This window comes from Lathamus discolor, chromosome Z (assembly GCF_037157495.1).
Source record: "Lathamus discolor isolate bLatDis1 chromosome Z, bLatDis1.hap1, whole genome shotgun sequence".
Taxonomy (NCBI): domain Eukaryota; kingdom Metazoa; phylum Chordata; class Aves; order Psittaciformes; family Psittacidae; genus Lathamus; species Lathamus discolor.
In genome coordinates this window covers 63,215,994-63,360,172 of record NC_088909.1, presented here as the reverse complement: position 1 = coordinate 63,360,172, position 144,179 = coordinate 63,215,994, and the positions used below count along the sequence as shown (strand labels likewise).

Below are 144,179 nucleotides of genomic sequence, written 5' to 3'. Positions count from 1 at the left end.
TGACAGGTAGTAACATGCATGTTCATAAAGAGTTGACATCCCAGTCTTGCAGGCTTTCAAGCTTGCTGATTTGAACTTGATACAACCCTGCACAGTTCACACCAGCAGTAAATGTGGGTTTGTTTTTTTTTTTGTTAGATCAGCCTACCTCAAATATATTTTAAGTCTATGTTACAAAATATTGATCTGGTACTGCCAGAGAAATTATTGGTAGAATTATCACTAGAATTATAAGATCTAAACAGAGTTACATACTCATAGCTTCAGTCACTCAAATTTTTATTTAATTAATTAAGGGTGGGGTTTTTTTCTCATTCCCTACACTTGAAAAAGAACAATGAATTTAATGTAAATTTATTTAATTATTAAATTAAATTTATTTAATTTTATTAAATGTAAATTTATTTATAAATAAATAAATATTTATAAATAAATAAATTTATTAAATGTAAAATTATTTAATTATTAAATTTAATTTAAAAATGAATTTACTTCATAACATCAGAATTTTTCTGTAAAATTGTGGTAAGTTTTTGCCGCTAGGGAGCAGATTTGCACTATAAAGTGTAGGGTATCCTCACCAGAGATGTCAAAGTGCTGGAAATAGCATTCTGTAAATAAACCTTTCCAATACAATCACCTAGTAATATGTCTGTATGACTGTCTCATATGGACTTCAGACTCTTCCCTGATTATTATAAATTGTTTCTTTGAGAAACAGTAATGGTTAAAAATTACCTGTGTTTGAGGACCTCAGCAGAGCTCTGCAACTTTCTTCATGTTAACCTGAAATTCAGGAAAGAACAGAGCATTCATTCATACTGTTTTAAATATACTACCCTGGTAGATGTCATATGAACTGATGGAAAATTATCAGCTCAAATTACTTTATGCCTCATTTCTAAATAGTTCACTCCCTCAATTCAACCTTCCTTTACTTGGACATTCCATCAAGCAACCTGGAAACACCTCTTGGCTATCGAGGTATTGCAAAGTATATATGGGGGTAGGGAGAGGTTTCATATTACACTTTCAAGCTTTCTGACTATCTAAAAGGAACAAAGACTTTGCAAAGCCAGAAAAGGGAAGCTCAGAAACCCTATTTGTTGTCCAAATACACCACAAAATTGTGATATAAGCCAAAGTCCATTAAAATCAATAGTTGTGCAAATTAGACCAGTTGATTAGATTATACCAGATTTTATTGTGGGGCAAATATTTTTACACCTATTGTATCCCTTAATGAAGTAAGACAGTTAATGGATATCAAAAATAGCGTTAGAAACTTCAAGGTATTTTTCTCGCTTTGCTAGCACACCATGGGGGAAAAGTAAGAAGGTGTTGCTGAGCAAGGACACAAACAGACATGGTCAATGTAGCAACCAAGTTTCATAGGTCAATATTGATGTATCCCTTTATTATTCTATACAGGCAGTACATATTCTTCATGTGCAGTTTGTTAACTGGGTTAGGAGCAGTCCTTGAATATCCTATGATCACACACAGCAGACTGCTTGAGGTATTTCAGCAGTGTTCTTCTATTCAAGCTTCTTCTTTATGTTCTGTCAACACAAACACACATACTTGTGATAAAAGCAGTATTATAGCTCTGAAGATTTGAAAAATATCTGTATCGCGGGCAGAGAATGTTTTAAATCCCCCATGATCTCAGTTTGCATTGCCTTATAGATTCTAAGTACACAGAGGGCATAGCCCATATTTCAGGTGTGCAGCTGTTTGTGAGGTGTGGCTTGAATAGTAAGAGCCACAAACATTTCAAGTTAAATTTTAGTCATCCATGAGCTATGTGGCAGATAAATTCTATGAGGGGATTGGGAGAAATGTTTGTTTCACTTAATCTTACTAAACTAAAAAAAACGGATGAACATATTCTTCCACATTCTCACCTGTATGTTTTGGCTGAAGCTACTATAGGAAATTAAATTAAACTGAGACGTATGAAACATGACTAGGAAAAAGAATTCAAATATATGTCCTTGGAAAAATTCAACCATAAAAGGTTATGTAACTCATATGTTCTAACATATATTCTATATTTTCATCCATATACGGGTGTGCTGTACCACATCCATATTCTAAACCATACCCTCTCTATTCTTGCCTTTGGGATATCCACTTGCTACTGGAGAACAAGATGCCTGAGAACGAAAGGCATATCTCTCTACTGCCCAGTAAGATAGGGCTTGGTGGATGCTGTACAAGAAATAGCAACTATATCAACAGTATTTAAATATTATGGCTTACATGATACCCTAATAGCATTTTAAGTAGAGTTGGAGGTTACCATGTGTAACAGCGCAGACTGGTGAGATCCTGTTCACTTTATCAGTTCAGAAAAGAGGCAAGAAAGAATCATCGGATATGGTTCAGTCTTGTTATGTGAGGTGCAATGAGATAATGTTGCTTTTTTTTTTGCCTTTTTTTTTTTTTTCTTTTAAGGCTGCTAGAAGTCAAATCTTTTGCCGTTTGATAGAGCGATGTCAGCCTAGACTAATGGACTATTTAAATATTCATGTTTGCAACTTATTCCAAGGTAGGTTGTTATGTACTGGGATGCAGTGGTTCATGGCAAGTGAACCAGCATGTGCAGTAAATTTTGAAGTAAGCTGGAGTTCTTACTGTTCTTCCTTCTACTCCATTTGCCACTTCTGTCTGTCCTTCTTAGTTCATTTTTCATCCTGAGATGAACTTAGAATGGAAATCTAAGCTCAGAAAACCACAGATTTTGGAAAAATCAGTCTATAACTAGTCAGAAGCTTCTACTCATTAGAGGAAAGTCTGATTTCTTCCTGTAGTGCCACCACTTGATATTCCAGAATTATCTTTGAGATTTAGGGAAAAAATAGTAGAGGCTATTTTAAACTTTTACATGTTAATCAAGAGCTATCATCCAGTGACCCAGTTCCAGCTGAGGACAATCTTGAAGAATTTCTGAGTCTTTCTAATATCCCTGCTTTTTCTGTGTGCAGAACATTTCTAGGAATATGTCAGCATTGACTTTCTGCTTCTGTCTTAGGACATATGGTTAGGACACACACTTAGGACACAGTGTGAAACAGTATATTATGAGCCTTCTAATAACAGCAATTAAAAATGATAACCCTAGATTTCTTCATGGAACAGTAGTCATCAGGAGTATCTTCAAACAGTAACTAAGATAATCAAACCAAGACATCTTGAAACATTCCTACTATTAAAATGTCAAATTACAGAGGCACACTGGCAATGCAATATATTAACTAGGAAAAATGTATTGGAGATGATCAAATTTAATCAGAATTTATAGACTTTAGTTGATATGATTTATGCAGATTCTTTAGATTGGTCAAAGATTATCACCTGCTTTTATTTCTTAAACCAGGGAGGATTCCAGTAGGAATTTAAGTAAGGATGCTAGCCTTTTTTGCTGGCCCTTCTTTGAAGGCCTGAAGTCCACAAGCATAGAGAATGTTGGTATGCATGTAAATATAGTGCAATATTTTGATACAGTACTGACGATGGTGGGTTTTTTAACCTTATGTTGCTCTGAGATAGAAATTATGTTGTGTATGTTATAGCGCTTTTAATTGCTGTGCAGCAATTAACGCATTAGCCTTGAACTCAGGAGACTAAGGCTTGATTCTTAGCACAGCTACATACTTCTGAGTGTCTCAGTCTCGTTTCCCTCTCAGAGACATGCAGATAATTTTACTTCTCTGGGGAGATGCATCATATGACTTGGAGGAATTCACATGCTAAAGAAGCAGCACAGATATTTAACATTGACTACCCAATATTTAAATTGATGCTATTTAAAGAGCTAGCAAAGGAAAGATCATTATTCTCTCTTTACATCATAAATGTTTAAGTACGTTGAAATAAACCTCTTTTTTTTAAGGGTGAGAAGAAAAATCCCCACAGATGACAGATTTTCTGCAAACTTTCTCTTATTCATAGCATACAAAAAGAAAATTGCAGTTTTCTTTATCTGACATACCAGTATATTTTTACAGTGTTTTTTCCAAGATTAACAGCAGGCTTGCTAGGCAATATTTCTAAAATATTTCCATTCGGGATAGTTTCAAATAAACTTAAATAAGTAGTGTTATCTGTCATTACCAGCAGTCCTATTCTTAGCACACTTCACCATTTACTTCTTTATGTGAGCTTAAAATGATACACGTTTTTTTTTGCTGAAAATAGAATCTAGTCCCTTATTTTGTCCTGTATCTTAAACAATTGCATAGTGTAGAAGTTATTTGGTAGTCCTTGTAGAGCTAATGAATTTATCGGATGTCTTTTTCCTTTGAACCTAATATAAGATTTATTATTAAACCAGTGAGATATTTAAAAAGTGCTGTGAACTTCCCTTCAAGCAATTCCATCCTAATTTGTCTATAGAACATCTCTGTTCTTTTTATCACTTGTTAAACACACATGATTTACAGTATTTAGTATTGTGTAATGGTGCTTTTGAACAAATGCATGAAATTTTTAAAAGTAGTAAAAGACTGCATGAAATAAAAACCCTTCTGCCTACTGCCGTTCACTCATAACTTCAGAAGTTGAAAGGGTTTTTTTTCTTCTTCTAGACACCACCCTTACCTCTACATGTCTCAGACCCTTGCCTGGGTCTTCTGATCCAGAAGAGACCTCAGAGGAAGGACAATCCCCTACATAGTTCAGTGACAGAAAAGTCATGATAAACTTGTGCTTAGGCCGTAAAGGTTAAAAAAAAAAAAAAAGGAAAAATCAAAAAAGTGTTAATGTCCTTTACTAATGAAATGAGTTGTGCTTATGCAGTGTAAATAATTCATGATTATGTTTCATTTACACAAGCCTGGGAAAAGTAGAGAAATCCTTACTCTGTTAGAATTGAGCTCACCTGAACCAGAGAGCTGAAGTTTTAGGGTGTTTTTTGAGAATCCATGGCTATATTCTTTAGCTCTTTATTGCATTTAAAATAAGACTTAAGTACAGTTAACATTAAAATCCAGAGCCTGCTCCATCTGAATGCCATGTAAGTGAAAAGGTAAGCTCACTTGGGTGCTTTCACAGTCAAGTGGTTTAAAATTAGAACATACATTAAAGAAATGCACCAGTCCCAATGGCTCAGGTGGTGTGTTGAAGTGAACCTAGTGTGGTACACCTGCTCTGAGATTATTTAATGGTTTATAGCAAAACAGGGTCATCCCTGCTGAATGCAGGGATGTCTTCTACCGTGGTGATAGTGAGGTCCACACCCCTCAGAACTTCCTAACTGTAAAAACCCTACATCTTCCTAGCCTTATTTACCTCCTGTGGTAAGAACAGACAGCAAATGCATGAGGCCAAGCACAGAAACAAACCCTGAAGTATACATGAAACCAGGACATACATTGTGGCCGTCAGTGGGGAAGAGGATTGAAAGGCTGAGAGAGTTGGGGTTGTTCAGCCTGGAGAAGACTCTGGGAAGACTCTATTGTGGCCTTTCACTACTTAAAAGGGTCCTATAAGAAAGACAGAGAGAAACTTTTGAGCAGGGCCTGTTGTGATAGGCCAAGGGTGATAATTTTAAACTAAAAGAGAGGAGATTCAGGCTGGATGTGAGGAGAAGATTCTTTAAAATGAGGATGGTAAAATACTGGAACAGGTTGCCAGAGAGGTGGTGGATGCCCCACCCCTGAAGACATTCAAGGCCAGGCTGGATGTGGTTCTGGGCAACTTGATCTAGTCGAAGATGTCTCTGCTCATTGCAGGGGGGTTGAACTAGATGACTTTTGAAGGTCCCTTACAACACAAACTATTCTGTGATTCTATGATTATGTGAGTCTTCCAACTCAATAGCAGTGAAACTGCTATAGGTTGCTGGTCTGCTTGCCCTCACTAGATGGGGTGCTAGTGAAAGCTGTCATCAAGAAATAAGAGATTCAGGACCAGATCCATCTCTACAGTTCCTGGAAGGTCAAAATAACCAGGACAAGCTAATACAGAGGCTTCTTTCACCTTGTCTGGTACTGCCATTAACAAGAAGAATAATTGTTTTCTTACCAAAAGAAAACACAAGAAGGATTATGACTCTTATCTAATAATGATTGTGAGAAGCCCTGGATTATGGTTCCTGTTTCCAGGCTCTGGTTTTGGTTTGTTGGTGTGTTTTTTCTTTTTAGAAATATATGGTCCCAAATCAGGTTTTAATGTTAAATTGGGCTATGAAGGATAGAGTGAACTTGAAGACACACTAGAGCCTTCATGTGTACCAGAGGGACAAAGAACTGATTAGAGTGGGACTGGTTTTCTTGGTTTTTAGTAGCTTGTCAGCTATTAGAGAAAAAATGATACGATCATTCTTGCATCCTCTAGCCTATTCCTTTGAGAAAGTATGGTTTTACTGCATTGTTGACCTGGAGGACCTCCTCCTTTCTTGGGTGCCAAATACATGCATTTTGTTTGGCAGCCTTCCATCCTATGTTGGTTTTGAAAGGATACTTTGCTGAAATTGAATCTTGTCTCACAGCAGCATTTAATTAGCCTTTGTACCTCTGAGATTAAAATTAAAATTTGTTGGTGAGTCTGTTATCTCTGTTTTTGCAAGCAATTACTACATGGAACTCACAAAATATTCCATCAGAATACTGTGGATTTTGTTAAAAATCTGTGAGAAACTCATTATTTCTAGCAAGTCTACATAGGCAGTAACTACTAAAACAAACATAACCATCTCAGTCATGAACATCTTGTACTGATGAGTCAAGCTCTTTTCCTAAACAGAATGAAGTCAGGATGATTAGCTAAACCACACATGTCCTTTCCCACCAGCAATGTGTAGTATTGTAAGTACTGTTTTATGCACAATCCAGAGCCTAAAATACTGTAAGGGCTGTTTTCTATCTCTTATTTATCCTACCCAAACCACATGAAATGCTGGGTTAAATGCTACATCAAGTTATTCCCAAAGTGTATCACTGTTAAGTTATAGCCATTTCAGCAAAGGTGACTCAGCATTTTTAATGGTGAAATAGTTTCCCAAATTGTAACTTAGCAATAGAAAGTGACATGGATTGTCCAGAAATTGTAGTGGGAGGCAGGAGGAAAAAGGAGCGATGCAACTATTTGTCTCCCCCAGATTTTTCCTTTGTGTTTTTTTTTTTTGTTTGGTTTTGTCAATCTCCCAAGATGTTAAGCAAAACACTAGGTATTTTACTTGCCAGTTTCCAAACCCGACTCTTGTGACTTCAGGTTTCATCATCTCAAAAACTCTGAGGCTAACAGCCAGCTGCTGACCTCGGTAAGAAGTCTGCAAACCCAAAAGGTTTATGTCAGCCACTAGGGAGCCATTCCAGATAAACTATGTTTTAATAGATGGAAATCTGGCCTACTTACTTTTTTTTTTTTTTTTTTTTCACTGCAGTGTTTGTGGGAAGTGGAAACAGAAAGTGGGATAATTCTTGACAGAGTGGAATAGTTCCCTTAGTTGCCTGCTACAAATACATAAAGGAGGTAAGTTAGCAGGACCCCTTTTTTGCCTCAGTTACAGCACCTGAAGGATGCTGATTGATGAAAAAGGACAGAATTCATCACAGAGTATATTAATGACTTTCTCCTAAAAATAAGTTTTACTTAAGCACGTCGTTGGCTCAGGTGAAAATTTATCTATTACATCCCTTCCCTGTGAAAAAAATCTCAACACACACTGCTCACATGGACTTTCTAGCAATTGACTGTCTCAAGAAGTTGTAGCAATGTTAACAATAAGATTGTGTGTCTTTTGTTTTCTAGTAAATTCAGTGCAGAACCTAATGAATGGAAGTTCTATGGATTGTGTTTATGCAAGCTGTCAGATTACATATCTACAAAGGCCTTTTCTGAACCTGAACCAGTCTTAATTAGAAAGCTAGCTGATTCTCTGTTTATGGGAATGGAGAACTTCTCCTTAAATGTATGGAGCTAGCACCATGTTATCAGCATAATTTATGCAGTCAGTGGTTTAAGGAGGCTACTCCTCCAGGTCCCTTGACATAATTTGCATACAGCTGGAGGCATTGCTGCAGAACGGTATCAGAAACTGCAGGTGTTCAACTTCAGTCCTAGTTATTATGTACATTCTGTGCATACAGGAAGTTTATATGTAGGGTCACAGTATAATTTTGCATACAAATGACAAATATGATGTTTTCAATGTGACTACAGTATTGAGGTACAAAGTGTGCCATTAATTATACGTGAGTTTTGTAAACCAGACCAAACCAAACCAAACCAACCAAACAAACATAAAAACCCCTCACAAAACAAACAACCCCTCCCCCACGTAATTACTTTATATACTTTAAATACTACAGTGCAATTAAAAACCTATACTAGAAGTTGGAGGACATTATCCTATCTTTTCTTCTATCCATACATCTTGTTTTATTATTTTTTACTTCACCTCTCTGTTATACATGTAATTGTTGTATTTATAATGAATTTTGTTCTTTTCAGATTGGTTTGCTGCACTTTAAATCTTATTTACAGGTTTCATTTATTTGTTATGTAGTTATTAAAACAAAGCTAATTAAAAGCTCTGTTTAAATGAATTTTAGCACTTCCATTGACTGTCACATGAAAATATGTGCAGTCTTAAAAGCTGCAGTCTTGAACCTAAGCACAAGTAAATTTTTTCAATGTACAATTTAGTGTACCTGATTTGGAATCATACATTATGGCTGCTTACCCTTTCTATAAAGAGATTCTCTCTCCATAAACAATTAATTAATGCTAAATAAATAAATGAGCCTAATTATTTTTAAATGTAAGTACTAAAAAGACAAATTAATATTAAAGTGAGAAGAGAAAAAAAAAAAAACAACCCAAAGCTAATGTCCCAAAACATGCTGGTACAGGCAGAGATTATTACAGCAACTTATGGTAACTGTTTAGCTATTTAAATGCTTATCTTAATTCAGTTCTACTAGGCTTGTTCATCTTGCTTGTAAGAGCAAATAGTTACAGGACAAGAGGAATGGCTTTAAACTGAAAGAGGGTAGATTTAGATTAAATATTAGGGAGAAGTTGTTTACAGTGAGGTTGGTAAGGCACTGGCACAGGTTGCCCAGAGAAGCTGTGCCTGCCCTATCCCTGCAGTGTTCAAGGCCAGGTTGAAAGGGGGGGCTTGAAGCAACCTGGTCTGGTGGAAAGTATCCCTGCCAACGGCAGAGGGGTTGGAACTAGATGATTTTTAAGGTCCCTTTTACCCCAAACCATTCTATGATTCCATAACCTCCAACCGATACTAGATTCTATCTCTGCAATGCATTTCTTAGACGTTCAGATTGGACCTTAGGAAGAGGTTCTTCTCCAAGAGGGTGGTTGATCACTGGAACAGGCTCCACAGGGAAGTGGTCATGGCACCAAGCCTGGCAGTTTTCAAGGAGCATCTGGATAGTGCTTTTAGTCATGTCGTTTGGTTTTAGGCAGTTCTGTGAGGAGCAGGGCGTTTCTTGGGTTCCTACCAACCTGAAGTTATCTATGATTCTGTAATTCTCTAAGTAACATTGGTCCAAGGTAGAGATGTTGTGTTTATCAAGTAACTTGAATAAAAAATAGTCTTAAACCTACTTGTAAATGATGATATCCATTTGATGAGATATGAACTCACTGTTCATCTATAAACTGTTTTCTTCTTTCTGTAATTTAGTGTAGCAAATACGTGACTACACACCTAATTCTAAGCTCAAGTCCATTTCTGCATCTATCAATACCTTCCAAAATCAATGCCTGGTGAAAGGAATTTTCTGCCACTTCATGGCATTAAATTTGTCAGTCTCCTAAGAAATAGTTGCTTCTGACCTAATCTTGTCTAGAAATGAGCTTTATAGGGCAAAACAAAATCCTTTCTTCAACTGATTACTTCTAGATGAGAGGAGAACATACAAGCTCGTAACTAGCATATTTATTTTTTGCATATTAAATACTTTTCCTTACGTATGTAAATTGCAGTTGACAGTGGTCAAATTTCAAATGTTTTATAAAGGCGGCTTAACATCTTTTGTTTAAAATTACAAGGATTACCAGGGAGACTTTTAAACGCAAATATTACTTGAATTAGAAAAGCTTTCCAACTTGTATGATTACTAATCTGTGCTATGATTATGTACTTAGCTTTCTACTGAAAGAAAACACCAGTCTTTTAAACAGTATTTGGTTAAGGGAGTATTTTGTACCCTTAGTGTTCTGTAGAAACTTTAAATGTAGCTTGGATATAGATCTCCTGTTACTTTAGAGGACTTGAGAGTTTATTTTGCTTTGTATATATGCCAGTGAGATGGAAGTTTTACTGCAGTTTCATTGCTAACTGTTTAAGATATGTTCACCCTTTTTTTCAAGAGCTGCTACTGAGGTGCTCTGCTTCCTATTGGTGCTTATTCGGGTGTCTGTAATGATACGACTCAGGTCTCTGTTAAAATCTGCGAATACACTTCTCAGTAAAAACTAAGGGAATAGCAGCTATTGAGGTACAATTATGCATTTCTTACCTTCAGGTAGTTATTAATGCAAACTACATATTTTTATGCAGTCTTGTACATGTTTCCTTCACCTTTCCTTTACCTGACATTAAGTTTCTGTGAACTGGCATTGTCCAGTTTGAAAACTGCTTCAATACCTCAGATTCAAAAGATAGGTGATTTCTTTAGTGGTTTCACACTGAGCTTAGTACAGAAGTGAAATTAAGGACTAGAAAGGGAAAAGAGTAAATATGAAGCCTTTGAACCAAACCCACTTTAAAGTTAGTAAATAGTGAAACTAGTAGGTAAGAAATGCTTCTTTCATGAACCCATTTGTGACAAGAGAAACTCTGGCTGAATGTGGGTCTCCTGTCTCTGCAGCATGCCATTCTCATTGCTGCTCAGTAAACAACTTCACTGCTGTTTAGACACAGCAGCCTAAAAACTTCAGATCGTGTCTGTGAAACACATTTTCTCCATACTGCTGCATGTGACAGAGTACCAGCCTTACACTGAACCTGATGCATGCCCTATAGGCAGGAAAATCGTGTACTTCAGATGCACACAGCCTCCACCCACCACCCGCCAACCCAAACTCCAGGCCCCTCACGCCTCTCTCAAGAAATTCAGTTTCCATCAAATACGAGGCAATCCTGATGTGTTAGCATCTGTATTTACACACTGTTCTGTATGTGAAGTACTTTTACTGGCAAGTGTGATCTAGTGCTTCACACTGATGTGTCTCACTTTTTAATAAATATAAGGTTCTTGTCTGATGCCAGTGAATTGCACTGACTTCTATTTTTCAGATAATGGATCAGAAAAATGTTAAAACATAATGCTGATTTTTTATAGTCCTGGCCAAGTGTTCTTATTTTAGATATAGTTCTTAGGATCACACAGGGTGGTGTTCTACCACAGCAGAAAATCAGTTAGCATTGTGTGACAAAACAAATCTCTTTGCACCTTCCTCAATCTCATCAGGAGAAAAAAGATTCTTTACAAGGCATGATTTGTTACTGCAAACTCTTACGAGCAATAATCTAGAAACTAGGCAGGTTCACATGAATGATGAAACAGTAGAGATGGTTGCTTTGATGTACACTTAGAAAGGGAAAAAAAGTGTTTCCCTAAATAAGAAACTGTACACTTTGTGCTTATATTGATGTTTAAGCAGCATGGGTGGGAATCAGACTAGGGATTGTGTTCTCACACTATATATGGTATACAATGACAAAAATGTAGAACATTTCCATTCTTGGCAAAGCACATCCACTTAGTGTGATGGAGTACAGAGCTTCAGATTCCCCTTGAATGAGCTTAGGCCTTAGAACTAGAAATTAATTGCCTACTGCTGGAATATGGATTACTTTCAACAAGCACTTCAACACAATTTGAAAGAAATTGTTGAACTATAGTAAGCCTTTGTCTGCAGAGAGTAAGTTTTTGGGAAACAAGGAATATGTTTTTCAATCTGTCTGAGCACAGTATTGTGAATTGGGAAACAAATCCCCAGCCATCAAAAGTCTGGACTCTTTAATCTGATATATGAATACTCTGTTCAAGTGGCTGCTGTAATAGACAAATTGGTAGAAATCAGACTAAGCAAGTGGTCTGTGAACTGTCTGTCCCAAAATATGTGTTAAAGGGAAGAAACAATGGCAAACAAGTGCAAAAGAGAAGACCCATAGAATCCTGTCTGAACTGGTGAGAAGAATACTATTGACTTGAAAACATTCCTGAACAACTTGCTTTAAATTTGAGACTGCTGTCTAGGGAAAATCATAGCACCCAAGAAAATAGACTTCCAGCATTTATAAATGCATTTTCTTATGGTTTATCCACTCCTATTTAAGTGAAGCATATGTTAATTTAATTCAAGCTAATGTACACATCCTCAATTAGTCCACTTGAACATCAGCTGCAGCTATAGCGAGGCTAAACCTCCTACTTAAGTATCTTTAACATCTCTCCTTTATTCCAGAATGGGGTGTTAGTCCAACTTGAGAATCATTAAAGGTACAGATGACCAAATGGAATTTAATTTTAAAATAGGTGTTAGATATTTTTAAATACCAAAACCATTGCAAAACACCTACAGAGTGCTGGAGCTGCATTAAAGGAACCTGAAGTTACCTTCTTTGTAAAACAAAACACAAAGGATCGAAAAATTTAGTTTTTCTGAGGGGTAAGGGGAAAGTAAAGGAGGAGAATCTTTCGTGGGCATACATCCTTCACATAGGTCCAATACTATAAGCTTGCTGTTCCCACATAGTCTCCTTGTGGAGAGAAAAGCAGCATGTGACCCGCCTATGCCTGTCGATGGCAGACAGCCCAAGGCCTGAACACCAGGATCTCTCCTTGCATAGGGATATCTCTCAAGGTTAATCCTTGAGGCTGAGGTATTCCTTGCTGCAACAGACCCTCAGCAAGTGACTACGAGCCCGCTAAACTCTGAAATCTTAGCTAAGTAATGTGAAGGATCTATTGCACACATATGATCCTTTGAACATAAGTTTATGTTTAAACCAAGTCTGACACCTAAATCTGTATCCAGCCGCACCTGAACTCCCCTTTGAGAAGATGTTTAGACGGTAAGGGGACCCCCTCTGAACCTCATGACTCAATGGGACTGTTTCCCTTGTCTGAGCCTGTCCTCTATGAAGTAAATAAGCAAGTGTATTTTGCTATCAAAATCTTGCTAAACCACTGTCAAATTGCCACTGAGTTTTGTTAACTCACTGGTTTGTATTATATTACTTCTGTCTTACGAGTGAAGTGCATCATTCAGTCCATGACACCTCATAACGAAAGATTTTGGATGTGCTTTCCTTATCTAGTTGATTTGATCTTAAGGGTAAAGCATCTTTGCTTACTTCAGCTCCAAGTTATGTTACATAGTAAACTATGGACTGTGCTAAATTAATTGTATCATAAAGGAAAGTAAATATTTGCCATTAAGAAAAAAAGTAGCTTTTTAACATACACTTGTGTCCTCAGGATTCCAGTTATTTAGAAATATGTTATCTAACATGACTGCCAGAAAAGTTGGAAACCAGTTCTGGAGCTATGTTTTGTCTCAGTCATTAGCTAAGCAATAAAAAAACCAAATGTACATCGTCATAGTTATTTAAGTAAATTAGTTTCTGAAACAAGTGGCATAAGACTAATAACTTGACCCATCTGAGAAGTGTAACAAGCTGTGAGAAATTAGCTGCCTGGAGTGTTTTGCTGCTCCTTTCAGACAAAATGAGCTTTTTAACTTAGGCTCTTATTGACAGCAATAGATGTGAAGCTTGCTTGGACCTTGCTTTGCATTACTGATACTTTCATTTGAAGCCTCCTGTAAGACAGGAGAAGGCTTAATTAAGCTACTTCTGCTTCCTTTCCTCATACAGAACTTTTGGATCGAAGTCTCTGTTTTTTTTCATGTGTGTTAGTGATATAGTTGAGCTTGTTTTCAACTCTTTCCCATCTTGAACGGTCATACCAGTTTTCTTTTCCCAGGTGCGTCTTATCCTGTAGTAACATGCAACATTCTCAATTTTTCCGGCAGTTAACTGTTCTTCTTGTCTTTGCCCGTCTGCAATGACAATTTTACTGGTAATTATTATTTATTATCTGTTGCTGCCTGAATTCTTGTGGTACACTGCTCCTATGCATTTGTTACCTCCTAATGGAAATGCTGTAAAAGTCACCAGTAGCTAGACTAAAGCAGTAACAATAGGCAATCAGGATGGAAACTGGCAGGTGACTATACATATGGAAAGCAACTCAAGAATGCATAATGGGCATAAAGTTCCTGTTTGAAAGGGTTTGTTCATTTGGAGTATTTTTTCTTAAATTCTATCATGAATAGTTAATGTTGGGAAAAATCAGTTTGTTTCCTCAACATCATTCACTGTTAATGGTTACATTTTCTCCAGTCTGTTTGCTTTCAACTGAGCCCTGTCTTATCCTTTCTGCCTGATTTCCAGCAACAGAGGTCCTGCATGAGGTAGAATGTAAGTACAAGCAGCACAATGAGGCTGTACTTGAATATTTCCTGATATGTGTTTCCTGAATATTTGATTAAACTTTTATGGCACTTAAAGAGCAGTGGCTGTCTCCTAAGTCACCTCTCCAGACATCTTGTGAGAGAGTTAACTTCTTTCCCTGTAGGCTGCCTGTGCTAATCTTTACATATGAATAGCCCTAACTTAAAAACAAACAAAAAAAACCCCCCACAAATACAAACAAAACCCCACAACAAAATAAAAGCAAACACCTCCCCCCCAAGAAAACCCCACAAAACCCAAAAAACAGAAACAAAAAAAAACTCACCCCAAACCCCTCACAAACAGAAAAAAAAAATCAAAAAAAAAAAAAAAAGACCAAAAAAAAAGCCAAACCAAAACAAAAAGAACCCCAACCGTTTTCTATTTAGGAGCTACTTTCTCCAAGCACATGATTTGTGTTAGGTTAAGGAGTTCACCGTGGCTGCCAAGTTTAATAAAAGTCAGTGTAATATTTTTTTCAACCAATGCAGTTGAAAACCCCCAATTATAATGTCAAATGGAAATCCTTATTGGAAAAAGGCCTTACTTGCCACAGGGTTTAGCTAAGTATGAGAGAGCTGAAAATCAACAGTATCCATGAATTTATATTTGAGTTGTTGTAAAGTGGGTTTTGCTTGTTGCGGTTTTTGTTTTTGAATTTGGTTTGGGGTTTTTTTCCAAATTACTCCTGAAAATGCCTAAACTTCAAAAGCTTCCTTCAGCTGGCTCAGATATTGAGCCTCAGCCAATTGTACTTCTTAAGTCTTGGTTTACCACTAGTGAACTTGCATTGCAGCTAGTAGTTGGCTGTTTACCAGTGGGCTGTTTACCATTACTTAATAATGAAAGTTGGCTTTCATTTCTCTACAGAGCTCAGACTTCCTTTCTCAGCTGAGTCTTTTCTAAGCTCTGTATGGGGAAACTGTCACTCTCTTATTGATAATGTCCAGCATTTGCTTTTTTTTTCAATCCAAATCTCTGGTATTTTTAATAGAGCTTACTTTCTAAAAGAAAAGAAGTAGAAAGAAACTTTTCTGCATTACTTAATAGAGCTTTTTTAATTCAAAATTATTTTGACACTGAAAAGCACCTCTTCCTAACATCCTGTTCAATTCATTCAGTTTGAGAAATTCAACACTGACACAGAGAGACATATTTTTCTAAGTAAACTACCTAGAAATTTTTTATTATATAAACTACCATTATTAGAATGTTAGTCATTAATTTAACTCCATCATAATAGAAGAGATGATAAAGTTAGTATACATTTGCCTTGATTCCCCCCACCCCCTTGTTTTCAGCCTTCCCAACTTTTTGTGGTATCTTGTACTCTCAGAAAAAAAGGCTCATTTTTTATGCTCAATTACTGGCCTTATGCCTGCTTGTTCTTACAAATTGAAGACTTGAGTCTGAATGCTGAACCGTATTAGAGAAGCCAAAGAACTGGCACAGGTTTGGCAGCTTGGTTTGGTAAGAAAGCTAGAGTGCAGCCAATTCAAAATTACTCTATATTTTCATCCTTAGATGATGCTAAGCATCTCTCTAATGGAAAGCAAAGCTTCTCTTCTGCTGTCTAAGGAGAGAGTAGAGTGGGACCACTGCTTCTTTTACAGATTAAAAAAAATCTAGCTTTAGGTCTAAAAATCACATCATGTACTATTATTTTAAATGGAGATCTGCCAAAACCAGTAAAATGGGATTGTTAGAAAGTGTCATGCTAAACAGGAATTCTAATATGTAAATCCTAGTCTGTAACATTTCTTTATGTGTAATTGCTTTTCTTTACCTGTTTAATTAAAAGCACTTTGAAATAGATTCAGAAGGATAAATGCTACATAGAAAACATCTTTTTAAAAATAATATTGAAAAGTATGGAATTACATTAGTTTACCGGATTGCTTGGCTTGGTTGTGTTTTTTTTTTTTGGTTCTTTGCCTTTTTTTAGGAACTTATCCTGCATATTTCGAATTGTACATACAACTTATCTATTTATATGCTGCTTTTGTCGTTAATTGTTAGTCTTAGTAGCTATTGGATAAAATCTAAAAGAATATGTATAAAGTTGGGTGGATACAAAAGTCTAAGTTGTAGCTACTGCCATGGAGATAAGTTTGTCCTGAGATATTTTTGTTTGGAGGAAACTACTCTTTTTTCAGATGTACGAAAAGATTTGGTGTGCTAGTTCAAGCGCATGTATTTTTAGGAATGAAACAGTGCAATGTTTTAGCTAAGTGCACTAAAATGAGTCCTTTCTGAATAATTTATAAGACTAAGAAAATCCAAGCCATTTATCTTCCCACATAATTGTAGCTGAAGAGAATTTTGAGTGTGATCTGTTCTTTAAAGTGTATTTGGAAGAGGCCAGAGAGAGAAAGGAATGGCACTAAGGAATGTCTGTAGATACCCATAGTGAGATATCTCCCAGTAGCTTTGCAAACATAATGGAGGAATTTTTGTGGAAGCAAAACCAGAGGAGTAACCTTTGTAGAGGTTTTCTTCCACTCCTGACAGCACTGTACCATTCAACTCAGTATTTCTTGTGGCAGCCAGAAGGCCTCCCTTTCTCTCTCTCTCCCTGCCTCTAACACACAGTGTAGACATACATGCACAAAGGTGGACTATACAGCATGCCCAGAATGCTTTGGATTCAAACTGCTGGTGCTGGGGCTGTGCCTGCCAAACTAGGTAAAAGAGTGATGCAGGGGGAGGGATGCCCTTCAGGTATTCTCTTTCAATAACCAGCTGGGATACAGCTTGACCTTAGCACAGCTCTGTGGCAGCATAGTAAAAAGAGGTGGTCTGTAGGGACGGGTGATGGCTAGCAGTTTAGACTTGATTTTAATGACAGTTAAGGAGCTGTGAATTTTTTGAGGATACATCTTTTTTGAGTGTTGTGGAGCAAAATCCTAGCACTCCCTACAAGTGAGATGTTTGGTAAGCAGTGTTGCTTTGGAGATGTAAGTGCCACATGTTGCTTAAATGTTGCAAGAGTTCTATTACAATTCACCTATCGTGGGTGTAGACTTGCTGAGGAAAGAAAGGAGGATAGGGTCTGTCTGATTTGTCCATGACAGTGGGTGCTCTCTACATCACTGCAAATGGTTTATATGAGTGTTACAGGTGCGACATTGTTCAATGCTCTTCAGTTAACTAAGTCACATTGTTTAGTGTTCCTGGATAGATAAAACCCTTATAATAACACCATTTAATAGCATGAAATTGGTATTATAAAATCATATTATTTGTAGTTGTCTCCCAGATTTTATTCTCTAGACTTGATGATTTGTACCTTCCACCCAGCAATGTAGAAAATGTGAACATGTCTGAGACAAAACTTAATTAAGCATCTCAGATATGATCAGGTTTATTCTGTCTTACAGTTTCAAGTGTAGGAAGAATTATTTCCCCTTTCCAAATGTCAGAGTGCTTTCTAAAACATGAGGCAACAATAAGATAACGTCCTATTCAGTAATTTTAAATAGGAGTCCCCAAACACTGGGTGCAAGTGCAAAGCCCATGCATATAGATTGCCATAATTCAGGGTAAAAAAATCTATCTGGATTTTTATGCGTGGTTTCAAAATGTTAATGTTACTTAATGTTAGTTAATGTTAATGTTAATGGTAGTTAAATGTTGCTACAGAAAATTGAACTAAAGATATGTGAATATAATTCAGCTTTTAATTGTAGAATGAAAACAAATAATCTCTGACTGCATGCCATAGCATTTGGTCATGCATTTGATTCACTGTTTTCTTTAGTACATTCCTTTAGCAGTATGATTACCATGCTATCTTTTTTCATGCTGCCATTGTATATACTGTGATTTTTGACAATGGACTATAAAATCCACCTGTAAGACAGGTACAAGTAAATGTACCTGTAAATATTTAGCAATAAGATTTTAACTTAATGAGCAGTCCTAGATAAGATGACAAGGTTATAGCCAGAGCAAAATACATAGTGCCAGTTCTGAGGACTTTGTGGGTGTATCTGGCTCCTTTATCAGAAACTGCTGTGAACTGAGCTTAGGTGGGTAGGTGTTGACGTTGGATATCATGCTGCAACCAGTGTGAGTTGAGTAGTTTGAGCTCAGTTCTCATTTCTCCTGAACAAGGTGTCTGAGTGGTATAACCCACAATCAGGTGGCTTTACCTCTAGAATAATCTGACCAGAATGACGGAAAATTGAACAAGCCATGAAAGTTAATGTAACCTTAACACTAAGAATAAATGTGCTTTTGACCAGCTGTGGTGAGTTGACTTTGCCTGGACACAGATGCCCACCGAGCTGCTCTATCCTGAGTAGAATAGCAGAGGAGAAAATGAGATGAAAAAACCTTCTTGGGTTCAGTTTAATGAAGAAAAATCAAAGGCTGCTTGTGGAAGCAAAGGAAAACAGAGGATTTATTCTCTACTTTCCATTAGCAGGTGATGTCCAGTGAAGTAGGGCCTCATTCTGGAGAACACGTAATGGTCGCTCCAGCAAATAAATGCCTAAATCACAAATGCCCCCCTACCCTTTCTCTTGGCTTCTATTGCTGGTCAGACATCATATGGTATGGAATATCCCTTTAGTCAGTTTGGATCAGCTGCCCTGGTTACGTTTCCTCCTAAGGTCTTGCACACCTACCAGCCTACTGGCTTTTGTGGAGGGGGAGAATGGGCTAGAGGACAGCCTTGATGCTATAGAGCACTGTAGCCAAAAGACTGGTGTGTTATCAACACCATTCTGACTACCAGTACAAAACAGCACTATCAGAGCTGCTATGAGCAAAGTTAACTCCATCCCTGCCAGACCCAATTCACCAGCTGTGCATGATACAGTAAGGAGTCAGTGGTGGGAGTTTTGTTTGAGTTAGTTTTTGTTTTAGTAGTTTTCACCCTCCTAGCATTGTGAAAGATGAATTCTCCCAGGCAGCTGAGAGAAATTGAGATTCCTGGACAATAAAAAATTAATGTAAGCCTATAAGATTCATATACATTTAAAAGAGGAGTAGGGGAGATGGCAAGGTAGCTAATGGAAAGTATCAGCTAAAATCTTTTTCTGTGTGCATTACTTGGAGTGGTATAATTCTGCTAAAAGCTGCAGTATAGGGAAGAATGAGTAGATTCGTATCCTGAACTCAAACTCACTGCAAATATGCAAGCCCTGTTATTTGTCTGAGAGTAGCTGTAAGTGCATACAAAAATTATAGCAACAACTAACTAAAACAATGTTAGTTACATTTCATGATGCCTGAACCAAATTGGTATCTAGTTTTATGAACATATTACTGTCCATATGCATGAATACTGAAATAATCTCCAAAGATTGCAAATGCAGTCTGCATTTTAATGTAGCAGCTTCCCAACTTGTGTCCAGAACATAGCTATTTTGGGCTCTCATGGAGGTACAAAGTGTTTTTACAGTTTTTCTCAGTGGGAGCTGTCAAACTGGCTTTAACAAATTGTTAGCTACTCCTTCCCCCACATAGAGTTTTATCCTCTAACATGTAACCCATTATGATCATGTTGAGTCAAAAAAGTTTGTAAAACTCACTGGGCTGAATTCACTAACTACCCTGTTCCACAACAGAGCAAGCAAAAACATACTGGGAAGATGAACACAATGCTTTTTTTTACCCTGTTCTCTTCAACTCCAGTGAGCAGAACACAACCTAGCCTGTTGATACATTTTTTCAGATCAATCAGTTTTTTGGTGTGTGGTATTACCTGGTAGTACCAGTATTGAACTGCTATAATGGGAATGAAAGCCAGAGCTACTGATGCCAGTTCTGCTGACATTAATGTGAATGAAGAAAGAACATTCAGAGCAAGTGCTTACCCATGGAGATCAGGAAATAGGGAAGGCTGTATGGTCTTGACAGCAAGGGTTTTCAAGCTAATGCTACACCTGTATGAAAACATAAAGCTTAACTTCCCAAAGAGATAGCAGCATTGAGCTGTATCTCTCAGCACCTCCTCTACTATGCCTGCTCTCAATCTCTAAACAGCCAGGTACCTCCTAGGAGACTAAAGAGACCAATGCCATCTACGCTGTCATCAGAAACAAGACTGTAATACCCAATCAGTCTGATTATTACAGTTCTCTGCATAAGGAAATTTGTACATCTTCCTACATTATAAACTTTAAAAAACAGTGTTCCCTACAAAACTGTCACAGACAAGACTGAAGTGTTTTATTTCTGGTGAGCAATGCTGCCATTATCCCAGCAGAGGGAAATCTGGAGACATTGTCAAAGAAGATTTAGGTATACAGAGGTAAAACTAAAGCAACAGCTTGTTGTGCTGTATATACTGGAATTAGTGAAGACCTTTCCTTTTAATTTTACTACTGCACATCATGATTAACTGATGATATTGCTTAGCATGCATCAGGAGATGTTTGGTTTTAGCTGTACTCCGAAGAATAAGATTTGGGGCATTAAATACAGTGGTGGTGTTACCCACTTTTCTATAAAAACTGTTAGGTTTAAGTTATTTAAATTTTGAAGTTCAGAATAGAAACAAGATATTTTATTTGGGATTTTCTTTTTTCTTCTTATCTAGATATTTTATGCATGCCAAAAGTAGGTAACGTCTTCACAAAAAACCCTCTAAGACAGTGTGCTTTAATATATTAAAAGCATGAGGTTTACTGAAACAGGTACATGTTACTCAATTAACACTCTTCCGGTGCTTAACAAGAAAGTTCTGTCCTTTACAATAACAAGTGGAACAGTGCCAGGAAAATGATGGTAGCATAGACGTAGCTATACTGACAAAACTGCATATGGTAACATAACGCTTTTTATTTTTTCATTGCTCATCTCTTCAGAAACAAGCAAGCCCTGTGTAATGGTACCTCCACAAGGGGATTCTTCTGACTTACCTATGTTGGCCAGTGACAGCAACTTCAAATGACTGCTTAATGTTTAAGTGTCAGAAGACATATTGTAAAACTAAGTGCAGCAGGAGGGCCAGGAGACCTCCATGGATGGATAAGGAGTTGCTGATGAAACTTAGGGGGGAAAAAAGAGGCTTATAAAAGGTGTAAGCAAGGACAGGTGGCCTGGGAAGAATACAGGGGTGTTGTCTGGGAAGCTAGGGACCAGATTAGGAAAGCTAAGGCCCAGATAGAATTAAACTTGGCTAGGGATGTTAAAGATAACAGGAGCGGATTCTATAGGTATGTAGCAAATAAAAGACAGACTAGGGACAACGTGGGCCCTCTCCGGAAGCTATGAGGAGAACTGGCTACCCTGGATTGGAGAAGGCTGAGGTTCTCAATGACTTCTTTGCCTTGGTCTTCACTGGCAAAGGCTCTGACCACAACACCCAAGTCTTGGAAGGCAGACACAGGGACTGTGAGAATGAAGACCTTGGGCCCACTGTAGGAGAGGATCTGGTTCGAGACCATCTTAAGAACCTGAACGTGCACAAGTCCATGGGACCTGATGAAATCCATCCGCGGGTCCTGAAGGAGCTGGTGAATGAAGTTGCTAAGCCACTGGCCATCATATTTGAAAAATCATGGCAGTCAGGTGAAGTTCCCGATGACTGGAAAAAGGGAAATATAACCCCCATTTTCAAGAAGGGGAAAACGGAAGACCCGGGGAATTACAGACCAGTCAGTCTCACCTCTGTGCCTGGCAAAATCTTGGAGCACATTCTCCTGGAAGGCATGCTAAGGCACATGAAAAACAACAAGGTGCTTGGTGACAGCCAGCATGGCTTCACTAAGGGGGAATCCTGCCTGACCAATTTGGCAGCCTTCTATGATGGGGCTACAGAACAGGGGTAGAGCACCTGACATCATCTACCTGGACTTGTGCAAAGCGTTTGACACTGTCCCACACAACATCCTTGTCTCTAAATTGGAGAGACATCAATTTGATTGATGGACCACTCGGTGGATAAAGAACTGGCTGGATGGCCACACACAAAGAGTTGTTGTCAACGACTCAGTGTCCCCCTGGAGACCAGTAACGAGTGGACTGGAGCACCTCCCATACAAAGACAGGCTAAGAAAGTTGGGGCTGTTTAGCCTGGAGAAGAGAAGGCTGCGTGGGACCTCATAGCAGCCTTCCAGTATCTGAAGGGAGGCTATAAGGATGCTGGAGAGGGACTTTTCATGAGGAACTGTAGTGGTAGGACAAGGGGTAATGGGTTCAAACTTAAACAGGGGAAGTTTAGGTTGAATATAAGGAGGAAGTTCTTTACTGTGAGGGTGGTGAGGCACTGGAATAGGTTGCCCAGGGAAGTGGTAAATGCTTTATCCCTGGAGGTGTTCAAGGCCAGTTCGAACAGAGCCTTGGGTGACATGGTTTAGTGTGTGGTGTCCCTGCCTATGGCAGGGGGGTTGGAACTAGATGATTTTAAGGTTCTTTCCAACCCTAACTATTCTATGATTCTACTGTAAACCAGAGATTCCTGATAAATCACAGGTATGAGAAACAATTATTACTTTATTATGATTGTTGCTGTTGCTAAATATTTAGGAACTGGAGTAGAAACCATCAGAACTGAGTGACTTAAGATTAATTTGGTCTCATGTTCTAGAGGGATGAAAAAGTCTGGTAAAAACTACCCAGAACCAACCTGGAATTATTCTAAAGTGATAGGAAGTAAAGTATTTGGTAACCAAACAACCACAGATTCCTACCCAATTTACTGAGCAAGTCTCCTTGGCTTTCTGCACAAGCCCTTGCCACAGAATTGCACTCCAGAATTTGAAACTTCACTTGAGTACTGCTATTTCTGAAAAAGAAAAATAAATATGTGAGAAATTGAACCAGATGCACACTGCTGCTTGAAGCCCAAGAGTGCTGACTCACCAACACAAGGAATATCAGCTCCAGTGGTTGATTTCTCTTCTTTTCTCCATCCTTTGCCAGAGGCTATTGTCCCCAGCACTGCAGAAGCAGCCAACAAGAACATGTATGTGCTCCTTATTCTCTTCAGTTCATAATATAAGCTTGTGTCATCGACTATTTATTCATGTCAGGCTGGCAGCAGTGGTAGGACTGTAGAGAATGTGCCATTCTCACTAGAAGCCCTGGGTCCATGGATATCTGACCTCGGAGTAAAGCTGCTGATTTTTATTTGCTTATTTAATAGTTATTTTAACCTTGGTCAGTTCCTTGGTTTGGTTAACTTGTGGCTGTAGAAGCAGCCCTACAAACTTCACAACTACCAAAACTGGGGGAGAGCATGGCACAGGGAAGAGGCTAGAGGACAAGGAGGCAGGAACCGCTTGCATCAGTTTTACCAGGAAACGTCTGTATTGCCATAGCCAGCAGCAGGGCAGGGGACACTGTCGATTGTGGGCAGCAGGAGCTGCTTCTGTGACTGCAGCTGAGCCTGCTGCAAGTGTAGTTAGTGTCTGTCAAGTCAGTGTGGGAACTCCATCATTTGTCTCAAGGATGAATCAACTCAGCAGCTGATAGCATGTTGTGTCTGGAATCAGCTGTTCTGCGGAACAGCCTGTTAATGTTCCTTGGCCCACTCACAAGTGCCTTCTTAGGTGTCAAACTGCTTCCATTCATGTTGAACACAGAAGCCATGGGGTTTTGAGTACCATCTTTAGGATTTCCATGTTAAAGTCGCTGTCATTAGTACATAAATCTGCACTGACCTAAAATACAGATGAAAGAAGACCACTGAAACAAATCACATCATTGTATAATTAATTTCAAAAATACGCAGCTCCATTTTTGAAAGTGTCTGTATTTCTATCCTGTAATGCTGGGGTGACTGTCCTGGGTTCAGCAGTGGCAGTCATTTTTCTCCTTCTTAGTAGCCGGTGCAGTGCTGTGTTTTGACTTTTGGCCTGGGAACAGCGCTGATAACACCAATGTTTTTAGTTGTTGCTCAGTAATGTTTAGTCTGACCAAGGATTTTCTGAGTCTCATGCTCTGCCAGGGAGGAGGGGAAGCCGCGAGGAAGCAGAGACAGGACACCTGACCCAAACTAGCCAAAGGGGTATTCTATACCACAGCATGTCATGCCCAGTATATAAACTGGGGGCAGTTACCTGGAAGGGTTAGATCACTGCTCGGGTCGGGCTGGGTATTGGTTGACGGGTGGTGAGCGGTTGTATTCTCTTCCCTTGTTATTTCCCTTATCATTATTATCATTGGTGGTAGCAGCAGTGATTTGTGTTATACCTTAGTTACTGGGCTGTTCTTAGCTCAACCCGTGAGAGCTACATTCTCTCGATTCTCCTCCCCATCCCTCTGGGAGCAGTGGCAGGAAGGAGGGGGAGTGAGAGAGAGACTGTGTGGTTTCTGGGTTTAAACCACGATAGGTGACTTTTAATTTTCTTGAGCAATCTGACTTTACACCTGAGACACTGAGCCCTGGCGAATACAGTAAAACTTTGTTACAGAGTCCTCTGCCAACCCAGATTCCTGTAACCTGTGCATCTGGGAAGTTTGTCTGTCATGTAAGTGTTGATGTGCTCTTATATAGAGAGATCTTTTTTTCTGGAGCCTATTATCAGGCCTTCATTGCAGGCATGATACATTGTGCATATATATAATCAATGATAAACACAGACAACTCCTGGCTTTGCATATATCTGTCAGGTAGAAGTAGTCAAGTAGATTTGGTATTGAAAATGCCAAGTTGTATACAACTACTTTGGAGAAAATATCCTGTTTCTGCATAACCAGGAAAGGTCGATTGAATTGTCTAAAAAATGGGCTACAGTTTAGTCAGAAGATGAGGGGGATTTTATATCTGCCAAGAAAACCACTGCCAGGCTAAGTCAGAATGGTGTCAATCCCTTTTGCTGGTGTCTGCATCTTTGGGGTAGAATAGTGCTTACTCCACACTTGTTGGCAGGAAACAAGCTATATCTTGTTGTGGGGCAGTACCACAAAAATTATCTAGAATGTTCACTTTAAGATAGAGAAGATAGATAACAAGCCTTCCTAACTCACAGTGCTGCCCAGAGCTTTGGTTTAGCTATACAAGGAGCAAGTGCAGTGTTTGCACTAACACTTCTATGTGGTTCCACAAGTAACTCTTTGCTGTCCCGGACAAAGCCTTTATCTCATCAGCAATTCAATCCTATCTGTAAGTGCTAGGTCAGCAGGTTAATTGGAAATTTGTGCCTGGTTTCACGATCCTGGAAAACTAAAGTGATATCTCACAGGTTTGTATTTGTAAGACAGAAGTATGTTGAGGTCAGTATGTCAAAGAGCTCAGAGAAGCATCCCCAAATTGTTTCAATTCCTGTGTCAGCAGAGCACTGTTACTATTTAGTATTTTGAGATTTACTGCCAACAGGAAACTTCTAAAGCAAAGACCCCCAGGGCTTGTGATTGTATAATGCTAAACAGCATAACAATACTTTTTTGTAGCTTTTAGCACTCTTCTGCCTGGAGCCAGCAAGCTGCAGTTTTGGGAGGTTTGCTTCCTCAGAATGATTTAGGACAGGGCACTTGAGCTACAGAGATGCTCAGAAGCCAGTAAGAGAGTAATCTATACAAAAAGAGAGAACCAAAAGGAATGAGGCTTGCTTGGGCAGACAACTCATTCAGTTGCTTCCCTCCTGCTATTGTTATCATATGCAAACCAAAAGGTTCATTCTGCATGGTGATCTGCTGCTCCCATAGCTGTTGCAGCACTTAATTATTTCTGGCACATCTTCTCCAGTTGTTGCTTGGCAAAAGCCTTCCTCCAGTGCTGCTGGTGGTTCTGTCTTTGGTGGAATGATTGAAACTTGGAAAGGCATATGTAGTGATGGCCCAGGCAGTCCCTTGGTGGTAGCTTTAGGCAAAAATGGATAGTATGCAACTAATACCCAGTCCACATTTTGTGCTTTTGCTATAGCACAGAGCACAGTAATGCTTCCAAATTTTTGTCTCTCTGCCATTAAAGAAAAATATTTTAGTTGCTTTTACAAGCTTCTAGGATGTTCTTTTTCAAACCTTTAAAATATACTTTTAAGAATTTTTCTTTAAATTTGTCTGTGTGACTCTGTATGGGTTATTAACTTTGGTTGTCTAATACACTACGAGACAGATACCATAAATTGTTTTGGGACTGCACACTTTCATGTTGAGATGCAAAGTTTTCCTCTTTGCTACCAAGCTTCCTTCCTCATGCTAGGTCAAATTCTTCAATCAAGAAGCACGAAGAAGGAAAAAACTCCTGTGGTGCTTGCAAAGACAAACTGATACTTTGAAGTCAGATGCTTTTTAAATCTGCATTTTTACTTTTTTTCAAAGCCTCAGCCAGTTTTCTCTCTGTAGCACCTCTGTGCTTCAGAGCAGTAACCACAAGGGAGAATGTCTCCAGTGCATGTGCCATGCTATGACATACCTTATTTTTCAATAACTAAACATTGAAAAAGATTTAATTCTTACTACCCACTGATCTTGCTCTGTAGCTTTTGGTGGGTTTGGAGTAAACCTGTTTCCCACCCCTTCCTTAATGTTTCATTAATTCAGCAGTTTCTGCTAATTCTTTGGTGTTGTGTCATATTTGGTCAGCACAAGGGAAAACAGATATATTTCTGTTGAATTAGACTCTAAGTTACATGTATGGGAAAAAAGGGATCTGCTGCCTTCACTGTCAGAAACCTCTATTCAGGGCTATTAGAAAAATCTACTGTCAAAAATCGTCTCTCAGTCCTTGGAAGACAGTATATGCTGAGTGAAAAGAGTGAACTGCTGCTGGGGTAAAAAATCCCCATGTTTATCTTTCATGCTAAAAATAAATGAGCAAATTTTAACACTGCTGGTGGGAATTCATAATGAGAAAAGACATTTTGATGGGAAAACATCTCTGTTCCTTCTCCTGTAGTTCATGATTTTAACCCAGAATGTTGATATTTTCATCCACCAAGATAAATAACTCCGTTATTGCTTGGGTGCTCTGACCCGTATCCTTTTTATTATTCTGTTTCCACATAGGAACTGAAAACCCAGACAGCTGATTCCTCAGGAATTCTGTCTTCACCAAATGCCACAGGATCATTATGGGAGGCAGGAAATCTAGCAACTTAATGTGTCTCAAGACTTAGAGCAGCTTTCCCGGTGTTGGTAAAATGCAATTTTTTCAGTTGTTTCTGAATTATATCTAAGAACATTAGAGAAAAAGGATTTTTTAAAAGGTATTTATTTTTTTTTCCTCTATAGTGTTACAGATTTGAAAGAAAACTGTCAATGACCTAGTACAATGCTTTGGAATAAACTGTGATGGCCCTCACAAGCTTTTCTCCACCACTAGTTGCTAAAAGTTCCCAAGACAAACCAGAAATGTGTGCATTTCTACCTGCATTTGTGTGCAGTCAGACATACTTGAATGTATGGAGAAGCTTGTTTTTCAGCAACCTACTCCATGTACTTCCATCAAGCACTTTTTACGTGCATGGAAACTGTGTCTTCAGATGCATGGGAGTAATTCAATCTATTGTAGTGGAATGCAGTATCATTGTTTTGAGAAGTTCAGCATTAGAACGTGCCACTCAACAGGACAGCTGACATAACGTGCAAAATAGATAAAATCATTAGTAAGAGAATGTTTTGATGCCTTTCCTTACATAGTCTCCATTAGAGTAAAATCTACTTATGACTGTTCTTTGAACCTTTCTTCAGCCTTAGGACCTGATTCATGAAATGCCACAGTTATCCTCATTGAGTCTCCTGATAGCAAAAGCTGCTTATTGGTACTATTTCTGCATGGATGGCCCTATCTGAGGTAGGCAAAAATCAGTTTTACTTTTACAAAAGGGGTATGTCCTGGGTTCAGCAGTAGCAGTCGTTTTTCTCCTTCTTAGGAGCTAGTACAGTGCTGTGTTTTGATCTTTTGGCCTGGGAACAGTGCTGATAATGCCGATGTTTTCAGTTGCTGCTCGAATGTTTGGTCTGGCCAAGGACTTTCTGAGTCTCATGCTCTGCCAGGGAGGAGGGGAGGCCGGGAGGAAGCAGAGACAGGACACCTGACCCAAACTAGCCAAAGAGGTATTCCATACCACAGCACGTCATGCCCAGAAGGTAACAGAGAGTTACCCCGGAAGGGCTAGCTCTCTGCAGGGTTGGACAAGGTATCGGTCGGTGCTCGGCTGAGGGGAGTGGGGCGAGTTATTGAGTTATCGGTCAGCTGGTGTTGAGGTGTTGTATTCTTTCCTCTTATTTCCTTTATCATTATTATTATTGGTGGCAGCAGCAGTGATTTGTGTTATACCTTAGTTACTAAACTGTTCTTATCTCAACCCGTGGGAGCTGCATTCTTTTCGATTCTCCTCTCCGTCCCTCCAGGAGCAGGGGGAGGGCAAGAAGGGGGGGAGTGAGTGAATGAGGTTTGTGGTTGGGTTTAAACCACGACAGGGTATCAGAAGAACAGAATTACTTTTAGTGCCTCTGACCAAGAGGAAGGTTACACACTGGAAATCTTGAGGTAGTAAGGTCACAGGGAAGAGGAAAATAAAATTGATTTGGTTTGTTTGCTATGAAGATATCCTAACACCATTGTGTAGCAACATAAGGAAGGAAAACATAGGGAAATTCTGCATGGAATGAATGCACAAAGCATCTCCAGGTCTATCTAATAGAAGCAGGTACACTGCTGAAGAAGGCAGGCTATTTTAATATGAGAAACCTTGGAATGGTGATTCTCTTATCTAATTCCTACTTTTTTAGGAGCTTTCTTCTAACAAATGCTTTTCCTTGTTAAAGTTCCCCAAGAGCTATTTCTAGGTGGAATATCAGAGAAACCATTGCTGTTTTCATTTAACAAGTTTTTTTAACTACATCAGATGCCATCTACAATGTTTCAAGTCCTCTGGCTTATATTTGTTTCAGTGAGTTTATTTATGGGAAAAAAAAAAAAAAAGAACTAGATTAATGCCAATTTAACTGCTTGGACTGGCACACCTCTCACCTAGAGAAAAACCTATGGTGATGTAAAACCTACTTATCCAGCAGCTCTTGTTCATTGTGGGTGACAGTTACATTCTGTGGTAGAATAGAAAGGGAAGATGAAGCCTGTATCTGTGATATGTTTTAAGGACTGATGAAAGGAACTTACAAACCATTTCTGCAGAAATCTCAGTTCGGCCTGTTGACTCCTTCATAGGAGATTCTGCCACAGCCTGAAGGCACACAAGGTTTTTTGGGGGGGGAAAGGTTGGGGGTTTTTGTGTGTGCTTTTGGTCTGACACCTGAAAGTAGTATTTTATCTTTTGATTTGTTGGTTCAGATTTCCCTGAAGAACTTAAAGTGACTACTTTTGATTATGCAGAGCCTATTGTCTAAATGGGGTTCTCAGTCTCAGCTGGCACCTCTAGAGATAATTGTAATATAGAAACTAGTCCAGGGTACTACATGAATGATTTTGTAGATGTCCTGAAGCTGTTGTTCTCCCTTGAGAGTAATGTTAACGTATATCAATTATTTAACAAGCATGACATTGCAGATGTAGTCTGAAGATTGCAGCTAATACAATTCTCTGTCCTTGAGGGAATGCATGCACTCTGCACTCTTGTAAGTCAGGATTGCAGCCTACTCTTCTGGCAGTTTGCAAGTTCAGTTGACTTGGGCAATTAAGGAAGATTTATACATGAGCAGAGACTTCAGAGGCATACCAACCACATTATTAGCTTGTGACACTAAACTCTTGTATTTTGTCTCTCTTTTAAATGGAAAGGAAGAGCCGAAAAACACAGAAAAGGTTAGAATGACCTGACCTAGCTTGGAGTTGAGCTCAGATACACATACAGATACAATCTCTGTTCCTTTCTGTCTTTGGTCTTCTCTTCTTCCTCCACAGTCCCTGGAACTGTCAACAAGAAACAGCCTCCAAGTTTCACTTCAAAATAAGTGTCTCTTCTCTCAATCTGCTCTCATTTTAGAGCCAGCATTATAGTATTTATGCTTGCACTTGGCAGTGATTTTCTTAACTTGGCAAGATTGATAATGAGCTTTGTAGATATTTGTTCTTACCTTTTGTCTGAGTCCACTTATACGTTTGTACTGTGAACATTAGAAGTTTTTGGTGTTAGCAGCTGCAGGCTGCATTCAGTCCCTGCTTTTTCTTAGCTGTCATCAGGCTCCACACAACCCTCACACAGCAGCCCTGTGAGCTCACTTCATTGTGCCTTATTAATTTGTTCTTATGAGATCTCCTGCTAGAGTGCTGTTGTCTCACCCCCAGTAAAATTCTTATCTAAAGAGTCCAACCACAAAAAGAAAAGAAAGGAAAAGGATTGGCTGTGTGCTTAGCAGTTTGTTTTGCAGCAGGCACATTCCCATCAGTACCGCTTGTGAAACAGGTCTATAGTGTCTGAGGAGAACACTGTATTTTGCACAAGTGATTGAAATTCAAGTGCAAAAGTAGTGTCTACAATGCTGTTGTCTTGTCTGTCTCTGTGCTTTGTTGATGGCTCAGGAGCTGTTAACACTAAAACTTCATGCACTGTGTCTTATTTGTTCTTACGAGATCAGCTGTTAGGGTGCTGTTTCCTTATCCCTAGTAAAACTCTAATCAGGGGCAGTTTATACAGATGTGGTGCTGAGGGACATGGTTTAGTGGTGGATGAGTAACTGGGGTAATGGTTGGACTCGATGATCTTAAAGGTCTTTTCCAACCTAAACAATTCTATGATTCTGTGGTCTTCCTTGCACCTTCCCTCAACTGTCTGACCACTTCTCAAGCACTGAAGAAAACCTCATAGACAAAGCAAGGGTGATGCAGGCACCCATAAATTTCCACCCCTATATGCACCACTTCCTCAGACCTCCCAGCCCCAAGAAGCTCCCCTACAGTAGATGGGACCCAGGAGAAGCTTATCCAAATGAGGTAATGAGCTGTAGAAATAATTCTAACATCAGAGGTCAGGATATGTTTCACCATAGATCAAAGTGTGCTAGTAGCTAAAATATTTCTCTTTATGCCTCTGCAGAGCAGCTTTTGCCAAATACTTCATTGCTATCATGAAAAACCTTCATTATAATAGCAAGAGTCATGGGACATCTCTTCTAGAGAATCTAATTAACAAACCCTAGAGGATATAGTAGCTATGGTGTGAACCTGTGTACATATGGATAATCATGCTTATGGGACAGTTTACCAGTAATTGTAGTTCCAGATGTGTTGTTCCATATGCTCATTCATCATTCCTCTACCCACTTTCCCCCTGCCCTGCATCAAAGGTTCAGAAAATACAGTGTGTGCTTTGTAGTACCCTTTTGTAGTCATGCACAGAGGAACAGGAAAGAAGGACACACACCACAGGGTGCTGCAACAACACAGAGTTTAAAAAGTGTGAAAGAGGGGAAGGAAAATCATCATGAGCAGCACATGGAGAAAAAACCTGTAAGGGCACTTTCAGAGCAGGGAGGCAAGACACAAAGGGGGTAAGGTGGCAGCAGTAGCAGCCTAGACAGAGCTTTGGCCACAGGGTTGGACACGTGGGACAGCAGCATCACACGGGGGAAAAAGGGGGAATTGAGAGAGAGGCTGCTTCTGATGCCACTGACCCAACTTCAGAGCTGCCATTCATACCCCAGCAGAGCTTTAAAAATTCCCCTGTTCCAGTGTCTCAATTCAAGCATCTTCTGTCATGTTTTGTGCAGTGAAGCTTGAGAGGAAGACTGGACTGGTTTTACCAGTGTACGACAAGTTTGGGAGCAAGTAGGCGATTGGGGGAGAAACCAATTGCTGTGCAGATACCTTGAAGCTTACCTTGCCACAGACTGGAACAAGAAAACAGTCTGATAGGTAGATTAAATGCATGTGTGACATTTTTCATGCCCTGCATCTGCAGTGTACACTGCTCTGCTTTTCATTTTACAGTGTGCTATCTTTATTTTCTCTTTACTGCAGGCAGCAGAGGCCTCATCTGTGTGATAAATGTGCCTGGCACTTTCTAACGGTCTAAGGTGTGCAGATGTGTGTTTAACAGGGAGTGGAAAATTGGGTTGTGCCTAGATTGATAGATCAATTGCACCGAGTAGTGGCCCTGCCACCATTTTCAGTGTGCAGGAAACAGCCGAGGCAACAGAGCTCAGGGCACAGGGCACTTACTCCCTTTGTAGCTGACCAGGGTATTCTAAATGTAAATAGCTTCATCAAGAATCACAACAGTGATTGCCCTATAAATTGGGCAGGCAGCTTTTACAGCTGCTCTTGGAACAATTGATGTATCCGCAGAGCTGGTTCCTGATCCTAGGTGAGGCTTTAGAGAAGGATGCCTGTGAACTTTGCTGTTGTACAGCATACACTGCCGGGGCTGTGGGATGGGTAGGTTTCTTTTCCTGGTGTTGGTAAAGAACTGTTATTGCATGTGGTGCTAGAAACCACCTTGTCCTTGTGGAGAAGCACTATGAGGCAAAGCAAGTGCAGGGGCCCAGGATGGGAGAGGCTTGTTTGCCCTGCTGTCCCCAAGCAGAGGGGGACTGCTTTCCCACAGGAAATGGCAGTGCTGCAGCATGGGGCCCTTGGGGATAGTATGAATGTGACTTGCTCCACGTGGTGCCCACTCCTATAGCTTTGGGCTGTTCATGGCATTCTGGTACCACATGTCCTCCACTGCTATGGTCAGCTCTGGGGCAAGAAAGTTGGAGAGGCATGTGAGAACAAAGCACCGCAGGAAGACCTGAGCTGAGGATGGAAGCTAGTCATGCTGCCTGACTACTTAATACCATCTCCTGTAACCTCTCCCACAAGCAGCTTAGGGCCAATGAGCATTTTGAAAACCTGTACTGGGCTGGAGCATGACCTGAGAACCAGGCATGCTTATGCATGCGCTGTTTTGTCCTGTGTACATGCCTCTTGAAAGCGCATTTCAAAAAGAAGTATCATTTCCTATCTAGCAAAAGTGGGTGTATACAACAGCTCTTTGAATTTATCTGTAGTGAAGTAACAGAGATGGAAGGTGTCCAAAACCAACAATAGTTTTCAGTAATGCTTGCCAGGTCATTGGCTTGCCAGGTCTAAGAGGAGGTAAGAGAAGGAGATCCAGAATTTAGCCAGACTTGATGGAAGAGGCATCATAGTGTAAATTACATATAATCCTCTCTCTCCTCCATATTTTCGTCCTAACCAGTGCTTGATGCTCGTTTCTGAGTGCCAAATGCAGCAGAAAACATGCAGCTCTTTTCTTGGTTGTGTGTTTGTTAGAACTTGTTTCTGTTTTGCTGTAGGGGAAGGAGGAAAAAGGAACTGGTTACTCCTTCGGTTTTCAGAGATCTGGAACAGTCCTAAGGGACATGAGAAGAGCTTATGTGCTCCTGAGGCGGTGGTTAACTTGGGACAGTAAAATCGGTAAAATGCTGCTTCTCGGTGTGTCTGGTGGGAAGCGGGTGGGTCACGGGCTCTGGCTGCAGCTGATGCTAATACGCCTCCAGCAAGGCTCACACCTAGAAGTGAGGAAACAGTGCAACAGGAGGTGGGGCTGCCAGCAGAAAGCCATGGGCACTGCCGGTTGGGGTTTACAGTTTCAGCTGAAGCAAAGGAGCACAGAGGGCAGTAATATGGCACATACAGCACCATGTCAAACAGTTAAAATGCTGTTTTAACCTTTAGAGGGGAGGCTGTTTTCTGCTACCTTTTTTCACTCTCCTGGGGGTTGAGGTCTTACAGAGCATCATCACAGAGCAAGTTTTAGCAGGCTGCTAGATCTGACTGCTCTGCTGAAAGGCACAGCCCAGAAGATGAAGGGCTCAAAGTGCAGATGGGAGCACAGAGGGTGTCTCGGGTTCACTCAGCTCAATCAAGCCAACCATTGTAAGCTGATTTGTGACAGAGAGAAGTTTAATGAGTGCTCAGGATCTAGTGGATAAGCAATGTGACGCTGAGTTGTTTTCTTCACATTCATGATTTTTCAGGGCTTTAGACTTTTTGAAGACTGACAGCCAAATGCTCAGTGAGGAATGGGATTGCCCTAAGCTTGATATCTGAGATAAGCTTCACTGAAGCTGCAGAGTGTTGGCAAGAAAGTGAAGTTGGGGTGTGTGGGGTTTTCTTATTTTTGTCTAGATTCATGTGTTTCTATTTTTCTTTCGCTTGGAATGAGAAGCCTATACATCATGTCAGTGTGATTCTCACTTGTTCGTGTTGCCTTCATGCAGGGGCACATGTAGAGTACCAGGGCAGCAGCACACTAAAGACATACACAGGTGCTCACACCACTGTATGGTGGTGATGTAAATACCATACATACGGTGGTCGCATACAACTCATGCTACAGAACGCCAGTAGACCTCTGAAGCCTAGGTTTGCTAGGTGAAGTCACCAGTGTGCCCTCAAAGGGAGACCAACTGTTAGCCAGTATGAATGGGATAGCAGATATAGCACCTGTTCTGTGCAGTGTATTGAAGGCTTAGCACTCACAGTCCCCCTTGTGTGGATGAGGATAATGTCTGTACAACACACTTTCCAAAATCCTCACGAGCATAAGGGAGAAATCAATACCAAGGATGTGCTGGTCTATTCTGAGCCTATCAGCCACAGTGCTAGCGCCTCTGTGAAAATGTTAGGAGGAAGAGTAGAAAAAAAAAAACCCAGATCCAAACCCAAACCACTGTGGAACAACAGCCGGGAGAGAGGAGTGAGAATATGTGAGGGAAGCAGCCCTGCAGACACCAAGGTCAGGAGGGGAGGAGGTGCTCCAGGCACCAGAGCAGAGATGCCTCTGCAGCTGCAGTGCAACCCATGGTGAGGCAGGCTGTGCCCCTGCAGCCATCTTTCAGTTCATCAGTTGGCATTGCTGTAGCATTCGACTTGGCCACTTCTGCACCAAAACCGAGCTTGTTTGAACTCTGCAGCAGCCTCTTTCAGAAGGAAAACCAGTTACCAGTTTTCCATAAGCTGCAATAAGCTTGTATCACCTAGCCTGCCATCTTCCTTGAGACCTGGTGCTGACAGTCATCTGCCAGCTGATGCTTTGCATGCTGCCATGTTTTCATCAGCAGGACTAGGCTGACACCCCAAGTGTTCCTTCCTTCAGGGACCAGCTGTGGGACCACTCCAGAGGCTTTCCCTGTTTTCATCTCTCTAGGCAGATTTACCTGACTAAAGGAAGCTGCTGGAGCCTGGAAGTGCAGAAGCTTCTGAATTTTCCTTTTCTCACTCACAAGAACTTCTGTCAAAGCCTGCTTGTGTTTGTGTGCTTCTGTGCTGAGCTCTGTGCTTAGCCTCTGAACAGCTGGGCAGCCATACTGTGGGTCTGGCTTTTAAGAGCACCACTGATCCTGCAGCACGCACCTTTTTGTGCATCCAGGCTGGGATATTTCTGCTGCTGCGCATAACCCAGAAATACAAACATCAAATCCACTTGCTGAGTAAATAACCACAAACAACCAAAATCAATATTGACTTTGCATTTAACCACAGGAGCAAAAAGGCAAGACCTGAAGCATTTAGCTCCGATGAGGACATGGTTCACAATAGCATCCTGCCATTAATCACCCTGTTTGTAAGGAAAATAGATGATATGTCTTAGACACATCTATTCTCAGCGATAAGGGCTCAAGAAGGTATTACATCAGAATGACAATGTTGTGTCATTGGTTCTGACATCAGGGCATCTTAGTGTTGTATACAACCTCTCTGATAATCACTTACAGGCACACTCACAGACAGAGATACTTGTTGGAGCCATGGGAGGCTGCACAGAGACCTCTGCCTCTTGCCAAGAGTTGGTAATACCAGGTCAGTGCATGTGAGCAGAATGCCAGATGAGCAGTCCCACAGGCGGAGCTCTCAGTTACAGCTGGCATGACTGCAGCAGCTCACCTTCCCCTGCTCCCCACTTCCCTTGGAGGTGTTGCTTACAGGAACCAGAGAAAAATGAATTATCCCATCTATCTCTTCAAATTCATTGGCCTTTCCTCTTGTTTGTTGTTTGTTCCATCATGCCAAGACGTTGGTAACAGGACTGTCTCTCTGCAGCACCTTGGCAGAGGACAGATTTGATCCTGTTCCTATGTCCCATCAAATGAATATTTGTGTTAGAAATGACTAAAAGCTGTATGTGAGGCTGTATTAGGAATGAATGGCTCTTTCTCTTTTCACTCAGGTCATCCTAAATGCTCCTACTGGCAAAAATTAGCGAAGTATAAGTTGCAGTGGCCTCTGATGAGACAAATTGTTCTATCCAGGCTCAGTTCCTGCAGCCCCTTTTCAAATAAATTATTTCATAAGAATAAATGAACCCTTCTGACGAGAGAGCTGTGACTGTTTTCACTTTTCTCAGGAGATCTATTGTTTTGTATTTTGTGGTAATTGCTTGAAGCAGTAGAGAACTCTTGTTACCCTGATGCTTCTGAAGCAGTCTCATCTTTCTGGGTACAGAATGCAGGCAAGGAATAGGGCAATTACTTCATACATATATATACCTTATATGTATAGATATGTATATATATAAAAGCTTATTTATATAATTATTAATAACAAACTATTCTTTTTTAAAGGGCCTATTATAAGCTGTGTGTTTGTGCACCTCACTAGGAAGCTCTGAAGTGACTTTTCAGTAAGTATTACCAACTGACATGAGGATGAGGCCTGGGATGCCAGTCACTTGATACAGTGCTATAAAATCAAAATGTGGCACTGCTGTTATCCTTTAGAGTATGTTAGCCTCAACCAAATATCAAAATATGGCTAATGCTTCTTCAGGAGCATTCTAGGAGGTGTTCAGGGGCAATTTTTCCATGTTTGTTATTTCAAGCCTCACCTACTTAAATTCACTAGCTCCTGCTGCATATTCCTCATAATCCATCTAAATGTGACTATGATGCCATTTGTGATGGGAGGATTAAGACTGACCTTGGGTAGGACACAAGCAACATCAGTAGCATGTAAAGTCTTGAGAAATAGTTCTCAGAAGCTGAAAACCTTAATAGTACACAGTGATGGAATAAAACACAGATGATGTGGTGTACCAGAAACTAGGGCAAAAGGTTGTGCAGATGCAAACCCAAAGCAATGAAATCCTGAAGCACACAAATGTATTCCTAATTTTGTAAAATCCTTTAAAATCTTTCCAGCTATCTGATTCTGGATTCTCTTTGCCTGATTAGAAAGGACCAGTCTTATTTCAGGTTCATTTATGGTCAGAGGATTGGATTTAACGTTCTCATTTGGGAAGCAGTCCAGCTTGCTGTGAAACTGGCTTTACCTATGGAGAGTGCCCATCCAGGAAGGCCAGTGCCCACTTTCTAATTATCCAAATACTTATTGCAACTTGTTAAACATCTTGTAATGTGAACATCAAGATTACTACTTCTGGGTGATGGTGGTAGTGTGAGGAGGTGGGGTGTATTATGGGCCCTGTGGCATTGCTTGCTGCACAGGACTGTGGAAATTTCTTGGTTAGAGAGAAGCTTAAATTTAGAAGGCATGTCAGTCCCATAGAGGGTTTTTCTTCACGAGTGTGGGAGTTTCTTTCCCTCAGTGGGAAAGAGATCCAAATGTGCAGCTGCACATATTTAATCACAGTTTTCCAAGCACTGACAGCGCTGATTATTGTATTGAGAATAACCAGCTCCAGTTGCCCTTCCATCAGCTGACTTGGGCTGGCATAATCCCGCTAAATGAGGGCAGGGAGCTGGCCGACCTGTCTTCTCTCTGTGAAGTTGGCCAAGTGCCCTGACTTGGAAAAGCTTATTGGAGACAGGTTTTCTCAATCCTGTGCAATGCTATGTGGATTTGCACTTGGGAGGGTAGCAGGGCTGCCCGGGAATGTGGTGCAAACAACTTACTCAGTCTGGGGTGAGACTGGGGCTGTAGCAGCGGCATGTGTTGGAGAGAGTCTCGCTGTGGCAGACCTGGCTGGACCACACTGGCCACCACACTTCCACCAGGAGCTGCCTGCTGGTGGCTGCCATGCCTGTAAGCCCTGACAAGGATCACTGGAATTCCCTCATGCCAATGTCTCTGGTGCTTTGGGTTGGGACATGCATTCCGTTGGTGCTGTGCTGGCCTTCGCACTGCTGCTGGTGGGTATTTGAAGTACTGCTGCACAGGATGCTGGTGGACACATCACACAGTGGCTGAGAAGTGCCCTGTGCCTCAGGAACCATCAGGCTCTCATTCTTAAAGAAATCATTAGGTCTCATTACAGCATGTATGGTGGGGACAGTAGGGGCTGCTGCACCTATACAGGTCAAAACCAGCTTAACTTTGCTATAAGTGTTTGGGTACAAAAGCAGGTTTTGAGAGGCTGAAAATCCTATTTAAAATTGTTTTAATAAGCAGCCACCTCCATGTAACTTTTCAGTTTGAGGTTTTACAAAGCTGTTGCATTAGCCACAGTGTTTCCTTCTGTCATGTATCTCCAGGGCTGTGGTTGTGATTCAGAGAATGAGTGAGGAAGCTCTTAACCAAAGCATGGCACAGCAATTTAATTCCCATCCAAAGGCTGGGCTGGGTACGTTTTGGCTGTCTTTGAGAAAAACAGCATCTATGGAACTGTAGATAGTTGTAAACAAATAGAAGGAGGTGGGTTTAGTCAGTATAAAGAAATACTGGGACTTGGACCTGCAGCAGGAATATAATCTTGATGTTGTCCAGTTCCAGAAAACGGGTTTGAAAATAGGCTTCTGAATGTTTTCTTCAGAGATGTGGAGCTGCATGGGCATCCACTGCACAGCCCTGTATGTGCTCACATTAACAAAAACGATTTTCATTTAATAGAGACTTCGAAAATTGTGATGAAGATTCTCATTTCCCAGCTCTGTTCACCATGCAGCCCTGTTCCCCTGGGCTGCTCCTACCATGCCTGTTGCGACGGATCCTACTTATGCCAGCTGGAAACCGCATGTCTACTGCAACTTACAGAAAGAGTAATTGGCTTGGAATCTACTATCCAAAACAGTGAAAAATGAATAAGCCTTGCTGCACTGGGCTCTGGCTTTGTGGCTGTCACTAACAGCTCCTTCTTGAACAGAGCACCATGGGGAACTGGCTTGCGTACAGTGCTTGGACACCTATCGAAGTTTACCCTCCTCCCCCACTTACCCTCCTTTCTTTTCACTCAAGCAATATTAGTATCTGCCCTCCCCAGAGTCCTCAAGCCTTCCAAACCCAGAGCACTGCTGGGTGAAATGCGATTGCTGATTCTTTATTTTCACCTTCCAAAATGTATTTCTCCTTTATGCACTCAAATCAAAACACTGCACAATGTCCCCACATCTGTGCATTATCTCTGCTGCTTAATGTATACACCATACACGAGACAATTGTTACTGCTCCAGTAGGTGAAATTGTGAGAAGTGGAAAAAGCTGTGGAGTGCCAAAATGTACATTAGCATTAACCATATCTATCCATAGTGGGTGGCTCACTGTTTCATGCTGAAACATCTCCTACCCTCAAAGTCACTGTTGGACTGATTGAGCTTATCATGACCTTTGCATATACCAACACATTCTTCAGCTGCTGGAAAATCAGAGTAAGCCAATTTTAGTGTTACCTACCAGATATGCAGTCCTCATCTGTGCAAAAAAACAAACCAAAAAAACCCACCCCAAAACCCCCAAAACAACTAACCAAATTTGGTTATAGACCATCCATGTCATGAAAAGCCCCCACAAATGCTTGAACAGCTGTAACAAATGAACATGCCTTCTGCATGACAGCTCCATCCTTCCTAAATGCAGTTATACAACTCTGCATTGTATTTAATTGAGTAAGCTTGGTATTCAGCAAATTATTGACAGCTCTACCAGCACTCTGTGTTTTCTTGGCTTAATAAAACCCTGTTTGAAGCCTGAACATGTAAATTCTAATAGCTTGTGTGAAGGAAGAAAGTCAAGTCTTGTGTAGTGGTGACATGCAATTAGCACTGATAGCAGAAATGAATCATATTGCTTGAGGCTGGCTGACTCTTGGTGATGATGTAGTTGACCATTTGGCAATGTGTCAATGTGCTTTGTGTCCACAAACCAAACAGAATAACCTAGGGAAAACTGGAAATGGCACTCCCAAAAAGTGGAAGTAGTTTGATGCTTTTCCACTGCCAGCTTATCACAGTGTTCCCCATAACATATTATTTCTGATCCCATGCCAATCTGTACTTACTCTGGGTAAGCATGAAGAAGTGGATCCAGGTTAAAACTAACCAATTTGGCTAACCCCCCCGAACTTTTCTGTAGGTCAGTACCTAATATAGTCAGCTGAGAGCCAAATCAGTGTAAGTGCTAGCACAGGCTGTGAGAATAAGTTAATAGGACCAGTCCCAAGCAGTTTTACTGGTATGCCTTTGAAATACCTCTACTAATCACGGCCAGATCCAGCATATCATTTTCAATAAGCTTTAATGCCATGCATACAGAACTACAGTCAGGACCATGCAATTATTATTTGGGATGCTAAATACTACTAAATGGTTGTCAGTTTATTTATTGAGTACTGCATATTTTTAAATAATTTATAGCTGATTTAGTAATAACTGATGCAATGAGCAGTTTGCTTCTTGCTACAAATACAGTGAAAGTAAATGGGCTTTCTTCTGACATACTGAAAAGCACATGCAACTCCTCTTCATTACATAAACGTTTTTGATCTGCTCACTGGAATACTGAGTTAATATTTGCCAATATTGCATAAGGTAGGACCTCTATCATCTGTTGATTTTCAAGGAATCTAGCCAGAACTGTACATTCATAGTGATGATTAAGAAATATGGCTTGCACTTACTGTTACTTGCTCAAGTTAACAGTAACTTCCATTATGTTGGCTTATTGCATCTACGCACAAAGATTACTCCTAATCACCTAACAGCAAACACTGAAAGAACCATCTAAAATTTACCATTTCTACTTCAATGCACAGATTTTTGTAAGCAGAAGATATGGCTAAGTTTTCACAGGGAATCTTGCTCACTGCTTGTCAGTCACCTCAGTATTTCTTAATGTCCCAGTAGCAAGTGTTGTATGTGCTATCAGTCTCAGGCAGGTGAACTTCCTAAGTAAGGTAGTGCTCTGCTGATGACCATTTGTACATCTTCGTACTGTTAGTAGAATTGTTTCACAGGGAAGCTGTAGCCTGTGACTGCAACCAACATGTTTTCACAGACCTGATATAAAGGAAGTCCTACATACTGAGCCTACAACATCCTTTACTCCGAAAATGGTTTGCGTCCTGACGTAACTGTTTCTTATCATGGAATTGCACTATACCACTAAATCTGCAGTTCACTCCAGATTTCATCATTATGTCATGTTAACACCTGTTTTAAGGAATAAGAAAATGCTGGAGTAAATAGTCCATAATATAACAATATTATGTATAATACTGCATAGCCTTCAGTGAATAGAATCATGGAATAGTTAGGGTTGGAAAGGACCTCAAGATCATCTCATTCCAACCCCCCTGCCATGGACAGGGACACCTCTCACTAAACCATCCCACACAAGGCTTCATCCAACCTGGCCTTGAACACCGCCAGGGATGGAGCACTCACAACCTCCCTGGGCAACCAATTCCAGTGCCTCACCACCCTAACAGGAAAGAATTTCCTCCTTATATCCAATTAGTCGTGATCATAGAAAAAGGGATATGGAATAAAGAATGGCAATTTTACCATTTAAATTCAAATAAATGCAATATTAAAAAACTTCAAAATCCAGGATCACAATTTGTGTGAAATCCTCACCTAAACTTTTTGATCTGTGGGACTGTGTACTACCCCAGGCATCTTCCATTAAATTGTTTTCACAAATATAGAAACCTAATAAACTTTCTGTGGGCAAACCCTATACTGCTTCCTTCTGGTTTCAGAAGGGGGCATAGTACTTATTTATTTCTTAAGGCATATAAAGGGAGAAAGTACAGTCAATTCATTAAATCTTTTGAATGGCATGCACAGAGATCTTCTATGGAGATCAGGAAATACAATAAAGTGCTGGAGATCCATAGAATCCTTATAAAGCTCAAAGAAATCAACTTTACATTCTGTAGGAAGGGGCCTTATTCTCATGGACATACACAAAATGCGAATAGCTTAAAAAGTTCAACCTTGAAAATCAGTATTGTATTTAGCTGAGTGCCTCCTAACCCCGCCCCCCCCCCCGAAAAAAAAACAAAAAAACAAAACAACAAACCAAAACCAAAAGACAAGGAATACTGAAACCTGAATAATTGTGTTGTGCCTAAACAGGTATTGTACTTGGTTAGAACATTATTATGTAGATGGGGCAAGATTTCCTAGCAACTTAATTTTCTGGATCTGAAGGTTGAGGGTTTCCTGTTCTATCAAATCATAGCAGAGTACAGTGGACCAAGAGTCCATTAGACCAAGACTATGTTTAGAGACTTGGTTGCTTACGTAGCACCTTCTCACTTAAATTAAAAAAGGCACAAAAGGGATAAACTGACTCATAAAACTGCTTTAGGCATCTAAACAGCCTAAAGACAAAGTCAAAGCAGGCTGGTTCCTTCTTTAAGAGGTCAAACCCCTTTGTTTTTAGAGACAGTTATATTAAAACATCTGCTTTTCAAGATACACCTTAGTAGACACTACTAAGTACTTCCATAACCTCAACATTTAAACAACAGAACCCTCTAGCTGATTGGTATCTCAAGGCTTTATCTTGATCTTTCTTTCCTTTTAGAACTCTCTTTTTTCCTCAACTGGCAATTTCAAGAACTTGCCATGAGCTAAAGAATTCATTATTGGTCTTTAAAACAATTTATCATGAACTTTAAAATACTAAATTAGTGCTTAATGAATTAACTCTGAGCATCAAATATAAAAATTGAGCCAAATACAGAGTAGACAATACTGTGCCTTGCAGGTATATTTAATACAGATGTATCTATTAGGATGATTAGTTGTACAATTAGGTTTGATGACCACAATAATCTGTATCACAATCAAGAGAATAACACATATACCAGTTGTAGTCAAAAGGAAAGAAATCCTGTGTATGAAGGTTTCCGCTGTATTTAAGAAGCCTTTCCTTGAAGATCCTTGCAAAAGCCCCTGCTATACACACGAAATCAATGCAACAAAACTGCCACTAAAATTATGGTTTAAATCCACTTGGCAACAAAAAGGTCAAAACACTCAAAAACCTACAAATTCCTCAATGAAACCAGTAAGTTATTCTTCAGAGAATTTTCATCACAAGTTTGCCCACAAGCTGCAAGTGTTCTTCCAAAATGCACATGTAATTTATGAAAAGAAAAAGTATAGGCCACGAACTGAAAGAAAACATTTATTGAATAAAAGTCAATACTTTCCTTTTAATATCTCCAAGCCAACACCGAACTGACTTTATTCAAGAATGAACACAATGTACAAAAAAAAAGTATGTCTGTTATAAAAATATGCCATTTTTTTTTCTCCTGGTTATTGAGTTGAAAACATTTTGACAAGTGCAAGATATGTTTGGCAAGTAAATTTAAGTCGCTATTACCAATGACAAAGTTCAAATAATTTTGTAATCTTAGTATATTTAAGACTCATTGATAAAGTGGTGTTGGAAATGTTGACCTCTAGGAAAAAAAAATAAAATGTATCACTGCACTGCCATGTTTATGCACCCAGACAATTGAACATTTTGATCTCATGTTGTCGTAAATCAGTACCTTTAATCAGTGAAGACTATCCAACCTAATTTGAACTACTGAACCAGATAACTGACACCTACCACTGGAATACAATTTAGGAAAGGCAAACTACCACCACAGCACTACATTTTGTGCATTGTTCGTGAACTGAGAGAGAAGACTAGGTAGGTTCATACATGTTTAAATCAATCTGACAGCTGTAGCAATGTGAAATCAGGGGTAGTATGGAAAAAGAATAAAGAATCATTGACAGCAGTCTATGTTTATGAATACGAGTGCTCACATATAAAAACAGATCTGACTAGGCTCAGTTATGCCTTGTTTGGATGCTTTTTTTTCCCCACATAAAAATTTAACTCAACCAGGACTCAAATTATTGAATTCTATCAAATCACCACCAAGGAGGAAAAAAAGGGACCATTTATAGAGATATCTGAAAACAGTGCAATATTAAAATACAATTTCACAACGTGTGAAAGAAACATGCTTTGGAACCTGAGCAAAAGGCGTTTTACTGACTTAGTAAAAAGTCACCCTGTATGTTGTTTTCATTGGCATCTGTTCTGCCAGATTAGTATGTTGCTCTTAGCAACTTCCATGGCCCCTAAATATTTAGTACACAGAAACTGCCAACTACTCGAGAGGTCTACTAAACTTTTCAGCTAATATTGCAGGCAGTCTGACATGCTGCTACTGGAAATGACCATACAGCCTAAAATTAAGAAAAACTGTAAAAATAAAAAGAAGCAGCCAAACTTATGCTTTTCTTTTTTAAATAGACTAAAGCGCTTCCACAACACTTAGATACGGTACTACACTGGTTTACAGTCTCAAGGTCAGCTCTTTCAAAATAAATATACTTGAACATTTACAACAAATGCCTCATGAATGCAAGCTCTGTCTTTATTACTTCAAGACCAGCTGGATAATAACTAAAATAAAAACGTAATTCTGAAGCAGCTAAGTTACAAATCCTTTGTCAGAAACAGGCATGACTTGGTGCCACAGCAAAATCTTCCACCAGTCTGCAGTAAGCAATTTTTATTTTGTTTTTCTGCTTAGCACCAAGAGGGCCACCATACAAAGCAACCTCACAAAGCATGCGGTCATCTACTCTGCTGATTTTGTATGGAATAATAATTTGTGCTTGCAGGTCCTAGACCTTTCAAAAAATGGGTATGAACAATAGGTCACTGAAGACATTAATGGAAATTCACTCATTTCTACGTGACTTTAGTGGACAAAAGATTTAATGATTAAAAAGCAACAGAATGTTGTGAGGAGTTGTGAGGGATTAGGGAAGCTTAGGTTGGTGCTTTAATTTGCCTTAAAAGCAAACAAAAAACTAAAACCAATCCTAAACAGCTCTATGTTCATGATTCTGGTAGAAGCAAACATGTACACGCCACAGAAAGGCAAGGTCGGACCAATCTGATAAATGGCATCATCATCAGAGCTGAACAGGAACTTTTCACTGGAGTAATCACAAAGGGTGAACAATGAGTCATCACTTCTCTCATCATGAGCACAGAAAGCAGTCACCAAGGCAAAAAACAGGACACAGGAAAGAAGATACAGGAACCCACATGAACCTGGAAGACAAAAACCACACATTAAACTGAGTTTTGAACATTTTGAGCGACCATTTTCCCTACTTTTAACATCGCTATTCATTGATTCAACACCTTACATACTATGCTTAAATGGACGGAACTGTTGCAAAAATAACGGTATACAAAACGTATCACAAAATTACACAACTAACTTCACTTGCAAAGATTTGCCTACATCATCATCTTTGGTATAAAACAGGCTTACAGACAGACTGATGCAGTCTAGACAAGCTCTAGCTTACTGTGGAAAAAGAATAACGTGCTTACATGACACAGTATTTTCTACTCAGAAATGCATTTTAAAATTGGGCATCATAAACATGCAGCTATTTATAGGTAGCTAATTATGAAGTAGTATGATTGTTCTTCTTACTAGTCTACCAGTGCCTAAAAAGCACAGTGCAATACTTACTGGAAAAGTTTCCCCAGGGTTATCCTGCCTTTGTATCTACAAGCTGCATCTGAACATTTGCAGACATGCCACCTCCATAGCCTCCCTTGGACTGCATTTGGTTCTGAATAGAGCTCACCTGGAGACAGAAGGGGGGCAGAGAAAAGAGGAAAAGCAGTGAGTTACGGCATCTTCCTGCTTCCAATTCTGTTTCTTGTTTAGGTTTGGTTTTCAAGTGCTCCTTTAGCATTAAAGCTGCGTTACTTTTGCATGAGGACAGCGTAGGCTTGCTGGAATTTTCACTTCTGCAGGCAACTCAGCAGGAGAGAGGGAAGAACTGATGCTTGAGCAGAAATTTTTCCTCTCCCCTAAAGAAAACTGATTCAGGCTTTCACTGACCTTCTTGATTACTCAAGAAAATATAATCATATCTCTTACTAGTATCCAATTCCACTCCATCTGACAAGCTGTAATTTACCTCGTTACATGGAAAGTGTTCTTGGCAAGTATGATAAATCAGAGAAGTTGACACATCACAGACCACATACAAAATATCTGCACCGTATGGCTAACTTCAGATAATTAAAAAAGGACTTTCTAAACCAAAAAGGAGCTTTTGGTTTGTGAAAGGTTTTTTATTTATCTATTGACATAACAGCATACAGTGTTTTCCTTTACTGCTTTATTCTTCTAGATGGCAGGGAATTTATTGTTTAAATCATACTCAGTTTACCAACTTCCCTGGAAATAGCTTATTTGAAGGTATTTTTAGCCTGATACAAAGCAATATATAAAGAACACTTCCCTTCTCACCCCAAGACACACACATCTCTCTATGGCTTTCATTGACTTTCTCAATGAAAAGGAAGGGAATCCATAGTTTTTTACTGCTTGTGCTGCATGAGTCAAAATAATAATGTCCAAGTGCCTGCAGGAAGACAACTCCAGCATTAAAGGTTTTGCCTTTCTTCCCTCTGCACCCCAGAGCATACATAACAAGTACACAATGAGCACAAAATAACATATTGAAGGCTACAGCTTCTGAAATTGAACTTGCAGCAAAGCCTATGCCTGCAGGGCATCACTTGCAATTATTACGTGTATGCTCCTTCACAGAGACCTCAAAACAGCACTAGAAAACTGTATTAAAACAGCACTGGAGAAATATTTCCAAGTAGCTTGCACATTATTTTCCCCATCTGCAAAGACAAAAGAAATGTATTTTCTACAGCAAAGCAAAACACATGCACACACACACAAAATGAACGAGCACAACTCTTTCTTACACACAGATTCTCATGGCCAATGTGAAAGAGAAAAAAAAAAGAAAAGAAAAGTGCAAAAGATCATTTTTTTGTGTATTCAAACTCAATGCAAATTCATCTTCTACCTTGGTGCTTTGCTCAAATACGTGATATAGCTACAGCAGCAAAGCAAAGTTATAGTCCATTTTTCTTCAGGGGAAAAGTGTTCAGAGCCAATATAGACTACAAACTCAGTAATAAAGTGTGGATAAGTGCATCCACATTTATGGGGTGGTGCTTAAGAACTCTGACATTTTATCAAGCTGGTCACATGCACCAAGCATCTTCTGTTGCTCACTGGAACAAAAGGAGTTTGAATTTACTCTGGTGGTGTGGGTGGTTTTTTTTCCCTCTCTCAGAAAATAATTAACATGCATGTAAATGTACTCACAAGAATGACTTGAGAGGATGGCTCTTGTGAAGAAGATTGCTCTAGTGAAGAAGAGCTAGAAAAACATCTCCAGGCCATGTCACCTTACAGCCTGATAACTTGCCTGGCTGAAGTGTAAATTTTTGAGTACTTCTATAGGTTAGAATAATTTTTCTGGTACTTGAGTCACACACATAGATGCTTGTGTTAGTGGGTAAGGAAGTATCAGTCTAAAACACAGAGGCTATTACATCTAAAGCAAAGAGAACACAGCAAATTAAACTTGACTGCATTAGCAGTTCAGTGGCTGTTTTGTATATGAAAGGTTATATAGGAGATACACAACATTAAAAACACTGAGCAAAAGCAGGTATAACAGCTGTAGGCTATCAGGTGTTACTCCTTCTGAAGCATCCTCCTCCTGAGGCAGTCTGAGCTACAAAAACATGCACCGTGAAACACAGTAATTTTTTTCTTTCCCAAAGACGTCGTTGCCTTCCTTTGATGATACGTAACAAGGTTGTTCTCTCTTATGTCTAATTTAGATAGGGTAAGAATTTAAAGATTTTGGAAAGTGAAGGGGATTGCACCAATTAGAGATCATACAATCTGTTGTGCTGCTTATGTCTCATTAATTTTCTTCTTTCCTTTTCTTTCCCTTCCTTTTAGAATTAGGAAATCACACAGACGGTACAATTTCTTTGAGAAAGAAAACAAGCAAAACCGAAAAAAAGGACAAAATACATGAACTCAAAGACTAAAAAGAGGAATACAAAGCAGAAGAAGAAAATGAGAGATTTCACTATGGAATATGAACATAAAAGAAGGTGGTGATGGGAATAAGAAAGAAACAGTGCACAGAGGACTCCTACTGTTTAAATGTACCTTTGACAAAGGAGTGAGACGCTCTACAGAGAAAGCAAAGAAAAAAGCAAAATATTTCAGTAGTCAGAAAGCTACTATACTCAAGAATCATAAGGGCATTTAATATAGAACAATGCTGATGAAAAAAAGGCACAGACCAGATAGCAAATAAGAACCAAATTCATATGGCAAAAGCTAATGAAATTGCAAAAGGTCCTCCTAAAGTATCCAAAAGAGAGGAGGCACAAGGAGGTTCATGAAGGAGTATAATGTCTATACTATAAAGGAAATTAAGCAGCAGAAAAACATATGTAAGTTAATATTGTAGTCTTGGAATTAATAAGGAGACTGGATGGAATATTACCACAGTAAGTCACCACAGAAGAGCCAGGAAAATAGCAGTGTGAAAAAGCAGAGATTTGTGCTTCTGAAGAGAGAGGGAAAAACAGGATTATTTTTTGCATACAGATCCATTCTATATGGGATCAAAAAAATTACTCTGGTCACCGACACAGCATATTATCCAAATGAAAAAAAGTGAGAGAAGGAGATAGCCAGTTACGAGCTCTCAAAATGAAAAAGTTATGTAGAGAGACAATAATGATTACCTACTACCTAGAGATTAATTGGATATTACATAAGGCAAAGATGAGGTCAAGCAGAGGGAAACATCTGAGGTGAATGAGGCAAAGCTTCAGGCAATCACCACAATCTTCACAGGGGGCAGCTCAGCTGTGAGAATGAGGAAGGTTCTCACAAGAGGGACAACAAACATAAAAAGCAAAAAGCCATGCTGAAAAGACAAAACAAACAAAAAACCCCCCAACAAACCAAACCTACTACTTTCATTTATAAGGGCTTTAAATATTAATGTAATACATTGCATTAAATGAATAATTAGCTTTAACTGAATTTTATCAAGTTGAAGCTGTGTTTGTCTGTTTAACTTGCTTAGAGATGTTTTCATACAAATCACTTCCAACCCATTACACTGTTTCTGGGAAAATGTAGCATATTGTTTGCCATGTCAGATTTTCTAGGTTTGCCCTTCCTCAATATGCAATGAATTACAAAATTTGTTTTTGATCTCAATAAGCTGTCAACTAGTTGAAACTACAAATGACCTCACTTGCCTACATTAAAATGGTCTCTTTCCTTTACAACTCTGCTTCCTACACTGATACCTCTGAGAACTCTTTTTTGTCCTTTGTCAAAAAGTATTCTCCATCATTTTAATCTCAAAACAGTTTTTTCCTTTAAAGAGTATTAAGGTCAAGAAGTTAATTTTCATCATTATCTACATACAGCCCTTTTCTAGGGTGCATATTACTGACTTTAAAAACAGATTGACATTTCACATAAATAATGAAGCTGTACACAAAAAATCCCTCCTCATAAGCTGATTTTCAGTATCTGCCTTACCTTCTGGTTTTCACTTTCAGGGAGACAGAAATATTTACTGCTCCTGTCATCTACAGGAAGACACAAAACCTTGCCTCTGACATTGTTGCTTGCTCTGGAAATAATTCACACTGCAGATAGGGCTACATAGTACAGAAAAACCTCAAAAAGAACACCCAAGAAAATTTGTGTGCACCATAAGCTGAGGTAAATTAGTTTTACATAAACTATATTTAAAATAGCTTAAAGCATTTAAGGTAAGAAATCTGGTCAACTATGAGACACTTAGAAGTTCTTTAAAGTACTCTGGGATATTTTGTAGATATACCTCTATTTTAGTTCATACATGCCATCGGAACAAAGTATTCTACACACAGCCTATACAATTTATACAGAATCTACTAGGTATTGTCCATAAATAGAGGAATTTTAAAAATGCTATTCCATAACCTTGAAGGCAAGAGTTTAGGATTTAGGAGTAAGGTGCTAGTAGGTTGCTCTTTCATAGAGATTCTTTCTCATAGTTGAAAAATTTAAAAAAATTGCTGCAGCCACAATATACACATACAGTGTTCCTGTATTCTGTTTAAGGTGAAATGTTCTTCATCTGCTCATGCTTACCGAATTCATTCCACTGAATAGATCCCCAGATCCTACATGAGCTGTGTGAACAAAGTTTGTTGGCTCTCCAATCATGCTTCGGTCAATCCGCCGCCGTCTTTTCTGAAAGGAAAGTAAAGAAACCATCTAAATGAGAGTCACTGAAAAGGCAAAACAATGTGTGTCAAAAATATAAAAATTAACTGTCCATAGGATATTGCATACACTGCAAGACTTTTTTTCATAGTCCAATAGCGTAGTCCAAATTCCCAGGTTAAATAAGACACTGGCAATACTGTCCTTTGCATCTTTTACTTGGAGGAAGAGTTGAAGGGGGTTTTGAGCAACCTAGTATAGTGGAAGGTGTCCTTGCCTGTGGGAGGGGGGTTGGAAACAAATGATGTTTAAAGTTCCCTCCAACCCAAATCATTCTATGATTCTATGATCTATACCAGACCATGAGACCAGAACTGACACCACTCTTTGTATTTAGGAGTGGTACCAGTGGACCTACCATTTAAGTCAACAAAACTTCTGTAAATTACCTTAATAAATTCCAGCTTTATTAGCAATATTTGTAGTGTTTTACGCAGTAACTTCTGCCCATATTTGTATTTAAATCTTGATGTGACAGATAAAATTTGAGGTTTAGTCATCTAAAACAAGAATTAAGGATCAAAGAGCATTAATATAGTCTACAAAACCACTAACTTACAGAATTTCTGATTTGCATGCCATGGGAACTTACGTCACCATTTGTAATACCCTTCATGGTGATGTTCAGAACAATGCCTTGAGTCTGATCAAGATTAGTCACAGACATATCTTTACTGAATACCGTATATGCAGATAACTTCCAGTCTGCACGGTTATAGAGTGTGAGCTGAAAGGGTGCAGTGCGATAGTGAGGCAGGATGCCACATTAGGGACTCTCATTCCCACACGGTGAGACAGAAAACAATTGCTTAATGTCTTCCCCCCACAGTCCCTTGCTTTCTCAGAGTCACAGATTCATTTTTTATTAATGTAATAACATACAAATGAAAGATCAGAGGCAGTAAGGGCTTCTTCTAATTAAATCTCCTTTGGTTGCCTGCCTCCAGCTAAGCATTTCATCTAAAGGAGTAAAACAAGAAAACTCATTTCTTAGGCCAGAGCCAGGAAGCTTACACAGAGCAAACCATGCAGTGTGCAGTCACTGTATGCCCGTATCTGTATTTGAAAAAAAAAACCCCAAAACCAACCAATGACCGCACCCCAAAACAAGAAAACAAACAAAAAACCCCCCACCCAACCCACAACAACCATACAATAGTATTAATATATCCGTTTAAGGTGTGTCATATAAAATACAGATGTAACAGCTAAGAAACTACTAGAGAGCTCAACTAAAAGCTTCTCATCATCTTAAAGTCCACTCGGTCTCATTTTTAAAGGTATATCCGTTTCTAATGTGCAACGAGATCGTAAGACCACCCAGACTAGAGACACGAAGGTACATGCCTCATGAGTGGGCTAGCTGCTATTGAAACACCACTACAGATTAAATCTTTATGAATCATAACCCACAACTATGAGAATACGTCATGGGGTTTAGCCAGCAAGTACAAAACACATTTAATCCTTTACCATACTTTTCCCCTATTACTAAAGTTGGATTTTGGTATATTTCAGTACCTTATTGCATCATATTAATAGCTGGGGTGAAGAGAAACACATAGAACACTCGCACAGAAACAGCAAAACCAGAATGATCTATGCCAAAACTCTCAGTGAACTCTCTACTCCCAACAAGTCTAACAATATCAACCAAGTAAAAAAAATATAGCTATAAAAACATCTTCATGTATTTGAGGACTTTCACAGAGAAAATGTTTATGAAAATCAACTGAGATGTCTCAATTACAGAAAACATTAGTAGAGTTCACAGAGCTACAAACAGCCAAACAGAATCTATTACCATGCTCACAAATGCATTAATATTTCAACATAGAAGTCAAGTTCACTTATACATACAGTATACAATATCTTAAGTTACGCATGATATCAGCTATCAAAGCATACATGACCTATACCAGGCTTATGCTTCCACTGGATGAGAACTGCTGATCTGACACATTCAGGACAAGGAGCATCTCCATCAGATCTGGTGATTATTTTAATGCACTTTGCTGTATTTACACAATACAGTATTGTAATATGCTGTGGCGCTGACAGAGAAAGAAGCTCTAGAGAGCTGTATGAAACCCACCACTCCAATTAAATTTGTTTCAGGCCTGTAGCAGTTGCCCTTCTCTCCCTTAAAAAAAAAAAAAAAAACAACCAACAAAAAAACAAAACCAAAAAACAGCCAACAGCCACAGTTAAGTTAATTTATATGTCTAAACAATAAAGCCATGATTTCTTGGTTTTAGTAGAGTTTTGAAATGCAAGGTTTTGATGCAGAGAAAATGTAGATAATCCCAAAGCTTTCAGATTTTTTTATTTACTTGCTTTGAAAACAACCAAATCCTTTCTTTGTGCAACTCCCTTTCCTCCTTTACTTGCTGCTAAGATCACTGTAATGCCAGTAACAGAACTAGAATGCTGGATCTTGTGACTGTAAATGACTCTCTGCTAATCATCTGCTAGTCAACTAGTAACCAGTAATTAAAGTGAACTGTCATCAAATACTGTTCCTTATCTTAAGTGAGTTTGTATCAGAGGCCATCAGCCAGTTACAGCCTGGCAAGAGCCCACTGATATGATCTCCCTGAAGCAATGGAATGGTATGTAAATACTCTGCTACATTAAGACCACAAAGTCGTCCACCCTGAAAGCCAATCACACATCAGTTTGTTGTTTTTTTTTTTTTTCTTCAAGAGAGCTCAACTTGCATTTACACTAGTGTTTTAGCTTAGATCATGAGCATGCTTTTCAAGCAACTTTGCCATTCCACATTCACCATGCTTCCATTTTAATTTCAGAGGAATCTAGGAGTGTACAAATTAGACTTCTTCGGGATGAAGCACTAGCATTGCTAACTGACATTGAGCTGCTCCTACTAGGATGTGCTATTTCTCTAGGCACAGCCTCAGCCAGAGCCAAAACTATCAATTAGCATGGGTGAAGGGACACAGGGAGCACTGTAAAAAGTCACCTCTGTGCAAGGAATGCAACACAGGAAGCAGGAGCAGGGGAGCATGCCTGGAAAGGTTACAAAACTTTTACAGAGGACACCATAAACATTAACTCTACCATCATTTTACTGTGCAGTTGTATTTTGTGAGGCCCTGTACCTCTAAAAACATAAGCAATACCACTGTTCTATGAATAGTAAGAATTAACACATAGATTGACTCTTCAGTAAATTTAGTATATTTAATTTGAAAGAAGCTGAGAAACAGCACATTAGTCTCTTCAGAAGAAATTAACTGTACAATTGTACAGTTATGCTCATTTCCCTTCCATGGTTGTTTCTAATGCAAGTCACATGCCTGAGCTGGCACAGCCCATTGAAAATGAATTGCCATTAGCTGTCTGTCACCCATGCCCCAAACTCCGCTTGGTAACATACCATAAATAATTAGCCTTCTAATATATACATACACCACTAACCACTGTAGTAATGAGATCTGATTACAAAGGTGATATATAAACCAACCACATGTTTATAATGCTAGTGCAAAGGACTTCAACATACCTGCACCTGAGTATCTGGAGCATCTAAAGGTTGGCTTTAAACATGTTTTCCGACAGAATGCTTACATGTCCCAGCTCTAGCAGACTAATGGCAATAAGACACTATGTCCTATATCTGTTTTATTTGTGACTGTTTCTTAGCAGGGGGGAAGTAGAATGAAGTTCACATTATGATTAACTAACTGGGCTGTTACCTTTCTTGTTGGCTTGTGTCAAGTTACTGAAGCATTTGTTATCAGTGGGCAAAGAAACAAATCTGAATTGTAGCACTGTAGTATCAAAGTCTCAACTGTTGTATTTGACTCCCCCTTCTTTCTCCTCAGCCTTGTCCTAAGGCAGTTCCTTCTTTATTAAGGGGGGATGGGTGGCAAAGAGCACAACAGAGGTGACAGATAAGACCTGTAAAGGGATCCTAGAAGTGTATTATGAAATATCATAATTTAATGACTTTACTCAGTTTGTTCCCTTGAAAAAAATCTGCAGAATTTGAATTGTGAAGTACATACCAGGTAATCTTCACACCACACAAAGAATAGATAACCTTCAAACAGAAGTAGAAGACATGCGGGTTTGTGTGTTAGATGTTTGAGAAGCAGTCCAAGCATCCATCTCAGAAGCTTTGCTTTGAACATACACGAGAAGCAATGAAACTGGATCACATCTCAGTTACCATAGTAATGAAGTAAGAAATTGATGTCTCTTCTATTCTTGATCTCCAAGTGATGCCTTGCACCCACAAAGGGTAGCATCTCTTTCGAAGTACAAGATGAGAATTCAGAAAGTCACCAACAGCTGCACCATACAGGAACAATTTTAACTGTGCAAGTTTCTTGAAACTGTTGGTGAACAGTTTAAAAACATCTATTTTAGGAAAAAAATAATTATACCACATAGATAACCTGCCCTTCAGCAAAGCTACAAGCATTTTTCTGAAAAGCCGTTTTCACAGGTCAAAAAACTACCCCTTGCAAGACATTTTAAAACTGTAGTTTGTTTGTCTAAACAAAGACTTTCCACTGATAGGTCCAGAGGCATGTAAAATTTCCTTTCTATTCCCCTCTATTTTTGGCTTGCAGGGAAGAAGTGATCTTTTTTGACTATGTCCAAATTTTGTTCAGAGGCTAGGTATGTACTTCTCTAGCTCAAGCCACTTCACAGTGATGGCAATGGTTCTGAATTAGGCAAGTTCTTTGCCTGTATACATACATATGAAAAAGAACAGGTTTGGAAATTTTTCTCCTTATGCATCTTTCTCTGCCCTTCAGGACAGGCCACTCAAAAAATAAGAAAAAGAAAATACATGCAGAGTAACATCAAGGTCTCAAATGTGTATTTGAGTGATCCTAGCAGGCTGATAATTATTTTCTGGAAGCTGCTAAAAGAAGTTGCAAGTGAAGTCAGAGCACCATACAAAGGTGTCCCAAAGTCAAGTACCAACCTACCTATGCTGAGGATCAAAAGCAGTCTCTTCTGTTTAGCTGGCAGAAAACCACGTTCTGCTAAGTCTAAGCCAGATTTTTTGAGAAAACTGCTAGATGTAAGTGGCACACAGCACTTCAAAGGATGCTGCAACATAAAAGCCTGTGCAGATTTGATCTGCAAAGAGCTCTATCTCAGCCCTGGTCAGCCCTCAGATGGAAGTGGTATGTGGGTGTGAACGAGGAACACACTTTTGAGGCATAAAGCAAAACATGGTGGAAACTAAAGAAATTCAGACGGGATGATAAGCCACCACCATATCTGGAACATGCAGAGTTTCCAAAAATGCTGCTTTATTAAAATTCCCATTTATGGCACTTTTCTCATTGCACCTATAATTCATCTCCCCTTTACACACAAGAAAAACTGCCAGCTCTTTTTCCCACATACCCAACTGCATGCTGTTCTGAGATCTTAGAATCTCAGGCAAGTCAACTTGAAGAAACCAGGCAACAGAATACCCAGTGCCCTCAGTGCAAGCCTACTACAGGGAACGAACAGAGCACATCTACACTTGCAATAAATTAGTGGCAGCAGAATACTGGAACTTTGCAACTCACAGTAAGAATAAAAAAATTTTGTATTTAAGTCACAAGTAGTAGATTTTTGTTTTGACCATTCTTTTCAAAACTTAACACAGCTACAGTTGCTTCTCATTTGAGAACATTTTATTATTCTTCATTAATATCATTATGCTACCACAAGGCAAGGATAACACTTTCCTACTGCTAACTTTGTAACATTTACCAAAATGTTACAAATGTCAGTTTTCAAGACTGTGCTTCCATATATATATATAGTTTTGTCTTATTTTATATGCAGCAACAGTGTTTTATATGTGACATATTTATGTATTACATATATACTGATATATCATATATTGCATTTCAAGGCATTTCTCTGCCACTTCAGCTACCTGTGCTCCAAAAAGTGTAGGGCACAGTAAACTAAATTAGAAAGAAAATAGCACACTGATCTAACTATTCTGATCTTGTGCAACATATTTCCAAACCGATCAATATGAAATGACCCATACATAAAGCAGCAAGTGATGCACCTTTTTCTGACACCGTTCTTTGTGTCTTTCATTCTAACTACCTGTAAACAAGAGAACTTTGGTTCCATTTTGTCACAATTTCTCTTTATTCTGCAAGACACTCTACTATTTTTCATTACATGTTATTTTGGTTTCACTTGTTATTTCAATACAAAATCTGTAAGTTTGCCACAAAGACTGACATGCAGAAAAAAATTTAAGAAGTGACATTAAGTCAAAATCCCTGTTCTTTATAGCCTCCTTTTCTGAATAAAATGATGAGAAATTTCTGTTGTATTTAACTTCGAAAACAGCTTGATGCTTTTGCTGTGCATCAGACAACATGCTAAAGCATGGTATTTTGTTTTGGTTTCCCCATATTATGTATCAACTTCCAGAGATTCATTTTCCAGTTTATTCTTTAAGAAGACTGAGGATTGTGTAAATCAAGCCATAATATTCCATGTTACAGTGGGCTATTGCAGCAGCATTTGAGGCTTCAGTGGGCCCCCTTCACCTGCCAGGACTGCCTTCAAGTCAGCAATGCTTACTGCTAGCTTGCAGGCTCAGTAACCTAGTTAAGCAAAAACAACAGTTTTTCCCATTTCTTAAATGATTACTGTAATAAAACAGGCTCATATCTCTTGGCAGGAAGATAAGAAAAGAATATTTAAGTCCCCTCTGAAGCCCTGGTCAAGACTTAATAAATTTACTCCCTCTACTGGGAAACTCCCCCTCGTGAACACAGAAGTGAACCATCCATCTGGATATAATAAAGAGTTGCTCTGCAAAATTAATTTCTGTGTTCAGAGAATGACCAGTTACATTTATTATCTCCGAAAATGTTGCTCTTTTCAAAGCAGAAAAATGACTGAATGCAGAAAGTTACACATCTTTTAAACTTGTCTCCACAACATGAGGGTCAGTTTTTCAGACTGCTCAGTTGCTGCTATCTCAGTCACTGAAATGGTATCATATACAGTAAGAAGCAATTCACTCTACAATAGCTGTTTGCAAGCTTGGCTTTTAAGGAACAGCAGAGTAATTTGAACATAATGAAGTATAATTACTTTTAACCACATCATCTAATCCTTTGCCACACTAAGAGATCTGAAGTTAATATAAACAACCCTAATCCCCAGCTCTCCTACAGTAGAAGAAATCCCAGTAGAGCCACCACAACTGCTGCTTTTAAAATAGACAGGACAAATGCAATGCCTTGTGAATTTCTTTCCAAGTCAGTGATAGGTAGATATGTGATTTGCCTTCCCCCCCCCCCCCCGCCTTTTTTTAATAGGAATGATCAGACTTATATGGCAGCTTACAGCTACTTGTTTAACCTTCCTTTACAAATAACCCTCAAACAGCAACCCCTTCTTTGAGAACTTACTATTCATTTATTGCTAATTTCAGGCTAACACAATGCGAAAACCAAGCTCTTAATCTGCTAATTTACTCTCTGGGATCTTCAGCACCAACCAAGATAGGTGTTTCATAATTTTTCCCTGAGAACAAAGTGATCTATTAAACTTTTCAATGACAGAGCCCTCTGTTAAAATAGAGCTGTTTGTTTGCTTTGTATTCAAGAACTCATCTACAATTTCAAAAGCAGTACAGGCCAAAGATAAAACTAAGACAGAAATCTAAGGAAAGGATTTAATCAAAGACAAGATAGTAAAATATTTCAAGACAGGGGATTCAGATGGTTACAGGAAAAACTGAAAGAGAGAGAAAACACCCTTCACTTTTCCTTCTTCGATCTCTCCTGCTTTTTGTATCTGCTCTGAAAAGAGCGCCAGCAGCAAAGGAGTTCCTGTGCTGTGCCACTCAACTGATCCCTCTGTATGCTAACACAGAGGAAGAGCTAGGCACTTGCTTAGAATAGGAAGTATCACATCACCCTGTAGAGGTGGCTTTCTGTCCTCCCACATACGTGCTGTAATGCTCTCAAAATAGCCCGATGCACACAGGATGTCTGCCTTTCAAGACGTGTTGTGGTCTGAACCACATGTCTGGGTTCTCAATATTGACCCATCAAAACTACCTAAAAAGGTCTTACAGAGTGTCTTCCATAAACCCTAATAAAGCAGCTGCAGGGACAAGGGTACCAATGTATTTGGTTTTGTACGTTTAAGGCACATTTCTCCAAACAATCGCCCCCAAATTAGGAACCTAGAGATTGATGTTAAAGACAACAATAGGCACATACATTTATAAAGCTGAAATGCTAATATACTCCCATATCTAACAACCGGACGATTATGTAGCAAATCAGTACTGTGTAACCAATGGCTGGACGTATGGGATCATCATACAGCCAGTATTGTATTTTTGAAGAAAAGGCCGCACACCTCCCAAACATTTCCATAAATACTGAGGTACTTTTTCTTTTTCCCCCCACCATTTTAATCCCATGAGTTTACACTGCCAATTCCAATATTTATATATCTGCAAGAACTATGCAAAAATTGATGAAATTAAAGAGTAATGTTAAAATTCCACAGTAATGTTAAAATTCCAGTCAGGCACTAACAGATGTTTAGTTTAAACATTTAATTTAATTTTTGAAGCATAAATGAATGCTGACCTAAGAAGCAAGGATGAAGAACTTGACCTTTACGTTTCAAATGTCTTATGTCAAGAGGTCTGCCATACAGAAGAAACACTGAGAAACACAACTAAGATAATACGCAAGATAGATTAAAATGCTAGCCACTCCCTTCAAATCACCATAGTTCAGTGGCAGATTTATTGTAAAGCAGTAACGTGGTGGTAAGCACAGTGTTCTGACCAGCCGTACGATCCTCATCAACTGGAAACACCAGAGCTACCATTACTAACACACTTTTCTCAGTCCCTTAAATGGTCAGTTTCTAGTAGATTGCTTTAAGAGTCTTGATTGTTTATGGATCTTAAAAATTATGGCTTCATCAGAACCAAAGCAGGAGGAAAATCAGTACACGTTTTTCACGCCAGCTCTTAAGCAACAGAGATGAGTAGCAGGCCTCCAGCACAGTCTGCTTTCATCAAGTTTTCAAAAACTCCAGGATGCTACCTGACTTCTCCAGTTAAAGGAGAAAGAGTTAGGAAATTGAGACAAAGGACTGAAAAGAGGTAAGTTTAATAATAATGTTAGCTGTTATAATTAGCATCTAATAAATTGAGTATCAAATATACACTAGATTTGGCCTTTAAGCAAAATCACTTGGCATTTACTGATTCAAGCAGCAAAAAAAACCCCCAGCAAATCTGTCACTTCCTGAACTCCCAAGCAAAAGAACTAGCAGTTCCATTCACAATTATAAAAAAGACAAAAGACAAAATAAACGAATCTAAAATGGCAGAGAAACTGACTTCATCAAATCTTCCAGCCCAGTTTTAAATTTAACTTCACATGAAATTAACCTATTTTGTAAATTAATACCTCAAACTGGATTGCATATTGTTATCGCAAACAGCTCTTTTGCTTTTAGCAAACTCAGCACCTTCTTGAATCTTTTGAAGTGGCCACTTTTTGATGTGTTTACACAATATTCCATTATATTATGATGGTGTTAGTCATCACATGATAAAACTGGCAATTGTAGCCTATGTTTTCTAAATAAACAGGAAAATTTGCCAGATGAGGTCAAATGACCAGGAAAGACAATAGATCTTTTAAAGAAATGTGTTTAGCTCACATGTTAAAGGGAACTTGTTCCATTCCAGATGCTTAAAAAACAAATTTAAGTCACATAGTAAATCACAATCCATTCTTTAGCATAGGCAGTAAGTACTGCGCTTTTCAAAATACACATTTAAACAATTTTAAGATGACATTTATAACTTGTAGCTTGGCTGTCACATGATACCACAAATTAACTTCTTTTTCAAGTAAACTTTTTTTCACTACTTCTGGTGATTAATGCCTCTAACAACAGAAAGAAATCCAACCAAGCAGCATTTATGTAATATAATAATACTGGTTTTCTCCTATAGCAAATTCTTTAACGTCTTTAGATGGACTATGCAGTCTGATCATAGAGTAAAAAAAGATAAATTATCAATGATAAGAACAGCAGGACACAATGAACAAGGCTGTGATACTGGCTTGTGGTATCCCAGCAAACATCAGAACTTAGCATTTAACATACACACTTTTCTTATAGTTGCCAAGCTGTGTAACTTCTAATATGTTACCTGCTGTTTGGAACAAATATTTCTTACCAACCCACACAGCTGGAAACAAACTTCATCACTGCACCTTTTGGAGTGAATACAGAGCTGTGACACAGGTAAGGGAAAAACTCTGGTGCACATTGTATGGAATCATAGAATGGTTTGTGTTGGAGCTGTAAAGATCATGTAGTTCCAATCCCCCTGCCATGAGTAGGGACACTTCACACTAGACAAGTCTGCTCCAAGCCCCATCCAACCTGGCCTTGAACACTGCCAGGCATGGGGCAACCTGTGCCAGGGCCTCACCACTCTCACAGGGAAGAATTTTTTCCTAATGTCTAATATAAATTTCCCCTCTGTCAGCTTAAAGCCATTCCGCTTTCTCTTGTCACATCATGCCCTTCAGAAAAGTCCCTCTTCAGCTTTCTTGTAGACCCTTTTCAGGTACTGGACCACTGCCTTAAGGTTTCCCCTGAGCCTTCTCCAGGCTGAACAAGCTCAACTCTCTCAGCCTCTCTTCATAGGAGAGGTGCTCCAGCCCTCTGGATGTACTTGAGCAGGTCCTTCCCACGTAAGGGGCCCCAGAGCTGAACGTAGTACTGCAGGTGGGGTCTCACGAGAGTGGAGAGAGAGGACTGAAAGAGTGGGTTTGTTCACCCTTTAGAAGAGATATCTGCTTGTGGTCTTTACAGTCTTTCACTGCCTGACAGGATAGTACAGAAGAGAAGGAGACCTGGAGGTGGCACAGTGACAATATGAAGAACTACAAGCGGAAGCTGCAAGACAGAAAATACCAATTAAAAGAAAACAAAAAAATTAATTGTGATGTAGGTGGTCAGACACTGGACCAAGAACCTAATGAATCTGGATTCCATCCTTGGAGATGCCCAGAACACAACTAGACATGTTCCTGTGAAAGCTGGTCTGATTGATTCTACTCTGAGTAGGGGGATTGCACTAGATAACATCCACAAGTCTTGTCAGCTAGACGATTTTCCAAGTCTCTAACTTCACCTGTTGATAAAGGAGAATGTAGAGTGGGGATGGAACTAACTTCACTATTTTACAGATGTTGTATATTCTCCTCAGTGATCAAAATCACTGGGGAGATCACAAGTTGAAAGATACAGATCAAATGAGTGATGTAACACCACAACACAAACTTTCTGGAAATTTCTAATAATTTCTTAATAAAAGCTGGTAACAACACACAGCAAACTGCATCATGTTTCACTTGCTGACCTTTTCCAGAAAGAACACAGGAAATACTTGTAAGGTCATCTGACATGACAAAAGCTGTAGTTCTCCCAAGAACACGTGTCAGGATTATAACATGTAGCCCCTCCTGCTCAGCCAAATGAACGTCATTCGCCTCCTCAGCTACAACACAATCAATGCTTCGGGTATCCTTAAGTACACTGCATACCGAAATTACTTCATTAAGGAATGATACTGTGTGCTCACAAATCCTGCAGTAAGACTTTCTAGAGCTAGCTGGCTAAAATAATCTAGGCACCTGCTCACATTTAAACCTATATGGAAGCATACATGCTGCATTAGATACATCACATACAAGGCTTCTGTACTCCCGTGTACATTCTGGATATATGCACGTACCAAACTATCACAGAAAAATACAAGAACAAAAAATAAACTATTACCTCCAAACAAGTAATCGCCACTGCCAGATACAGGATCCTCAGTCACACTTACCATACAAAAATAATCTCTTGATGAAGGCCATCGCTTTCTCTGGACTGGCTAGTTAAAACATCCACTGCTCTTAATAGCTATAAATACACTGTCATATGTGCTTGCAAGCAGCAGTCTGGTACTGTACATTGTGATTCACCTTCGACTATGACAACAAATCAGAGCATTTTTTTTCTGATACTTTCAGAAAATATTCACATGCAACTCATAGTAATACCCTTAAATGGGAGCAGTTGGATCTTCAGGAGTTACAGCACTGATATTTTTTCCTAATAGGATTAACAAGTGTAAGCTCTAGTACTTATGCGACAGGTGAAAACAAAGCCACAACATTTAATATCCTCAAGAGTCAGCACAGACACAGTGAACTCATCAGCTTTTAAATACCTGTGAGAATACCATCTTAGAAGCTTAACATTAGTCTGTCTAAATAGCAGCAGCTTATTGTTTGTTTATACACATTTGCATATGAAATATGTCAGCATTCACCTGCTTTTCTAGGACTACTAACTTCACAGTGAAGTTTTATCAAAACTAACTTGATCTAAACCATAGAATGATTGGAAAGGACCTTGAGATCATCTAATTCCAACTCCCCTGCCATGGGCAGGGACGGCTCACATTAGACCATGTCACCCAAGGCTCTGTCCAACCTGGCCTTGAACACTGCCAGGGATGGAGCATTTACCACTTCCTTGGGCAACGTGTTCCAGTGCCTCACCACCCTCACAGTAAAGAACTTCTTATGTCTAACCTGAACTTTCACCAAGTTTAAACTCCTTGTCCTAGCACTACCGTCTCTGATGAAGAGTCTTATTCCAGCATCCAAATAAAGACACTTACTTTTTTTGGTACAAATCCTTTTTTAAAGGAAGTATTCTTCCTATTATATTTAACATGTGTCAGATCCATGAGACACACTCCTGACTGCTGACATTTCTGGCAGTCTTCTCTTTCGCATTTACTTGCTAAGTTGTTGCCTTTGTGAACTCATTAACTCTGGGTTTTCCTTGCTTGCTCCTATGAGGACTTATGCAAAGCTCCTAAATTTGACTGTTGGAAAAACTGATCATCTGGTTAATTTAGGTAAGTCACTGGAACAAGGGCATACCAAAATATGTATGATGTAGTCTCTCTTTGCTTGCTCTTGAAATTTAAAGCAAGGAGTGTCAACCTACAGAAGGGAAGCAGGAATACCCTCCCATATTCTCCCCATACTATGAAAAAATCATGCATTTGAAAGGTGATCCCACTAGTGGACATGGAAATTATGGCATTATACATATAATTTAAAAAAAACAAAAACAAACACACACACAAAAAAAAACACAACACAAAAACCAAACCAAACAATACAACAATCACCCAAGACAATTTAGCAACAGATGGGGAAGTAGATATTTTAGGGATGCTGAGATGCCAAGCCCACGCATAGCATAGCTAGAAGCTTCTCTGGAAGAGTACTCTACCAGCAACTCTTTGGAAATGTTCAAATCAACAGCTGTGCTTTGACTTAAATTAGCTTTCTGCTCAGCTTTTGACATATCCAGAACAGTTCCAACAGCCACACAGAAGCCTGTGCCCAGAGTGCAGTTATTCAGGAGCTACTTAACAAATCCTAACAGAAGCATGAGGGCAAAGGAAGAGCAACATGATGTGGCATTGCAAATTCGTAGACTTTAAAGACAAAACTAAAAAGGGTCAACTCCTAGTCCAGTACTGTATTCCTACCTACTTCAGTTCAACAAGGAAGTCCTTTCAAGGAGTGTTCTGCTTTCCCTATCAAAACAAAGGAATCCTTGCTGCCTTGCCCAACTGGAAAACACCAGTACCAAGCATGTACAGGCAATTTTGCATAGTCTAGCTGAGGCACGCCACAATTCCTCAGGTTTTGACTGTAAACAATCATTAACTATTTAAATTTCATCAAGTCAGAAAGTGCCCTAAACTCCTAATTTATTTGTCAAATTCTACTCTTGTAAACGCAGCCCCATTGAAAAGAAGTATTCAGGAGCAGTAGCAATAGCTCCTTGCTTTTTCCACTGCCTGTACTAAGACAACACACAAATTCTGTTAAAGACAGTCTCAAAATAAATTTATCTGTGATAAATTTATTAGCATGAAAGCAGAATTCCTATTATTATGTCTTCTACTTGCCTACCTTTTTGTCACTATTCCTTCAGCATAGTACTGTCAATTCTGAAGCTGGATCCACTAGAGAAATCCTGGAAATTTAGTGGCTTTCTCAGTGTGTCAGTTGTATGGGTCTTGCCAGAGTAAGCCCGTATTTAGCAGCTTCTTAAGACAGGAAGAATAGGAAAGCACGGTTCTTTAACATTCAGCAAAACAGGGGAAGCTTTGGCATTGCAACACTGAGCACCATGGTGCTCTCTCAGATCCTGCAGGGTTTTGAAATTCAGAAGGCTGTGGTAGTCCTGCTGTCCCTCTGGTGCTTGCTCCACATCTCTTTATTCACTACCTCGTAAAATGAACATGTGTGCAGGCATGAACAGCCAGAGAAATTTCATCCTTCCAGGTGACTTGGCATTTACAGCTCACCACATACTCACTTCTCAGGAGTCCTCCCTGCCTCAGCTCCTCACTCCTCTCTATTGTAACCTGTGTCCTGGTCCCCTAAAGGTATCAGTCAACTTTGTCAGCTGACAGCCATCCAGGCAGGAATTTTACTGATATACTGCCTTTTTCTTCTACTGGAAAGAACAACTGATTTACAAGTTACCTCGATAAAGAATCCCAAAGGCTGTGGAGTTACAAGACAATAAAGTGGTATTAAGAAATCCTGCCACTTTAAGCTTCTGGCTATTCCCTCACCTTTCTTTGTCCTAAATTATTTGTATCAGCTATATTTAAGTCCTTCCTGAAAAAAAAAGGGAATTGATGTAGCTCTTCAGAAACTCAAAAAGTTTGTCTTAAAAACAATGTACACTTGGTTTATGCTCCAGATGCTTTTATGCAAAGCCAACCAGCTTCAGGAGTGACCCTAGCTCTCTCCATCATTCTAGACAATCTTAAATATAGTATCTTAAGCTTTGAAGTGTTAATTTTATAATATTACACTGAAAATGCACCTACATTTTAAGTACATTTTAAGAATCTAATCTTTAAAATTCAAGGGCTAGCATAAGTTTTTCCACTAAGAACAGAACAAAGGGGTTTTGTTTTCCAGCTGCCGAGCTGAAAAAGTCAGAAAGCGGAAAGATGCATGCATTATCAAAGACACTTCACATTCTGTCTTTGGGATCACTCAGGAGAAAATTGAGGCTCAAACCTTTCTGTCCTTCCCAATTGTTTCCCTGCAGGCTCCATTTTCAGACTACTCTTCTGTGTTTTAAGATTACATAGCTACAGCTCATTCTTGATTAAGAAACTAGAACAAGAGAACTTGCATAAAACACAATCTAAAACTTAGGTGTGGTTATTTATCTGGGGAACAGTATAAGCCATACTGCAGTTAGCATCCCACAGCATTTCTTGTTTCACACATTGCAAGTGTCTGTTACGTTCGGTCATAAAAAATAAGCTGTCAGCAAAGTTCACCCCTGCAGTGCCTGCAAGGGCAACAATGCTAGGAGCCTAAGCTGAATTCTGTTCCTTCTTGGGCATGACCAAATTCCAGTGAGCTGAAGCAAAGGGATTACTTGCAGATAACTTACCATACCAGTGTGGGAAAAAGATTCAGCTTAACTCTGAATGCAGACCAAGTCTGCAGACCTGGCAACTGTAAATTTTACTTATTTTCCAAAGTGGTTTCTTGTAAGAGCTGATCACTTGATGTACATTTTATTGACCAACAAACAACTATAATGTAAAACAGGCTTTCAAAGTGCATTTCAGAGCATGCTTCAATGGGAAAATTTTCCCCTCTTGTTTTTAGGTAAAAACTACAAGGATATACCCCTCCCACCCCCCCCAAATCCTCTCAATCATTCACAGGGTAATAATGTAAGCTGACCAATTCTGAACACTAAAGTTACTACGTAATGTAAGACCTGGTAGAGTACCTGATCTGAAAAAATATTTTTCCTGTTATATAAAGATAAATCAAAGTGATGTAAGCTCTTCTGTCCACTCTGACTAAACAGAAATTAGTGTTTACACTGGTGTCAAGTTCAGAAAGAGTGAGCAAGAGATAAAAGATACTGAAGAATGTAATTTTGGTGACATAAAGCATGCTACCAGCAGCATAAAAGGAGACTGATTTTACTGTCTTCAAAGGATGAACAAGATGCCCCACATTTAAAAAATATTATCGCAGATGATACAATGAAGTTACTTCATGAGTGTTGTGCAATTCAGAAACTCCTCATATTATAACTTTTCTAGGTATGGAAAAAGATGTTTACAATAAACGTCATGTCTTTTTAGACTTAACTATGTAATCTGTAGTCAACAACATCCATTTAAAAATCTAGCTAGAATAGCTTTTTGCCTTAACGTTTAAGTTGTGCTGCCTGGAAAAGAATTAATCATAGTGCTTATACACATGCCCTATAAATCCTTCTACTATACATCCAAAAGTTCTGTATTTTTCATCAGTTTGTAGTGCCTCTCCTCAGAGAATGTTAGCATAGTTAGCAGTCAAGCACTGACAAAAATACTCCAGCACTTGTTTTTTGCTGTAATTCAGCACATGATTCCCCACATGCACACACACAAAATAAACAAAACAACAAAAGCCAACCCACCACATAAAACATACCTCAGAAATCAGAGAAACCAAGGACTACAGTTTGTATGCCTTTGCTATGCAGAAAAACACTAAGTGTTGCACCCTGCATAAAACTTAAAAGTTAAGAACCTGTATTTCTTTAACTGCCAAATCCACTAACACATCTGTCTTCACACATCAGTCAGTTTCTTGCCAGACTTTAATTAAGATGTGTAAGTATTAAAATGTATACAGTTCCTCTTGATTATCTTCTCCGTGCAGGAGCATTACTCTCTCAATGGAAATGTTGACATTTTACTCCTGAATTATAAAGAACAGCTGAACCTCACTGACCTGAGATATGTGTGTATGCTTTAGTTCCGTAGAGGTAGGGCCATACAAAAAGTCCTTGATGATATCTTTTCTAGTCTTCCAGCAGCCAGTTTAATCCACACTGCTTTCACTATGGCCACTTTAATCACTTCTTCATACTTACCACTGGTAGCATACCTAGCATTGGCTGCATAGTGGTTTACAGATTTGCACTGTCTTCATGGTTAGCTTACAGAAAAGATAGCATCCACACAGAATAACAGACTTAAAAATCTTTGATAGATTTTAAAATACTTTTTAAAAGCAATAAAATAGTTTCAGCTCTTCTCTTACATCAATCCTATATTTTTATTCTCTGAAGTACAGACACTGAATTCTTTTTCCTCCTATAAATCTTCCCCTTTTTGCATTACAAATTGAAGAAGCATTTAATTTTCAAAGCTTAATTCTGATGTTAAAAAAAGAAAATATGCACTTGATATTTTTCCATGGAAAATAAAACACCCGTAGGCTCCTCTGCCTGCTATTCTGTGGATCAGCACGTCTATTCTTGTGTTGGCATTTTTTCTTCTCTTTGCAAGTCCGGCAATGCCAAGCTGCTACCACGGATACAAGCAATCCAGTATGTTACACACATGCACACACTCGTAAATGTGTGTGTGTCTACATATCCTAGCAGATTTGTTTGGAATAAATGCCTAACAGGATTTATTGTCCCGTTTTAACAGTAATCTACAATTTAACCATCATCCTAGAGCCTAGAAATTAAATGTAACTGGAAGATTGCAAGCTGTATTTAAAGTAATATTTGTTCTAGAGAAAGTTAAGTAACATGTCCTGTACTAATCTTACTAAAATCTTTCAAGAAATCTACCTGAAGTGGATTTGGCTTGAAAGCCCCTATGTTTAGGGGAACTTAATGAGTCAGAAAAGTAATTTTCTCTCATAAATACTACACTCCCATTATATACGACTTTAGTTTCCAGTTGAACTGAGCCAATTATGCTTGCTTTGGATAATTTAATTCCTGGAAGCATCAGTTTCTCAGTTTATGAAACTGATAAAGCAACCCAAAAGGCAAATTTTAGGCAAATATACATAACAAGGTAAAGATTAATAACTACAGTTTACGTAATCGTTTTAGAAAATCCTGATGTGACATCACCTCAAATTCTACCATTCTGACATAATCCCCAATTATCATCTATTTACCAATCCTGTTGAAGTCTTTTCCTCCATTTTATCTGAACCCTATGCATTTTTCTCTACCTACCACATCCCCCTATATACCAAAACTATTTTTCTGTTTTTCTATCATTTAAGGTCAGAGGCTCTGAAGCCACTGATGGACTACCACACAGATCCCTAAATAACCTGCCTAACATATTCCAGCGGTAAAACAAGGACAGCAATGTTGACCTCCCAAATGAATCAGGCCTGAGCTGCAAGAAAAGTGAACTCAAAATTAGTGGCATAACTTGGGAGGCAAGAATTTAACCTGTGCTTAAAGCAGTCTGAGGCTAGAATAAGAGACTGAATCAGGTTTCCAGAGAGTCCAATCTGCGCTCAGCTGTCACCACACTCACTACCTATCAGAAATGCTTTTGATTTTTAAGTAAGTACAAGCATTTAAAAGGTCACAATTTCTTGGAAGGCATCCTCCAATAAACAGCAGTATTTCCTGCTGTGCACTGCGATGATATGAGGTCTGGGCCTCTGCTTCAAAAGTGGGGAGATCAAGCTGGCTAATACCACCTATTACTACAGCAGTAGAGCATGAAAAACCATGCAGTGTTAGCAAAAAAGTGATGGTCTGGCTAAAGTTAGAAGACAAATCACATTCTGATTTTTTTTTTTTTTTTTACCATATTTTGATAGCCTGGAGATCATTTCTCCATCTCCATAAATAAAGCAGCCACACACAAACCTGAAACCATCTTTTGCAGGTTAGAAACAGCTAAACCATAATGCAGGCCTGCCAAAGATGAAACAAAATTAAAATATTCTGTTTGGGAGCATCCCAATACCAAAACATACAAACTATGAACCAGGGAGTGCTCTATGATAAATCATCAAGCAGAACAAAAAGGGTAGTTACATTCACACTGAAGAACAGTCGTACCACAAGCATAAGGAACAAACAATTATGAAGACCTTGTGCCTGCTGAAGAGAGCTACAATGTAATTGAATGGGAACTTTGATATCATGCATGTCTCATGCATAAGAGAGTCATCACAGGAAAAGCAGAACCAGAAGTTCGGGAGTCTGAAAAAGGAAAAACTTTAATAATTGCGAAATGTTAATGTTGGAATTAAAAATCGAAGTGCAGGCAGAGATCTCCAGAACAGCCATTAAAAAATGCGTATTTTGTGAGCTGCATATTGGTTTTAAGAATTGTCTGCAACAGGACATCTCAGATCCCTTACAGAAAACTTACAACAAAACTACAGTAAGATAGCAGCAGAGAAAGCTTCTGCTCTCAATACTCCCTTTCATATCAAAATCAGAGCTGAAAGGCTGAACACTCGCCTTCAGGGCAATGACTGACTCCTCTATTCACAAACACAAAGCATACTTCCATATGGAGTCAGTAAAAGTGCACATCTCTCAGACCATGTCCAGGTTACCTCTGCCTCTAGCTGCTGGCAAGTAGCAATGCCCCTAAACTCACACACTTGCCTATCTCCCCTGGCTGCAATGTGAAAAGCAGAACAGGAAAAAAACAGCTGAAAAATTGCACTGGATTTGTTAATTTAATAAATGCTTCAGCACAGTCTCCAAGGGCAGCTGCAAATATATCAACTTTTGCTGGGCAGTATCAGAGTTTTTTTATGGCAGCTCCTTCTGTCATAAACTCATACTGGATTTTGCCTTTGAGAATGTCTTCTCATTTCGAGATTTAAAAGAAAGAAGTGACTGAATGGCTATAACATTGGTGTCCAGATAAACAGAGAGTACAGTCTACTTCCTCCCCATGTTTAAGAAGAAGGCCTGAACTCTGCAGAACCTGTAAATACTAAAAGCATATTACATCCTTCCTCAAATATGTTCATAATGTCAAGACGCTCATCAACACCCCACCCCACCAAGAGCTATTTTCCATCCCATCAACTACTATTACATTAAATAAATAGCATCAGTACAGCTAACTAAGAGCTCCTACAAATTTCAGAGCCATTATAAAGGGTCACAAAATATTCACTTAATTTTCATTCAAGTATTTGTAAATACATAAAATTTTGCCTTTTCTGTTGTTTTTGTAACTATTTTAATACTTGAACATCACAACGGATATTTTAAGGCATGTGCAGCTAATTCAGAGGCAAAAGAAAAAAAATCTAAAGCAGCTCTATCAGGCTGAAAGCAGCAGAAACAGATCAGGCTTAAGAAACAGAAGCCAAGCATTTTGCTGCTTATTTAACTCTGCCCTCTGTGATAAGGTGTTCCCTCAGGCTTCTTCTACAACAGCACTGAATAGGAAATAGAAGGAATTTAAAACATCTTAACTGGCAGCTCAATATGTAACTCAGTATGATAACTCTGACATGAGGGCTCTCTAGAGTTGTCACCTTTTACATTTGAGACTTTCATAGACGTACTGAATGTGGCAGGCTGATCACAGCTGATGAATAAGAAACCCTGAGAAGCTGCACTTGCACAGCACTGCTGTACTGAACGGGAAGCCTGGCCCAGGACTTCTTCAGTAGCAAACTCCTGATTTACTGTGCATGCCTACTGAGGGTGATTTATTCTGCATTTGTTATGCATACTGAATGCTTAATTATCTTTATCGTGCTCAAGTTTTTAAGAGTTGCAGTGGTAAATGTATCTTTAGATTTATCTGGACTTGTGCAAAGCGTTTGACAGTGTCCCACATGACATCCTTCTCTCTAAATTGGAGAGATATCAATTTGATGGATGGACCACTCGGTGGATAAAGAACTGGCTGGATGGCCGCACACAAAGAGTTGTGGTCAATGGCTCCATGTCCAGCAGGAGACCAGTAATGAGTGGTGTCCCTCAGGGATCGGTGTTGGGACCAGTCTTGTTTAACATCTTCGTCAATGACATGGACAGTGGGATTGAGTGCGCCCTCAGCAAGTTTGCCGATGACACCAAGCTGTGTGGTCCGGCTGATATGCTGGAGGGAAGGGATGCCATCCAGAGGGACCTCGACACGCTTGTGAGGTGGGCTGATGCCAACCTTATGAAGTTCAACCACGACAAGTGCAAGGTCCTACACCTGCGTCGGAGCAATCCCAGGCACAGCTACAGACTGGGCAGAGAAGAGATTCAGAGTGGCCCTGCACAGAAGGACTTGGGGGTGCTGGTCGATGAGAAAATGAACATGAGCCGGCTTCAGTGTGCGCTCGCAGCCCAGAAAGCCAACCGTATCCTGGGCTGCATCAAAAGGAGCATGACCAGCAGGTCGAAAGAGGTGATCCTGCCCCTCTACTCTGCTCTTGTGAGACCTCACCTGGAGTATTGTGTGCAGTTCTGGTGTCCTCAACATAAAACAGACATGGAACTGCTGGAACAAGTCTAGAGGAGGGCCACGAGGATGATCAGGGGACTGGAGCACCTCCCGTATGAAGATAGGCTGAGGAAGTTGGGGCTGTTCAGCCTGGAGAAGAGAAGGCTGCATGGAGATCTCATAGCAGCCTTCCAGTATCCGAAGGGGGCCTATAGGGATGCTGGGGAGGGACTCTTCCTCAGGGACTGTGGTGACAGGACAAGGGGTAACGGGTTAAACTTAAACAGGGGAAGTTTAGATTGGATATAAGGAGGAAATTCTTTCCTGTTAGGGTGGTGAGACACTGGAATCGGTTGCCCAGGGAGGTTGTGAGTGCTCCATCCCTGGCGGTGTTCAAGGCCAGGTTGGATGAGGCCTTGTGTGGGATGGTTTAGTGTGAGGTGTCCCTGCCTATGGCAGGGGGGTTGGAACTAGATGATCTTGAGGTCCTTTCCAACCCTAACTATTCTATGATTCTATGATTCTACGATCTACAACTCCTCTAGGAAAAAAGCTAGAGCTGACAATATCTATGTGGTTAATTCCCTTAAGTAATCAGGATCAGGACCATTTATGTCTTTTGTGTCATCCAGCATTCAGATCAGTTGATAAATACAGCAGTAGGTGCAAGGTTTCTTCTGCCTTTATTTTAAGATGGGTCTCCCACTGTATAGATTGGTCAGTCTTCCTCCACACAACAAAGAAGAGATGAAGGAAACTTCACTTTCTATACCACTCCAAACATTTACAGCAAAACTATAACAGCCCTCTGACAAAAAGCAAAATGGAAGTTATCTGAACAAGAGATAAGCAACAAACCAGAAACTAATTAACTAGAGAAGGAAGCTTGGAACAAGATGGAGAGCACAGTTTGTTCTTTTATAGCAGAGCAGTCATTTTACTAAAAGGTCAAAGTAGAGCTCAGCTATACCAGGCAGTGGCCCAAACCAGGTGGGACTGCACCAGATCATGACCAAAGGCTTCTCAGACCAAAAAATAACTTTGCAAGTTAAAAATGCAGAGAACATGAATAAAAGGTGGAGAAAAATAACAGATTCCTGGTGTAGGCAACAAACTTAGGCTAAGAAAAAAACCAACCAATAAAACGCAGGCATCTTCTCTGAAAAATCGGCAAAAGGCTCTCTAACCTGCGAAATCCCCACTACCAGATATATTGCTTGGTAATGGAAGAGTTGACCAAAACATAGCAGTGGATGGGACGATAGCACATAGGAAGCATGGTAAGAAAGATTAATCTTGTCACTGGAAAATGCAAGATCAGCTAACAGAACCTATAAAAGGTATCAGTGAAAGGTGTAAGAAACCTAGTGCAATCATAGAAAATGGCACACTTCTCAAAAAGAAGTTTGGGTCAGATCATGAGACTGAATTCAGGCTACTTAAACAACCAAGAAAATCTAAACATAGCTATTAAGAGATTAATATCACCTCCTTGGTACAATAAACGAGGTATGTAAGCAGCTGATTGCCTGCAGTCTTCATTGTGGTAAAATATATTATCAATCCAAACCTGACAAGAGAAAAATAGAAGGAGGTAAGAGAACAGCTTCCCCTGGCTTTTGCTTGCATTCTACTGTGATAAAGACCTTGGGCTATTAAGAAGCAAGACCTAGCCCACCATGCACCTTCAACTGCATAAGTATTTAGTTTTGGTTCTTTGCATACTCAGTTTCTTCATTTATCATCCTGGTCGAGTGAAGCAGAGACCCATATTCAAACATGCCTCTTCCAAGATCTTATTATGAATACTACAGTCTTGGAAACACCCAGTGAAACATTTAGCAATCAAAGTAAAATTAGGAGAGAGAGAAGAACACTGCTTTCCAAGACATCTGTGTTTTATTTAACAGGAACATGGTGCATCAGTTTAGCACTGACAAAAGACAGAAAAAGCTGTGCTGTGATAGATTTCAACAAGAGATGACCATAATACTTGAATACTGTCTTTTAATTAAGGACCTCTTTAAGTGCATTAATATTGAACTTCAACACTGTTACTGTTCTGCCCTGGGGTATGCTATTAGGGAAGTGATGGCACTAAAATTATATAAGTAATGTGTTCTTATTGCCATACAGTTTGCAAAGCTTATCTAAAAAGACCATGAAAACGCACTGGAAAGCACCGGTACGGGAGTCTGGAAGGCATACAGAGTATTGGCAATAACCTAGAAAATGCCTTTGTGTACAGCCCAAACAATAGTCTTCTATTAAACTAACTGAAAGGACTCAGTGCATATAACATGTTTTTTGTTTTAAGTGCACTACAGAGCAAAGAATAAAGATGCTGAAGATTCTTAACGTAATATGCTAGAATTTGCCATAAGAAAGCAGAGACAGTTCCTGCATCCTGGATTTCAAGAGAGTGGGAGACATCCTTAAGCTTAACGAAAGCTATAAATATCACAGAAACATGAAACTACTAAAAGTTTTGCTTTTCTTCCAATAAAAAAGTCCATAAAAATTTATGTCACTATCTGTTACATGAAAGGTGTCCCAGATATTAGCACCTGATAAAGACGATGAAGAAAATAAAAAGCTTCAGAGAATGGAAATTTAAAAACAAAAGGAACATTTTATGCATGGATCAGAGCAAGTGGCAAACACAAGTCACTTCCTGCTTTGAAGGTCTTATATTCTGAGAGGCTGGAGGGAGTTTGTGTTGCTAGAAGAACACATTAGTCCTTCCACAGAAGGAGCATGCTGAACATGAAACTGATGGTGACGCTTAGGCTGTGAGTTCAGACACAGGAGGCAAATATGAAAGAAGGCACCTGAAAGGAATTAAAGTGGGCAGATGAGGCTCCTGAGAACCTGGGCTGAACTAACAGACTGAATGCACACAGTGACAGTACATGCTTTGCTACATATCAGAGAGAAAAAAACATTCCTGGACTTACTCAGATGTATATGTACCTGATTAAATACTTTGCTTACAGCAACAGTCCATGGCTGAACAATGGCTGTACAACACAGCAAAATGAGCTGAGTTATTGCAGGGGAAGGACAATTAAGTGCCTACTGTCAAGCACATGAAGGAGAGTCCACAACTTTCTAGTCTAAGCTGCGTCCTGAAGAATTCTGGCACTTCATAACAAGCAAAGCTCCTACAACATTTGAAAGGCAGATTTCAGGAACCAGGTCAATGCTCAGCAACGTGCTATTTGTATCTTAAGCATAAGGATGGTTTTATTTTTCTAAGCAGATGCACACTATCAGGTCAACAGAAACTGTCCAACAAAAATGGGCTGTTTCCCTTTTCTCCACTTTTGAAGTACATTCCCTACCCTTTCTGTAAATGATGACCCACATGCTGTACTAGCATACTGTGTATTTTTGGGGCAATAACTAAAACATAAGTCAAGATTTTGTATGGACTGAGACTCAGGATTCTTGTAAACAAACATGCTACTTTCCATCTCAAAGGTTTTTAACAGTCATGCCTTATTTTTAATTGAAACAGATGTTCCAAAAACAAGGCAGTAACTTTGGCTATATATGGATGCAGCTAGCATTTTAAAGGACTTCACGGCATCCAAGCAACAGGAGAGGACTGCAGCCTCCCATGTTGGTATCTCAGAATTCATCTCTCACAACTCTACTTGACTAAGGGATAAACTTGCATTCGTTAGAATTGTAATGGTTACACTTTAGTATTCGCCACCCAAGGATCAGCCTGGCATTCAGGCTTTGTACAATGACAAAACCTAGTATCAGATTATTATGATTTTAATCCTGCAGCTTCTCTAAAGCCAAACATTATCATCTGAACATATTAATGTTTGTTCTATTCACTCCATGATTCTCTTGGTGACTGTAATTCTGACATACCCTTAGCAGTAACTGGGCTCTTTTCCACATATTTGCAAGATGACTGTCCTTTCTGTACATTCATTTAGCTTGATACGATGTCACACCATATAATGATTCTCCTCAGTGCTAACCATATTCCTGGTTAATTCCACCTTCATGTAGGCAGACTTTCTCCCAACACCACCAGCCTCAGGAACATACTCTAAAGGTACTTCAAATACATGAAACTGTACTTTGTGTCTCAAGTATGCTTTGATATGTTCTTCTATCCAACTCTTTGCTATGTACTTTTTCACACAACAACCATTCCAAATTCTATTTAAAAAAAACCCCACAACTATTTACAGTATGAGTGCATCCCTTCACTTTCCTAAGGTTTCATCTAAAAATTAATAAAATAATTAAGGCTGAAATCCTTAATTAAATTAAATTGGAGAAGAACTGGATTTCAGTCAGGACTTTTTAACAGAATTGTTCCCTTCCTTCATCATTGCCCAGCCACATCCAAACGCAGGTCTTAAGCCATGCAGAAGCCAGGACACTTACATATATTCACTCAAAAATTGCTTATTTTACAGTGATAGTTTAGATTAGACTAATCCTTTCCTTTACCCTCCTTTTCAATTCAAACAAATAAAGGCTCTTTCCAAACACTTCAGATAGATTTGATTGCAAGGACAGGAAAATATCTGTGTGACAACAGCCTGGAACAGACAATTTTTGTGCCCACAGAGCCAGGATGCTAGCTAATTATTTAAGTCTCATTGAGCATGGCCAAACAGCAGTAAATCAAAAAACTGCAAGAAAAACAGGAAGTGTGAACGATGTAGTGAATTATATATATATAAAAAAAAAAAGCATTGGCAATATTCATACTTACAGGCTGAGGCTGTTCTGCAATACAGCAGTTGAAGCACAACCAAAACTCACTCATTGTTCACAGTCTGCAGCAGGAACACAGATGAAAAGCAGCACTTCGTAAATCTGTCTTCAGGTAGCAAGTCTTTTAAAGGTTCCAATGTGAAAATCTTTTCTTGTTGAGCTCTTCCCCAAAGACAAGTCAGTCCCAGGACAAACAACTTCAAGGCAAAAAGTTATTTTGGAGTCTTCTTTCAGAAGGTTGGTCCCAGCACCACAGAAATGTTACATATGCTTCTTTGGTCCTTAGCGTTATGTGAACCTGAAAGCAGAAGTACACTGCATAAAAAACTAAGAACATATAGAATCTCATGCTCCAAGCCACTCACCCCAGTGATTTCTTAGCAGTATCTTGAACCACAGACTGAGAGACACTAGCAAACAGGTCATGTGCTTATGTCTAGTGTGAATACCAAAAATGGCATATACCATAAATCTGTATGAGTCTTATATTCCAGCTTTTGTTAGATGAAATGATATCAAGAACTGGTGTCTAATCTCTTGCTGGTCACCTCCGTTTGATCTAACTTTCAAGTGTCATTTTAGGAAGTGACAACTGCCCACATACCCTTTAAACTTCTTAGGGAATTTTGCCTGTTGACACTATATTTCTCAATGGAAAAGTTACCCAGTCCATTCACAGAGCGAGGTTTAAACAGTAACTTAATCCTGTCACACAGCTGTCAAATAAAGGCATGCTTTTCTAAACAGTGATGAAATAAATGAATTTCTGCATTTGGAAAATTTGCAAAATGGCTGGACTTGGTCAACTGAAGGTAATTTCATTCCACTCACTTTACCTTCCTGCTTCATATTAAGTTGGCTTCAAAATAGCAGACTACTTGTAGAATTTAAAACCATTTCCTTAAACCTCTAGAATTCCTCATGCGGAGCAACTGAGACCCCAGATTCCAGCCATTCCTTTGCTAAAATAATGTTTATTGGTTAATCTCCAATCCAGTTTCTTTCAGCAAGAGTGCAATAAAAATTCCTGTGAGATTTCACCCTGGTCATTTATCTTGGCATCTCTCAAATTCTACTTGCAGAGAAAGTGAGATAATGAGTATTCAGAAATTTTTTACATGCATGCTCCTTAATAAGTCTATATAAAACAGCATTTTTATTAATAGAAATATGTGCTTAATTATGCATCATTCTTTGTGTAAAATTCCTCACAGAATGAAGTGGTTTGCAGACTCCACGGGATACATAAGCTGCAGATACATATACATACACATTTGTGATGGAGCAGTTCCACTTAGCTATTGCCTTTAACAGCTCTCTACATGCCAAGCACATACACAAGTAGGCTTCTCATGTACTATACACATGCCAAGTTACTGTTCTGCGCAGCCACTACTAGCTAGGTACATGCCAGGACTGTTGGCTACAATGCACACATACAAATACAGTAGCACCTTTCCCATACTAAGAAGTCCAAAGCCCCTGGGAAGTTTTCCCACTTCTTACCTTGTAAGAGACTAACACAGGCACTTCAAGAAATCAATGTATACTGCCGTAACATCATTTAAGTAGCAAAACCCCAGGAAAAGTACCTGCCTCTCCTAGCGTTGAAAAAACTACTGGTAATGTTTAAGTTTACATGCCTGCTATTTCTTGCCCGAAGACCAGAATAGAAGGGGGGAAAAATGCTTTGCTAGCTTTTCCTACCACTGACACCATAAAAAGCAAAGCAATTCTATTAAACAGAACACCTTGAGGGTAAGAAAGCAAACTAAAACACCCTCCACCCCACCCCCCAAAAAAGAAAATAAAATAAATCCTTCTACACAAACTTTCTTTTATCAAATACTTCAAAAAAGGGTCTTAGTACAGTGCTAATATAACTATTTTCACTATTTAAAAAGATTTCTTTCTGCCTCAAAGATGATCATCTAAATGCTATACACATGTCAAGAAGCTGCAACAAAGCTAACAATGAACAGTGTGAAATCCAAGAATGAATATGAAAGTCTCTAAGGAAGTTTTTACCTCATAATTAGGTAGCTTCACATTATTTTCTCAATTCTTCTGGTTACTGTAAATTTTATGAATTTTAAATAACAAGAACTGCACTAATGTAAAAAGGCTTGATAAGAAAATACTGTTCTCTACAGTTTCAGAATTTGCATGAATTCTTTTCTGAAGCTGATTCAACAAGTAGCAAAACTGGAACCAAAATGTGGTTAACTACTGTTAAACACTTAACAATTGACAGTTTTAGACCAGTAATTGCACATCTTATCTCTCCTTAAAATTTGGTGAATTTTATTCTGAGAATTTAGGGTCCACGTTGTTCTGAAACACAGCAGTGCTTCCCCCAGTGCCAGCTGCTCAGAAAAACTGAGAAAGCAAGTATGAAAAGTTAAAGCATTTTGAAATCTGATGCGCTGTAACCTGCCACAGCTGTAAAAAGACACATCACAGTGGGCTTCTCTTGCTGCATGAGCGACCCAATATTTGGATTTGCAACTCCTGAAAGTGTGACACTTGTATCATTGCTTCCCCACAGGCTCTTTTTTGATAAAATCAAGATTTAACATAACAAATTCTTGTTCTCACAAAGGGTTAACTTCCAACCTGCTGTTACACCTGTGTACTTGTACTTGGGAAAGGCATGGAATCTCCTCTGCTGATCCATCTCCTCATCTGTTCAGGGATAGTTAGCATTCTCTCCTCCAGCTCACTGCAGCATTAAGCACTCCGTTGAGCTGAAGCCCTGGGAAAAAAACCTGAGCATGCTCTTGTGAGCCTGGAAGAATCCTCCTGGTTACAACATACTCAAGGGTGGAGAAGACCTCCAGCCAGACGCTCTCAGCATGTAGGACTTGTGTCCTCCAGGACAGAGTTGTCTTTGCAACTGACTCCCCTCCTCACATCAAAAGCTGCTGAATAACGAAGTGAAGCTAGAGATCATGATAACAGTCTGATAACATGTTCATTCTTAAAAATGTATTTTATCTTTTATAGCCTATATAACACCACATTTGCCTTTATCTCCATGGCTGTACGATCAGTACCAAGCAGTTTTTCAATCTGTTGCCTTTTAATTAGAAAAAGAGATGGTGGAAGAACCTATCTGTAAGTCTGAAGAAAACTGATAGTAACTGCACCCCTTAAAAAGCAAATAAAACTTATCACTATTTGTTGCAGCACTGCAATTTTATACACCCCCACTCTGTTAAACGAACGATTTTCAAGGCCAAGTTAATATAAAAGATCAGGTACAAATGTGCCGCACCATAACTGAAAGTAAAAGCGATTAAACTGAAGTAAAAAGGTATATCAGCACTGCAAGGCCAACAGCAACACACTAGGACTTCTCTTATGCTGCTAATTATTTGTTTAAAGAATAAGTTGAAACAGGAAAATTCTGCTGTTCTTTTCCAAATTATTGGTTATAAAGAAAGAAAGAAGAAAGCACCATACCGACCTACAGCTACCAGTCAGGTAATTATGTAGTTAACAGCCCACTAGGATTCTCTTGAGAAAGTATTCCTGGGAAGCCTGGAACTGCACTCCAAACTTAGCTGCAATTAATGAGATCCCAAAACATACTTCACGGCTAGTTCTCTACTTTGTAGGACCAAGGTTTTTAATATGGCACTGTTTGCACTTATTGCTGCCTTTGTCTGTGTAGACTTTCCAGATGAAGGTGACAACAGAGGGTAAAAGAACAGAGTTCAAGACAATAGCTCTATCACTCTTTGTTTTCACTCTTTACACAGTTTAGGGTGCTCAGAGCAGAACACCATACCACTCATGCTGAAAAGACAAGGTGCTTACTCTGTTTGAACCAGAAAGTTAGTCAGTAATGAATGGTGAAACACCTACTTACTTTTGCCTATTTAAATTTTCTGAACTCCGAATGAGACTTAATTTAGGGTGTACAATTCACAATGCAAGAACACACAGGCTGTCACATTTTAAGGCTTTATGTACAACTTCAATTTCATAACATTTATAAAACTTTTCAGTAGTATGAAGAAATTAAGATATTAAAAAAGATACATTGTTTAAAATTTGCAATGAAACCCAAGATTCAGAACTCAAAGCTTATTCTACAGTAGCTGATTTAATATAGAACCCACAACTACAGCTTATTGTTAAATACCAGTCATTAAGGTAAAGTGCGAACATTGCAGTAACAGATAGTAGGCGTGGAGCACATTCTCTTATAGTATCGGCGATTTTTCTTATTAAAGCAGTATTAACATTTCTGTAGGAAATAAACAGAACAGGACAGGAGGAAGGGCAAAAAAAGAAATCAATTTCCCCTCCAAGCTCTTCATGTTTACTGGCAAAAAGCAGGATAGAGAACATTTATTTACCTTAGTTGATCCCAACAGGAATATGCTGCATGCTGTGGAGGGTCACTTAGAATAAACGTGCTTATTAATTATATTGCTTAAGAGCTGACGCTGTTTAAAAAAAAAAAAACATCTATAAAGCTCCTTTTAAGGGTGAGCCCTCTATATCCTCTGACTGCATACTGTTCACTGTGGCTTCAAACAGGAAGTGCAGTAACAACGCTCTTTGACAATTAGTTGAAGCAAATAAAACCACAGGAAGAGAAAGAAAATAACTGCAGGTGTTTAACTAGACTTGCTCCAAAGCTCAGACTACTATTTAGGGAGAGAGAAAAAAAAATAATTAAAAACTGAAGCATGCACAAGGTCATAACTAGGCATGCCATGCCATGGTATGTCATGACATGATGCAATATGACATGCTCATGTATGCACAAAGTCATAACCAGGACTACTACTAGTTTTTTAGTCTCAATTTTCAAGGAAAAAAAATATAATTATTCTTGATATGGAAGTATCATTCCATAAAGGACACTTTTTTCCCTTAAAGGCTCTGAACAGTTAGCACTTGCTTCAATCCTGCAAGCTGCTAAGTAGAAAATAATTATTTTAGAGTGAATTTTTCAGACTTCTTCAGTATTTTTCAGTTTAAATCTCTAGTGTAGCAATACTGTTTCCTCTTGCTGCTTACCAGATACAGTCAAGTGGCAGCAAGAAGTGAGGGGGAAGGGAGATGATTAAGGTGTGACCAAACCAACAGAGAGGTTATGCTGGTGCCTGCTTCCATACACTTGGAGCTGTAGCAACTGGTGGTTCTCAAAGGAAGTGAGAAGTGTTTAGTCACTTGCCAGTCTCTTTTTTTGAAATAAAACAATAGAGTTTTTCAACTAACATGACCTACAGGGAAATTGCCTTCATGCATGAATTCTAAATCAGAAACTACCTCACCACAGCAGTGCACTTGCAGAAGCACTCTTCCTCCCTTTCCACCTAGCAGAGCAGGCACTTGTGGGGACTTTGGCACTGCTTTTAATGCACCAATTATCTTTTTTGCTTTCAGATCCTGAGAAACCTGAGCTGCAAGTAACTCTTGCCAAAGGACAACATTCAGCATCTACATAGGCTGAGATCTTTTTCACTTCCTCATAACCTTCCCCATTCCCATATCTATTCCTCCCCACCCCCAAGTTCTTCAGGATTTAGTTTTAAGACATCGAAGAAGCTTCTTCAAAATTTGAGTTAGATTTTCTTGTGCATTTTCAAGCCTGGAACACATAGGTCCTGACTCTGAAAGAAGTTACTTTGTTCATGTCTTTATGATACAGTTTTGAACATTACAACTAAAGATATTTATAAGATTTTATTATAGTGTATTACTTTGGGATTATTAGCCATTTGGAGTCAAGGGTTGGGTTTTTTTTGGCTCTATTTATGCTGAAATGGTTTTCATTAGCGTATTTCCTTAAGTAACTTCAGAATAGGTTGTACTTCGAATCAATCTCAACACAAATTAACAGCCATGAACAACTACATATTACGAGAGTACTCTGTGTCTGAATTAAGTTTCAAACCACAAGTTTCCCCACAACAATGTACCCATCTGAGAAAATATATGGGAAGAAGGCAAAAGATATAGGAAGAGAACCACAGCAAGTCCATAAGGAGAAATAGTAGGCTTTTCATATCAGGTCACTGACATTGTGAGAGCGAGCTGTAAAGCAGGTGAATGAGGGAAAGTACGCCTTTTGGTCAAGGAAAGAACTCATGCAGTGTGACAGTGAACACATAGTTTGCAAGTGCCAGCTGGGAGCTTAAAGCAGAGAGCCTTCGAATATTTTTAAGACATCTTGATAGTGTGAAGCTCAAACATTTGTTTTATCAATTACAAGTGACCTGTCCCCTCTGCCCCAGTTGTTTTTTCAGTTAAGTGGCCATGCCCTTGAAAACTCCTTACTTCTTTGTGCACAAAACTAACACGTGAAAAAAAAGTATTACACTGGTCACACTAAAATTACCTGTGCCCAGTCTGAAACAGAAAAGCAGTTTTTCAGGACCAAACCAAGTTTAAAGCACAATACTGTGTCAGTGACTTAGTAGTGCAGGTAACCTTTCCCCTAGCACTGACATTTCAAAGCTTCCTGTGTCTTCAACTAATAATTGCTTTCAATATGCATGGGTTGAATGCAGCCTTCTGAAACAGCTGATACATAGCTCAGATTATTTCCCACACATACATGCAGACAGGAACCCACTTCTCTGAAAACTGCAGCACAGAACATCTAATAGCTCTGTACTATGAAAATGTAGAAAGACTAACAGAAAACTAATCATCCAGTTTTATTTACTACATAGCAGGAAGACAAACTAAAGACAAATTAAATATGTTTTGTCCTACATAAATGACAGTCTAGGCATAATTTATTTTGCCCTACCTACAAAACCAGTGAGTTAAGAACACTTGAGAAGCCCTTGAGAATCCACTCCTACAACAGAGGAAATCTGATTTCATATTGCCTGCTCATTCACATTAAAAGGATAAATAAATTTTGTGAGTCAAACTTCCAACTGGTGTATACCATTATCTTCTTAAGTGGCAAGCCCTACTGAAGGTAACACAAAAGAAGACTTTTCTCAGGCAGTCTCCTTGTTAATTCTTGCAGGTAACAGCAGCCAGAAAGATGGATGCATTTAAAGATATTTGCCATAGCTATATGTGCTTTCAAAAGAGAGCTAGTTTGTATTAAGGAGAACAACTACAAATTGAATAAAGTTTCTAGGGTCAGATGCTAAAGAAAGATTTCATGTGTCAGGGCTGCAGCCAGTATGAAATGACATTTTGCAGGTCAACAGCACGTTGTATTTTCCTGAAACACTCATTTTTTTTCAAACTGAATGAGATTTAGGGATGAAAGAAAACTCTTCAGGAGATTTTTTTCCTCTACAGTGGTTCACACTAAGCCATTACATTTTCACAAGTAGACACAGCTCATTAGTAGCAATAATACCAGTACCAATAGTGGGCTGTTTCACAGAAAAAAATACTGTAATATATCTTATTTTGGGACCACCTTCAGACTGCAGTCTGATTCAAATACTATATATTAACTGAGAGGAATTATTGCTTTTTTCTTCTCCCTCCCACAGATTAAAAATCACTGCAAATGATCCTTAATATAAAGCTGAATTTGAGTACTTAGCCTGTGGAAGAAATACTTGACCACAGAGAGCTCTTGAATGTCTTTTGCAAAATGGTGATAAAATATTTATCCCACAATCAAAGGCAAGGGTACGAAAAAATGTAACTGCAAACAAAATCTTGAAAATCCTCACCCATTTTCATTTTGTGATAGGTATTGCCTTTTTTTTTTTTTTTTTAAGTGCAGATCAAGTTTATTGTTTGGCAAGCATGTGCTGGACGCACCTACTCTAAGTGAAGAGTGCTTTGTTTCAGGCATCACCAGCAAGGAGGTCTGACTGCAGTCAGCCCCACAGCACAAACCCTGAGAACTGTGATAGGCCCTATCTCCACAGGGACTAAGGAATCTAGGCCATGTACTAGTACTAACAGTACTAGCCCGAGCTGGGACTAGACAAACTGCTACAGCTGCATACTTGCAGATACACCACAGCAAGGTTTAACCATAAGCAATCACTTTACAATATAAGTATCTGTAGCCCTACTCCCCGCCCCTCCCCTGGTCCCCCATCCCACTGAACTCTTCTGTACAGCAACAGTCCGGACACGAGTGATCTACGCCTTGAGTAGGGACATGACTCAAGGTTGAGAGGCTGAGAGACCCCTCAACCAGCATCTGATACCAGCAACAAGGTAAGTCATGTTTTACACTAGACCTAGAAGTATCACAGAACCATAGAGTATCTAGAGTATTCTAGATAATCACAGACTTGGAAGGGAGCCATAAAAATCATCAAGTCCAACTCCCTGCTCCTCAAAGGACTACCTAAAACTAAACTATCTGATTAAGAGTGTTGTCCAGATGCTCCTTGTACTCTGCCAGGCATTACACTATGACCACTTCCCTGGAGTTGGTTCCAGTGACCGACCACACTCCTGGTGAAGAATTTTTTCTTAATGTCTAATCTGAACTGTCGCTAATGCAGCTTTAGTCTATTTCCTCGTATCCTATTGCTGGTCATCAGCTGAGAGGAGATCAGCAGCTCCCCTCTGCTGCCCACCTTGAGAAAGTTGTAGTCTGCAACCAGGTCACCCCTCAGCCTTCTCCAAACTGAACAAACCAAGTGATATCATCTGCTCCCCCCAAATCTTGCCCATGAGACCTTTCACCATTTTGGTCACCCTCCTCTGGAAACCCTCTCTAATACTCTGAAGTCCTTCTTACACGGAGGTGCCCACAACTGAGCCAGTGCTTGAGGTGGAGCTGTACCAGAGCACTGTGGAGTGAGACACTCACCTCCCTCAGATGGCTAGCAATGCTCTGCTTGATGCATCCTAGGACATGGTTCGTCCTTTTGACTGCCAAGGCACACACTGTTGACTCATATTCAACTTGCCATCAGCCCAAATGCCCAGATCTCTCTCTGCAGGGCTGCTCTCCAGCCTCTCATCCCCCAGGATGTATATATGCATAACCATATATATGCCCTGCCCAGGTAGAGAATCTGGCACTTGCTCTTGCTAAATTGTATACAGTTCATGATTACCTAACTCTCTAGTCTATCAGATCTCTCAGCAAGGCCTCTCTACCCTGGAGGGAATAAACATCTCCTCCTGATGTAGTATCACCAGCAAAATTCCTTAATGTACATTTGACTTTCACACCCAGGTAATTTACAAAAAATATTGAAGCGCACTGACCCTAAAATTGGCCCCTAGGGAACCCCACTGGTGACTGGCCACCAGCCTGATGTGACCCCTATGTACTATAACCCTTTGAGCCTACCCATCAGCCAATTGCTCATCCACTGTATTATGGACTTGCCTAGCCATATGCTTACGTTTTAACCAGAAGGATACTGTGAGACACAGTATCAAAAGCTTTGGTAAAATCCACTGGCTTCCCCGGTCAACTAAATAGCTGCCCTTGTCATAAAAGGGAATTAGGATGGTTAAGCAGGACTTTCCAGTCAGGAACCTATGCTGACTATAACCAATGACTGTGTTGTCTTTCAAGTGTTTTTCAGTAACTTCCAGAATAACCTCCATAACTTTACCAGGCCCTGAAGTGAGACTGACAGGCCTGTAATTATCAGGGTCTTCCTTCTCACCCTTCATGAAAATTGGATTGATTAAATAACTGCTTAATTACCATTCTATTATTGCTTTACTGATTACCATTTAATTTTCATTCAGTCACTGATTATCATTTGACAATCATAATTTAATCATTAATAAAACCCTTTTTAAGCTAACCCCATAACAATGTCTTTTCTTAATAATTCACCTGCAACAAGTCTTTTTACACACTAGACAACATGAACAACTCGATCGAAGTTTAACTAAAGTTAATGAAGTTTAAGAAACTTCAAAAAAGGTAGAGAGATGTGAAATTTTAAACCCAAAACACACTATATCGTGTGTAGAAAAATAGCCAAGCAGATAGCCAACTGTAAATAAAACATGCTGCACAAGACAAATCTCCAATGCTGAACTGCAGTTTCAGTGGAGATACGAAATTATTGATCCAGTTAAGAAACAAAGTGCTCAACAAAAAACAAGTTTCCAGATGTTCCAGAAACATTTTAACAAAGTAAGTACTCTAAGCAGAATAGTTACTGCTGTTCTGAAATCTGAATGCACAGGAAGCTAAATTGTCTCCTCAGAAATGGCATGCCTATCTTGCCAAGAAACACTGAATTGTGTTCCCTGTGTACCCACAAAAACCTCAAGGCCATTCCTGCTAAAAATGCTCATTTGGAAAATGCCCTGCAGTTCATATCTTAGTGGTGGTGAAGCCACCTGAAGTTCTACTGCCAGTGTAAAATACTATAAATCTCAAATGGTTTGGCTTTCTTAAAAAATGCCTATGTATACAGTGGCATATGGCTTACCTATATTGGTAGGCATCCAGTGAGCAGGAAAACCTAAAGTAAAGGTTTGTCAAAGCTAAGATTTATTTTTCCAGTGAGTTTCATATTTATAAATGCTACATAGGTTAATTTCACCTCCCTAAACTGAAAGCTGCTGACAAAACCAGAGGCAACTTGCAATGCTTGCCTACAAAATATGAATGAAACTTTATGTACCTCAATTCTTAGTCAATAGCTTGCTATAAGGAAATAAATAGGCAATGTGAAAAGTGTACTCCGACACCAAATAACCACTGGATTACACTATTTGAACTCCACAATGAACTTCTAATTATATTAACTACAGCTATTCAAAATCATATTCTCATAAACCAGACAATAGACAGAAAATACCCACATAGCATGTAATTATAAATTTTACTTCCATATGTCCTCTTAAAACCCAGGTATATCTGGATGTAAATTCAGTCTGACAACAATTTAAAGAACTTTCATTAATAAATTGCAGGGAGTATCCTATGTTACAAACTATCCAATCTTACCTAAGACCCTACTAACAGAATGTTAGTTAAAAAACGTTTCACAACAAACAACTGTTCCTGTAAATTCTGAGTTCTGGTGGGTTTTTTGTTTGCTGTGTTTGATGGTGTTGGGTTTTTTCTTGTTGGGGGGTTTTAAGAAAAAAATTTCAATTTCAGTTTCTAAAACCATGAAAAACCCTCCTGTGGAATGAACTGTGATAAATACAACCATTCCTCAGACCTGGAGCAGCTTCTTGGCTGAGGGCACAGGAGGGTGGGTGGGAGCAGCCACTGGGCATCCAGCTTGCTGTGGGCAGACCAGCCCTCCTCAGTGAGCAACCCCTTGGTCAGAGATCTCTGTTCAGTTTCCCTACCCCTAGGGTAAGGCCTCACTGCTGTTACACACATCTACAAGCCCCTTCAGTGCAAATAACAAAATTTTTTAAAAAGCTGGAGGAGTTAACAGACAGATACTTAGATTACCAAGGTTTTCTTTTTCTCACCAGTAAAAAACCTGATTCACCTGCACCACATTTATTAGTTTATTCTGACTGCAAAAGTGCTTCAGCCAGTTGGCTCTGACATACTCATGCATCTGATGTTAATTCTCTTCCTTAAAAACTGCTTTTTAATTGCTTTCAAGCATATTGTGCACTGGAAATGAACTTCCTATTCTTTCTCCAATACGTTCTAGAGTAAGCTCATGTCACACAATAAAAATTAGATTCACTACTACATGACATTTGCAAGGCAGCATCATGCCAGATATTCAACACAAGCTGGTTGAAAATCAATCACAACAGTACTTTTTCCTCCTAAAAGAAGCAGCTGGGTTGGGCAGAAGACACCCAAAGACATTAAGAATCACATGAAAGGAGAGTAACTGTCCAGATCCAACCTCAACCCCACCAGTGACTGAGACCCTCAGCCACACTGCAAATGGTTTTGCTTTACACACAAGAATGCTGCAGCACAGAAAACAAGCCATTCTAGAGCAGAAAGCACAGAGAGATGTAAATCTGTTCTGATTTAAAGATTTAAACAGCATGACATTTTTTTCTTAATTTTACCTTCACAGTCACTAGTTTGTTGACCTTCGTGTTGGCAGAAAATGTATTTTGTACACTAGAACTCCACTTGCAGCAAAGCTATCTGCTTCTCAATCACAGAATCATAGAATAGTTAGGGTTGGAAAGGACCTCAAGATCATCTAGTTCCAACCCCCCTGCCATAGGCAGGGACACCTCACACTAAACCATCCCACACAAGGCTTCGTCCAACCTGGCCTTGAACACCGCCAGGGATGGAGCACTCACAACCCCCATGGGCAACCCATTCCAGTGTCTCACCACCCTAACAGGAAAGAATTTCCTCCTTATATCCAATCTAAACTTCCCCTGTTTAAGTTTTAACCCGTTACCCCTTGTCCTGTCACTACAGTCCCTAATGAAGAGTCCCTCCCCAGCATCCCTATAGGCCCCCTTCAGGTACTGGAAGGTTGCTATTAGGTCTCCACGCAGCCTTCTCTTCTCCAGGATGAACAGCCCCAGCTTCCTCAGCCTATCTTCATACGGGAGCTGCTCCAGTCCCCTGATCATCCTCGTGACCCTCCTCTGGACTTGTTCCAGCAGTTCCATGTCCTTTTTATGTTGAGGACACCAGAACTGCACACAATACTCCAGGTGAGGTCTCATGACAGCAGAGTAGAGGGGCAGGATCACCTCCTTCGACCTGCTGGTTACGCTCCCTTTGATGCAGCCCAGGATACGGTTGGCTTTCTGGGCTGCGAGCGCACACTGAAGCCGGCTCATGTTCATTTTCTCATCGACCAACACCCCCAAGTCCTTCTGTGCAGGGCCGCTCTGAATCTCTTCTCTGCCCAGTCTGTAGCTGTGCCTGGGATTGCTCCGACGCAGGTGTTGGACCTTGCACTTGTCGTGGTTGAACTTCATAAGGTTGGCATCAGCCCACCTCACAAGCGTGTCGAGGTCCCTCTGGATGGCATCCCTTCCCTCCAGCATATCAGCCAGACCACACAGCTTGGTGTCATCGGCAAACTTGCTGAGGGCGCACTCAATCCCACTGTCCATGTCATTGACAAAGATGTTAAACAAGACTGGTCCCAACACCGATCCCTGAGGGACACCACTCATTACTGGTCTCCTGCTGGACATGGAGCCATTGACCACAACTCTTTGTGTGCGGCCAGCCAGCCAGTTCTTTATCCACCGAGTGGTCCATCCATCAAATTGATATCTCTCCAATTTAGAGAGAAGCATGTCGTGTGGGACAGTGTCAAATGCTTTGCACAAGTGCAGGTAGATGACATCTACTGCTTTACCCTCAAAAAACCAGTATTTTCTATCATGCTACTGGGTGTTCAGAAACATATGTTGTGAACACAGTCAACCACAGTGCTTGTACTACCTGGAATCTTAACTAGGCTCTGGCTTCGTTAAATAAAAACTAACGAGCTGTCCAGCTCTTTCTATCAGGCTTGGTTTCCAAGACTGCCTGGAAAGCTCTATTTTGGATTATCAAGTAGCTACACAACATCACAAGACCTTCCCAGAAAACAACCCTCCCTCCCCACCCAAAAAAAAACCCACCAAAAACCACACCAAATAAAAAAATCCCACAAAACATATGTAAAACAACCACACCACAATCATCCCCTCTTCCAGATGAAAGTACTTCATTCTTTAGCTCAAAGCCAGACAGCATTTGCTGCTTACTTCCTCCTAGCTTCCTAGTAGTTTTCAGTTACAGTTATGTTCCTACACTACAATTTCTGCCTTTGAAAGTCTTTTATCTGTGAATTATACTATTATACTTGCACAAATAACCTCATAAAAAAAGAAATCAGAAAACCTGTTTATGAAAGAAAGAAAAAAAAAGAAGTAACCAAGAACACACTGGATATAGAACTAGATTTGCCATTTGTTACATACACTATGTCTATAGAAGGAAGACGTTGGTGCTCATTTGTCTCAGATGTAGTTTCATGCATAATCATTGTGCTGCATTTAACTCATTTCTCATGCGGGCACCTCAGGAGGTGCCAAACGTGCCTGCATGAAAGACAGCTTTCACAAGTGGAGTTGTGGTACCCATGCCAGACAGGACTCCAGAGGAGACTACGAAAAAGGAGTCTGGACTAGCTAGAATAGCTTCCACACACAGACATGACCCAGACTCACCTAACCTCACAGCACAAACCCATCCCAAATGTCCCCTTCCTTGCCTCTCACGTGCTCTGTACCTCACACCCTGCATAGGCATCTGTGTGGAAAAGGGAACTGATTTGTGCACAGGCGGTACTTCCGCATCAAGAACTAGCTCTAATTTTATTTTTAAGGAAATAGCCTGCAATGCAGTATATTGTCATCTTGCATAAAGGAATCAAAGCTGCATGATGTCAAAAGCACAGTAACCACCTCCAGGTTATAGTAACAATAACAACAAAATACCTGGACTTAAAGGATCTGGGTTTTTTTGCTTTCTTATTCTAGGACCTTCAGGCATGAAATGCATTTATGTGTACAGTGCTATTATAAAACACATTTATTTGTCAATAACTAGTAACCATAATCTCAAGAGAAGTTCAGAACACACAGCCAACTCAGACACTTCCGTATGACACTTCTGTGTCAATTTCAGAGAAAGGTTCTATTGCCCTAAGGGGAAAGAGATGGGGTGCCTATGCTGGACATAGACATGAATTTCTCATTTAGTTGCTGTCAGCTAAGAAGTCCCCTACCTATCAAGTCAATATTTTTAATTGCTTAGAGCAATTAAGACAGCAGTACAGTGTTTTCACCAAGGAATGAAAAAAATCGAAGTCAAGTTACAAAGAATAAACACTGTATTAACTATTCTAGCCTACTTATTAAACATGGCATTCTTATTTGCATGGTCACACTGTCAGATGATAGCTGGATGTTCCAGAGCACTGGAACAGGTTGCCCAGGGAGGTTGTGGAGTCTCCTACACTGGAGATATTCAAGGCCCGCCTGGACAAGTTCCTGTGTGATGTACTGTAGGTTACCCTGCTCTTGCAGGGGGGTTGGACTAGATGATCTTTTGAGGTCCCTTCCAACCCTTGGGATTCTGTGATTCTGTGAAACAGAACTTTAATTAGGAAAACAAAAATTCTGCCCAAAAGCACGAATGACATTATTGGTATAACTGGGTAATTGCACTTTTAAAGCCATTTGCAAATCAGCACTCCTGTACCCTGACACCCAGCCTCCAGGTCTCCATTCTTACTCTAATACAGTTTTAATTAAGTTAAATGAGTATATAGCTTAATGGTTAAAGCTATGGGGGGAGGAAAGCGAGGGAAGAAGAGCAATATAGTTAAGTAATTGGTTGATTTATGGCCAACAAAGTGCTTCTACTACTTTGTATTTCACAAATTTACAAAAAAAAAAAAAAAAAAAAAAAAAGATAAACCCCTGAAAGTTAAGAGGAAAAAATATGCTGAAGTTTGAAATTTTGTTGCATAGACAAATGCCAGTTAAACTGAAGGTGGCCTGCTTTAGAATTTCTAGCAAATAGAAATGGTGATAAATGGACTAGATGTTCTTCTAGTCTGATGAGGCCCCTACAATGCTGCTGCCCAACATGCTACACAAAGAGACATTAATGTCATTGTTGAATGAAAACCAAGATCTTGAATTTCTAGTCTGTTTCATGATGTTTTGTTAAATGGGCATTCAAATGTCACTTGAAGAAAATAAGTTATGGGGAATCCATTGCTACCCTTGGAAAACTTTCCTGATGATTAAGCAAAGCTACGTCTTAAAAGTGTGCCTCTTCATTTATGTATAATTCAGAGCTATACAAACACTTTATCATCCCTCCCCCTCAACTTTTTTCCTCTCTTTCTCAAGCAATTTCTCAGCCTCCTCATTCTACAGATGGCAGAACACAGGGAGCAGTACAAGCAAGCATCTGGAATGTGGATGTGTGATGTGACATCATGCATCACTTGCCTTTTACCATTATTTTCATTATGTATGACATTCCAAGTAAAAACATACAATACATTGTTTTCTTTTAAAATAAAATTAATCAAGGCTTTGTAGAAATTTTCCCTACTTCATAATCTACTTTGATATTTTTCCCATGCATATATTCTATTTGGCTTTGTGATTTTGTTCTGTATTTAAAATAAATAAATAAATAAATAAATAAATAAATAAATAAAATCTCCATCAGTCTTATTTATGCATCTAGTTTCTGTAGGATGATCTACCTGGTACAGCTCAAATCTTAATGGAATAAAGATATTGGATTAACAGAGAAATCAGGAATACAAAAAAAGTGAACCACACATTAGAAAACATAAAACACCTTCCTCCGTAACCCTTCCCTCCAGATACTTGCACTATTCCACTGCTTTTAAGGCTGAAACTGGGATTAGATAGAGTTCAGTGTACCTTTCATCTTTCTGCCAGTATTTCAAACAAAGCAATCACCCTCAAGGTGTGCCAAGTTGCCAGTTACTGTAATGCTTCTCCTCTTTGTATTGTCTCTGTTCTCCCTGCAGTACAGCACTGTGAAACAAACATGTTGAATCCTTACCAGTGGGCACAGGAGCCAAAAATTAGAAAATAGAATAAGTCAAGAGGCCCTTTTCTGTTGAGTCTGCCTCTTCCATACAGCAAAGGTGAAAAACAGCCTTTCAAAGATATCTGAACTAGGTGCTTCTTGATACAGAGTCTTCTACAGTCACATTCCCAGAAGTTTTGTTGAAAGAGGAGGCCATGCTTCTGGATCCTGCTCTATTTTGTCTGGCATGACCTTCAGGTACTGACCTGCCAGATATTACCTACTTCTTGCTTTCTCATCCCTTCTGCAAGAATTTCTATATTACCCTTCTCCAATCACACATATGGTGAGGAAAAAAGAGTCACTAAATACAGCATTTTGTAATGGCCAAAATAGTATCTACTTACAGCAGATGTTAGCAGTGTGAAATAAAATCTTATCACTGCAAGATAGCACAGCAATGAAGTTAACATTCCTTTTTCCCCATTGTGGGCACTTAAATTCCACTGTCACATTACCTGACAGTATTTGCTTATCCATGCTGAATGAACACTTTCAGGTATAAAAACCTAGCTCTGGACAATTTGTTTGAGAGGAAGGAAAAGAAAAGGGAAGAAATGAGATTATTTATAATAAAACATTTGAAAACATTGTCAGCAGTTGTGGTATGGAACAGGGGCATGCTGTCTCCAAGCAATCTCTCTCATTATGTTAGTTACCCACCTGTAAGTAGGTAAGTAAGGTAAACAAAACACACAGAGAAAATACTGTTCTCTTCTTTCCAACCTTCTGACCTAAACAAAACTCCTAATGGTACTCAGAAAAATAAACAGTGTTTTGACCATCGAAAAACAATCCCATGTGAAAACAATCACTAGACATACAGTACTTCTGCTGATAAACTTGAAAAGTCCTGAATAAAATATGAAGTATTATGCTTGTGTTTCCTTGCTATGAAAAGAATTCTGCTGCACAGAATAAGAAACTTTATAAATATATATATATATGAAGACCCAAGTTTTTCTCACATCAGTCAAAACCATTTCCCCACTTGAAACAGCGAAATAAAAGTTCCTTTACTCAAGACCAACTACAGAAGTTTTCCAGACAGCCAAGGCAAGATGCAATCTTTTTATAACATACATGACAAAGCCATAAGGAAAATGGCAGCAACAACCATTGTTGCTCTTCTTTACAGGAAAGACTGTGAGGTTCCTCTAAGACCTCTTTTGTAAACTATGCTGATGAAGACTGCAGAACAAGTCACAGTGAAGTGAATTACACATCTTAGCTCATGACGGATTTAACATCAGATGCTTCCAAATTTAAGCTTGGAAAAAAAAAAAAAAAAGAAGAAGAATGCTTTGCCAATACTACCTACTCTGTTCTCCATGGTCTGTTGTCTTATTATACTCTTTTAACAGGTAAACCTAGTTAATCAGAGTAATTTCTTTTTGTGAATATTTAGTTCCCTAGACCACAAGGTAAATACACATTCAGAAGGATCATCCCGGCTCACAGAATCACAGAATCACAGAATCCCAAGGGTTGGAAGGGACCTCAAAAGATCATCTAGTCCAACCCCCCCACAAGAGCAGGGTAACCTACAGTACATCACACAGGAACTTGTCCAGACGGGCCTTGAATATCTCCAGTGTAGGAGACTCCACAACCTCCCTGGGCAACCTGTTCCAGTGCTCTGTCACTCTTACAGTAAAGAAGTTCTTCCTGATGTTAACGTGGAACTTCCTATGTTCCAGTTTACACCCATTGCCCCTTGTCCTATCACTGGATATCACTGAAAAAAGCCTAGCTTCATCATCCTGACACCTACCCTTTACATATTTGTAAACATTGATGAGGTCACCCCTCAGTCTCCTCTTCTCCAAGCTAAAGAGACCCAGCTCCCTCAGCCTCTCCTCATAAGGGAGATGTTCCACTCCCTTAATCATCTTTGTGGCTCTGCGCTGGACTCCTTCAAGCAATTCCCTGTCCTTCTTGAACAGAGGGGCCCAGAACTGGACGCAATATTCCAGATGCGGCCTCACCAAGGCTGAGTAGAGGGGGAGGAGAACCTCTCTTGACCTACTAACCACTCCCTTTCTAATGCACCCTAAGATGCCATTTGCCTTCTTGGCCGCAAGAGCACATTGCTGGCTCATGGTCATCCTCCTATCCACCAGGACCCCCAGGTCCCTTTCCCCTTCGCTGCTTTCCAGCAGGTGAGCCCCCAACCTGTACTGGTACATGGGGCTGTTCTTCCCCCGATGCAAGACTCTACACTTGCCCTTGTTAAATTTCATCAAGTTTCTCCCCGCCCAACTCTCCAGCCTGTCCAGGTCTCGCTGAATGGCAGCACAGCCTTCTGGTGTGTCAGCCACTCCTCCCAGTTTTGTGTCATCAGCAAACTTGCTGATGGTGCATTCAGTTCCCTCATCCAGGTCATTGATGAAAATATTAAACAGCACCGGTCCCAGCACCGACCCCTGAGGAACTCCACTAGTCACAGACCTCCAGCTAGATTCTGCGCCATTGACCACAACTCTCTGCCTTCTTCCTTTCAACCAGTTCTCGATCCACCTCACTACTTGATCGTCAAGCCCACACTTCCTTAGCTTATCTATGAGGATGCTGTGGGAGACAGTATCAAATGCCTTACTGAAATCAAGAAAAACTACATCTACCGCTCTACCATCATCCCTCCACCTAGTCACTTCCTCATAGAAGGCTATAAGGTTGGTCATACATGACTTCCCCCTCATAAAACCATGTTGGCTGTTCTTAATGACCCCCTCATCCTTGATATGCCTAGTGATGGAGTCAAGAATAAGTTGTTCCATCATCTTTCCAGGGATGGAGGTAAGGCTGACCGGTCTATAATTACCCGGGTCCTCCTTCTTGCCCTTCTTATAGACTGGTGTGACCTTTGCCATCCGCCAGTCCTCAGGCACCTCGCCCGTTTCCCACGACTTACCAAAGATGATGGAGAGTGGCCTAGCAATGACCTCCGCCAGCTCCCTCAGCACCCGTGGGTGCATTCCATCCGGACCCATCGATTTACAGATGTCCAGATTGCATAGCTGATCCCTAACCCAATCCTCATCTACCAAAGCAAACTCCTTAGTCCTGACTCCTTCTGGGGCTATAGAAATCCGGGGCCCTCGGGGGGAGTCTGCAGGACTAAAGACAGAGGCAAAGAAGGCATTCAGCACCTCTGCCTTCTTTATATCCTCTGTCTCCAGGGCACCCACTTCGTTCAAGCAGTGGGCCTATATTGCCTCTTGTTTTAGTTTTATTTACTATGTATTTGAAGAAGCCCTTTCTATTGTCTTTAACCCGACTAGCAAGATTGAGTTCCAAGGAGGCCTTAGCTGTCCTAATTGCCTCCCTACATCCTCTAACAACTGTCCTATATTCCTCCCAAGCGGCCAGCCCCTCCTTACATAATCCATAGATTCTCCTTTTCCACTTGAGTTTGCCCAGCAGCTCCTTGTTTAACCACGCCGGTCTCCTAGAACCCTTACTTGATTTCCTACTCATTGGGACGCTCCGATCCTGAGCTTGGAAGAAGCGGTCCTTGAATGCTAACCAACTATCTTGAGCCCTTTTACCGCCTAGTACACTTTCCCATGAGACTTCCCTTAGCAGTTGACTGAAGAGGCCAAAGTTGGCCCTTTGGAAATCCAGAACTGTGGTTTTGCTAGGTATTCTATTCCTCCCACACAGGATCCTAAACTCCACCATCTCATGGTCACTGCAGCCAAGGCTGCCATTGACCGTCACCACTTCGACCAAACCCTCCTTGTTGGCGAGTACTAAATCTAGCAGCGCTGCTCCCCTAGTTGGTACGTCCACCATTTGCATTAAGAAATTATCATCAATGCACTCGAGGAACCTCCTAGACTGTGAATGACTGGCTGTGTGAGTCTTCCAGCAAATATCGGGGTAGTTAAAGTCCCCCACGACGACTAAGGCATGTAGTCGCGAGGCTACTTCCAGTTGCCTGTAGAAAGCCTCATCAACTCCTTCGTCCTGATCAGGAGGTCTGTAATAGACCCCCACAACTGTATCACCCGTGCCAGTCTGCCCCTTAATTCGTACCCACAGACATTCCACTTGCTCCTCATCCGACCCCGGACAGAACTCAATACATTCTAGTTGCTCTCTCACGTAAAGAGCAACTCCACCACCTCGCTTCGCTGACCTATCTTTCCTAAAAAGGACATAGCCATCCATGACCACATTCCAGTCATGTGACCTGTCCCACCATGTCTCTGTAATTGCCACTAGATCCAAGTGTTGTTATGAAAAACAATGACAGACCATTATAATTTCCTAATATACAAATCCACTACTGTGAGAATGGTGAGGCACTGGAACAGGCTACCCAAGGAAGCTGTGAATGCTCCATCCCTGGTAGTGTTCAAGGCCAGGTTGGACGGAGTCTTGGGTGACACGGTTTAGCATGTGGTGTCTCTGCCAGTTTAGTCCTTTTAGAGACTTTGCTCCTTTCCCAAGTTCCCTTAAACTTCTTAGAAGTTTTGTAGCCACTTTTGAAGAAGAGATTGGAATAGGTCTGACATACATACAATCAGTAAGCATCTTCATACTGACCTTTACAAACTTTGTGGTAAGTATTCTTTCTGCACACTACAGAACTGCTGGCTAACTCCATTATCACTGAAAGTTTAAGCTGTAAAATTCAGCGGAATCCTCTCTGTACGAGCAGAATAAAAAAAAAAAAAAGGAGAAAAAAAGAAAAAGAAAAAAGAGGCCTTTTCTATCTTCACATTTGTCTTAATTCCATTGTTTGGTTAGTGGGGTTGTGGCAGATTTTTTTTTTTTAATTATTTAATAACATCATAGTATTTAATTTGTATAATCCCTTTCCAGTGAAAGGTCAGGAGATGAGTCACTAAGGTTTTGCTGGAGGGTACAATCAAGTCTGCATCTAGAACTGACATAAGTAAATTCACTCAAATGAAAAGCAAGCAGCAACTACTTTGACTAAATCGTCAAACATCTGTAAGGTGACAATTCAGTTTACCATACAAAGGTTCCCTATTTGAATGAGATTCTATCTCCTCCAATATCACACAACTGTTTGCTATTTCCTTTCAGAGTGTGAGTAGAGTGGGGAACATTTTCCTTGAATCTGCTGTCAAATACATCCTGTGTATATTTGGGAACAAAAAAAACCCCAAAAGCACACACCAGTTCCTTTGCCTGGTATAGCAATCTTTATCTAAAAAGTTAAGATTAAAGTGTAAAAATACGCATTTAGATAACAGTTATAGTTGCTCTTTAATGTGTTTTTCCATTATGGCTGCTCCTTCTCAAATAAGGCAAAGGGCTGTTAAAAGGGGTGTTAAGCTCTTTATATTTCTAACTTTGCTTTCACTAGCAACTTCTAGGAAGAGTACAAGGTACAGTATTTAAATCTAGCATTTAAGTATAGCCTCAAATCCTATCCCAGTCCAAAACACTTCCCTCATTTTTTCTACCTCTCACAAAAATACAAAGAATTCTATGACTTGGACTCAAATTATCTCCAAATATTTTACAGGTGCCAGGTATTTCCCTTCCCACTTCACATACAGTTAGCTTGGTAGCACAGACATTAGAGACTGCATACAGGAGGTAAGAAAATGGAAGGCAACAAAACATGGTACCTATCTTAAAACAAAACAAAACAAACAAAAAACCCAAAAAACCCAAAACGCTACTGTCTTTCTCAAAATACTAGAAAGCAGACCTAAAATAACTAAACTTTCGACGTCACTGTTCTTTATTATAATAAGTAGATGAGTACAATGCAGTAACACTGTGTCTTTACTGCCAAGATGCACTTATTCCTAAATGGATTTAATTTCTCCTTTTTCTGCCCACACAGAAGGGCAACGGCTCACACGCAAGGTTCAGCATGAAGGCCAGATATTGCTGCAGTCCTTTCATGGAGGATTATCAGTCACTTCCCCAAAGCCCTCTTTGTCTGCCACTCTGCCACAGATCATTTGGTTTACGGTATTCATTATTCAGTCTCTCCCTCAAACAAACACCCCCTCTTCTCCTAGACATGCATCCAGAACTGTGGCTGGTGAATCAATATCCACAGCTAGGTAATTAATGAAGCCTACTGAATTCACATCAGTAGCATTATCCCAATTCATTCACAGGACTTCCCATGTGAATGGACGGAATTACTGCATCCTAAATACAAAACATTTAACATTAGTTTATCTAGAAAATATCTGTCATAATAAGTATAACTACTTCAGAAGCATCAATGCAAATCTCACAACTAGTCCCATGAATGTATACACTTTTATTGGTTTTTGCCTTTTTTTTTTTTTTACAATAAATTAATTTCTCAAACCCCTGCATCTTTAAGCATTTTGTGCATCTATACTAAAAAATTATCAGCTTGAAATGAATTCCTTCATGCTGTTTAACTGGTAACAACGAATTAGGTGTGAATTCTCCAGGAAAAACATTATCAAGTTAAGACTCTAAAATCACAAAAAAACAAAACCCAAAAACCAAATCCCACCCATAATCAAGGATTTTTACTACCTGTTATGAGAACAAACTTGAAAGTGTTATGTTCAATGAGAAAAATTCCTAAAGCCTAAACCAAGATACAGTTAAAAGTAATCAACAAGGACACTGGCAAGTCTTAAGTCATTGATCTATCTATATATTAAAAACCACATAGATTTCAGTCTAAGGGTTAAAATTAAAAAATTTTTAAGAAATCCCTAGGGAGAATTAACAGGCACACTAGTTCTTCTAAATACTAGGCTACTGGCTTAATTTGCTCATCTTCAAACGTGGCCATCCCTCCATTGGAAAGCTGCCCCCATTATTTTCCCCAGGCCCTTGTTGCTAGGGTTGCAGCTGCACAGCCCATTCCTGTTGAAGCACATGTCTTTAGAGGGGGGCACAAAGGGTTCCATTATTTCCTCCTCTGAGCAGGCAGAGCACCGCCAGAATAGAGCATTCCCCTTTCTGCCCCCACCAGAAAATAGGCAGGCAACCCCAGCACTCACTCGTGAGCATTTACATATGAAGAGCTGCAGAAGGCATGGGGTGCCCTAGCTGAGCTGCCTGCCACCACCACAAGTTGTCCCCTTCAGGCAAGTGTCCTGAGAAGCTGCTCATTTATGATTAATTTTATTAATTAATAAATTAGGTTGTTTTGTCCAATTATCTCTGTTCATGACTTGATAGGAAGTTCACAATGCAGTTCAACTTAAGGAATAAGGAAATGATATTTGGTTTCTTTTAAATCACTAAGAACAGTCTCCTAATACTTCTAATCTTCCAGAAAGAATTGTTTTTAAAAGTCTTGGCCTTTTCTGGCACATGCAGATAGAGGACACAAAAATGGAAAAGGACATAATGACCAAATGAGCACACCATGCTTTGGTCTAAAGAACTATTCATGAACACTAAACTACCTTCCCAAAGCTTAACTGAAATTGTTACTGGAATGAACAGCTGGATTCATTCTATGAACATGTTTACACACTTGTGCCACTGTGAAGGGGAAAAGTAAATGGGCAGTGCTTCCATTCAGAAGCATCAGCAGAAGTATTAAATAAATTAGAAAACAATTAAAAACAATTCATTAACACAACAACAACAAAAAAAAACCTAAAAATAAAAACTATTAATTGGTTTTTAATTAATAATTAAAACCTACTAATTGTCCTGCTGGAAATGGGAGCACTGGCTACCTTGGATTTGGAGAAAGCTGAAGTTCTCAATGACTTCTTTGCCTCAGCCTTTACTGGCAAGTGATCTGACCACACCACTCAAGCCTTGGGAGACAAATGCAAGAACTGTGAAAATGGAGATCTTAGGATCACTGCAGGAGAGGATTAGGTTAAAGACCATCTTAGGAACCTGAATGTGCACAAATCCATGGGACCTGATGAAATCCACCCGCGGGTCCTGAAGGAGCTGCAAATGAAGTTGCTAAACCACTGTCCATTACATTTGAAAAATCATAGTGGTCAGGTGAAATTCCCAATGGCTGGAAAAAGAGAAATAGAACCCACTTTTCAAGAAAGGGAAAATGGAAGATCCAGGGAACTACAGACTAGTCAGTCTCACCTCTATGCCTGGCAGGATCATGGAGCAGAATTCCCCTGGAAAACATGCTAAGGCACCTGAAAAACAACAAGGTGCTTGGTGACAGCCAACGTGGCTTCACCAAAGGCAAATCTTGCATGACAAATTTGGTGGCCTTCTGATGGATAAAGGCAAAGCAGTTGACATCGTCTACCTGGACTTGTGCAAAGCATTTGACATCCTTGTCTCTAAACTGGAGAGACATCAATTTGATGGATGGACAAGCCAGCGGGTAAGGAATTGTGTGGATGGCCACACACAGAGAGTTGTAGTCAATGGCCCAATGCCCAGATGGGGACTGGTAATGAGTAGTGTCCCTCAGGGATTGGTGTCAGGAAAAATCCTGTTCAACATCTTGGTCAGCAACATGGACAGTGGGATTGAGTGCGCCCTCAGCAAGTTTGCCGATGACACCAAGCTGTGCGGTTCGGCTCATACACTGGACAGAAGGAATGCCATACAGAGGGACAGATACCAATCTTATGACGTTCAACCAAGCCACGTGCAAGGTCCTACACCTGCGTCAGAGCAATCCCAGGCACAGCTACAGGTTGGGAAGAGAAGAGATTCAGAGCAGCCCTGCAGAGAAGGACTTGGGGGTGTTGGTCGATGAGAAAATGAACATGAGCCGGCTTCAGTGTGCACTCACAGCCCAGAAAGCCAACCGTATCCTAGGCTGCATCAAAAGGAGCGTGACCAGCAGGTTGCAGGAGGTGATCCTGCCCCTCTACTCTGCTCTCGTGAGACCTCACTTGGAGCACTGTGTGCACTTCTGGTGTTCTCAACATAAAAAGGACATGGAACTGTTGGAATAAGTGCAGAGGAGGGCCACGAGGATGATCAGGGGACTGGAGCACCTCCCGTATGAAGACAAGCTGAGAAAGTTGGGGCTGTTCAGCCTGGAGAAGAGAAGGCTGCGTGGAGACCTCATAGCAGCCTTCCAGTATCTGGCTATAAGGATGCTGGGGAGGGACTCTTCATTAGGGACTGTAGTGACAGGACAAGGGGTAATGGGTTAAAACTTAAAACAGGGGAAGTTTAGATTGGATATAAGGAGGAAGTTCTTTTCTGTTAGGGTGGTGAGGCACTGGAATGGGTTGCCAAGGGAGGTTATGAATGCTCCATCCCTGTCAGTGTTCAAGGCCAGGTTGGACGAAGCCTTGTGTGGGATGGTTTAGTGTGAGGTGTCCCTACCTGTGGCAGGGGGGTTGGAACTAGATGATCTTGAGGTCCTTTCCAACCCTAACTATTCTATGATTCTATGATTGTTTAGATGAGCGTTTTCTCCTATAGAATAAGGATGAACTGCAATTTCTCCTCCAGGACCTCTCCTCCAGTGTAGGGAGGGTGGTCTCTATAGTCCTCTCACCATGGGCCGTGACACTTCTGCTAGAATTTGTGTACAGTAGGAGAGGATTCAAACTCTGCCCAGTGAACAACTGAGCTGACAGTTTTCTCATAACCGCAGTATCAGATCAAGTGCTCAGGTAGGATGAAAAGAGGTAATGAGTTTAAACTTAAACAGGGGAAGTTCAGGTTAGATACAAAGAAGTTCTTTACTGCGAGGCTGGTGAGGCACTGGAACAGGTTGCCTGAAGAAGTGATAAATGCTCCATCCCTCGCAACACTCAAGGGCAGGTTGGACAGACTTTGGGCGACATGGTCTAGTGTGAGGCTGGAACTAGATGATCTTAAGGTCCTTTCCAACCCATACCACTCAATGGTTCTGTGATTAAATAATTGTTATTTGGACTTGTTTTGGTACCATCCTGCCTGTAAAAGTCAGCAATTTCTTATTAAGTACTGGTTAGCATTTCTAGTGTCAGAGAAAAGAAAGCAAGCAAAAATAACTGGCTTTCACTTTGGACTCCTCTTCCTCAGGCAAAAAGTTCATTCTTGAACAGCAGAAAAGTAACAGTGAAAGAACTTAACCCTCCATGGGAATCCTGAGTATCAATACTTAACTCATACAACACAGTTTTTTGAGACTCTGTACAGAAATAGAATATTTCACTGAAAGGAACCCAAAGTGATCATTAGTTTTACATAAATAAGTACATACAGAGAGTACATGGGATGCAAAAGCATTCTCAAATAGAGTGTCAGGCTACTATACAGAAAGAGGGTGAAAGTAAATAAAGAGTTTTTCTATGCCTTTACTAAAGGTTAGACTAGTTTTTCACTTAATGTGATCAGACCAGTAGTCCTATACCTGAATGTCTGTCTCTTTAACAAGAGTTGGAAGAAACATTTGGGATTTGTGCCAGATCTGAGGAACCCAAGTCTCCATAGAAGGCAATGCGAATTGCTGCATTTGCTGCCCGTAAGATTACCAGAGCATCCTGGCAAGGTCATGCATTTACCACACTCCCAAGGAGTCAGTAGATGATGATCTCCAGATACAGTCTGAAACTATAAGGCTGCCACCTGTCCCATCAGCTAACAACTATGATCTGTACACTGGAAGGATCATAGAAAGAAGTATGACATTTTAAATCTGTGTTGATGCAGGACATTCAGAGACAGTCTAGTCTATTTCCTAGTAACCTTTTTAGAAACAGGTGAGATCTTCCCTAACATGCTTCTTCTTGGAACTTCTTCTGAGGTCTTTGAACACTGCGAATATTTCTGAATGGGCAGAAAGGAAGGCAGAGATGAACAAACCTAGTTTTTGCATAGGAATTTCTTTAAAGTTCATATTTTGAAAAAAGCAATGCAGTTCAACTGTTCAACACAGTTTGAACAAGCATCACAGTTAACTGCCAGCATTAATAACCCAGGAGGGGCAAGGGGATAACTGTGTCAGGGAATGGTCAGGAGTCTAAATAAAGAGATCCTGAAAATACAACTGGTATTATTTGAGGATGATGACTCAAATACTTCTAATGCAACATAAAGTTAATTGTTCTTCTAATCCAGAATTTATGATGCACTAGCCTGCAACTGCGGGCTTCCTTCCATGTGAGTATCTTGTGAATATTTAAAAGCAGGAATACAGATTACAAAAAAACCCAAACAACACAGTACATGTACTATGCTTGCTTGCAATGCTATGTATTTTAAAACTTGATTCCACCTGCTCTTTTACCTAGCCTGATCTTATAAACCTCTCAGTCTCCTGTTGGACAGCTCTGTAACTAGAAGGGTACAACAACTGTTAGGAAGAACTTCAAAACTCCAATTTTTTTGTAAAAGATACACATTCGCTAGAGCACCAACCTCCACCCCTCCAAAAAAAAAAAAAAAAAAAAAAAGAAAAAAAAAACAAACCCAAAGAAAACAACAATAAACTAACACTTGTGTTTCACATTAGGCAGCAAGCAAGCCAGAAATAACTAGCAGGATAAAGAGGGTAAGAGTCAGAGGAGCTACAGAATAACACACAGTGGTACCGAAATAACTGTAATTCTTTAATATGCAATGTAGTGAATGATGTTGATATTTGTCAAAAGAGAGTGAATTTGCTTTTAATGTCACTAGTACATTCATTTTTGAGCATCTTGAATTATCTAGTATGTATGTAAATTATTTTTATAGAGATCTCAAGCATTCCAATTGCTTTAGTGAGATGTGCGCAAAGCCGTCACCCTCTACTTGAGACTAAGACTTCAAGATAAATGCTGATTTTACTTGCTTTATAATATATTGATATCCCAGACATTTGAAAAATCTAGATAGCGCTGGTAATCCAGTAATAATAGTCAGTGCATATTGGTTATCAGCTTTCACTCATTAATGCATTACTGGTACTTTGATGAGGAAAGAGACAAAGCATTTGGGATTTTTGCAAAAGTTCCAAAACTTAGTCTAAAATGCTTTCTTTCCACTTCCTGATGAATAGCCTATTTTACTTTAACACTGAAAATGCAGGATCTCAAAAATAAAGTACTTGCTAAAATGTACAAATACTAATAGGACAATGAAATAGTGAAAAGCCTTTCAGAAGCTTTTCTGAGTTGCTGCTCCTAATTTGTTAAGTGACAGATGTTTTTTCTTTTCATAACTGCTTGTTATTAATAACTGTGTTATTGAGCATGTCCTCAGAACACAATCAGTTTCTGCAAAACAAGCAGTTATTTCTGGATATATGTGAACATATCTTCCTTCCAGAAGATTCTTGCCTATTTCAAAAATGAAACAAACAAAAAACCACTTCCATACTTGAGCCCAGCTTGAACTACCAAATTAGCAATAGCTGCTGTTCTGTTCTGCTGTAGAAGCTTCCGCTAAGTAAATGCTACGTGACTTTGTTAAACATATGTGGAAACGAAAGTGTATCAATCTCTAGAGACTGAACAAACAGATGCTTTGCTGTATGTCCCCAAACTTTAACAAAACTCAGACTTTTCTGCAACAAAGCTTTACATCCAGGAATTTGATGCCTATGTAAAAGAAGTTACTAGCTACAGCAATGCAATATATGAGGTAAACAAACAGCATCTAAGAGCCTCCACTGCTACATTAGTAACGCATACCAAGTCCCTCATCCCCAAATGACACTACAGTTAGTTTTTGCAGAGCTAGCAACTTTCCCCAAGGCTTTTAAAACATAAGTTTTCTTGTGCCAGCCCACAAAGGACTTCAAAGGACTGCCATGTTATCCAGCAGCCTTCAAATTCTGGGTCTAACAGCATCACCAAATTCTGTAGCATCTAACTACAGCTATTTTGAGATACAAGCAGCTGAAAGAAACAGGAAGAGATGTAAAGGTAACAGGAAAGGTTACAGTGTTATATCTGGGGGAAGCAGAGAGGGAGAGGATAAGTAAAGCAGAGCAGAGCAAAAGAAAACTATACTGATGAAACAGACCTGAAGTTTACAAACAATATGAAAGAACTGGGTCAGAGGCTTGTTTGGGTTTTTTGGATTATTTTTGAATAAATAAAAAAAAAAAAAGAAGAAAAGGGGGAGTAAAAGCACTTGTAATGGTACCACAACAGACAACCCACTGCATTAAGAAGCTTTGCTGAAATACCTAAATACCCAGAGGCAAAGAGTGCAGGAGACATTGAGGAGTTAGATGGAAAGCAGAAGAAAGAGGGCATAGAAACACACAAACAATTGTATTTGTAAGAGAGAACTTAACAAAATAATTTCCTAGACTGGCTTATCTGAACGTACATAATGAGATTTTGACAGTAAATAATATTTTTCTTCCATGGCAACTGTTAACAGCAAGAAATGTCAGCAGTCTTCCATGAGCTTATTTTCCCTACAACAGAAAAATTAAGTAAAACATCTGTGTACAAACTAGTCTGGGGATCTGCACTTTAAAATCAGCTGGGACTACTGAGATACATGTCACAGTGTGGGTTTTCAATTACTCAAGTCACAGTTCATTAAAAGGCAGAAAACATACAATACAGGAGCACCCACATCTCCTGTGGCATCTCACATTAGGACCCTTATGTTAGCAGCATCTCAAAACTCAAGTGGGAAGTAGGTAGCTAGATTTTCAGAAGTGCCAAGTATCCAGTGGTTTCCACTCTGAGCCTGCTGGATTTTTTGAGAAGCAGGCACTAGTCAAGAACAGATTTGGCTTTCAACCAATTCCTCTGGCATCCCCTCCCCCAGTAATTAATTACAATGCTTCTCCATGCCTCCACTCCCTTCTCTGCCTAAGGAAATTAGTATCTTTTCATGTAAGTGTATAATAAATAACAACTACTCACGCATTTCTCTTTAAGAAAAGGTATTTCACATTTCTACCTCAAGAGTAAAAGCCTCTTCGCTAACAATACTGCCACTGACTTTAAAAGACTGCTCTTTTAAAAAGGCGTATAGGCTGGCATTACCAGCTTCATTTTTTAAGTCATGCATATTAGCTAAAAAGCAAACAAAAATCCCAGTGAAGACACTGCAACTTGCCACCACTATTTTCCTGCCTGAGTAAATTCAATGGGATTTAAGGAAGTTATAGCTTGAGACCACTCTTCCAGTCCTTCAAACTCATGTACTAGTAAGTCAATGTGCTCACAGCATGGAAATGCAGTTCAGCCTCTGAGCATGATTTATACCTAAGTCTGGCTGACCCAACTTGACTGGCAAAAGTAACCATTGACAAATACTTGGAACGAAGTCCCAACAAACCAGCCTCAAAAGAAAGGATGATCATGCATAATCCAGTCAAAGAGAGGAACAGATCTACTATGCAACAGGAATAATGGAAATATTGCCCTGCTTAGCTTTCTTCCCCAATTTACTCAGTAACAGATAACATCCCTCTTAGGATTAATAACTGGAAACCAAGAAAGAGTAGAAGTATTAAAGATTGATATACATTTCAGAACAAAGAAAGACAAGATGTGCTTCTTCTGAACTGCCTCAGTTATAAGAAGTAGGATTCTTGAAAAATACTGCAGCTACTAGCTCGTTTTAAGGAGGCAGGAGTAGCAAGTACTTCACTCATATTTCAGAAAGGAAATGATATCACAGAATGGTGTCTTGTGAGAAGCCTAATACAATCTTAATGAAGCATATTCCAAGAAACTAAATCAGTCTCTCCTGGAGAGCAGGTAGCATTAAACAGCTCAAGCAAACTGCAATAATTTTGGACATATGTAAACATGTAGAATAGGTATCTGTGAAACTATAAAAGGAAAGCAAGATGCCCATGAGATCTGCATGCCCAAAGCTGAATACGGGTAAGATTTTCAAGACAGTATGTTGAATCTATGTGCTAAAGTCCTGAATAAGTGCTTATCAGAACACATGCCTCCTTCAAAACAGAGCTTAAACTGTTTTTCCTGTTACGGGAGTATCCAGTAAGCTGTACATAATGTTAAAAAACAAAGCTAGAAATGTCCTTCAGTGTGCTGTAGCAATTGCTGGTTCAAAGAAAAACAGCAGAGTGGAATTTTCTGTGGCAAGATGAACCTGAAAGTTAAATTGGGCCTTATCACTAGTACAACAAAGAATATTAACCTTCTTCTTTTAAAGAAAATGGACAGTTGCCATGGTTATAAGTTCCACACGGAATTCAAGAACAAGATTTAGATACGGTAAGGGAAATAGATCTCCTTCACTTGTGTTCACTTTTGCATCCAGCCTGCAAGATCAGATTCTTAGACTTCGTATGAGCTGTTCTCTGCCTCTGAGTTACTTTACTTAATAGATTAAGTATCTCAAGTTATTTCATGCCACAGAATAGGATCCCTTAATTATTTGATACCTATAGCAATCTAATTTGACTATATAATACATGAACACTTACAGGTTTTCTGAATGCATAGGCATTGCACATTGGAGGGTAACTACAAATCTGATGTACAGAAGACAGACAATAAACACTAAGCAATTTGTGAAAAGGTCTCGGGAGTTACATGCAGAATGTAAGCTAAACTGAAAAGCAAATCCTTCATGAAACAAAATGTTAACATCCAACATCGGGCATTTTCTCCTTTTTCCTTAAAATGAACACTACACAAATTTCAAATAAATGAACTAAAACTTCCTTTTGCCATGGCTCTAACTTCATGAATCTGTTATTAAATTGGAGTCATACAGAGCTGATTAGAGTTTGGTGGATGAAGTCTAAACACTTTCTTATACGGGAAACTAAAATCCCTTAAAACCTTAGAAAAGATGGCCCATGAGCCAAATTTGAAAGCCATATACTACAAAAGTGAAGTAGAAGATGACATATTTCAGATTTTAAAGACATGCATGATTTTCTGTGGTGGCATTTAGAGACAAAGTCAACACATGAATAGCCTGCTAACATTTTAGGCTAGTACTTCTGGCTGCAACACTATACTGCAGAAGTGCTGCAGAAACTTCTAGTGCAAGATGTGAATGGAGTAAGGGCTTCCTTGACAAGCTCAAGTTGTTTACTGGTATAAAAGCATTTATCTAAAATTCACTACTATTTTGACACTACCTCCAGAAGGGGAAAAGGTATCTTTTTCCACCTTCTCCCTTACTGCAGTATTTTAGACCTTTAGTGAATTAGGTCATAAACAGCAATACTAGAATGGATAAGATAAGGAAAACACATTTCAACTCCCCACCCCCCCCCCCCCCCGATTGTTTTGGGTCTTCTCTAAGCAGTTTTAAAGTACGTGTTTCAGGGTATCATGAGACCAGATGAGGAATATTCTAACTACGATGAAGAGCCTCAAGCCTTACACCTTCTTCTTCACATGACTGGAATTACATCCACCAATCATGTGGTCAGAGTCATGCAACAAGGAACACTGGCTATGTGAGTGAAGATGCAAGTCCAGCCACATAATTGCAGAGGTAAAGGGGAAGGAAAAGTTGCAGGGTTCTTGATCAAGAGGCAGCAGGGAATGGCCCTCGTGCATTGTTCTTCATCATTGTCTTTCAAACTGACAGTTTGTACCTCAAAACACCCAAGATAAATGAAGAAAAGTATAAGGACTTCAGGCATGGGTTTTGTTTTATTAGGCTAGAAAAAAAACATACCGTAAGATGTTTATAGACAGACATTTTACACTCACCAATTTCATAGCTGCCAGCAAGGCAAGTCAGGAAGGCTGTACTTCCTGACCTGTAACTGAAGCTTCCTGCAGACACTTCTGGAGCATGTACAGAAACGGCATACAACAGGTTGGGAACACCCACTGCACTTCACTTGTTTCTGGCACACGAATGAAATACATGTTTTGCACTGCGGAGTTTTACTGGCTCCCTGCCACCCCTGCTTCAGAGGCAATAAGCACCAACTGACACCAGTGCTCCAGGAGAAGTCCTGTCTCTTTCCCATTTTGTCTTCCTTCATCAGCCATCATCCATGCTTCTGCTGCTTGCAGTACAGTCCTTATTCTTCTTTTCTCCCCCTCAGTCATCTTCTTCAAACATCACTACTTCTTACCTGGTCTTATCACCCCTACATCTGCTACCCAATTGCCTGCCTTCTCTTCTTCCCCCTCCCCCCGCCTCCACATGGTGGTTTTTTTGATTATGGGGTTTTAAGGGATTGGTAATTTTAAAGTTTAATTTTAAATTTCCTGATTGGGTTACCATTTCCTTCTTCCTTCACCCCACTTCTTACAAAGTCTTAAGGACAGACAGTCTTCCTCCTCACACCCAATTCTCATTCTAAAATGAAACACTTTTTTCACAGGCTGGGTACATAAACATCTGGGGATGCTCCAGAGGTGGGAGCAGACCAGAGGAGGAACTACAGGGCCAGCAAGAGAGACTGCAGCTCTTTAGTATGCCACTTACACTTCCAGTTTCACTATTATGCTAGTAAAAAAAACACCTCCTGGTCACATATTCTCCAGGGTCAATTCATGTGCGGACTTTTCCTTCCCTGGGCTCTCTGGCAGAAAGATTTTACAAGTGACAGTGAAATCAAAGCAGAAAAAAAAACCCGGGTGTGTTCATAGAAAGGAAGTGCACAGCATGAAGGATAAGCCCAAACATGTTTGGTATCATCAGTCGTACTGAAAATACTTCAGACTTGTCAAAGGAACATGGGGGAAGGGAGAAAGAAGAAAACTAATTTTAGCCATTTACCAGTATTTAAATGAAATTCAGCATACACTGAGTGTTTTTAGGGTAAAGCATCAAGCTTTACTGGTACCCAAATGACATACTTCATGAATGGTGCTCAGAAGCACAAAGAATAAGGTAAAATAGATTATTACACAGTACCTGAGAAATGAAACAGTGTTTTGCAGGCTTTGCTCTCAGCGAGGAGAATTGCGCAATATGTTCCACAAATTACAACTCTTTCTGAGGAAGCAGCATGCGTAAGAGATTTTTTACGCACATTTCCTAAGCAGTGATACCTAACAGAATCCTTCTGCATGGTTCATTTGAATTTTTAGACAGTAAAATATGAAGCAGTAAAGAATAATGTTAAAGTAGAACTTACAAGCTTCTAAAATTAAAGTTGCTATACAGAACAAGTTCATAAGAAGCCAGCAGTAGTTTCAGGGTGTAACTGTTCCGTCAGTGCTCGTGTAACCCACAAAAATTAACCCTACGTAAATGCTCTGCAATCATATCACTTACTAAAGTCAAATAGGAATACATCTATCCCAGAAGTTAGCTGGAGACAAATTTAGCTTATTAAAAACACTGTCCATTCATCTACATTATGTAACACCACACTAAAGCAAGTGTACTTGATGGGAATTAGAAAGTAGGTAAGTTAAGCTGGATGGGTCCTTAAAAGCTGAGCAAACCAGGATAAGCAGTCGTATAGGGCATTAAATTGCAAGTTAAATTATTAAAAGCCTTGAAAAGTATCACACAAGGAACACCAAAGGAGTTTAGTCATCTTATTGAAGAATTAGGTATTAGAGACCTGTTTAGAAGACCTACTTCAAACAAGGAAATAAGAATGTGAAACTGACAAACTAATTAGCAAATCCATCAAGAATATACTTTGGTAAGAAAATTAAGGAAGAAAATCTAAGTAAATATAGATGGCTGCACATACCATGAACATCAGTGTCTGCTAGGGCAACAAGACAATTTAAATAATTAAATAAATTAAGAGTCACAAAGTACCTGGGTCTCCTATTAAAGTTAGTCTAAATTACATATGCATATTAATCAATCCGGTTTTATTATGAGCACAAAGGAAATCTGCATATATAATTCTGCTGGCCTTCTTATCAAGGGGCTCATCACCAGAGAGGCACTTCAAATGCTGCTTCATGAGAAGAATCATGAAAACAGATCCAACCTACGTAAGGTTAAAGTCCCTATCATGCTTTGATGGTTTTGATACCACAATAAATATTCATAGATATGTCATCTATGTTTACCTCAACATTTAAAGTGAAAAGTAAACTGACAACATTGCCTACCTGAATTCCGCAACTTCAGTTAGTCTAGTCCTTTCTTCAAGCAGCAAGTTACTCACTGAAGAGATCCCCAATTCTAGAGACCAAGGCAGGAAAAAAAATGGCATAAGTAACTATTGTTTACATTTCATAACACAAATTATTTATAACAAAGAGCAATGTAATTTCATGTTAGCATGAAGAAAACAGCTACCAAGAGGTTGCTACCAAGAGAATCAGCAGTTTGAAGAATACCACAGATGTCAGAACGGCTGAGCTATTGCCATTTGTGAATGAATTCAAGGATTACAGGCTATCTTGTTCACTGCTGTGTTGGCAAAAAACCTTCACCAATTTGTGCACTCTCTGGTATGCTTTATTCTTAACCTAACAACATGCTTACACACTGTTAACGTACATATACGTATGACATAGTTAAACAAAGTAAATAGGGAGCACAGGTTCAATAGCAGTAACTACTTAAGTTTTGGCAGCTCCCTCCCTTTGCTAGGGTCAGACCTTAGTACCAGCAGGGGCTGGTGGAAAGGCCCTAAACCAGATGTATATTCCAAAATTTTTGTGGGCAAGGTTACACAATCCTTCTTACTGATCAGCCTTGGGATCACTAGCAATAGCAGGCAGTTCAGAGAGTAACTGGTTTGACCTAAGTGCCGAAAAAAAAAAGAAAAAAATTTGGCAGTTAAATCTCATTATATGTGTGAAGTTTAGCAAACAAGTTTGTAATTAATTATTGCCTATGACTTCTACCAAGTTCAGCATTTCTCAGTAAAAGAAAGGATAGATTACAAGAACTGCAGGCAATAACATAAAGGAAACACGTTCGTAAGAGCTGTCACTGACTGACAAAAAGAATCACTGCTCTAAAATCTACTGTTGGAGCAGCAACACATTATTTAACGATGTTAAACATGTACTCAAAGAAAAAAAAAAAAAAAGTCTGCCAACAAAAAACCCAAAACCCCAATAAACCAGAACACCCCTGTATTCAGAGGGCATCCACCTATAATGACGAACTGTTGTGACAGCAATCATGTATCAGAGATGGGCTTTTGAAGATAGAAGTTGTGAGGAAAGCTGAAAACCCCAGACAATCCAGTTCACATTTCAAATGTTCATGTAAAATGAGGTAGAAGTTGTAGCAAATTAAATTTTATGCATCTCCTATGTCAGGTAGGGCAATGTTTGGTAGATTTTATTAAAAACCCCAATGCAAAAGTAAACAAGCAAAACCCCAAACAAAACTAAACAAACAAAAAAACCCAAACAAGCAAAACTCCCCCCCCAAAATAACTCTCATCTACACTTGAGCTCCCTCGTGTTTTAACTTTTACACCCCATGGCAAGAAATTTCCTTGCTAACTTTCACTGAGGTCTTGTTTGTCGTATTTCAGCCCTTTCTTGCACACAAACTAGGGAAACAAGTCTCCTGTTTTTTCTCAGACTGTCAGAAGCCAGGTTAAAAAGTAAAATCTAGACTTTTTTTTCTTTACCTCTGTAGTTTTCAGAAGAGACTGTCATAAAAAATTACAGACTAAAAAGAAATGAGGCAGATGAAAGAAAAAAGGTAAATCAAGAAAAGAATGCTAGGGAGGAAAAGAGAAGGGCCAAACTTGTCTGGACAGCATTACATGTCAAGAGACGGAAACCTTTGATCACCTTTTTTGTTAGGATACAAATCTGGGTGGTCAGAAAGAGAAACTTCACAACTGCAGATTACTGAGAGGAACAGTATTAGGTGGCTATAACTGCCATTTTGTTTGTGTTTGATGATTGCATAGCCCCAGTGTGTCTGAGAGTCTGTGGAAAGAGTATTTGGGTCTCCTTTGTTTGGCTAAGGAGTCAGACAACAGCTTCTTACTCTTTGTTTATCTCCAGTTACCTGAGAATAATTCAGAGACAAAAGTAAACTTTAATTAACAGAACAATAAAGCTGACAGACTATAAGATGTGCAGTTACTGAACAGAGGCCCCAGAGACGGGACATCTAGTTGGAGCAAAGGAGGAGATATAAACAGAGGAAAAGAGGCACACAGGGAAAACACTTCAATATCATCATGCTTGGGCTCCATGTGAACTACATTCAGAACACCTGTAAGTAGACTTCTGACAATTTTTCTTTCCCCTGGTAAAATAACCACATCGTAATATGCTGTTCCTCAGACAAAACAGCAGAGCAAGCAGCTTATAAAACATGACACTGTACTGCCTGCCTAACAAGTTCAGTAAGAAAGCAAATGAAAACCTTAAAGACAGCATTTTTAGAGTAGATGTCAACTTCATAACTGAATTGTCACTGAAATTTGGCTACCTTCAAGTTAAAGACTCTGTGGACAATATCTGATATAGACAGGAGAAACAATTAATTTAACTGTAGGTAAACATGGACCTCCTCACCCAAATGCAATACAACTGAAATCAAAGCAGAGAAAGTCATATTAGTAAATTTTATTTAGGAGAAAAATGAAGCAGTCTTGTATGTATATGAGATGTTAGGACAGAGTACATGTTAATAGTACACATAACATCCTAAAACCGTGTGAAGACTGAAATTCTGTATATGTCATTTCAATATGCATAAATGCTATTACAAGTGAGATAACAGTAGACACAAGAGTATCTATATTCATGACTTCTAAGCCAAATGTCTTCTTCCAACCATCTCCTTAAACAAAAATAGACTAAGTAGAAAATAAATTAATTACACTTGCCTAAACGGTAGCATTAGAAATCTAGGGCCCTGCTGTAAGAGCGGCACAATACAAAAATAAAAACCATCCTTGTATAATAACATTTTCAAAAGTTGATCATGAATAAGATCTGGAACAGTAGTTGTAAGTCATCATATCACAGCTATTTAGAGTCCCAGATGAATAAAGCCTGTAGACTAAACCCACATCCTAATGGACAATTTAATTCACAAAACCACTCCTATAAATGGTAGGCTTCTGGCTTGAAAGGCTATTAAATGAACTGGCACAGAGTACCAGCCAACAGAGTGGAAAAAACAGTTGCTTGCAGGTACTGCCAAGGCACACTACTAATCAAGCTGTAACCACCTTCTATGAAGTCTGGACAGCTTATTGCAGACTTGCCCATTATCACCCATTCTTTAAGAATGTCAGTTATAAATAGCAATTGTTTAAGTGTTAGAATTTGCATATGAATTTTTAGCTTTATGCTTGTCTGAAGCCTCATTTTCAGAGGCTAACAATTCAGTATATGTCGTGTATTTCTAAATAATAATTAAATTACAAATTTAACCAGTTACAAGAAATTGCTAATGTTGCAACATTAGCAGGCAATTTCATCATTACCCTGACATTATCTGCTCAGATGATTTATTTCACTTAGTTCATCACAGCTTAAAAGTTGTATTAGGCTTTTTGAGAAGTTCAGTATAAAAACTCCACATAAAAACAAGGATGATAAAGTACAAATCAATAAGATAAATGACCTACAGATTGCCTTAGAAAGGTGAAACGTATCTATTAGTACAGTTCTTCTACTGAAGTAAAATACATTGGTTTTGAGAACCTAAATGACAGAAGAAGTCTAATATTACGGGACAACTACAACAGCGTTGTAAGGTTTAACACTTGAGTAAATTAATTCTGATAGTACTAAGCGTATCAAATTCAGAGAGAAAATAATTACTGCAGTCCTGTAACTTTTTCCAAGTTGTTTTCTAATTACACAAAAAAGGTTGAAATTTGATAAAGAACTTGAGGACACTAAGTAAAGTTTAAGGTTTAAAAATGCATCCGTGTCCTAAGGAGAAGTATTTTTTTATGCTAAAGAAGCCATGAGTTTATGGTAGATGAAGAGTTAAATAGCCTGCAAACATGCAGTCCTTCCCATTTGGGGGGGGGGGGGGGGGGGGGGGGGGGAAGGAATAAAAATCCAGACATTGAACTTCACCAGTTGAATTAGTTTATTAAAAAAAAATAAAATAAAATCTAAACTTAATATTGGGTTTTATCTTGATTAAAACACCTGACTTTTTCATGCTTTTGTAAGCTATTAAAAACAGAAATGGAAGAAATATAAAGAATTAGCTTTGCACCTTCAAAGTAGTTTTCAAATCTCTATAGCCATATAGAATCATAGAATAGTTAGGGTTGGAAAGGACCTCAAGATCATCTAGTTCCAACCCCCCTGCCATGGACAGGGACACCTCACACTAAACCATCCAACACAAGGCTTCATCCAACCTGGCCTTGAACACCGCCAGTGATGGAGCACTCACAAGCTCCCTGGGCAACCGATTCCAGTGTCTCACCACCCTAACAGGAAAGAATTTCCTCCTTATATCCAATTTAAACTTCCCCTGTTTAAGTTTTAACCCATTACCCCTTGTCCTGTCACTACAGTCCCTAATGAAGAGACCCTCCCCAGCATCCCTATAGGCCCCCTTCAGGTACTGGAAGGCTGCTATGAGGTCTCCAAGGAGCCTTCTCTTCTCCAGGCTGAACAGCCCCAACTTCCTCAGCCTATCTTCATACGGGAGGTGCTCCAGTACCCTGATCATCCTCGTGGCCCTCCTCTAGACTTGTTCCAGCAGTTCTATGTCCTTTTTATGTTGAGGACACCAGTATATAGTATATACTCACAGATTTACAATCAGCCTTCCATTCCAGTCAATGGCAAAGTCACATACATACAGAAAATTGCAGATAGCCATGAGAGCACATGTTACCATTTCATTATGATGCTTATAACTGGTACACCAATTAACTTAATAGAGCCATAATGAATATGCTCTGAGCTAAGAAATGTCAATGAGCTCAGAGCTGTGCATATCTGGAATCAAAAGAGCCATAAGGTATGTAACACTGAATGTAAGTCAAGGCACAAAGGATCATGGAAGCTGCCCCATCCCTAGAAGTATTCAAGGCCAGGCTGGATGGGGCTTTGAGGAACCTGGTCTACTGGGAGATGTCCCTGCCCATTGGAGGGTGGATGGATCTTGACGAACTTTAAGGTCCCTTTCAACCCAAACCATTCTATGATTCTGCAATTTTAGTTTCTCCCATCAGAAGGATATGTCACAAAATTAAGAGTCCTTTAAAAGACAACGTAGATGCTAAGTTTGCACTTAGATACCTCTAAAGGAGGAAGGTATCTATTCAGAAACTTAGCCTAGAAGAGGACCTGGGACAGCAGCCCACTTGAACTTATCTCTGAGTATCTTTTCCCCCATCTCAAATATTATTTTCAAGAGGTCATTAGAAGATAGCAACATTAAGACATTTCACTATTTTATAATGTTTACATTTACCTCCACTGGCCTAAAGAAATCTCCCCAAGAAAAAAAAAGAACACCACAGTAATAATTCTCTTGGAAACTACTATAAGTCAGACCCACAGAAGGCTGACCCCTCAGTCATGTTTGTCTGTACTGGCATTAAGCTTTCTTATTTCCTCTCTGTACTAACAAGATACTTTGGCTTATCAGTAACACAGGTGTGTCTATTTGGATGACGAATGGACGACACTATATGAACACCCTAAGGAGAAGACTGAAAGATACCTGGAACAAAAGTTGGGAGTGCAGAAATTCAGCTATGTAAGGTGTGAAATCTTATATTTTATTCCAATTAGACACACCAAATTTTTAATATGGAAAAGGTCCTTTCCAACCCTAACTACTCTATCATTCAGTATTACAATGTTTGAGAGGCTAAGCCTTTCACAAGAAGGAGGAAAAAGTATCTGTGTGCTAACATATTTTCGCAGATTTTTTACTAGCATACAACCTAAATCTCACAGTGATCTCTTTTACCATATGTAAAAGCTTTCCTTTGCATAAGTAAATGGCCCAAAGTCTAATACCAGTAGGGGTTTTGGTGGGTGGAAGATGCATTTAATAGTATGCTTTTCAGAAGCACATACTATGTTTTCATATCTGCCGACACAGACTTTGAGAACCTGCCATGAATAACTTAACTGACTCATCAGATAAAGCATATAATTTACTTAAATTTTTGCTTCAAAATCTAGCATGAATAATCACCTTATCTGTCTGCTTTAAATCACACAGGTGACAATCAACCTGTGTGCTACTACAAATCCTGTACGTAACAGCAGGCAGGCCAAGGTAATCAACAGACAAAAATAACCCACCCAAAACTACAGGAGATCATTGTTTGAAGTCCTGTTCACCCTAGAGTTTTGCCTTGTAAACAACTAGAAAGAGAGATACCTTGTTAGTGGATAAGACACATCTTCAACAAGCAAAGAAAGGACCTAGCAAGTCACCAGCTATACAAACAGCTCCATTCCCTACGTAGTGGAATTGCTTTTGCCTTTGCAAAAACAGCCGTAAAAAAACGCAGCTTGTTTTTCTAAGGCAAAGACTTTCAAAGTCATCACTTCCCACACTTATCCTCTTGAAAGGAGGCCTGGCATCGAAGCAAAACTACCATAGCAATAACCATTATTACTAAGACAGACTTCATATAATAAGTGAATAACATTGTGAAAACAAAATAAACCAAGTGATGTGAACGCATACACAGATAGCTCAGACTTACATCTGACTGTGTAAGCACACAACAGTTTGAGTATTTGTGTCACACAAGGCTAATTACTCTGCTCTGCCAATGGCACAGGCAGCTCTCCTGAACCTCCCCTGACTCTTCTGAAACCTAATGCAAAGACAGCATTTCAACTACATCCCTCTTCATGATTTTGCTACAGGGTTTCTCTATGAAATAAAAGACTGAAGAAGCCCATTCTCTGAGGCCATCTGACACAAATCTTGTGACTTGGTCTGCATTTTGAACTGGTATCAATGCCCTGTAATTGTCAGTAGCAGTGAGCTATTATTTTTAAACTAGTAAGTTACTGCAACTCATTAACATCTAAGACAAGAAATACAATAATATGTAAAATAAATCACAGAATGGCTAAGTTAGAAAGGATCCTAAGCTCCAACCCACCTAGCATGGGCAGGGATGCCTCACACTAAACCATGTCACCCAAGGTCTGTCCAACCTGGCCTTGAACAATGCCAGGGATGGCGCATTAACCACTCCTTTGGGCAACCTGTTCCAGTGCCTCACCACCCTCACAGTAAAGAACTTATTCATTGTATCCAACCTGAACTTCCCCTGTTTAAGTTTGAACCCATTACCCCTTGTCGTATCACTACAGTTCCTGTCCTTGTAGGACCCCATTAGATACTAGAAGGCTTCCACGCAGACTTCTCTTCTCCACGCTGAACAGCCCCAATTTTAACAGCCTGTCTCTGTATCAGAGGTGCTCCAGCCCTCTTACCATCCTTATCACACAAACCTCTCCTCTCCTAGCCCCCCAGTTTATTTAGACTACAGTGGTAAAGAGTCAAGAAACGTCAGTTTTAACTTCTCTTTGTCCCCCACACAAAGCACAACCAATCTTCCTACAAATTCATAGGAACTTTTAGTTGATCTGTCATCAGCACTGACTAAGGCTAATTATTAAGAACCTGTTCCAGCACTATAAAACTGAGCACAGTTCCTCTCATTTTTTTTTTTTTTCTTTTTCAGGAGGGGAAAATAAAAAAAAAACAAACCAAACCAACAAAAAAACCCTAAACTAGCACTGACTGCACTTCAGAATACTGTGTCTACAGCAACAACTGCATGTACAAAAGCATCCAGACAGACTTAACCAAACCAAAGCCTTATACATGCACAATGACTTGGCAGAAACCACCAAGACATGAGCTATCAGTAGGAGAGTGTCCTCAGTATATAGGTCTAGCTGTAGAGCATTCACTTTTAAGCCTACCCATAAGACCTTAGGCAACAAAGAAGCTTTGAAGTTTCCTTGCTACAGGATTCATAAATACCATTTCCTGAAGAGAAAGAAGACTCAATGATTATCCATATACCTGATTATTTCAGTGGATTAGTTATAAAGAAACCTGATTAAGAATCGGACTGTAAGCACTATTAGCTGCAACATACTACTTTGTTTTTAATTAAGCAAAGGACATACCTACATCAAAGAACAAGCAGTGATAGTGACACTGAGCATATGCAATATTAACAGATTCTGTTAATGCAGCTTCTGACTCTAGCCTTCCTCTCACACACACACATAACCATACTGATTTGTAGAATTTGCTGCCTGGGATTTCAGAACAGTACAGTATTTGAAATACCCTCAGCATCTCTGAATAGATGCAAACACAAATGAAGTCATATTTAAATAGACAATAAGACAAATAGTTTGATAAAGCTGTCATTACAGAAGAACACTAACAAAAAAAACTTAATATGACCTCAACCAGTAGAAACAAAGCAACAAAGCTTTCACATTATGCTTTCTGACCCTGAAAGAAAGGGAACTAAGTTTAAGGACTGAACAAATAGCATACATTCAGTATAAAAAGCACAATCTGGAATCACCTGTCAAAATCTGAGCAGCTATCTATGGAACTGTCAGAACAATATTTTTTCTTTAAAAGGAATTCTTAATTCATATACTATTTCACTAAAATGCACGCATATTTTGACTATAAAAGAACCATGCCTGTTGCAAATTTCCTGCAAGTGGGATCACTCTAGATACAGGTTCTTTGTATTCATTATAATTTTGAAGTGGGGGGTGGGGGGGGGGGAAGGAGAGTTAAAAAAAAAAAAAAATGAAAAAAAAGTACCACCTTAGGAAATGAGGATCCTCTTACTATGAATACATGTATATCCTGACAACAGAGTGCACAGCACTGGGAGCAAATGCAACAATCCTTGGTTTTTCTGTGCATCTGCTCTCTGTATTATCCTATATACAGAGTGATAACATCATATATTACTTTGTAAACACCTTGGGATACAACTAACACTATTCTGATTCTAATGAAGAAATACATGAGACATGACTTCATCGTAATTCTACCTGCAAGTTATGAGCAAGGTTACCCTTACTGCACTCTTGCAGAGATGCAGCTGACTTTCTTCACAGATGCAACTGTAATGAATTTAGGTTCTCTATGAGAGGTTCACCACGAACTTCATCATAGCCAGGGTTTAACTTGAAACACTTAAAACAGAAAGGCATCCCTCACTACTCCTACTGACTTCCTGGGAAAGGCCTGCAGTAAGTGGAAGCACCACTTAACAATGCATGAGTAAAAGGAGCCAGTGCAGGGATTCACAGGCTCCTCTTCAGAGACCTCACAGGAAGCTTGGCAATGAAGGATAGTGTGTGAGAAAAACTGCATTAGAGTCGATCGTATATTTCAAGATAAGAGTGACTGTATTGACATACCGCCCCTCTGAATTCACTTCAACATGGTCTGTTAGTTAGTCCAACTAACAATTTTCAAGAGTATCACAAGGCTTTACTCATTACAAAACAACTTAGCAGAACACAAGTTACAATTACATCAAATAACAGAGCTGGACACACCTAAATGTATCTTTCAGGGTAAGTCACTATTTCAACACTGAAATAAGATGACTTCATTACACAGCAGACTTACCTGTACCAGTGACATAATCAGTGACATGCACTATGATCTGCTCAAAGTGGAAGCACTAAACATTTGTGCAAGATGAATTTTTGACAGGACAAAAACAACAACCAAACAAATGCACCAGAGCTACTGACAGTCTAGTCTTCCATTAGCTCCACATATTATTCCCCCCATATGCTTGAGGACAATTAAAATAAGTCTGATGAATAAATAAATCTGGATAAGACTGCACAAAATACCTGAAGCAATAACAAAACAAAAAAAAAGCAATGAAATAACTGAAGCAATTATTTGAAGACCACTCCTTGCTCCCTCCTCCCTCCCCTTAAAAATCAGAGGTACATAAACCAAGTATTTCTAAACCTTTCTTTCAGTCCCCTGTAGACTGACTTCTTGGATATATAACCACCAAATAAATCAGTAAATTCCTGCTTCTGAAGTACTTACACATACTTTTGGCGGGAGAAAAATTTCTACCATATCCTAAAATCTGTTTATACAGTTTTAATTTATTTTTAATAAATATATTAATAAGTTTTAATTTATTTTTATTATCTCAAGGGAGAACAAGCCTTATAAAACTGAGCTTTATTGGAAAAGGACCTCAGTTGAGAAAATCAGAGCAAAATATCATTCACTTGAAAGGTGAAGAGAGGAAATAGGTAGTCAAGCTGAAACGTAAAATTGTTCACTATAAGCTTTAAGGGAATAGGTGGAATTCCTTTAGCAACTGGTGTTTGATGAAAATAGCTGCATCACATGGAGCCAATTAAAAGAGATGTTATTGGTGAAGCACAATAGTTATTAAACATGAGATAAAAGCAACCAATAAATGTAACAAAGAGCCTTCTGCATGTAGTATTTCAATACTTACCTAGTATGACTGTTTTGACAAAGCCAACTGCAATTTAAAAACGTCCAATTTTTGCACATCATTTAAACAGGTTCCAAATTCAGTGGGTAAGTACAAGTAAAGTGTTAAAAAAATCCCCTTCCAAGAAGGAAGTGAGGGAAAAGTATATTAAGCCTATACAAAGGTAAGCCTTTACTTACAGAAAAAGACACTATTTTAAGGCTGAAATCACCAACTTCATTCAAGAGACTGACACACTTTTTTTTTTGAGGACAACTGGGATTTAGACTGGGAAGGCTTTGGTGACAACACACTTTCCATTCCTTCCATTTGGAAGGCAGATGCAGGGACTGTGAGAATGAAGATCTTAGGCCCACTGTAGGAGAGTATCAGGTTCAAGATCATCTTAGGAACCTGAATGTGCACAAGTCCATGGCTTCAACAACGGCAAATCCTGCATGACAAATCTGGTGGCCTTCCATGGTGCGGCTACAGAACTGATGGATAAAGGCAAAGCAGTTAACATCATCTACCTGCACCTGTGCAAAGCATTTGACACTGTCCCATATGACAGCCTTGTCTCTAAACTGGAGAGACATCAATTTGATGGATGGAACACTTGGTGGATTGAAGAACTGGCTGGATGGCGACATGCAAAGAGTTATGGTCAATGGCTCAATGCCCAGCTGAGGACTGGTAATGAGTGGTGTCCCTCAGGGATCGGTGACGGGAAAAATCCTGCTCAATATCTTTATCTGTGACATGGACAGTGGGATTGAGTGCGCCCTCAGCAAGTTTCCTGATGACACCAAGCTGTGTGGTTCAGCTGATACGCTGGACAGAAGGAATGCCATCCAGAAGGAGCTCGGCACACCTTGAGAGGTGGCCAATGTCAATCTCATGAAGTTCATCCAAGTCAAATGCAAGGTCCTGCACCTGGGTCGGGGAATCCCAGGCACAGCTACAGGTTGGGCAGGGAAGAGATTCAGAGCAGCCCTGCAGAGAAGGACTTGGGGGTGTTGATAACTGAGAAGCTGAACATGAGCCAGCTTCAGTGTGCGCTCACAGCCCAGAAGGCCAACCATATCCTGGGCTGCATCAAAAGCAGCGTGACCAGCAGGTCGAAGGAGGTGATCCTGCCCCTCTACTCTGCTCTTGTGAGACCTCACTTGGAGCACTGTGTGCACTTCTGGTGTCCTCAACATGAAAAGGACATGGAACTGTTGGAACAAGTCCAAAGGAGGGCCACAAGGATGATCAGGGGACTGGAGCACCTCCTGTATGAAGACAGGCTGAGAAAATTGGGGCTGTTCAGCCTGGAGAAGAGAAGGCTGCGTGGAGACCTCATAGCAGCCTTCCAGTACCTGAAGGGGGGCTATAAGGATGCTGGGGGAGGGACTTTTCATTAGGGACTGTAGTGACAGGACAAGGGGTAACAGGTTCAAACTTAAACATGGAAGTTCAAGTTAGAAATAAGGAAGAAGTTCTTTACTGTGAGGGTGGTGAGGCACTGGAACAGGTTGCCCAAAGAAGAGGCAAATGCTCCATCCCTGGCAGCGTTCAAGGCCAGGTCAGACAGACCCTGGACAACATGGTTTAGTGTGAGGTGTCCCTGCCCATGGCAGGGGAGCAGGAACTAGATGATCTTAAGGTTCTTTCCAACCCACAACATTCTATGATTCTATTCTGTGGAAAGAAACTTTTCCTAACAAAATGTTTCTGAACTCTGTGTAACAACTGATAAAGTTCAAGGCATGTACATCCGGTACAAAAATGAGTTGTACAGCCATCTGTATGGAGAAAAAAAAAGCACAAGACACCAAATTATGCTGCAAACAATAGTGTAGTCTAATCAGTTATTGGTTCATGCATTGTTTTGCCCTCATACTATGATTTATACACTGACAAAACAACCAGCTCTTTGTTTTACCCTAAATGGTTAGAGATACTTACACCATTTTATCCTTGCCTGCCTGAAGTGCAACTCTAAGTACTGGAACTGTTTTGGTGTGAAAAATTATTGGATCGGAGTGGTCATCACCATGTGTAATCAATCTCCCAGCACTGGGAGCCCATGATTGTTTAGATGGGAGTTTCTCCTTTAGAATAGGGATGAACTGCAATTTCTCCTCCAGGACCTCTCCTCCAGTGTAGGGAGAGTGGTCTCTATAGTCCCCTCACCACGGGCCGTGACACTTTTGCTACAATTTGTGTATGGTAGGAGAGGATTCAAACTCTGTCCAGTGAAGAACTGAGCTGACAGTTTTCTAACCACCACAGTATCAGTTCACATGCTCATGTAACTGCAACCCCATAGACCTTTGACATTACTACACGTTCGCCTAGTATCCATATTTTCAACTTCAGCCAAATAAGTAAGACATCCACTGAACACAGCCCACAGAGATCCACTTCAGTTGTTCATTAAATTTACTTTAGCCGAAACTTGGAAGCAAGCTCAACAGCAGTGGAACTCTTAGCAGCTTGCCTTCTCCCATGTACCACTCTGACGCTCTACTGCATGTGCAGAAAGAAGGTACCAGTTCTCCCTCTGACATCTCATGACAAATATTAACAATCTGATTGGACAGAAAGCTAAATAAATCAGAGGGGGCCGTTAATACAGTATAGTTATGTTTCCAGGAAGTGGCCTACAAAACCTGCTGATAATCACATTGACACCTTATGTCTTCCACCTTATACCTTCCTCCTAAATCTTTCTGTTAATGTAACACTAAGAATATGAAAGAGCGCTCTGAAACAGGTCTGCACTACTTTAACTGTGCCTTCATTACAGGCATAAGAGCCCCTCTTCTTCTTGGAGCTGAGGAGAAGCAATCAAAGAGAAATCTCTGTTTCTCTTGGGACAGTAATTACCCTTGCACTAGTAGTCTTACCTCACACATCCACTTTAACCACACACAAAACACTGAATTAGAATCAGACCAAAGGCGTACCCAAGTAGAGTTATGAAGCTATGTAACAGGCCCCAAGAACATATCCTCTCATAGGACACTCACCACCCTAACTGTCCTACATTCTTTTTGTTAATAACTGCCCTACATTCTTTCTGTTAATAACTGCCAGCTTTGTCACAGTTAAACTTCCTCATCGATCTGCTCTTTATGCGAAGCCCCCACTTCAATACGTTCAGTGAAGCTGTTAGCTCTTACTCACTCACATTTGCTCCAGGTTGCTTGTTCCTTGAATTCATCATTATTTCTTGACATCATCACTACTCGTGCAATAAAACAAAAGACACAAATCACGCAAGACAGACTTGCTTTATCAAAACATCTTGAAACCTTTAAATGACTGTGAATACTCAAAAGTCTCTTGATTTACTGATGTTTTTAAAGAACTCTGAATCCAACCTCCCATCTCAGGATCAGCATCCTTCAAAGAAGCATTTCTCCTCCCCCTTCCCCCCCCACTTATTTTCTTTTCAGGCTTGGCTACAGGAAGGAACACTATGTCCTTGCTATCCTAACGTATCTCCATCTAGTCTGCTCAAAAATTTATTCCTGAAAAACAAAAAAAAAAATAATTTAACTGTTGAGTCACCATTCTGTTCATTTAGTTTTAGTACTTTTAATGCAACAGTAATATGGCAAGACAAGTGGAAAAACTCCTTCGTGTTAACCCTAAGCATACTTTAATAACTGATAAAATTGCATTAGAAGACAGACATACATTACCAGCCACATTTGTGGAGTAATTAGGAGCCAATTTCCTACAATCTTTCAGCATGTGTAAGAAAGCATTTCTATGACTTTTAAGGTTTCAGCACAGTGACTAACACTTTCACAACATCCTTCAGTTCTTAAAACTCAGTTATTTGTTTTACAGGCAGATTTAAGATTAAGATTAGGAGACTCAGTCTAATACTAAACAGATACAGTAGTTACGGGCAAATGTATTTTAATGAATACAACACAGCAAGGTACAACAAGTGTCTACAAAAATCCACACTAGTCTTTGCCCATTTTCTCTATCTGAGCACACAGAGAGGTTTACAGTGAGAAACAGATACCCAGAGGTTAAGGAGGTGACCAAAGATAACAGTCTTTCAGACACATGCTTATTTAAGTCTTTAATATTAGCTAGACCCTATCTAGGAAAAACACGTGTTACAGTAATGATTTTGGTGATAAATTACTACTCATTTCCAGGACAGGGGTTGTCAAGTATAATCAAGAATTGCAATTAAGTTGCTGAAAGCAAATTTGAGTAGTCAAAGTATCACTCAGAAAGTTATACTTAGTGAAAGTGAAAGTTAAGTCATATTTTAATTCCATACAAGTACTCAAGAGACACTGAATAGAACCCAGTGGGTTTCTGCACACAGAGCTAACACAAATCATGACAGAGTTTCAAAACAAACTGATAAGAGATTTTCTTTAGTAATTTAGTACGATAAGCTTACATATAACTTGCCACTCCACAACTAGACAAGATGACCAAAAATGAAACAAACGAACAAACAAGACCTGCAGGAGAGGTACTTCCAAGAAGTACCTAAACTTTTTTTTTTTTAAACACATTTTTGAGTTAATTAATTCCACTATTGACTAATTATGCTTCATGCCTAAAGGTTGGTCTGTAAATCACACTGAGCAAATGCCTCAACACCATTCTAGAGTTTGAAAAAAAACCCTGAACTTCAAAAAAATGCCACCTCTATCATATACAATAGAACGAAATGTTTTCCTTGAAATTCGTATGTCGATAGTGTAAAGAAAAAGTATTTTCCTAATACTGTATTATAATTCTAGCAAATCCCAGCTGAGAGACAGAAAACCCCTTCACACTCTACCTTTGAGGGTCAAAAGGTCTGACACAAATATCAAACGCTTTGTGCAAGTTTGCTCTAAAAGGCTTGCTCAAGTTACCAGGTGTTACACAAGACTCCTCCCCTGTGGACAATGAATTATAGCAGCAGCTGCTGGTTAACACTGTTTCACCACCACAAACCCATTACTTCCCCTAAAAATGCAAGAGTGCCGATTACATGGCTTATTGCAGAGAAATATGAAATGAGATATTTAACACTTCTTGATTGCTATAACACCTCCGTAACATATGATCCAATTTCTCAACACTAGGGTTAATATTTTATCACTGCAAATAAAGCTCTGGTCTGTAGGTAAAAAAAATAAAACAAACAAACAAACAAATAAATAAATAAAATTCACAGTAAAATATTTAGAAAGCCACTTGGAAAACATACTCAATTTCTTTTCTCTCCTTCTTGCTTCTACATCAACTTATTTTTTTTGGACAGCAGAAACTATGAAGGGATATTTAAAACACTTCTAACTGCCTTCGTCCTATCACAACAAGCCACCATGTCCGCAAGGCTTCCCACAGACCACTACACCACTTCTTACACCCTGGTAAGGTCAGAATTACTAGGAAGGTTCGAAACAATTTATTTTGCCTGGTTATATGACAGCATAAGCAAATTGCCAATTATTTTTCAGCAAAACAACCTTTAAAACAAAGATAAGATATCACACAGCTGCAACATTTCCAGACAAGCTACACCTAACAACAGTTTCAGAATCCTTCATTCCTCTGGTGTACAACTGCATTATAACATTTTATAGACTATTGATAGCAATTTCTCATCTCTACAGCTTTGATCTAGATACACGGAAACTTTACCAGGAAGTTTCTTGAACATAGAGTAACTGATTCTCTGCTGTGGAAAGGATACCAGCCCTTCCTCAAAGCAGAAAGCATGTAAGAAGTATAACCCACGAATAAATAATTTTAGATATCTGAACAGCTGTGTCCAGATTTTAGTTTCCCACCCAAGCTACTGGGAGAAAAAAAGAAAAAAAAAAATCAAGTGAGCAGTAATGCAACTATTGCCACACGAGTGAATTTCTGTATGTACTAAAATTATAGTGAATTATCTCTTATTTGAGCTGCTACTTTGTTCTTTAGTAGCTGCAATAAATTTGCTTGATCACATTCTGCAATTTCATCTAGAACAGTCCCTTTCACCCTTCAAAAAATTTATAGTAAGAGAAATTTAGTATATCTTTCAAAATCACATCTCTAGTTTGACAACATAATAAACAACTTTCAGGAACATATCTGTACCTTGACTGAGCTATTATTAATCAGATTACCTAAGCAAATAATTGACTAAACATTCCTTGTGCACAAGGAAAAAAAGCACGATCTAATCTCAATTACTTCAGTTAAATGTAAGGAAATATACCACTACTGCACTTACAGGTGTTTCCTACACATTGATCAAAGCCTAAAAGGTGACTGTAAGGCCTTGACACTTAAATAAGGCACACCAGAAAAAAAATAGTTAAAAAGAGAGCTTAACACAATCCCTCCCCCCCCCCCCCCCCGGCTTTACAGATTTTCTTTACTTTTCTATTTTTTTAGTGGCTATCACAGTCCAGGAGGAATATATTTGCACGAAAAATCTGCTTAAATTACTCCTGACGTTTTTGTCTCACAAATGTAAAATAATTACTCCGTTTATCCATCCAAGTTCAAAAACAAACCCGGAAGACTTACAGTTTAGTGCACATTCAACTTCGGAGTCAAGAGTCGAAGAACCTTATGTTCTTCTGGCCTGCGAAAGCAAGATTCGTAATTTTAGTGAGCGCACAAGGTTACACACACAGAAAAACTGCCTTAAAACCAAACGCTTAAGCCACAAGACAAGCAACGCATTTCAAGTAACCGCGTTACGTACGACGTTACCCCTCCGAATTCACACGAAGTCACGGCCGCTACCCCCCAGCACCCCGAGCCCTAAGCGGCGTGTGCCCCTCCAGCCGCCGTGCGGGGCGGTCAGGGCGACGGGGTGGCACCCCCGGCGAGGCACCACGCCCTGCGCCCGGCACAGGCCGAGCCGCACTCAGCGGCCCCGCCGCCAGCCCAGCTGCTCACCGCAGCACCTGCCCTCCAACGCAGGGAGGAATAGCAACAATAATAGTAATAACAGAAATAACAATGAACATTCTCTTCATCGTTTTTTCATATCGCCCACCGGAGAATCTGTTGCTTGCTCCCTTTTGTGCGAGTGTCAGGAGCGATTACCACTGAGCATCACTAGCCGCGCCCGCGGCACGGTCCGACCCCGCTGCTCGCTGCCCGCTCCTGCGCCGGTGGGGCCAGAGGCTCCCCCCACAACGCCCCGCCCGGCCCAGCCCAGCCCAGCCCCGGCCCCCGGGAACCTCTCTCGGCCCTCGGTCGCCACTGCGCGGCAGGCAGTGCGGGAAACACCGGTGGTCTCAGGCGGCGGCTGAGCTCCCGCCACCCCCGAGTCCGTGCGTCCCCCTCCCCGGGCAAGGGAGCGGCCGCAGCGCAGCCCGGCTCACCGGCAGGTACATGCCCCGCGGGCGCCCCAGCGAAGAGGGGCGGCAAGAGCGAGGAGCCCCGCGCCCCTGTCACTTACCACTGCCCACGGCGGCGCCCGCTCCTTTGTCTGCCCGCCGCGCCCCGGCACCTCCGTCCCCCGCTGTCGGGCGCTCCGCGCCCTTTCTCCGCCGCGCTGAGGGCGGAGGAGGACGCAGACGAGATCGGCGGAGGAGGCCGCTACCGCCCGTCGGTCACATGCAGCGGGCGTGCGCGGCGCAGTCCCCTCCTGCGCTCCCGGACGGCTCCCGGGAGCCCGGCCGGCAGGGTCTGAGGCGAGGTCGGGGTGAAGATGGCGACCTCGGCGGCGCGGAGGGAGAATCCCCAGCCTGGCCCGTTCCGCTCCGTGCTGCCGGCTTGGCTGGGATGGGCGCGCTGGGGAGGGGAAGGGACAAAGGAGGCCGGGCGGCGGCGAGGACGGCTGCCGCTGCCCGTCAGCCCTACCGCTGTACCGCCCGCTCCGCCGCCGCCGCCGCGCTTTCAAACCGCCGCCAGCGCCAGCGCCGCAGCGCCCCCTGCCCGCCCCGCCCCACCGGGGCTCCCTGAGGGAGCGGGCGGGCCGCGGAGCCGCCGCCGGCGTTGGTACGCGCACCGGTGGGGCAGCGGGCCTGGGCGGGCGCGGGGGTGGACCCTGGTATGGGCTCGCTCTGTCCGGAGCCGGGCGAAGCCAGCGCTCCAGCGTCCTCTGACGCCGGATGGGTTATCTCACCTCTTTCAGATGCTCTTCGTGCTTCCTCGCCGTGGGGAGATAGCGCACGCGGGAGCAGTTAGTGCAAATGGCTGACCGTTCCTCATGCGGCTGTCCAAAATGCTGCGCTGGCATTGCAGAGGCCTTGAGGAGGTGTGGGAAGCGGGTCACGAAAGCTGGTGTGGTTGTCGTTGGACCTCCAGGAAAAGAGAAGGGGCTCTGGCTTCTGCCCCATGGCTGTTGACAGCAGCAACCACCCTCCTCTATGTGCTGGTAAATACTGGAGGTGGCATGCATGACTCAAATATGAGACACGAGGAACATGCAAGATCAGGTATTCCTCACTGGGTGCCAAAGTACGGCTGGCAGTTCTACCCGTGGATACCTGGTGCTGTTGAGCTGCAAATTTTCACCAAGAGACCTGTGCGCTGCTTGTCCTGGTTTTGGACATCATCCGGCATGGCAGTGCTGACAAGTTGCCACTAAGCTGAATTTGGACCACAACACACGGGAAAGAGGCTGGAGAGGTCAGTTGTAGAGTAGAAAATTTCCTGGTCTATACCTAAATCCACAAACAGTTATAAAAGAGTCTGAAAAGGGTCTCAAGCATGTAAAAAAATAGAAATCATTCAAAAACTTTGATCTGTTTTTAGTCTGTATGAATTCCTGACATTTATTACTAGCCATACAGATTTCTTGTCATTAGTAAGACCTGCATCAACTGATATGGTTGGGTTTTATTATTTTTCCAGATTTTCTTTTCTTTTTTTTTTTTTTTTTTTACAATTTTGGACATTTTTCTCAGAGTCTTTATTTGTGCCCACTGAGGTACCCTATGTGGTTACATCTAATTGAGCCTCAGAAGGACAGAGTGCAAGCGCTGGCTGCATCAAACATGCCCAGCCACTGATCTCCCCTTGCATGGGCAGCGGCTCTGAAAACAAGTTCCAGCCCAAGTTTAGATGACGAACACTCTTATCTGATGCGTGCAAAGAACAGCTGCAATGGTTGCTTCCATTTTGCCTAAGCTTTTCGTTACTGTCAATGGACTTTACTTCTCAAGAATCCTATGATGTAGAGAAAGTATTATCATTCCCACTTTCAAGATGAGAAATTGCAGTATAAAGAAGCAGTATAGCTTGCCTCAGGTCATACATATAATATGTGGTAAAACCAGAATCTTAATCCAGAGTTTGGGTGCAGAGCTAATCCAGCTAACAAGAAGTTAATTTTCTGTCTCAAGCTCTGTGTCTCAGGACTCCATTCCTGAAGAATTCTTGGGAGAACGAGCAAAATAATGTTGAAGAAGATGCGCTAACAGAAATTCTGTTGAGCAGAAAAAAATTCTGTTGTGCAGGAAAAAAATGTGTAGTTAAATGGAAATGATTCAAATAGGATATTTACACATAAAACTTCTGCAGAAACATTATCCCAGTTTGGGAAGTGTACAAACCAAGAAGTGAACGCCATGTAACATGTTGCTTCAATATTGTGTATTTTAGACTTGCGGTGTAAGTAAGAACTTCTGCCTTTTATTAGCCAATTTTCACTTGGATTCACAGGTGAATCACAGGAACATTGCAGGAATCTTAGGCCAAAGATGCCAACACATTAGTGATTCCCACGAAGGACTGTCCACATTAGGAGTACCACTGTATTCTAGGGATTTGCAGCATTTTCATGAGACCCTGTGGTAACACAAAGTTTGAACTGTTTCCCGCAGCAATTCCCCTCAAGGAACAAAGATACGTCAAGTCATGCATCCACAGTCATCTCTGTTAGATGATTCTGGTACATCTTCAGAGTTTCAGGCATCTGCCCTGCCACATGTCTCAGATGCGAGAGTGCCCAGAGGCACATTGTGTTGGCCATTAGCATAAACCTTTCAGAAGCCAACCTCTCCAAACCTTGTCCAGCAGCAGAGTCAGGAGATTCATCAACTCTGTGAAAGTGTGTGCCAAATACTTGTCAGAAGACAGTCATGTGCCAGGCTGTTTCTGGCAGCAATGGTACGTATTCAGCTGCCATAGCTACCAACAATGTACTAATCACTTTGTGTGTGAGGACAAACTGTGTACAGAGCCAGCCATGCTTGCAAATAAACTCAATTAAGCCTTCAGTAGATTGAACTGAGTTGGACAAGTGTGCTCTGACCAACAATTTGTACTCTGCTTTCTACAGCTAGTTCCTCAAAAGCGCAGTCACGTTCTCTTTACAGCTTTCCAAAAGTCTCCTTCTGACTAAATACTGACCATTCTCTTGATTTCTTTCCCCAGTGACACAGTCTTGCCCTTATTACTAACTACTTTTACTAATTACTTCTTCTATATCCAAAGTTAGGCAAGAATTTTACCTTTCTAAAACTTTCTCCTCTCCTGCTGTCCTCAGGGCTTCATGCTGAAGCATGAAAAAAATGGTCAGGCAGAAATACCTCAGTATTTCTATGAACCTTTGATGATAAATGACATTCTTGTCACTCTGTAGGCCAGAGTGCTTGCTGGTTAGTGTACCAAACACAACAAATACAAACCCAGCATTACTGGCTTTGATGGTGTCTGTGCGGAAAAAAAAAAATACTGCTTTTTAAAAGAGAAAAATTACTTTACAATTCCAAATTTCATAATGCACTGTTCCCTTTTTTAAATTAATAATAAAATGAACATGTTTGTTGTGACTAAACAGCAGTGTGTGGGTATAACACTCATAAACACGAAGGGATTCCTCTATTTCTAGTGTAGCCATATACAAGCCAGTGAAGGTGTGGACCAGCAATTACAAATAGTTAAAGTACCTGTTCACCAAAGTGCGTTAGCCAACCGTACCTGCATTCCTTACCTGTGGCAACTGTGTACCTTCATGGTGGCGGCCTAGGCAAATGTGCTTTGTTTTGCAGTTGCCACAGGTGAGGAACAGGGATTATGGTCTGTTAACGTGGCTCAGCTAACAGAATGCAACATTTTACGCTCTGCTCATTCAGTGGGTTGCAAGGGTCTGTTCATGACCAACACTGAAGGTGAGTCCAGTCATAACCCAGTGAGAGGAGGTGGTGGCAGCAGAGAAGAAAGGCTGGCTCATGTCTTCTTTTGTGCTAAAAGAGGAAGCTACTGGGGATACCCACCTCAGTGTTTTCTCTAAATGGTTCTTCCCTGTGAACAGGTCAGGTAAGGAAAAATACTTGCTTTTTCCAGGAGAGGCAGAAGTTTCACCTAGAAGTCCCAGCAAACTCTGAATTTGCATGTGTTTTGGATACAGGCCCCTCTACGTGGCTTGCCAACTGTCCCATGTGGAAGTTGATGCACCATGCCTGCTCCCTTATGACTTTATACATACCATGTGTAGTACCATGAATTAGATCCAGAGACTTGAAACACAAGCTGAAGTGCTCTTTCATCAAATAGTGTGAGACAGATTTACTACTCACCAAGAAAGTGTGGACAGAATGGAAAACAACTTGTGCCCTCTTGACTCAGTCACTTCTCACTCAACTTGTAAAGACCTGAACTTGGCAAAGCAGCTCAGAGCTTTTCTACATAATAAAAAGAAGATTCTTGAACAAAAGCTCACCAGGTGAAAAACCTGTGGGATTTTCTCAGGTAATAGTACTGTTTCTATCTGAAAGGAACTTTGCTAAATAGCTGCAGTGATATAATTGCTTCATTACGAGCCTGCAGTGAAATCTCTGTATGATACCTTCATTCACTGTTCTTTTTTTTCTGACAGAAATGTAACCCCCACAATATATAATAGTGTTTTTTACACTTGGAGGAACCAGGTCTGGTAATTAGGTTTCTAACATAGTTTCTGTAGCTTCCTTTAGTTTTATTTCTGCGCACATACATAGCTTTTGAAAGTCATAATTATTCAACATGCATCTCTTTCTCCTCTCTCACCCTCTGGCTGTCTGGTCTATTTAGGTTGCATATTTCTGTTACATTGTGCTATGTTTACACGTTGCCCAGTATTAAGCAAGTCCCAATTTGTTTAGCTTCTCTTCTTGCTATTGTGATACAAATAATAAATAATTCTACACTTTCAAAGTTCATTATTATTTCAGAAGCTGTAAGGATTAACTTTGTTTTCCTATTTATGAGAATACAGTTCTGTTGGTTTTACCAGTGATCGAGGGCATTCCATGAGACGCTGTAAAATGCAGGCTTTGTATTTTACAAGCTTTGTAACATGCTACTATGAAACTGGGTAGAATGGTCTAAGAATGGAGGGAAACCCCCTGGAATCATCTGTGATGCCTTAGTTTTTCTCACCATTGCTGTTAGTATAGCTAGGTGCCTTGCTAATGGCACAGAGGGTTTTACAGACTTATCTCATTAGTGCTTCTGGCTAGGTTCAAATATTTTCCTAGGAAGCTTTTATTCATCTGTGAAAAAGTCCTCTGAAGTCAACAGGAGCTGCACCTAAGTGACTTACTACGTCTCTGTACCATTTAGGGTCATAATTCCTAGCATCCAACTAGCATTTTGAAAGCCAACACTTCTCCTTTGTTTTTATTTTTTAAGATAATTTTCTTCTTCTTTTTTTTTTTTTTTGTTAGTTGCTACTTCCATTGAAGATTTACACTCACTGGTTTTTGAATGAAACTGCAGCAGCCCTGTTCTGAACTGTGAACCTGATGGACTCAGATTCTCACTCTGCTAACCTGCAAGTCTCTGCTGCAGAACCAGCTCAATTTAATTATGGAATGGTGACAAGATGGCAACTCTTCATCTAGTAACAATATAAATCCCCATTGCTTTTTCTTACTTTAAGCTGTTCAAACCCATTTACCTCTCTTCTCCTTCTCCAAGGAACCTGAAAAGGAATCTAGAATTCCTGAAAGTCAGAATAATTCTATTTCTGACTTTTAATAAATACAATAAGATGGTGTATCCAGTATTAAGGGCATTTTGCACTTCTATGGTAAATTCTGTCCTCTCCTTGAAACATTCACTGGTTCCTAAACACAGGGATGTACCCCAGTTCAATGCTGACCGTAGAACTTCAATGACTTAGTGGAACACATGCCACTATCTTCAGTGAGGCCTTTTTTCTACCTTGTATGCTCAGCTTCCTAACACAGTGCTTTGTGTGTCTGGGTCTTCTTCCTTTATACCATGAACTTTCATATTCAGTTCCACCTTATAAATTTCAGTGTATTTTTTCCATTGACTTTTTTTTTTTTTCTCCCAACACTGTATAGTGTTTATAGTAGCCAGTTCTATTTTGTTATTTAATTTTAAGCAAGTGAACAGAATCTTACTTAGCTGATGGATAGGTGGTACTAAAAGCCTGCTTCAGGCAGTTTTCGGTTGTGCCATCAGTGACTCCATTATGATGCCTTCCTTGTTTATATAACTGGCAGTAAGTTGCATTAACTCATATATTGTTGGCATTTTTGTTCTTTTGACAACCTGCTAGATTAATTTGGAATTGCTTGCAGTCCAAGGCCACCAAAGATTGATGACATTTTTTTTGAACAGGATATTTGTATTCATGAGAAAAAAACAACCACCCACATTGTCTGGACAGTGACTGTATGCCCTGAAGCATATGCTCTTTGAACTTGCAATTGGGATTTCAGACAGTATTATCATTAAGTATGGGTATTTATTTCGTGTCCATAGTAAGAGTCAGAAGAGGTGGGGCTCACAACAGAACTAGGTGATGTGCTAGGGAACACGTGGTGAGCTTTTCCTAGACCAGAAATCCCACTAACTGCTGGCAGAGTTGTGAGAATTTCAGAAAGCTGTCAGGTAAAGCCAGAGGCAGGATATATATCAAAGTGCATCAAAAACTAAACTCAAATGCTATCCGCACCACAGAAAATGTGTATGTGCGGTTACACAGCTGGGGATTTTTTTATCACCAGGTCATCAGCCTCAGTGATTCATTCTGGGGGAGGGTGCAATTTTGCATGTCCAGCTGCACTTCCAGACAGAGTTGGCCAAAACAGGGCAGGGGTGTCTGCACATGGCTGAGCCCAAAGACCTGCTTTTTTATTCCTCAGTTGAGCATGCTTACTCATGTAGTGAATAACATTGAAAATGGGGTACAAGTCACGTGGATGTTACCCATAGTATTTGGTAGGAGAATGTTTTCCTGAAGTGTAAATGGATGACAAAATCTATTCAGAATGCTGGTCTCAGATTTGCAAAAGGAAGTGAAATCCCAATCTGTACCAAAACTGTAAAAGAAAAGGACAAAAGTGTGTGTATAAATCAAAATATGAGTAAGATTCACTTAATGGGACAGAACAGTATAAAGTTCTATGAATGCTAGAACCCATAAATTCTAGTTTCTTAGGGTTTCTATTGATTGACTTCCCTAGTGTCTTGTAAAAAATCTTTTCTTGCAGTGGAGATGTTCACAAATTCTGTACTGTGTTTTCTTCACAATTTAATGAAGGGAAATAACATACTGTAGTTTTCCATCTGGTAGGGTTTCTCTTATCTCTTGGGCTACCTCTCGTAATGAACCTTGTAACAACTTAAAAAGCTGTGACTTTACCTTTTTGTGACAAACACACAAATATACACAGCATGCACAACCTGAACTAAGGTAAGAAAACCCTTACTCGGACAAAAAAAGAAGAAACTAGCACAAAACTGAGAAATCTCAGATTTTCACATTTATGTATTTGGGAGATTTGCCTTGAAAATGGGACTATTCAATTACTCAGTTGACATGACGAAAATCATATCTGCCACAGGCAGCCACAGTCCTTTTTTTTAGCAGCTTTATGCCTTTAGCAATATATGGTGGCAATAAGATTTGCCAGCTAATTGCACTGTAGATCCAAATAGTCTCTGAAACTATATTTCTTCTCTGTCCTGAGTGACTGACTTTTCTCCCCTATGGTATGAAATTGAGAAAGCAACATTTAATCAGCCATTTTTTTTCCCTTCACTAGTCTAATCTTAATTTATTTCCTTTCCTCATGAAACTATGCACAACATGGTAAGCTTTCCTCAGATCTAAATGTTGGGCTCTCCTTAGCAACATTGCTGTCTAACATATCAGAGCATTAGGATGTCTAACTGAGTTAAATACAATCTTACTATATTCAGAGGCAAAAGTAAAAAATATGTATTTCTATAGTAAGAGGATCTATTACCTTGGAAGTTGTACTGCCAAAAAAAAATTAAATAGTTCACCTCTATGAATTAATTGGTAAGTTACAAACTAAAATATTATCAAGTATGCCTTTCTGAGAAGTGTCAGAAGTGGGTTTCAGAGGTATTAGCCCTCAGTTGAAGTAGCTGGCTGCCATACTTTCAGGGTTTTACCTGTCAGCGAGCAGCAGGAGCAGTGCAGTAGGTTGGTACTGGTGTAATGACCATGAGATGGCTAAAGGTTCTTTCTCGCTGCAGTGGCATTTGTATCAGGCTTCCATTCAGTAAGACAAGACCTTAGACGGTCTTCATTATGACAACCAACCCTTTGAATGGCACTTAAAGTAGTTTTAACCAAGTTTTATTGTCTGTGTTGTATTTCATGTTTCTGGAACCTCCTCTTTTGTGGGACCGTCACAGCAGCACAGCAGGAGGAAATTGCACTACAGAGAAACATCTTCCCTTGCCAACATTTAGAGAAATCTTGGGCCATTCAGAATTCAAAATTTGTACCTAAGTCTTACCTCCATCATGTTATGGAACTGCTTGAAGAAAATGTTTGAGGTGAAAGTAATAAAACCCCTGCATTAATTTATACAAGTGGCTTTCTGTGAGAAATTGCAGGAATGCACACCTGATTTCCCCTGTAAATGGAAGCATTCAGCTGCTGCCAATTGGCATACTCCTGCCCTGCAATTTTAGTAGAGTTTCGTCAATTCTGAGTAATTGCAAAGAAAAAGCAGGCACTGCATAATAAAACTGAGTGGACACACTTAAAAATGAGATGGATTTTAAATGGGTACTGAATGTAATTCAGGTTCCAAATTAGGAGCCAGATCTTGGAAGTGCTCCAGATATTGAACTCCCATTGAAATTTACAGCAACTTGAGCAACATCTCTTATTAAAAAGCAATAGGGCTTTTATTGCACCTGTGTAGATTTTAACTGTTCATTCCAGAACAGTTCATTCTGTAAACAAAGCACACTAGCATAGGTACTATGCATAAACAAAACAAATATGCTAACAAGTACAGGATTTTGGCAGGCTACCTACCTGTTGCTAAGTAATATAACTGTTACTTTCTAATATACAAAAAATTGTCCAATCAAGATGTTGATGAATTTTTTTCCACTTCAAAAATCCCTGACAAAGAGACTGATTACAGTGTGCATACGTTAAAAGTAAAAAATGTTGTAGTGAAAATGTGGAGGATAGCAGCAGGGAACAGCTATATAAAATGTCCTGCCCCTTTATATATTTAAGAAAACATTCCAAGGATTTCTATGCTAGATACCTCACTGAAACTGTAAATGGTCATTTCCTCAAACAACCCACAGCTGAGCTGTACATGGCAAAGATACCTAAATAGGACTGTGCCCTGGAGGCTATAAGGATGTATAATTTTATAAAGTCAGTATGTACTTTGGTGCTTTGTGTCCACCACGTGATTGCTTCCCTTTTGGTTTTTGTATTTTTAGTCCTGTTGGTCCAAATACAAATTTGGAAGCAGGTTAATCACCACTTGTTTCACTGAGACCTTGTGCAGCCTACCCGTGTGACAAAACCAAAGCCAGCTGAGATGACATGGTTGTTAACACACTGTATTGTCCTATCCAGACAGCAAGGAATTCAAAACAGGGAGTAATGTAAGTGTACCAGACAGGCTGTTGTTGTGGACTTTATTGTGGTAATTTCATTTGGTAGAAGAAGGTCTGTAGGACACCAAAAGCAAGTGAATTGCTTCAGTGTGAGGAGGACTGGGAACAGCATTCTGCTTCACAACTCCTCCAAATGTTTACAGTTTTGTCACCATCTGGTTATATATAGTAGTTCTATTTTGAGGCCCTGTCCCTAAGGCACTTCAAGCATCGATAGCAAGATCTGGGCTTAACCCAAAATCTTGCCGAAAAATAGCTATCACAATTTACCACTGCAATGTGGGATCATGTTTAAAAAGCATTTAAATGCACTCAAGCTATTCTTTAAAGGTATTTTTTAGCCTATATATTGACAGAGCTAGTGCAACATCAGTGATGTTGAGAACAAGTGAGAACAACAGTGAAGATATGCTGCTGGCAACCAATGTAGCTCTAACCTGTTCCACATAGCTGTCAGAGCTTTTCCTGTAATATTGCACCAGCAAATTCCCACCACTCAGGGATGGTTGGAATCTTTGATAAAAAACTTTTGGTAGCCTCCTACAAGCGTTTACAGATTGGTATTGTAGGCTACTTTATATTTGTAGTGGCAAGCTGGGTTAAATGTGTAGCATATGTCAGTGGGGGGTTGAGCAAAAAAATGTACTAATTCGTTTGGGCCATAGGACAGATTGGGAGTGGTCTTCCAGCTTTTTTCTCCAACCCATGCTAGATTTGGAAAAAGATGAGAGATTTCCTGGAAAGTGAAACTCTTTACCTGTCTCCCATGCCACTTCCTCAAGTGTGGCATTTCTCAAGTACTTCCTCAAGAATGAAGAAGGATTTATGATGACATAATCTGTCCAAAAAAACCCAATCCCCTCCCCCCACCCCAAAAAAACCCAAACAAGAAAAACCCCACCAACCCAAAAAAACCAACCCCAAATCCAAAAACTAATGCAAGGTTGTATCCTAGAGGCCTTTTTCTGTTCCCAGTGAAATCAATTTAAAAATTCCCACTGACTTCAGTGGAAGCTGGATTAAACTTCATTTCAGAGGAACTTTAATAGGAGGATGGATGCCTGCCTCGGGCAAAAAGAGAGTGACTTTCAAAGTATCAAATTAGAAACATGGGGCTCATGTTCCATTCATTATGCCCAGGCAATCTGTGGGAACAGAACAATTGCTCTGGTTCTCCTTCACAAATTTCCTACTACTACTTCTCTCAAATGAGACTTAAAAAGAACACATACACGAACCAAAACCATCACCCTGTTCTCAAAGCTAAAAAATACATCCTTTCTTCCGTGCCTCCCTCTCTCTGTCCCTCCCCAAAACTCCCTCTGTATCAAGCAGTTCTTCACACACTCAAATTTATAACCCAAGAACAGGCCATATGCTTTTTCAGAAAGTGCCTCAGCTTTGCTAAGAATTTCATGTTTACTTTCCACCATCAATTACATGCATTTCACCATATATTATTAAATGGGTCATGACTTTCTTTCCAGTGTCTCCGTCTAGGAGTGCACACATATGCCAGGATAGACCTGGATACAGCCACTATACCTGCCTCTTATTCCTGGCTATACCTTGCTTGTTATACAGAGCTAACTGTATACTGTGTATACTGTAACTGTGGGATTAGCAGCCCACTGGGTACTTGTAGAGTGCTTCAGCAGGTCCTATACTCAGCATGTTGGTGCCACAAAGCACACTTACCCCACAGTGAAGACACAGCATGTTGGTGCCACAAAGCACACTTACTCCACAGTGAAGACACAACCTATTTGTCCCATATTAATGTTAGAAAATCTCGAAACTGTCAAATTTCAGTTCAAATTTTAGAACTAGTGATGTGTATGTGCCTGAATTAGATACCAGTTTCTGTGGCTTTTCTGTCCATTTGGAGTACATCTGTATATATGACTGCATACACAGTTTTTACAAGGACCATGAACAGAATGTACAGAAGCAGGGAACAGTTATGTTTCATTCACTTCCCAAGGTGGTCAACTGCTTTGAAAACAGGGAGCAGGAAAACAGGCTGAAAATGCAATGGAAGCTCAGGTTTATTAAATATGATTGCTCTTAGTTTTGTTGTTGTTTACTGTTTGCCTTGGGCCAGTACCCAAAAGCCCCACTATGTCATATTTAAAACCAAACCAGGAAAGTTCTCACATATTTAGAAATAGATCCTGCCTTGAGGAGCTCACAGTCAAGATAAGGAACAAGATGGAGCAAATAAAATTAAGAAACAATCGTGAAGGAGAAGGTGAGGATGGTTAAATGACCAACTGGGTGGCCTTGGTACCACTCTTGACAGTTCCAGGCTACACACGGAAAGACACAGTTTTTTTATCAAGATGGTCTGCTTCAACCCCATTTGACACTGAAAAAGTGCCTTTGCTGGTGCTTAGTTCATGAAGAACTATAATCCAAGGGGAAAATAAGAAATTGGCCGTATGCATATTTTCCAGCATTTTCTTTTCCAAATTATCTCTTTTGCTTATAATAATTTCTCCTTTAAAGTACTCAGAATTCAGGAATTTCCAATTAGTTCACACATGCGTTTGACCTCCAAAATCTCCAAAATGTGTGTAGTGTAGACACTAGGTCCTCTGCACTGAGTGCTTTGTTTTACTGCACTGCTGCTATTGCACCGTGATATTTGCTGTCTTTCTGAAATATTTCATATTTAGAGTAAGCGCATAATGCAGCAGACTGTAGCAACCCATGGACAAAACTTGTCCAGAGTGTGTTAGGCTTTCTGCCTCTTCTAAGCAGCCCTGAGATGCTGTGTTTCCTATTATAATGCCTAAGTGTGGATTATGTATGAAACTTTGTCATCAAAGTTTGAAAGTGACTTCTAATCTGTTTTATAATTCAGGCTTACCTGTACTCAGGACATTATACAATCCCACCTGCACATATGGTATTTATTTATTTCCTGGTTTACTTGTTTGACAAAGATAACTTCTGGATCCTCATTTGGCAATACAGAAAAGAAAACTGCATTCATGTATACTTAAGAATCAGATGAACCTATTGTGATGCAGGGATCTCAAAATGTAGAAGTGCCCTAAAATTAGCTTAGGCCATCTGAATTCACTGATGCTTAGCAAAAGATGTAAATTGAACAGCCAGGCACAGAATGTTTTCACTTCCATATTGTTAAAAAATTAGACTATCTGACCCTGGCCATTCAAGGACTGTCTGATTGCTATACTTGTATTCTCTACAAAGAATCTGAGGCTCCAGTAACTGTAAACTCCTGTGAGGGCATAAAAATGGAGAAGTACCTTACAGAGTCACTGGTGCACACTAGCAAGACCAGATTTGCAAACAACAGTGTACAAATATAAACTAATTGTAAAAGTAACTTTTGAAAACGACCTGTAACAGGGCAAGTAATTAATTAAAAACATTCCAGTTGATTTTCTTTATTCCCTTTTTTATCAGTGGTTCTGCTGTAATTCCTTTTATATTCTCTCGTCATTGCCAATGGTGCTATCTGTAGAGAAACAATTGAAACAACTCCAGAGACTGCTGTCTTTATATGGCTGCAAGATGCTAATACTGCGAAGCTGCTAATTCCACAAGCTGACTTTCTCTCATTTCATGCTTCTATTACCCCAGAGAAAACAACTATTGCAGAAAATATTGTACTTAGCTCTATAATTTCTCCTCAGGCTAGCAGCAAGGTGCTTCAGAAAGGTGTGTTCTTAGCTACTGCTTCTCTAAACATCTTTCCCAGTTGCCTCTTCGCTCTGCTGTTAATGGTGAAAAGGATTTGAAATCATAAGCAGTTACAGACCTCCTGAAGCAATGCAGAAGTGAAAGGAAGATTGCTGCTGACAGAGATGTAAAAGTACCTGTGGGAGAAGGAAACTCTTCAGCGTTCTCTTCCAGCAAGGAAAGAATCTCCTTAACTTGTGCTTTTGACTGGTCTGAACTGAATGAATGTCTGTTCTTTGATGATGCAAGGGGTCCTTTTTAGCCATAGAAAGGGAAGAAAACGTACGTTCTCTACCTTGTTTGAAACACACATTGTGGTGGACAGAAAACATGAATGCCAAGCATTCAGGCCTACAAATAAACTCAGCAAGATGGTATAGCATGTTGCTTACATTGGGATCTCAGGAGACTTCTGTAGGCTTTAGCTTTCCTCTTTTTTTTTTTTTTTTTCTTCACCTGAAAATATAATTGCCACAAATCTAATACATTATTAAGGCTTTAGCCCTTCACACGCTCAAGTGTCAAATTTCACACAAATTGTCTTATTATTTAGCATGTTTGTAAATTCAAAGCTATTCATATCCGACACTGCCTGTCATATTGCTCTGCCTTCTGCTGCTTGTCCTCACCGAGTGCCTGTTCTGTGGCCCGGCAGTTAAACCCTGCCTGCATGACTTGGCAGTCAACCTCCAGAGCTGCAGTTTCACCAAACATGTGACCTGTGGATATCCCCAGAATGGCAATCTCCGTTGTAACAAAAAAAGAAATTCTTTATCCCCTCATATGGCAACAGTCAGGTTGCCTTCAGTGAGACTTCAGAGTTTCATGTAGACTGAAGTCCTGCTGTGCACAGAGAAGAAAACATGAAATGCAGATACTGCTGTGCATTGTTTCACTTCTCTGTCTGAGAGAAGACTTCAGACATGGGGTTTAGGTTTTTGTTGTTGTTAAAAGCATCAGCGTGAGAAGGAAGTTGAGTGTGGAGAAAAGTAGCATTCATTCCATTCAGAATTAAACTGCTGAACATGAGAAGAGGCTCAGGATGTTTCATGTTTTAAGGCTTAAAATATCTTGTTACTACCCAGAAACTTTCAATATGC

At 39.9% G+C, this 144,179-nt stretch overlaps 1 protein-coding gene across 6 annotated transcripts; it reads right to left on the bottom strand.

Moving 5' to 3' along the window:
* Positions 1-43,642: 43,642 nt before the first annotated feature.
* On the bottom strand, positions 43,643-130,423 carry CDC42SE2 (CDC42 small effector 2). 6 transcript variants are annotated; one of them, XM_065662704.1, is made up of 7 exons: positions 129,953-130,423; positions 129,067-129,124; positions 112,208-112,280; positions 76,848-77,147; positions 50,575-50,676; positions 46,036-46,153; positions 43,643-45,602 (listed from the first exon to the last, which is right to left on the bottom strand). In XM_065662704.1, the coding sequence occupies exons 4-6, from the start codon at positions 76,899-76,901 to the stop codon at positions 46,055-46,057; spliced, it is 255 nt and encodes an 84-aa protein (XP_065518776.1). In that variant the 5' UTR covers positions 76,902-77,147; positions 112,208-112,280; positions 129,067-129,124; positions 129,953-130,423; the 3' UTR covers positions 43,643-45,602; positions 46,036-46,054. The 6 variants fall into 6 exon arrangements, with proteins under 6 accessions (XP_065518776.1, XP_065518778.1, XP_065518779.1 ...); XM_065662706.1 differs by lacking the exon at positions 129,953-130,423 and adding an exon at positions 129,545-129,662; XM_065662707.1 differs by lacking the exon at positions 129,953-130,423 and adding an exon at positions 129,248-129,342.
* Between the last annotated feature and the right edge of the window lie 13,756 nt (positions 130,424-144,179).

Excerpts from the sequence above, each read along its gene's own strand:
- CDC42SE2 (XM_065662704.1), bottom strand. The coding sequence starts at position 76,901 with ATGAGTGAGTTTTGGTTGTGCTTCAACTGCTGTATTGCAGAACAGCCT. Across the intron at positions 50,677-76,847 it reads TTGCAGAACAGCCTCAGCCT|AAAAGACGGCGGCGGATTGA; the intron begins GTAAGTATGAAT and ends CTTTCCTTTCAG. Across the intron at positions 46,154-50,574 it reads TATTCAGTGGAATGAATTCG|GTGAGCTCTATTCAGAACCA; the intron begins GTAAGCATGAGC and ends TTCTGTCTCCAG.